Below are 144,179 nucleotides of genomic sequence, written 5' to 3' on the forward strand. Positions count from 1 at the left end.
GCATCTAAGCCTCCTTTAAATGCAGATATAGAATTTGCCATAACTACTTCCTGTGACAATGCATTCCACATCTTAATCACTCTTACTGTAAAGAACCCTTTCCTAAATAAATGGCTAAAACGTTTTTCCTCCATGTGCAGATCATGTCCACTAGTCTTTTGTGAAGTCCAAGGGACAAAAAGCTCATCCGCCAAGCTTTTATATTGCCCTCTGATGTATTTATACATGTTAATTAGATCCCCTCTAAGGCGTCTTTTCTCCAGACTAAATAAACCTAGATCTAACCTTTCTTGGTAAGTGAGACCTTCCATCCCACATATCAATTGTTGCTCGTCTCTGCACCTGCTCTAACACTGCAATATCTTTCCTCTAATGTGGAGCCCAGAACTGAATTCCACATTCCAGATGTGGCCTTACTAGAGAGTTAAACAGGGGCAATATTATGTTAGCATCTCAAGTTTTTATTTCCCTTTTAATGTATCCCCAAAATTGTATTACTGTAGCTTTAGCTGCATCGGCTTGGCATTGAATACGATTATTTAACTTGTTGTCGATGAGTACTCCTAAGTCCTTCTCCAAGTTTGATGTCCCCAACTGTATCCCATTAATTTTGTATGGTCTTGTTGCCAAAAAGTAAAAATACACCCACATACACTATAATACAGTGGGTTGCAAAAGTATTCGGCCCCCTTGAAGTTTTCCACATTTTGTCGCATTACTGACACAAACATGAATCAATTTTATTGGAATTCCATGTGAAAGACCAATACAAAGTGGTGTACATGTGTGAAGTGGATCGAAATCGTAAATCATTCCAAACACTTTTTACAAATAACTGCAAAGTGGGGTGTGCGTAATTATTTGGCCCCCTGAGTCAATACTTTGTAGAACCACCTTTTGCTGCAATTACAGCTGCCAGTCTTTTAGGGTATGTCTCTACCAGCTTTGCACATCTAGAGACTGAAATCCTTGTCCATTCTTCTTTGCAAAACAGCTCCAGCTCAGTCAGATTAGATGGACAGCGTTTGTGAACAGCAGTTTTCAGATCTTGCCACAGATTCTCGATTGGATTTAGATCTGGACTTTGACTGGGTCATTCTAACAAATAGATATGTTTTGTTTTAAACCATTGCATTGTTTCCCTGGCTTTATGTTTAGGGTCATTGTCCTGCTGGAAGGTGAACCTCTGCTCCAGTCTCAAGTCTTTTGCAGTCTCCAAGAGGTTTTCTTCCAAGTTTGCCCTGTATTTGGCTCCATCCATCTTCCCATCAACTCTGAACAGCTTCCCTGTCCCTGCTGAAGAGAAGCACCCCCAGAGCATGATGCTGCCACCACCATATTTGACAGTAGGGATGGTGTGTTCAGAGTAATGTGCAGTGTTAGTTTTCTGCCACACATAGCGTTTTGCATTTTGGCCAAAAAGTTCCATTTTGGTCTCATCTGACCAGAGCACCTTCTTCCACATGGTTACTGTGTCCCCCACATGGTTTATGGCAAACTGCAAACGGAACTTCTTATGCTTTCTGTTAACAATGCCTTTCTTCTTGCCACTCTTCCATAAAGGCCAACTTTGTACAGTGCATGACTAATAGTTTTCCTATGGACAGAGTCTCCCACCTGAGCTGTAGATCTCTGCAGCTTGTCCAGAGTCACCATGGGCCTCTTGACTGCATTTCTGATCAGCGCTCTCCTTGTTCGGCCCGTGAGTTTAGGTGGATGGCCTTGTCTTGGTAGGTTTACAGTTGTGCCATACTCCTTCCATTTCTGAATGATCGCTTGAACAGTGCTCCTTGGGATGTTCAAGGCTTTGGAAATCTTTTTGTGCCTAAGCCTGCTTTAAATTTCTCAAGAACTTGATCCCTGACCTGTCTTGGACCTGTCTTGTGTGTTCTTTGGACTTCACGGTGTTGTTGCTATCAATATTCTCTTAGACAACCTCTGAGGCCCTCACAGAGCAGCTGTATTTGTACTGACATTAGATTACACACAGGTACACTCTATTTAGTCATTAGCACTCATCAGGCAATGTCTATAGGCAACTGACTGCACTCAGATCAAAGGGGGGCGAAAAATTATGCACACACCACTTTGCAGTTATTTATTTGTAAAAAAATGTTTGGAATCATGTATGATTTTCGTTCCACTTCTCATGTGTACACCACTTTGTGTTGGTCTTTCATGTGGAATTCCAATAAAATTGATTAATGTTTGTGGCAGTAATATGACAAAATGTGGAAAACTTCAAGGGGGCCGAATACTTTTGCAACCCACTGTATATAAAAATAAATATGTTTTTATTAGTGGTTAACTCTTATCACTCCCTGACCCATAGTTACCAAAATAAAACACTTGTATTTTTGCAAATAAGGGCTTCTAATTATTGATAAAGTATAAAGAAACACAAAATGGAACAAATACATCTTTACTTCCCCCCAAAATATTGTCGCCATACATTGTACTAGGGACTTAAATGTTCTAATAACTGGGACAAATGGGCAAATAAAACGCGTGGTTTGTATTTCGGCAGTTGGCTGATGGTGTAATGGTTAAGGGCTCTGCCTCTGACACAGGAGACCAGGGTTCGAATCTCGGCTCTGCCTGTTCAGTAAGCCAGCACTAATTCAGTAGGAGACCTTTGGCAAGTCTCCCTTACACTGCTACTGCCAATAGAGCGCGCCCTAGTGGCTGCTGCTCTGCTCTGGCGCTTTGAGTCCGCAAGGAGAAAAGCGCAATATAAATGTTATTTGTCTTGTCTTGTCTTGTCTATTTATAAAAACTGAGAAATAATGTTTTTTTTTTTCATTTTTTCCCCTTATTATTCCCTTTAAGATGCATATAAGATTTTAGCAAAGAGTACCACCCTAAGACAGCCTATTGTGTCTCGCAAAAAAAATTATATAGATAATTTTGGTTTGATAAATAGTGATAAAGTTATTGGCAAATGAATGTGAATTGGAGAAGCGTGATGTGAAAATTGCTCTGTTTTCTAAAGTGAAAAACCTGTCATTGAGAAGTGCTTAAAGTGACCCTGAGACGAAGGGGAATAAAATATTCTCTTTTGAACGGGACTGATACTGGGAGATCCAGAGGGCTTTAGACCACAGCGAATGAGCAATCTGTGTGGAGAGGGCTGGAGGAAGCCCCAGGTATGTATAAATCTTTTATGCTCCTTCCTCTCTGGTACACTCTCTGGTTCCTCTCTGGTACACTGTAAAGTTTTAGAGATGTCTGCTTGCATTCTGACTGGTATGAGTGAACTAATGCTAAGGAGGGAACCTTCACAATTCTGGTAAGTTGGGATCCGGTGAGATTCAAGAACACCGCATCTTTTAAGGACAACAAAAATCCTCCATTTTGTTTGGTGTGTTTTTTGTTTGTTTTATTGCTGTGTGTTGTGTTGCTGCCAGAGTAAGCTTTGAGAGCAAGGGTTAATACTGATTTGTAAATAAAGCACACCTGTTCCGAGGCAAAGCTACATAAAGTAAGCACAGTGGTATGTTCTTGCTGGAGCCACATACCTCTTTAATTCTGATTCTGATATAGAAAAATAAAAAACAGTAAAGCAACTTAATAATAAAAACACAAATACAATATTGTAGGAAAAGGTCCAATTCCGGTAAGAGTATGTAAAGACTGAAGGGGAGCAGCCACTGCAACCGCGGGGGGGGGGGGGGGGGGAAGAGGGGTGGGGGCGAGGGGGCAGAGCTTTAAGGGGGCCCAACTACTACTTCTCTCCATCCAATAAAGGGGTTCATGCTTTAAAGGGATACTGTAGGGGGGTCGGGGGAAAATGAGCTGAACTTACCCGGGGCTTCTAATGGTCCTCCGCAGACATCCTGTGCCTGCGCAGCCACTCCCCAATGCTCCGGCCCCGCCTCCGGTTCACTTCTGGAATTTCTGACTTTAAAGTCAGAAAACCACTGCGCCTGCGTTGCCATGTCCTCACTCCCGCTGATGTCACCAGGAGTGTACTGCGCAGACACAGACCATACTGGGCCTGCGCTGTGCGCTCTTGATGACATCAGCGGGATCGAGGACATGGCAACGCAGGCGCAGTGGTTTTCTGACTTTAAAGTCAGAAATTCCAGAAGTGAACCGGAGGCGGGGCCGGAGCATTGGGGAGTGGCTGCGCCAACACAGGATGTCTGCGGGGGACCATTAGAAGCCCCGGGTAAGTTCAGCTCATTTTCCCCCGACCCCCCTACAGTATCCCTTTAAAGAGAGACCGTAACCAAGAATTGAACTTCATCCCAGTCAGTAGCTGCTAGCCCCTTTTCCATGAGAAATCTATTCCTTTTCACAAACTGATCATCGGGGGCTCTGTATGGCTGATATTGTGGTGAAACCTCTCCCACAGTGTGATGCCAGGACCTTGGTCCTGACAGTTTCCTGTCTGTGAACCTCAATGCATTGTGGGAAATAACAGCTGTTTACAGCTGGGTCCAACTGCCAAAAAATCAAGCAGCATCTCCTTCCACTGACATCTACTCTCAGTAGTACAAATGTCACCATGTGATAAATGTCAGAATGTAAGCCAGGAAGAGGAAAGATTTTACAATGGGCAAACACTGACTATATCATTTATACATAAATATTGTAAAAATGAAGCTCTTGTTTTATTACACTTGTATTTTCAGTGGAATTCCTCTTTAAATCAGGTGTTTTTGTGGCTGCACTGCACTGTAACAATTATGATGTCCACACTTGTTTTATGACTCTTGCAAGATGCTTTGAGGGTCACCAGGGGTAGGCAGGGTGTCCCCCAGGGGGACACAGGAGCGATTGGCATTGATAGGCTGAAGCTTATCACAGCCGATAACTGTGATAGGCTGACAGGGGGAGGGAGGGAGGGAGAGTTGTATAAATTAAAAAAAAAAAAGCAAAATTTAATTAAAAAAATATATTTATAAAAAATAAACAAACGCACCTGGGGGCGATCTGACCCCTCCAACAGAGAGCTCTGTTGGTGGGGAGAAAAAGGGGGGGGTCACTTGTGTGCTGTGTTGTCCGGCCCTGCAGCGAGGCCTTAAAGCTGCAGTGGCCAATTTAACAAAAATTGCCTGGTCTTTAGGGGGGTTTAACACTGCGGTCCTCAAGTGGGATAATGTGTCTTTATTCAGTGCGGTAGAGCATATACGTAAAAACAAGGACATATGGGGAAAATACAAGTGCTAAGGGATGTGATCAATTTACATGCAGGTGGTCAATTTGCATGCTGATTGGTGTAGGCGGAGTAGGGACTAGTTCTAAGGAAGGAACTGTGAAGTTGTGAACTGGCTAAGTAAAAAAAAAAACAAGACAGCATTTTTTTTTATTATTATTATTATTATTTTTTTCACGGGAGTGGAGGCTAATATCCTTCACTTTGACAACTGAAAGTTGTCAATGTTGTCTCTATTCCAGGCTGATATTTTTTGCATTTTTGATAAAAATACAGTTTACAATTAATATTGTTTGTGGTTTCTGATATCTATTCTATTATTTCAACATATGTATTGGTTCTAGTGTGGTGGACTACTCGTATGGGGTTTTATATTTTTAGAGTAACGAGCCTTTGAAGACTCCCTCTCCCAAAAATTCTATACACATGCTTTCAAGTCCTACCAGTTTCAGCATTGCTGTTTGTTCTGGATGAATATCACGGTTCTGCTCTGCATTAAGCAGGAAGCCTGAGGGAAGAAGCTGTTCCTGTGCCTGGAAGTTTTTGTTAAAACTGACCAGTATCTCAATCATGAAGGCAGACATTGGAAGATGGAGTGAGCAGGGTGAGAGGGGTCGAAAGGCAATCTTGGTCGCTCTCTTTCTGCGTCTGCTAGACTAGAGTAAAGGTCCTGCAGGGAAGGTAAGCTGCTGCCAATTATTCATACTGCTGATCAGATGATGCACAGTAGTCTTACCTTCTCTCGTACGGAGCATGATCCGAACCAGATGGTCATAGATTATGTCCTAATGGATTTGATGATTCAAGTGTAGAACTGCACCATCAATTTCTGTAGTGAGCCAAACTTTTTTTTAGCTACAGGTGGTACATCTTCTGTTGGACTATCTTGATGAACTGTCCTCAGAGGAGCTCGCAATCTAATCTCTGGTTCTTATGTCCCTGTCATACTGTTATTATATCGGACCAACATCCAACCTATGCAGAACTTGACGGAGTACATAGAGTTGAGCTGAAATTTTCGTAATTTCGCATTACTATAATTACGCATGCGAAATTTGCGATTACGATGCGAAATTAGCGTAGCGAAATTGCCATTAAAATCGTAATTGAAAATACCGTAAGCGTAATTTTCAACGCGAAATTTCGCGTTTCGTTCATGCCGTAATTTCGCATTAAACGCTACCGTAATTTCGCGTTAAACCGTAACGCTCCGTATAATATAAAAAAGCCGCCGACTTTAAGGGTTGATAGCAAAGCCCCCTTAAATGCTAAGAGCCTCAAATTTGAAGAATATATTAAGGAGATCAGGAGGAATAAGAGGAAATTTTTTTTTTCAAAAAGACCTTATAGTTTTTGAGAAAATCGATGTTAAAGTTTCAAAGTAAAAATGTATACATTTAAAAACCCGCCGACTTTAACGGTTAATAGCAAAGCCTGCTTAAAGTTTAGGAACACCAAATTCCTAGGGTATATTAAGGGGATCAGTGGGAATAAGAGGAAACATTTTTTTTTTCAAAAAGACCTTATAGTTTTTGAGAAAATCGATTTTTAAGTTTCAAGGGCAAAAATGTCTTTTAAATGCGGAAAATGTCAGTTTTTTTTGCACAGGTAACAATAGTGTATTATTTTCATAGATTCCCCCAAGTGGGAAGAGTTTTACTTACTTCGTTCTGAGTGTGGGAAATATAAAAAAAAAACGACGTGGGGTCCCCCCTCCCAGACCTCTTTAACCCCTTGTCCCCCATGCAGGCTGGGATAGCCAGAATGCGGAGCACCGGCCGCGTGGGGCTCCGCACCCTGACTATACCAGCCCGCATGGTCCATGGATTGGGGGGTCTCGGAAGGGGAGGGGCAGCCAAGCTTTCCCCTCCCCCTCCGAGCCCTTGTCCAATCCAAGGACAAGGGGCTCTTCTCCACCTCCGATGGGCGGTGGAGGTGGAGGCCGCGATTTCCTGGGTGGGGGGTTCATGGTGGAATCTGGGAGTCCCCTTTAAAAAGGGGTCCCCCAGATGCCCACCCCCCCCCCTCCCAGGAGAAATGAGTATAGAGGTACTTGTACCCCTTACCCATTTCCTTTAAGAGTTAAAAGTAAATAAACACACAAACACATAGAAAAAGTATTTTAATTGAACAAAAAACATAACCACGAAAAAAGTCCTTTAATATTCTTAATTAACCATTAATACTTACCTGTCCCTTTAAATAAATGATCCCACGCAATATCCTCGGAAATGTTCTATCAGTCACAATGTAACAAAGTTATTACAATGTAACAACTTTGTTACATTGTAACTACGCCGCACCCGACGTCACTCACTGCCGCCGCCGCGTCTGTGCTGCAGGACCCGACAGAGCTCTGAGCTATAGCTCAGAGCTCTCGAAAGCATCTTTGTATTTGGGCTCCAAGGAGCCCCATTGGTCCTTAGCAGACCAATGGGGTTCCTTCTGATTTGAAGGAACCCCATTGGTCTACTAAGGACCAATGGGGCTCCTTGGAGCCCAAATACAAAGATGCTTCTCAGAGCTCTGAGCTATATAGCTCAGAGCTCTGTCGGGTCCGTGCAGGACGCTAAGTCCCCGCCGGCTCCACTGCCCTCCCCGCCTCTCCCACATGTCACCCACATGTCACCCACATGTGGGTGACATGTGGGTGACAGATGTGGGCGGGGTGGACAGCGGGAGCTGCGGGGACTTAGCGTCCTGCACGGACGCGTATGCGGCGGCTGAGCGGCGAGTGGCGTCGAGTGCGGCGTAGTTACAATGTAACAAAGTTGTTACATTGTAATAACTTTGTTACATTGTAACTGATAGAACATTTCCGAGGATATTGCGAGGGATCATTTATTTAAAGGGACAGGTAAGTATTAATGGTTAATTAAGAATATTAAAGGACTTTTTTCGTGGTTATGTTTTTTGTTCAATTAAAATACTTTTTCTAAGTGTCTGTGTGTTTATTTACTTTAACTCTTAAAGGAAATGGGTATGGGGTACAACCCCCCCACCCAGGAAATCGCGGCCTCCACCTCCACCGCCCATCGGAGGTGGAGAAGAGCCCCTTGTCCTTGGATTGGACAAGGGCTCGGAGGGGGAGGGGAAAGCTTGGCTGCCCCTCCCCTTCCGAGACCCCCCAATCCATGGACCATGCGGGCTGGTATAGTCAGGGTACGGAGCCTCACGCGGCCGGTGCTCCGCATTCTGGCTATCCCAGCCTGCATGGGGGACAAGGGGTTAAAGAGGTCTGGGAGGGGGGATCCCACGTCGTGTTTTTTTTATATTTCCCACACTCAGAACGAAGTAAGTAAAACTCTTCCCACTTGGGGGAATCTATGAAAATAATACACTATTGTTACCTGTGCAAAAAAACCTGACATTTTCCGCATTTAAAAGACATTTTCGCCCTTGAAACTTAAAAATCGATTTTCTCAAAAACTATAAGGTCTTTTTGAAAAAAAATTTTTCCTCTTATTCCCACTGATCCCCTTAATATACCCTGGGAATTTGGTGTTCCTAAACTTTAAGCAGGCTTTGCTATTAACCGTTAAAGTCGGCGGGTTTTTAAATGTTTACATTTTTCCTTTGAAACTTTAACATCGATTTTCTCAAAAACTATAAGGTCTTTTTGAAAAAAAATTTTTTCCTCTTATTCCTCCTGATCTCCTTAATATATTCTCCAAATTTGAGGCTCTTAGCATTTAAAGAGAATCTGTATTGTTAAAATCGCACAAAAGTAAACATACCAGTGCGTTAGGGGACATCTCCTATTACCCTCTGTCACAATTTCGCCGCTCCTCGCCGCATTAAAAGTGGTTAAAAACAGTTTTAAAAAGTTTGTTTATAAACAAACAAAATGGCCACCCAAACAGGAAGTAGGTTGATGTACAGTATGTCCACACATAGAAAATACATTCATACACAAGCAGGCTGTATACAGCCTTCCTTTTTAATCTCAAGAGATCATTTGTGTGTTTCTTTCCCCCTGCAGCTATCTTCCACTGAAGTGTCAGGCTGTTTCTTCCTGCAGAGTGCAGACAGCTCTGCCTGTATGTAATTCCTCAGTATGTGAAAGCCCAGCCAGCTCAGAGGAGGATTTATCCAGCTTGTAAAAGATAATAGAGCAGAGAGAAGCTGCACTAATCTAAATAACACACAGGCAGTGTGCAGAGAGGGGCCGGGAGGGGGGAGATGCATCACAGAACCACAACACTGAAGAACTTGGCAGCCTTCCAGACACAGGCTGACAAGTCTGACAAGAGAGAGATAAGTTGATTTATTACAGAGATGGTGATAGTAGAAAGTGCTGCAGTAAGCCAGAACTCATTAGAATAGCTTTTGGAACTTGTAGGATGATAAAAAACAGGATGCAATTTTTGTTACGGAGTCTCTGGGGGCTTTGCTATTAACCCTTAAAGTCGGCGGCTTTTTATATTATACGGAGCGTTACGGTTTAACGCGAAATTACGGTAGCGTTTAATGCGAAATTACGGCACGATACGACTGTAATGCGAAAATTACGTGAAAATTACGCTTACGCGAAATTTCGCGAAATCCTTCTTCATTACGATTATGTACTTACGGCCATAATCGTAATTACACTAATTACGCGAAATTTCGCAAAATCGTAATTAGGTCATTACGCTCATCTCTAGGAGTACATAGTCATGTCACTGACCAAACATTCTCAGAGTTCACAATCTAATCACTATCACAGTTACAGTTTTATATTTTTATTAAATAGCATCAACATAATCTGCAGCACTTTACAGAGTACATAGTCATGTCACTGAATGTCTTCAGAGGAGCTCAGAATCTAATCGTTACCATAGTCATAGTCTAATATTTCTACCATAGTTCACAGCCAGTTTGGTAGGAAACAAATTAATTTATCAGTATATTTTAGGGATAGGGGAAGCATGATGAACCCAAAAAAAACATTGGGAGAGCTAATAAACTCTATCCAGATAGTGCCGTGGCTGAGATTGAAACCTTAGGCCGCAGGGAAACTATGAAGTGGAGTCTGAAACCTTTTTTTTAACAAAACAATAATTATTCGCATGAATCTTTTAGAAAAGGCCCACATATGTACTGTCAGCTATGTACTGTCATCTGCCATTTCCTTCTGTCTTCCTTCTAGTATCTGCATGTCGCGGCCAGACTACATGTGGATATTACAATGTAACAGACTACCTCGGAGTTTTAGATCAGTCTGGTAGACTTACCAGTATCCGGCCAGTGACAGACTGGAGGAAGCCAACCCTGGTGTATGTGGACATGAATTTTCGAGGAGTTCTGGAGATGGTAAAATATATATTGAGAATATATTTACCCTTTAGCAGACAATTTATTTAGAGGCCTGCAAGTGCTCCAATTTATTTTAGCACATTTTTTTTTTATTTCTTATTTGTTACATTTCCTTGCTTTGAATTAGTACTGCTGTAATGTGTATGTATGGCCACTTGTCACCAGGGGGCAGTGTGAGAAAACAACAGAGGACTTCTGCTTTAAAGCGGTATTGTCACCATAAAAATCAAATTTTAACAGCAACTGGTCTGAATGTATTAAAGAGACACTGAAGCGAAAAAAAAAATGATGATATTATGATTTGTATGTGTAGCACAGCTAAGAAATAAAACATTAAGATCAGATACATCAGTGTAATTGTTTCCAGTACAGGAAGAGTTGAGAAACTCCAGTTGTTATCTCTATGCAAACAAGCCATTAAGCTCTCCGACTAAGTTAGTCGTGGAGAGGGCTGTTATCTGACTTTTAATATCTCAACTGTTCCTGGACTATTTACTTTTCCTCTGCTAGAGGAGAGGTCATTACTTCACAGACTGCTCTGAAAGACTCATTTTGAATGCTGAGTGTTGTGTAATGTGCACATATTATAGAATGATGCAATGTTAGAAAAAACACTATATACCTGAAAATAAAAGTATGAGAATATTTTCTTTGCTGCTAATCTTCTAGTAATTATTCATAGTACACAACCAATTCACTATATCATATATTTTTTTTCGCTTCAGTGTCTCTTTAAGTGATAAAGATGCTAATCCTGCATTCAAAACTTTTTTCTGCTGTTATGGTTTGGAGTTATTACATACTATAGGAGCACTGGCCCTAGTGCCAAACAGTGCCAAAACATTGAATTCTGGGAGTTCTTTTGAATGCTGGGAGTTCTTTTGAATGCTGGGAGTTCTTTTTATCTCTAATATATTTCTCCTCTTCCATTTATTTCCCTGCCTAGCTGATCACTTCTGTTTACAAGCAAGGCTGAGGTGACTCAGTGATTGGATGTGTAAATAAACACACAAAAAAAGACTCTGGGAGGAGGGCAGCTATCGAATACACAATGAGCAAGAGAAAGGAGGGGGAAAACAAGAGTCAGGGAGGATATGATGTCAGCATTAGCTTGGGAAGATGGCCACTGCCTGCAATAGGTTTTTCTGTGTTTCCTTTATAAAATTCACAGGAATCATTATGTGGATAACACAATACATCTGTTATGTAAGTAGAAGTAGTATTTATCTACTTATATATGTGTTTTTATTTCTAGGTTAGCATGGGTGTCGCTTGTTCTTTGTTTCTACATTTTCTGTTAGCAGAGAGACATCAAAGTATTCCAAAAATTGACTGCAAAACCAGTTCTGCCGACTGATGTCAAAAGCAGCGCATTTATCTCAAACCAGATACCGCTATTGAAGCTGCTAGTGGGTTAAAGGATACCTGAAGTGAGAGGCATATGGAGGCTGCCCTATTTATTTGACTTTGAACAATATTAGTCACCTTATGCAGGAGAACAGAGGCGCCAAAAGGATAAAAGGAAGCTAAATGAGCTTAAAAACCAAATTCTTGGTAAATAGAGGAGCTAGTGGTGGACTTACCTCCTCCAAGTAGACACACATGACTGTAGTAAAGACAGTCAATATATTTTATTTATAAACTCCAAATCTACAACGCGTTTCGCAGGTTTGATCCCGCTTCATCAGGCAATAACAATGGCGCAATAGCATATGTGGTCAGTAGAAGAGCCAGGCACCTCTGTTAATATTAGTCACCTGGCTGTCCTGCTGATCCTCTCCCTCTAATACTTTTAGCCATATACTCTAAACCAGTGGTGCTCAGCAGAGCTCGAATATTCGAGTAGCTCGAATATTCGAGCTCTTTTTCAGCTATTCGAGCTCGGTATTCGAGCTCCGAATAGCTGGAGCTATTCGAATGGGCTATCCGAGTACACTCGAATAGCCCATTCACTATTCGAGCTATTCGAGCAACTCGGCGCTATTCGAGCTCGGTACCGAGCTCGAATAGCGTCATAGCCCAGATTGATGTCCTTAGAGCCAATCAGAGGGCTCCCAGGCCCTCTGACGGCAGCCAATCACAGAGGGGGACCCTGGCCAGCCCCTACCCTATAAATAGCGGCCGCCATGTTCCGTTTCTCCATGCTTGCCTGAGACTTGTACAGAGAGAGAGTTGCTCCTTTGTGCTTTGGCTTAGCAAGTGCTCTATTGTGATCATTTACCTAGCGTTTTTGCTCACCTACACCTGCCATATACACCTATATTGTTGTTAGTTAGATAGACATTGTATTTTAGTTAGTAGCTTGTGTGTTACATTAGAGACAGGCAGCTGCTGCAAGCTTACAGGTTTAGGCCTCAGGGGGGCCTTGCCTCTGTGGGCAGCTGTCCTCTGTTTATTTCTCTCATCTATACCAGTATTTCTGCTGTCCTTTACTAATAGTATTGTAGTTATACTGTACTAGGAGTAGGACACTCACTGACTGTCACTGTTTATAGGCTACTAGCTAGCTCCTGCGTGTGTGCACTCACTCACTGTCTGTGTGTACACAGGGCCGGGCCGAGGCATAGGCTGGAGAGGCTCCAGCCTCAGGGCGCAGTGTAGGAGGGGGCGCACAATTCATTCAGCTGTCATTCCTAATTGTGTTTGAAGCAGAAAGAAATAAGAAAAGGGGATACATGGCAGTGACTGCAAGCCAGATAACTATATATTAAGGTGTTGGGGAGGTTGTGGGCCCATGGGGGCCTCTTAGTCTAATAGCAATCAGTGTGTGACGGCTGGGGTGGAGGGATGGAGGGGCGCACTTTGCTGTCTCAGCCTTGGGTGCTGGAGGACCTTGTCCCGGCTCTGTGTGTACACACACTCTATTTCCTTCTGATTACTGATAGATTATTGTTAGTTAGTTGTACTTACTTACTACTTACTCTTACTGTACCCGTAGGGACACTCACTGTCACTGTTCATATAGGCTACTAGCTCCTGCGTGTGCGCACTGCACTCACTGTCTGAGTGTACACACACAACACACACTCTATTTCCTTCTGATCGCTGATTGATTATCGTAATTAGTTAGTTCTACTTACTGTTACTACTTACTCTTACTGTACTAGGAGTCTAGGACACTCAGTCACTGTCCATAGGCTACTAGCTCCTGCGTGCGTGCACTCACTATCTGAGTGTACACACACCCACACTCCATTTCCTTCTGATCGCTGATTGATTATCGTAATTAGTTAGTTGTACTTACTGTTACTACTTACTCTTACTGTACTAGGAGTCTAGGACACTCAGTCACTGTGTTCATAGGCTACTAGCTCCTGCGTGCGTGCACTCACTGTCTGAGTGTACACACACCCACACTCCATTTCCTTCTGATCGCTGATTGATTATTGTAATTAGTTAGTTCTACTTACTGTTACTACTTACTCTTACTGTACTAGGAGTCTAGGACACTCAGTCACTGTCCATAGGCTACTAGCTCCTGCGTGCGTGCACTCACTATCTGAGTGTACACACACCCACACTCCATTTCCTTCTGATCGCTGATTGATTATCGTAATTAGTTAGTTGTACTTACTGTTACTACTTACTCTTACTGTACTAGGAGTCTAGGACACTCAGTCACTGTGTTCATAGGCTACTAGCTCCTGCGTGCGTGCACTCACTGTCTGAGTGTACACACACCCACACTCCATTTCCTTCTGATCGCTGATTGATTATTGTAATTAGTTAGTTCTACTTACTGTTACTACTTACTCTTACTGTACTAGGAGTCTAGGACACTGTCACTGTGTTCATAGGCTACTAGCTCCTGCGTGCGTGCACTCACTGTCTGAGTGTACACACACCCACACTCCATTTCCTTCTGATCGCTGATTGATTATTGTAATTAGTTAGTTCTACTTACTGTTACTACTTACTCTTACTGTACTAGGAGTCTAGGACACTCAGTCACTGTGTTCATAGGCTACTAGCTCCTGCGTGCGTGCACTCACTGTCTGAGTGTACACACACCCACACTCCATTTCCTTCTGATCGCTGATTGATTATTGTAATTAGTTAGTTCTACTTACTGTTACTACTTACTCTTACTGTACTAGGAGTCTAGGACACTCAGTCACTGTGTTCATAGGCTACTAGCTCCTGCGTGCGTGCACTCACTGTCTGAGTGTACACACACCCACACTCCATTTCCTTCTGATCGCTGATTGATTATTGTAATTAGTTAGTTCTACTTACTGTTACTACTTACTCTTACTGTACTAGGAGTCTAGGACACTCAGTCACTGTCCATAGGCTACTAGCTCCTGCGTGCGTGCACTCACTGTCTGAGTGTACACACACCCACACTCCATTTCCTTCTGATCGCTGATTGATTATCGTAATTAGTTAGTTGTACTTACTGTTACTACTTACTCTTACTGTACTAGGAGTCTAGGACACTCAGTCACTGTGTTCATAGGCTACTAGCTCCTGCGTGCGTGCACTCACTGTCTGAGTGTACACACACCCACACTCCATTTCCTTCTGATCGCTGATTGATTATTGTAATTAGTTAGTTCTACTTACTGTTACTACTTACTCTTACTGTACTAGGAGTCTAGGACACTCAGTCACTGTGTTCATAGGCTACTAGCTCCTGCGTGCGTGCACTCACTGTCTGAGTGTACACACACCCACACTCCATTTCCTTCTGATCGCTGATTGATTATTGTAATTAGTTAGTTCTACTTACTGTTACTACTTACTCTTACTGTACTAGGAGTCTAGGACACTCAGTCACTGTGTTCATAGGCTACTAGCTCCTGCGTGCGTGCACTCACTGTCTGAGTGTACACACACCCACACTCCATTTCCTTCTGATCGCTGATTGATTATTGTAATTAGTTAGTTCTACTTACTGTTACTACTTACTCTTACTGTACTAGGAGTCTAGGACACTCAGTCACTGTGTTCATAGGCTACTAGCTCCTGCGTGCGTGCACTCACTGTCTGAGTGTACACACACCCACACTCCATTTCCTTCTGATCGCTGATTGATTATTGTAATTAGTTAGTTCTACTTACTGTTACTACTTACTCTTACTGTACTAGGAGTCTAGGACACTCAGTCACTGTGTTCATAGGCTACTAGCTCCTGCGTGCGTGCACTCACTGTCTGAGTGTACACACACCCACACTCCATTTCCTTCTGATCGCTGATTGATTATTGTAATTAGTTAGTTCTACTTACTGTTACTACTTACTCTTACTGTACTAGGAGTCTAGGACACTCAGTCACTGTGTTCATAGGCTACTAGCTCCTGCGTGCGTGCACTCACTGTCTGAGTGTACACACACCCACACTCCATTTCCTTCTGATCGCTGATTGATTATTGTAATTAGTTAGTTCTACTTACTGTTACTACTTACTCTTACTGTACTAGGAGTCTAGGACACTCAGTCACTGTGTTCATAGGCTACTAGCTCCTGCGTGCGTGCACTCACTGTCTGAGTGTACACACACCCACACTCCATTTCCTTCTGATCGCTGATTGATTATTGTAATTAGTTAGTTCTACTTACTGTTACTACTTACTCTTACTGTACTAGGAGTCTAGGACACTCAGTCACTGTCCATAGGCTACTAGCTCCTGCGTGCGTGCACTCACTGTCTGAGTGTACACACACCCACACTCCATTTCCTTCTGATCGCTGATTGATTATCGTAATTAGTTAGTTGTACTTACTGTTACTACTTACTCTTACTGTACTAGGAGTCTAGGACACTCAGTCACTGTGTTCATAGGCTACTAGCTCCTGCGTGCGTGCACTCACTGTCTGAGTGTACACACACCCACACTCCATTTCCTTCTGATCGCTGATTGATTATTGTAATTAGTTAGTTCTACTTACTGTTACTACTTACTCTTACTGTACTAGGAGTCTAGGACACTCAGTCACTGTGTTCATAGGCTACTAGCTCCTGCGTGCGTGCACTCACTGTCTGAGTGTACACACACCCACACTCCATTTCCTTCTGATCGCTGATTGATTATTGTAATTAGTTAGTTCTACTTACTGTTACTACTTACTCTTACTGTACTAGGAGTCTAGGACACTCAGTCACTGTGTTCATAGGCTACTAGCTCCTGCGTGCGTGCACTCACTGTCTGAGTGTACACACACTAAATTTACTTGTGATTACTACTGATTATTGTAACTGCTAGTTGTACTTCCTGACTGTTACTACTTACTTACTGTACTAGGGGACACTCACTCAGTCACCTCACCAACCAACCCACTCCATTAAAGTACCCCACTTTTCACCCGCCCTTTTACAAAACTTTTGTCTATACGCCCAAAACATTTAAGATGTCTGGAAGTGGCAGCCAGCGCGGTTTGGGCAAGGGGAAGGGCAGCAAGGGAATCAGGAGGAGAGGGAGCAGCATTGTGGCAAGCCGCGGCCGCGGGCGCGCCACCATGCACAGTTCCGCAGCAGCAGCGTCAGTGGCTAACATTCCTCCCATAGCCACTGGCCGTGGACGCCTTGGGCGCCGCCCAGCAGGAGCATCTGCAACTCACGCTGCAGAGACACAGCAGCAGCAGCGTGTAGCACCTGCTCCCATTTTCCTCCAGCCGGGTCGGAAACGTCCCATTGAGGAAAAGGATGCAGACACTGTGGTGCAACTCATGACGGAGGATGAGCAGCCCGCCATCAGCTCTGCATCCGAGGCCTCCACCCTCACCACCACCACCACCCCTGTTCGCAGCAGCCGCCCAGCAGGGTCTGGGGAGGAGGCCAGTTCACCGTCACTCGCCGACCTGTCATTCAGCAGTCTTTTGACCCCAGGCATCATGAGTAAATTGTCTGCTGTTGTTGGCGATCTTGAGGAGGAGATGCTGATGGGCACTTTGGGGGATGAGGGATTGGACAGCAAGACTGTGGCGACAGTCAAGCAGCCCATCCATGCATCAGGAGAGGAGTTTGGGGGGTCCTCATCCCAGCAGGACATGTTTCAGGAGGGGGAGGATGATGATGACCCGGTGACAGACAGAGACTGGGTGCCACCACCTCCAGGGGATGTCGTCCTCAGCAGCTCTGAGGAGGAGGAGGAGGATGCGCTTGTGGGCCTTGCAAGGAGGCGCATCATTGCAAGCATTGGCAGCGTCCCACAGCCTGCTGGTGTCTCAGGCTCAGCAGCAGCAGCAGCAGCAGCATCAGCCAGTACCACCCCCAGCCGCACCCAAGCCCCCCCCCCAACCACCACAGGGAGACAGGCAGCAGCGCTTCCATGCCATAGGGGGAAGTTTCTGTCACCAATCTGGCGGTTTTTCACCATGCCCACTGTGTACAGCAAGTACGCCACTTGCAACCACTGTCAGCGGAAGTTGAGCAGAGGTGCAGACCCCTTAAAGTTCAGCACCAGCTCGCTCATCAACCACCTTGCGGCTAAACATTTCCACCAGCATGAGGAGTTCCAGAGGCTGAAGGCATCTGCTGCTGGCAGTGGCACCACACCCATCACTGCACAGCCTTCAGCAGCAGCAGCAGCAACAGCAGCCACCCGCCCTCCTGCTCCTCCAGCAGCACCAGCAGGAGTGCGGAAACGCACTGCTCCTCCCCCCTCTGCAACTCCTGCCGCCGACACTGAGGCCTGTTCTGGCAGCCAGTCCTCAGTGGCCTCCTCTGCTGTGTCTGCTGATTCCCGTGTCAGCAAAAGGCCACGCCAGAGCCTTTTGAGCGAGTCCTTCCAGGGGGTGGTTAGGGCTCTGCCTCCCAGCAGCCGTCGCGTGCGGCAGCTGAACGGCTTGCTGGCACGGGCCATGTGCTCCCAACTCCTGCCGTACACGCTCGTGCAGGAGGGGAGCGACATTCGTGCGCTGCTTGCTTGCGCAGCCCCAGACTGGCAGCTCCCCAGCAGACACTTCTTTGCCCGCAAGGCCATTCCTGCACTGCACCGCTTTGTGATGGCCAATGTGGAGCGAGGGCTGGAGCACGCGGTTGGTGAAAGGGTCCACGTCACCATGGACTCCTGGAGCAGCCGCTTCGGGACAGGCCGCTACCTGTCCTTCACTGTCCACTGGGTCAGCTTGGTGGAAGGGGGTGAGGATGGGAGAGCAGCAGCGGGCACAGCAGCAGCAGCAACACAGTGGGTGGTGCCACCCCGCAGGCTCAGGGGAACTGCAGCAGGTTCCTCCGATCCTCTGCCATCCTCCGGCACACCTGGCCAAACCCCCCGCCTCAGCAGCAGCGTGAAGGCCCGCCACTGCCAAGCGCTGCTGCACTTGGTCAGCCTTGGGAAGACCAAGCTGACGGCAACCCATGTGTTGGCCAAACTCCAGGAGCAGGAGAGGATTTGGCTGACCCCCAGAGGCCTCAGAGTCGGAGAGGTGGTGGCCGACAATGGGGCCAATCTGGTTGCCGCAATAGACAGGGGAAACCTGACCCACATCCCCTGTCTTGCCCACGTGCTGAACCTGGTGGTGCAGAAGTTCCTGCGCACCTACCAGGGGATGGGCGAACTGCTGGAAACGGCAAGGAATGTTGTGCGTCACTTCCGGCGCTCGGCTGCAGCCTGTGCGAGCCTGGAAGACGTGCAAAAGGAGCTGGATCTGCCATGCCATCGGCTGATCCTTGACGTTCCGACTCGCTGGAACTCCACCCTGGCGATGTTGGAGCGTCTGGTTGAACAGAGGCGCGCTGTCAAACAGTACCTTGCCCTGGCCACTGTTTCCGCAGCTCAGAGAAGGGACAAGACCAGCAACTTCCCGTCCATCGTCCCCGATGATGACTGGAGGCACATGCAGCAGGTGTGCTTAGTGCTGGCTCCCTTCCTGCAGGCCACAAACATGGTGAGCAGGGACCATGCTATGGTCTGCGAGTGGGTGCCCCTGGTTTCTCTGCTGAACAGGGCCCTCGATGCTTTGCTGGAACAGGGAGCGGCAGCCTTGGACCAGCAGGAGCGGCAACCAGCTGCGCAGTCCTCCTCTGACGGGCAGCAGGAGGAGGACTTGGTGGAGGTCCCTGACCTGGCTGCTGATGAGGGGGATCAGCACAGCGCAGCTGAGTTGGTGCGGGGGTGGAGAGAGGATGAGGCGGCAGAGGAGGAGGATGAGGACAGCACTGACGTCGATGTGCCAGCAGACGTGGCCCGCCTCTTCCCAATGGCAGCGCACATGCTGACGTGCCTGCGCAGGGACCCCAGGGTGATCCAGATGAAGCAGAGGGAGGACATCTGGATCAGCATGATGTTGGACCCACGCCTCAAGGGGAAGTTGAGCCAGTTCCTGCCGCCTGCAGGAGGAGACCCAGCGCAACAAATAAGGAGCTTGCAGCAGGCCCTTGTTGAGCGCTTGGAGGAAGCCTTCCCCCAGCCTTCCACCCCCACTGTCCAGCAGCCAGCACAGAGGCAGCAGCAGGTGCCTGCATCCAGCAGCAGCAAGCGCCCCACAGACCTGCTGTCTCTCAGCCACGAGCTCTACAGGACTGTAGAGGCTCCGGCAGCAGTGACTAGAGAGGAGATGCATGCAGCAGCATCCTCCTCCGGTCACAGCCAGCGCCTGACCCGCATGGTGGCTGACTACATGGGGTCGTACAGCGGGCTTGACAGCGATGCCCCTGTTGATCCCATGGAGTATTGGGTCAAGCGCATGGAGATCTGGAGCGAGCTGGCGCAGTACGCCCTGGAAGTGCTGTCCTGCCCCCCTTCCAGCGTGCTGTCCGAGCACTGCTTCAGTGCAGCTGGTGGCGTGGTCACCGAGAAACGCTCACGTCTGTCTCACAAGTCTGTGGACAGACTGACGTTTCTCAAGATGAACCAGGCGTGGGTGGAAGGCGAGTTCCTGGCCCCTGTTGTCGGCGAGAGGGGGACATGAACTGGCTGCCGGAACCATCGTTAATGTGCCTTACCACCCTTTACCACCTCCTGGCTCCTGCTCACTAAGCCAGCCTGGTTCACTTTGACTATTACGTCGCCTGCAGCCACACATTTTACACCTGCAGTGGGCTGCTGTGTACTGCCCTTCTGCTGTCTGTCTGTGTTTCCCACTGCCAGGGTACACAGAATTACCTTCTTCTGCTGCCACTCTGCCACCAGCTATTACGTCAAACAATAGCTATATTGGTTGCAAAACCAAAAACCAAAAAACCATAAAAAAAAAAAAAAGGTTTAATTTTTCTGAGGTGCCCGGGTTGAAAACTGTGTTGTCCCAGTTGTGTATTGGACACAATGTGGGCTGCACGACCGCTGTCTGGGACCTCCTGTTGTGTTTATTTACAGCCCTGGTATCACCGCTAGGTACCAGGGCTATTATGTCACGCTGCCTACCTGCTGCCACACTCACACTGCTCCTCCATACCTCCTCCTGCTGCTGCTGCTGCTGTCTGTCTGTGTTTCCCACTGCCAGGGTACACAGATGATTTACCTTCTGCTGCCACTCTGCCACCAGCTATTACGTCAAACAATAGCTGCTCGCCTACTCCTCCATTCCTCCTCCTGCTGCTGCTGTCTGTCTGTGTTTCCCACTGCCAGGGTACACAGAATTACCTTCTTCTGCTGCCACTCTGCCACCAGCTATTACGTCAAACAATAGCTATATTGGTTGCAAAACCAAAAACCAAAAAACCATAAAAAAAAAAAAAAAGGTTTAATTTTTCTGAGGTGCCCGGGTTGAAAACTGTGTTGTCCCAGTTGTGTATTGGACACAATGTGGGCTGCACGACCGCTGTCTGGGACCTCCTGTTGTGTTTATTTACAGCCCTGGTATCACCGCTAGGTACCAGGGCTATTATGTCACGCTGCCTACCTGCTGCCACACTCACACTGCTCCTCCATACCTCCTCCTGCTGCTGCTGCTGCTGTCTGTCTGTGTTTCCCACTGCCAGGGTACACAGATGATTTACCTTCTGCTGCCACTCTGCCACCAGCTATTACGTCAAACAATAGCTGCTCGCCTACTCCTCCATTCCTCCTCCTGCTGCTGCTGTCTGTCTGTGTTTCCCACTGCCAGGGTACACAGATGATTTACCTTCTGCTGCCACTCTGCCACCAGCTATTACGTCAAACAATAGCTGCTCGCCTACTCCTCCATTCCTCCTCCTGCTGCTGCTGTCTGTCTGTGTTTCCCACTGCCAGGGTACACAGAATTAACTTCTGCTGCCACTCTGCCACCAGCTATTACGTCAAACAATATCTATATTGGTTGCAAAACCAAAACCAAACAAACCATTAAAAAAAAAAAAAAAGGTTTAATTTTTCTGAGGTGCCCGGGTTGAAAACTGTGTTGTCCCAGTTGTGTATTGGACACAATGTGGGCTGCACGACCGCTGTCTGGGACCTCCTGTTGTGTTTATTTACAGCCCTGGTATCACCGCTAGGTACCAGGGCTATTATGTCACGCTGCCTACCTGCTGCCACACTCACACTGCTCCTCCATACCTCCTCCTGCTGCTGCTGCTGCTGTCTGTCTGTGTTTCCCACTGCCAGGGTACACAGATGATTTACCTTCTGCTGCCACTCTGCCACCAGCTATTACGTCAAACAATAGCTGCTCGCCTACTCCTCCATTCCTCCTCCTGCTGCTGCTGTCTGTCTGTGTTTCCCACTGCCAGGGTACACAGATGATTTACCTTCTGCTGCCACTCTGCCACCAGCTATTACGTCAAACAATAGCTGCTCGCCTACTCCTCCATTCCTCCTCCTGCTGCTGCTGTCTGTCTGTGTTTCCCACTGCCAGGGTACACAGAATTACCTTCTGCTGCCACTCTGCCACCAGCTATTACGTCAAACAATATCTATATTGGTTGCAAAACCAAAACCAAACAAACCATTAAAAAAAAAAAAAAGGTTTAATTTTTCTGAGGTGCCCGGGTTGAAAACTGTGTTGTCCCAGTTGTGTATTGGACACAATGTGGGCTGCACGACCGCTGTCTGGGACCTCCTGTTGTGTTTATTTACAGCCCTGGTATCACCGCTAGGTACCAGGGCTATTATGTCACGGCGAGCTGCCTGCCTCATTGACTGCCTGCTGCCACACACTCATCCTCCTCCTCCTGCTGCTGAATTTACCTCCTGCTGTCTTTGTGTTTCCACTGCCAGGGAGCACATACAATGGCGCTTCCAACATGCGTGAGCCCACCAGCTATTTGTTACGCTCAAAAATAGCTGCATTTCTTTAAAAAAAAAATTGAAAAGAGAAATACGTGAAGAAGAAGAAGACGATATTGAAAAGGAAGGAGAAGGAGAAGAAGAAGAAGGAGAAGAAGAAGAAGGAGGAGGAGGAGGAGGAGGAGGAGGAGGAGGAGGAGGAGGAGGAGGAGGAGGAGGAGGAGGAGGAGGAGGAGGAATATACAGTAACACTACTGAACAAAATTAAGGACACAACTTCTCTTTCCACAATTTTTTTTTAAAGGAACATCCCCACATAATCACTTGCTGTTGTTACTTGGAAAAAAAGAGGTTTCTTGCATCATTCACCCTCAAAACAAGTGTTGGAAGCTATTTAAGGCCAATTCGAATAGTCAGCTCGAATAGTTAGCTCGAATACCGACTCGAATAGTGAGCTCGAAGTCCGAGGTCGAATCGAATAGTAAAAATTATTCGACTCGAATATTCGACTGACCTCGAATAATTTACTATTCGAATTCGACCAAACTCGAATTTTAAAAAGGGGTATTTGAGCATCACTACTCTAAACAAGCATGCAGATCAGATGTTTCTAACTGGAGTCTTACTGGCATGCCTGTTTCAGGTGTGTGATTCAGAGTACTACTGGTGCATGAAAGATCAGCAGGACAGCCAGGCAACTGGTACTATTTAAAAGCAAATAAATATAGCAGCCTTACTATGCCTCTCACTTCAGGTGTCCTTTAAAGGGACTCCAAATACCTCTCATGGTATGCCTTTAAGACAGACCACTTCCAAAAAAATTGTGCTATGACCTCTCTGGAGGAACCTCTTGCATGGCCATGCGTGTCACTTCCTCTTCCTGCTTCATTTAGTGTTGCACTTCTCTAACTGAGAAGACAGGGGTGACCCGGAAGTTATAACCTAGCCAAGATGGCAGCTGCAATTTTTAAATTGAAATGAAACAAAAACTATTTGGTGTACAACGAAGAGGAGAGCACAAGCTACAGAATGGTATGCATCTTTAATAACTTTGCAGTACTGGTCGGAGTTTTAAAGAGAACCCGAGGTGTGTTTAAAGAATGTTATCTGCATACAGAGGCTGGATCTGCCTATACAGCCCAGCCTCTGTTGCTATCCCAAACCCCCCTAAGGTCCCCCTGCACTCTGCAATCCCTCATAAATCGCAGCCACGCTGTGAGGCTGTGTTTACATCTGTAGTGTCAGTCTCAGCTGCTCCCCCGCCTCCTGCATAGCTCCAGTCCCTGCCCCCGTCCCTTCCCTCCAATCAGCAGGGAGGGAAGGGATGCAGGCGGGGACTGGAGTTCTGCAGGAGGCGGGGAGAGCAGCAGACTGACACTATAGAGATAATCACAGCCAGCTCTGACAAGCTGTTTGTCAGCAGCGTGGCTGTGATTTATGAGGGATTGCAGAGTGCAGGGGGACCTTAGGGGGGTTTGGGATAGCAACAGAGGCTGGGCTGTATAGGCAGATCTAGCCTCTGTATGCAGATAATATTCTTCAAACCCACCTCGGGTTCTCTTTAAAGGAATTGTCAGGCAAAAAAGAAAAAATGAGTTTCACTTACCTAGGGCTTCTACCAGCCCCATGCAGCCATCCTGTGCCCTCGTTGTCACTCACTGCTGCTCCAGTCCCCCGACGCCAGCTAGTTTAGTTTTTGCCGACCTCGGGAACGGCGGCCGGCATTGGATACATTTTTATGCATTATTATTTTTACGCGTTGCACCACACGTTGTATGTGTTAATGTTCCTGCACCAGCAGGAATGCGTAAAAATGCGGCCCGCCGTTCCCAAGGTCGGCAAAAACAAAACTAACTTGTGGCGGGGGACTGGAGCAGCAGTGAATGACTACGAGAGCACAGGATGGCTGCAGGGGGCTGGTAGAAGCCCCAGGTAAGTGAAACTCATTTTTTCTTTTCTACTGATGATTCCGTTAAAGGCATGCCCATGAGAGGTGCTCGGAGTCCCTTCAAATGATTGAAGTTTGATATCACTTGCCTTACTTATTTTTTTCATCTTTTTTTTTCCTTGCTAGTTGCAGAAGAAAACATTTCCTGTGGAAAAACTCATGAGAAAAATTTACTGAATCAGGGTTAAAGTATTTTGCATTATCTGTTCAGAAATTGATGTCTCTTTGCTTTGTTATGACTAAAATACCACAAAGAAAGCAATGTAACCTAAGAAATGATTTGTGCAGTAAAATGACAGTGCAAGCTCAGGGCCAGTTTGTTTTCTATGCATTCAATAAAAAACTATGCAGGAAAAACAAGAAATTTTTAAATTTGAAAAGAGAAAAACCTCCTAAGCCACTTCTTAGCTCCTCATTTTCACTTCAGCAGCCATTCACCTCAGCAGCCACCTCCTGCCTGCTCACTTCCCTCCTCCCAGTAAGGCTCCTTTCACTTAAAGTGGACCTGAACTCTTGCACAGGACAGAAGGAAAACCTAGAGAAATGCACCTTGTATGCATAAGGAGAGTTTAGCCTATCTAATTCCCCCTCATCTGTTACTAATTCCAAGTGTAATTTGATCTCTCGGCTGTGTCAGCTCAGGAGTCTCTGCTGCCTCGGCAGAGCAGCTAATTTATAAACACAGGATGTTAACCCTATGACAATCTGCTTCCATGTAAGAAGGACGTGGGCACACTGCAGATTTCTTGCAGGATTTGTATCAGCTGTAACAAAGAAATGTTTTTTTCTTTAAAGCTTATTATGCTGTTGCTTATTTTTTAGAGCAGAGAGGAAGTTCTGAGTTCAGGTCCACTTTAACGTTGCACTTGTCAGTCAGGTAGTGCAGCCTCCCACCTGCCGGCCACCAAGCACCTTCTGGCTAGAATTTAATGTTGCTGAATGGAAGAGTTTGTAACTCGATGACTGTCAATGGTTGACAGGTGGTGTGGTTGCCCGTCAGCAGGGAATCGGCCATGGCCACTCTGAGTGACTCCATGTGAACATTTTTTCACTACCTATCTGGCTGGTGCACGGGAACAGCTGACAGGCACCGAATGTACCATCTGCACCTGCCCATGAGAAATAGTTCCTAAGTGTGAAACCATGCTGTACCATCTGCACCTGCCCATGAGAAATAGTCCCTAAGTGTGAAACCATGCTGTACCATCTGCACCTGCCCATGAGAAATAGTCCCTAAGTGTGAAACCATGCTGTACCATCTGCACCTGCCCATGAGAAATAGTCCCTAAGTGTGAAACCATGCTTCTTAATAGGTTATGAATCAGCAGGACACACAATACATTTAAAATCAATAAAATCAATGTGTTTGAACTGGGGCTAACAGATTTTCTCACAACTGCATGAATTTCTACAGCTTACTGCCAGTGGCGTAGCTAAGGAACTGAGGGCCCTGATGCAAGTCTTACAATGGGGCCCCACAAGCACTCTATACATAACAATTGATACGGCGCACCAAAACCTGCCAATGGCAACTACAGTGTCAGAGGTGTAAGAAGGGGATGGGGAACAGTTTGTTAATGATTACCATTATTCAAAGTATCTATAGAAGTGTTTATTATGAGCACAGGACCAATAGAGAGCTAATACTGTGGTTGAGGGAGGGCCCTACGGGGCCCCTATGGCCCAAGGGCCCCAATGCGGTCGCTACCGCTGCACCCCCTATTGCTACGCCCCTGCTTACTGCTTAAATCAGAATTCCTTTGAATTCAAAAAGTTCCCAGTCCAGCATTCCACCAGTATAAGGCTTTATAATGTTAAATGTCTAAATACCATTCTACAAATCTAGTTCAAGGTGCTATGTAGTGTGACCATCAGGCTTTATTTCCTCCTAGCAGATCCAGACTCCTTTGTACTTTGCCAGGGAGCCTTGCAGTCCATGCCACATCCCCTCCCTATGGGCAATGAGAGGCAGTCCTAGCCATGATCACTCCCACAATCAAATGAGGCACCGCCTCCTGAATGGAGGGAGTAGTTGGAGGAAGATGCCAGAAGCATCATGTGGCCACTAGTGTTGGGCGAACAGTGTTCGCCACTGTTCGGGTTCTGCAGAACATCACCCTGTTCGGGTGATGTTCGAGTTCGGCCGAACACCTGACGGTGCTCGGCCAAACCGTTCGGCCATATGGCCGAACTAAGAGCGCATGGCCGAACGTTCCCCGAACGTTCGGCTAGCGCTGTGATTGGCCGAACGGGTCACGTGGTTCGGACCCGAACGCGCTCTGATTGGCCGAACTGTCACGTGGTTCGGGTAAATAAATACCCGAACCACGTCATATCTCCGCCATTTGTCTGTGGGTTTAGCTTTGGGTAGGCAGGCAGGGTAGTTCGCGCTCCAGCCACGCTAGCCAGGGTCCCCCCCAGTCATTGTGTGTCACTGCTGGGAACAGTAGTACACCGCTCGTTCAGCCACACTATATAGCATTCTGTGTACTGTTCTGTGTCTGCTGGGAACAGTAGTACACCGCTCGTTCAGCCACACTATATAGCATTCTGTGTACTGTTCTGTGTCTGCTGGGAACAGTAGTACACCGCTCGTTCAGCCACACTATATAGCATTCTGTGTACTGTTCTGTGTCTGCTGGGAACAGTGGTACACCGCTCGTTCAGCCACACTATATAGCATTCTGTGTACTGTTCTGTGTCTGCTGGGAACAGTGGTACACCGCTCGTTCAGCCACACTATATAGCATTCTGTGTACTGTTCTGTGTCTGCTGGGAACAGTAGTACACCGCTCGTTCAGCCACACTATATAGCATTCTGTGTACTGTTCTGTGTCTGCTGGGAACAGTAGTACACCGCTCGTTCAGCCACACTATATAGCATTCTGTGTACTGTTCTGTGTCTGCTGGGAACAGTAGTACACCGCTCGTTCAGCCACACTATATAGCATTCTGTGTACTGTTCTGTGTCTGCTGGGAACAGTAGTACACCGCTCGTTCAGCCACACTATATAGCATTCTGTGTACTGTTCTGTGTCTGCTGGGAACAGTAGTACACCGCTCGTTCAGCCACACTATATAGCATTCTGTGTACTGTTCTGTGTCTGCTGGGAATAGTGGTACACCGCTCGTTCAGCCACACTATATAGCATTCTGTGTACTGTTCTGTGTCTGCTGGGAACAGTAGTACACCGCTCGTTCAGCCACACTATATAGCATTCTGTGTACTGTTCTGTGTCTGCTGGGAATAGTGGTACACCGCTCGTTCAGCCACACTATATAGCATTCTGTGTACTGTTCTGTGTCTGCTGGGAACAGTAGTACACCGCTCGTTCAGCCACACTATATAGCATTCTGTGTACTGTTCTGTGTCTGCTGGGAACAGTAGTACACCGCTCGTTCAGCCACACTATATAGCATTCTGTGTACTGTTCTGTGTCTGCTGGGAACAGTAGTACACCGCTCGTTCAGCCACACTATATAGCATTCTGTGTACTGTTCTGTGTCTGCTGGGAACAGTAGTACACCGCTCGTTCAGCCACACTATATAGCATTCTGTGTACTGTTCTGTGTCTGCTGGGAATAGTGGTACACCGCTCGTTCAGCCACACTATATAGCATTCTGTGTACTGTTCTGTGTCTGCTGGGAACAGTAGTACACCGCTCGTTCAGCCACACTATATAGCATTCTGTGTACTGTTCTGTGTCTGCTGGGAACAGTAGTACACCGCTCGTTCAGCCACACTATATAGCATTCTGTGTACTGTTCTGTGTCTGCTGGGAATAGTGGTACACCGCTCGTTCAGCCACACTATATAGCATTCTGTGTACTGTTCTGTGTCTGCTGGGAACAGTGGTACACCGCTCGTTCAGCCACACTATATAGCATTCTGTGTACTGTTCTGTGTCTGCTGGGAACAGTAGTACACCGCTCGTTCAGCCACACTATATAGCATTCTGTGTACTGTTCTGTGTCTGCTGGGAACAGTAGTACACCGCTCGTTCAGCCACACTATATAGCATTCTGTGTACTGTTCTGTGTCTGCTGGGAACAGTAGTACACCGCTCGTTCAGCCACACTATATAGCATTCTGTGTACTGTTCTGTGTCTGCTGGGAATAGTGGTACACCGCTCGTTCAGCCACACTATATAGCATTCTGTGTACTGTTCTGTGTCTGCTGGGAATAGTGGTACACCGCTCGTTCGCCACTGTATAGCATTGTGCTCTGTGTCGCTGCTGGGAATAGTGGTACACCGCTCACCCGTCACTGTATAGCATTGTGCTCTGTGTCGCTGCTGGGAATAGTGGTACACCGCTCACCCGTCACTGTATAGCATTGTGCTCTGTGTCGCTGCTGGGAATAGTGGTACTGTATAGCATTTCTGTACTGCCACTGTACTGCTGCCAGTCAGCGTGTACTGTAAGGATAAGTGAAATGAGGAAGAAATCCGGTGAAAGAGGGAGGGGCAAGGGAAGAGGTGTTTCCCCTGACGGTTCACGTACAGGCCACAGGGGAGCACCCAAGAAAACCCACTCAATACCGCCCATGTTGTCCAGGACAACAACCCTCACAAATCCAAAAGAACAGGACCAGATAATTACTTGGATGACCTCTCAAGCGTCCAGCAGTGGGTTAAGCAGCACCAGCACATCACGCACGAGGTCCGAGTCCTCAGCCAGTTACAAGGAGCCAGTGGGCACAAAGCTGACACAACCGGCAGCGACACCACGCACACAACTGCCAGATAACCAGTCCGATGAATTACCTCAGGACACAATGGGGTATTCGCAGGAGCTATTCCCAGCCCAACAAACTTCCACCTTTCAAAGGTCAATGGAGGAACAGCCAGAAATGTTGTGCCTGGATTCACAACCGTTAACTGTGGGAAATGCACCGCGCACTGAAATACAAGGCGAGTCCGAAGAGGACTCGGAAACCCAAATCCCAGAGCAATTTGGGCAGGAGGGGTTGCAATTGCAGGAGGTCGGCCGACAAGATCTGGAAGACGACGTTGGAGTGTGCTGCGCAGAGGTTGTTGTGGGGAGCTCTACTCCACGGCGGTGGCCCACAATGACATATGACGAGTTTGAGGAGATGGAAGAGGAGGGTATGGACAATGTGGACAGAGACCCAGATTTTGTTTGTGAACGAGAACATCGCCGTCGTAGCAGCAGCACAGATGAGTCTGTTGAAGAACACACTGCTGCACGAGTTCGCCTTGTGCCACAAGGTAGGCGGCGCGCAATTTCAGGCACCACAAGCGTGGAAGTTCAAGTGAGAGGCAAAAGAGGAGCAAACAGAAATCGCCAGCAAGGAGGCAGGTGCTCCAAAGTCTGGGCTTTCTTTGAAGACTGCACTGAGGATGTTACCATGGCGATTTGCAAGGTGTGCAAGACCCGCCTGAGCAGGGGGAAAAATATTAACAACCTCTCCACCACCAGCATGAGCCGTCACATGCTATCCAAACATCCCACTCTTTGGGCAAACGCGTCAGGACAGGGTACCAGAAACAACACTGCCTCCCTTGGGTTCACCAGACTCACCACCAGACCCGCCTCAGCAGCAGCAGTAGCCCAGCCATTGCGTGGTTCACAACATTCACAAACATCAGACGACGCTGACACTGTCACTTTCCGGAGTAGTGCTCTTGAGGTCTCCCAGTGTTCATCAAACACAACAACCAACAGCCCTTCCGTGTGCAGCGCTACGGTTCAGTTGTCTGTGTCGGAGATGTTTGAGCGCAAGAGGAAATTGCCAGCAAATGACCCCCGGGCCGTGGCAGTAACAGCCAGCATAGCCAAGCTTCTGGCCTGCGAAATGCTGCCATATCGATTGGTGGAGACAAACAGCTTCAAGGGCATGATGTCAGTGGCCATCCCACGTTACGTGGTTCCCAGCCGCTACCACTTTGCACGCTCTGCAGTGCCTGAGTTGCATGAGCACGTGGTCAGCAAAATAACCCGAAGCTTGAAGAATGCCGTTGCCTGCAAGGTTCACCTCACCACTGACACCTGGACGAGTGCGTTCGGCCAGGGTCGATACATCTCCCTTACCGCGCACTGGGTGAACCTTGTGGAGCCTGGCAGCGATTCCTCACCTGCTACGGCACGGGTGTTGCCCACGCCACAAACAGCTGCACCGCCGTCCCTCCCACTGGATAACAGCAGCACCTACCTCTCTGACTCCTTCTCCTCCAACGCATCTCAAAGCTGTACCTCATCCGGAAACGCTAACCCAGCAGCAGTAGGATCGTGGAAGCAGTGCAGCACAGCTGTTGGCATGCGTCAGCAAGCGTTGCTGAAGCTAATCTGCCTTGGGGATAAGCAGCACACAGGGGAGGAAATTTGGAGGGGAATAAAGGAACAGACGGATTTGTGGCTGGCACCGCTGGACCTGAAACCGGGCATGGTTGTGTGTGATAATGGGAGTAATCTCATTCGCGCTTTAAGGTTGGCTAAGCTGACACACATCCCTTGCCTGGCGCACGTGATGAACCTAGTAGTTCAGCGGTTCCTGAGGACATACCCAGGCGTGCCCGATCTGCTGTTGAAGGTGCGTCGAGTGTCCAAACATTGTCGAAATTCCAGTACTGCTTCGGGGGCACTCGCCAAGATGCAGGAGCGCTTCAATCTCCCCCACCATCGCTTGCTGTGTGATGTCCCTACGCGCTGGAATTCTACGCTGCACATGCTAGCCCGCTTTTGCGAGCAGAAGAGTGCAGTGGTCCAGTACATGACGGCGCAGTACCGAGGCGCATCCGGCCAGCTGCCAAGCTTCTGTGGATCCGATTGGGCCAACATGTTGGATCTCTGCCAAGTCCTCCAAAATTTTGAGCAATCCACGTTGCTTGTGAGCAGTGACAACTCTTCAGTCAGCATTACCATACCACTGCTGTGTTTACTGAAGAGGTCGATGTTAAAAATCAAGGAAACAGCTGTCATGATGCAACTGGGGGAATCTGAAGGAGAAAACGATCAGCGTGATGGTACCAACATCAGGCCATCCGCCTCAGGGAACGCTGGCCCCAGCAGCTATGACGAAGAAGAGGAGGAGGAACAGCTGGAGTTGGAGCAGGAATTTCCTGCCACCACTGACGAGGGCCAGAGCGGTGCACGTTGGACTTCCACAATTCAACGCGAATGGTCAGCAGAAGCAGACCAGGAGGAAGGTGACGACTATGATGCATCACAACAACTATCACAACGCTCACAAGAGGATGATGAGGATTCTGGTAGGACTCTGGCACACATGGCTCAATTCATGCTAGACTGCATTGAACGTGACCCACGCATTGTGCGCATTCTGGACAACACCAATTACTGGGTTTATACCCTTCTGGATCCACGGTACAAACACAATGTTCCAAAACTGCTTGAAGAAAGAGTCAGACAGGTCAAAATGGAAGAATACCAGCAGGCCCTTGTGGAGACTTTAGAGAGGAGATTGACATCCTCCCCCTCCTCTAGCCAGTTGTACGCAGACAGACTGACTTCCGCAAACCCAGGACGACCAGGAGGGCAGCAAACAACGCAAGCCGCAGCTAGTACCCAAAAGGGAATGGTATCGGCAGTGTCCTTGGAGTGGGAAAATTTTCTGACACCCATGCAGCCGCAGCCCACTGAACAGCAAGCGTGCAGATCCACCTCCAACACCGATCGCCTGGAGAAGATGGTCAAGGACTACATGTCAGATGGCGTAGCTGTGTCGAACCATCCATCTGCACCCTTCAACTATTGGGTATCGAAGCTAGACACCTGGCACGAACTGGCAATGTACGCAATAGAGGTGCTGGCTTGCCCGGCAGCCAGCGTTATGTCGGAACGCTGTTTCAGTGCTGCCGGAGGCATCGTCACAGATCGGCGTATCCGCCTCTCTACAGAAAATGCAGACCGTCTGACTCAAATTAAAATGAATCAATCCTGGATTGGAAATGACTACGCAACACTCCAGGACCCCAACCAAGTAACATGACCAATGAACATCTGGGATGGTGTTGCGTTTCCGGGCCCTGTTTATTGAACCTCTCATCTGTATTACATTTATGACTGCATGGCGGCAAAAAGCATTGCTGCTATATCCGCACGCTTTTTGTCCACATGCAAGGCCTGGGTTGTTGTGTCTCACAAAGCGTGGCCTTCTCCTCCTGCGCCTGCTCCTGTTCCATCACGTCTGCTGCTGCTGGGTTAGCGTTGCCGCGTGGTCCCTGTTTATTGAACCACTTATCTTTATTACATTTATGACTGCATGGCGGTACAAAGCATGCTATCCGCACGCTTCTTGCCCTCATGCAAGGCCTGGGTTGTTGTGTCTCACAAAGCGTGGCCTTCTCCTCCTGCGCCTGCTCCTGTTCCATCACGTCTGCTGCTGCTGGGTTAGCGTTGCCGCGTGGTCCCTGTTTATTGAACCACTTATCTTTATTACATTTATGACTGCATGGCGGTACAAAGCATGCTATCCGCACGCTTCTTGCCCTCATGCAAGGCCTGGGTTGTTGTGTCTCACAAAGCGTGGCCTTCTCCTCCTGCGCCTGCTCCTGTTCCATCACGTCTGCTGCTGCTGGGTTAGCGTTGCCGCGTGGTCCCTGTTTATTGAACCACTTATCTTTATTACATTTATGACTGCATGGCGGTACAAAGCATGCTATCCGCACGCTTCTTGCCCTCATGCAAGGCCTGGGTTGTTGTGTCTCACAAAGCGTGGCCTTCTCCTCCTGCGCCTCCTCCTGTTCCATCACGTCTGCTGCTGCTGGGTTAGCGTTGCCGCGTGGTCCCTGTTTATTGAACCACTTATCTTTATTACATTTATGACTGCATGGCGGTACAAAGCATGCTATCCGCACGCTTCTTGCCCTCATGCAAGGCCTGGGTTGTTGTGTCTCACAAAGCGTGGCCTTCTCCTCCTCCTGCGCCACCCTCCTCCTGTTCCATCACGTGTGCTGCTGCTGGGTTAGCGTTACCGGTCCCTTTTCCTGGAACCTCTTATATGTATTACATTTATGACTGCATGCCGACAAAAAACATGTTACCTGTGCAAAGAAAACAGACATTTCCCGCATTTAAAAGACAGTTTTCCCTTTGAAACTTTAAAATCGATTTTCTCAAAAACTATAAGCTCTTTTTGCTAATTTTTTTTTCCTCTTGTACCCACTCCCAAGGTGCACATACCCTGTAAATTTGGGGTATGTAGCATGTAAGGAGGCTTTACAAACCACAAAAGTTCGGGTCCCCATTGACTTCCATTATGTTCGGAGTTCGGGTCGAACACCCGAACATCGCGGCCATGTTCGGCCTGTTCGGCCCGAACCCGAACATCTAGATGTTCGCCCAACACTAGTGGCCACCAGGTGGAAACATGAATCAAGGTATTTACATACACCTTATAAAGCCTAGCAGAGGTGGGATTTCAGGTACGAGGAGATAAAGATAGACTTTTTGAAAAAAAATAAAAAGGAAGTCTGTTTTACAGTTGAAGTCTAGAAAACTAATAATTTTGGATAACAGGAAAAAGGGTTAGGAGTCTGACCTTTCTTTAGTGTTGTCTGTTTCCCCACTGTTAACTTCTCGTTGCAGCAATAAAAAGTTGTTGGGGATTTAGGCTCCTTTAACACTTACTGTGTTTTCTTGCGTCGCGGTACTCTCTCCACCACAGCTTGTCATGAGGGCATTGTAAGTGTATGGGGACTTATACGCTATGGCGATGCAGTGTAGTGCGACAGGAGTAAAGAAATCGATGCAAGGCCACCGCAAACTCTGCAGTGTGTTGACACATAATCCATGCGTGCTGCACAGATTATGCAGCAATGCAAGCCTATGGCAACGTGGTAAGTGTGAATGCTCAATCATGGTTGCAGCGCGGCATGCAGGCACAGAGCGGCAAAAATATTATTTTTTCCTTGGTAAAGGGGGGTGGGGGGGAGTAGGGGGTTGCATCAGCATAAACATCTTACATAGTTGTGACAAACTTTCCCATGGTTTTTAGTTACAATACTTAGCCTAGACGGGGTATGAATGTAGGAATGAACAACTACAATGTAATTTGAGATTCATATTCAAATAATTTTTTTATTTGACAACTGAACAAATCTTTGCTAAAACCAATAACCACGGATTCAAACAGAACTAGGTAGACCCTTTGTTACTATTACAAGCAACTTCAAATGTTCATATGTATAATACGAGTATTCAGAGCAGGGACAAGGTCCTCCAGCACCCAAGGCTGAGACACCAAAGTGCACCCCTCCATCCCTTCCCACCTCAGCTGTCACACACTGATCGCTATTAGACTAAGAGGGCCACAGGGCCCACAACCTCCCCAACACCTTAATATCTAGTTATCTGGCTTGCAGTCACTGCTATGTATCCCCTTTTCTTATTTCTTTCTGCTTCATACACAATTAGGAATGACAGCTGAATGAATTGTGCGCCCCCTCCTACACTGCGCCCTGAGGCTGGAGCCTCTCCAGCCTATGCCTCGGCCCGGCCCTGCGAGTATTTGTATTATGTGTTATGTCATTTGCGTAATGCCTGGTAAAGTTTACCTGCAGTGTCTGCACGTGTAAAGTTTAATGTTATATATAGAGAATATACCCCCTTAAGCTGAAGAAGTCACTTGTACTACTGGAAAAACATCTTCTGCATCACAAAAAGGGTTCAGTTATTTTTCTTCCTTAGGTTAAGAAAATTATAATGTCAGTAATAGGAACTCCAGGGAAGAAGTCTTCAGTGGTAGGAACTCTGAGGAACAAGTGTTGAGTGACAGGAACTCTGAGGAACAACAAGTCTTCAGTAATAAGATCTGTGAGGAACAAGTCTTGAGTGATAGATACTCTGAGGAACAAGTCTTAATAGGAACTGTATAGAACACTTTTGGAGTGATAGAATCTCTGAGGAACAGGTCTTGACAATCCAGTATGTCTGGTATTTGCAAATGGTTATCAGTTACTAGACTAGCAGTCTGAGAAGAGGTTGTGACTCATCATGTAACAAATATTCATTGTGTAATTGAGGAATGTCTAGGTCTAGAGTGATGTAAAAAATAGTTCCTGCCATTGTTTTACAGGATGAAAAGTTACAAATTATGACAACCTTGATGGCGTTCGAAATGGTAAGAAGACATCTGTTTCTGTTTCTGAGGTATATTTAGTGACAAAGAAAAAAGCCTGAGGAGATGAAGAGAGATGATGGAACCGATAAGAAAAATGTGCAGCGGACATTACAGATTTCACAACACAATGCCTGGTTATCTCTAACTGATCTGAACAGGTTGTGCTGCTCTCTTCTCAACCTGGAAATCTATGACAGTTTCCTTTTGTTGTACAGTGTCAGTGACAAATGACCAGAGGGGGTTGTCAGAGGCCATTAAATTATAAAGAACATAGGCCGATTGTCAAGCTTAAGATTCACAAATTTTTATCAAATCGGAAGAAAATCGGTGCTGCAACATGGTCTCCTGATTAATCTTTCGGGCAAAATTGGTGCTGAGGGCTCTATCAGGTGCTCAGCGGTACTGGCGTTCGATATCAGGATGACCGACTGACCAGACAGACAACAGGCCAGTTATCCAACTTTAGAAGTGTTCCCCCTGTGCCTGTATGCAGTGTTAAAGGCTCAGCTATCCACCACTAGCCTCCTCTGATGTCTATTCCATGAGACACTGGCGTATGCTGTGATGTCCCTATATAGGCTGAGTCACATGTTAAAGGCGCTCATGGTGACGTTGAACACCAGAGGAGGCCACGAGTCATGCTGGCGGAGAGGTGAGGCTTACACGGAGCATGGGCATGGGGACACACACTTATACACTTCAGAGGGCTGCAGGCAGTGGCGGTGCTAGGACAATTTCCAATAGATTTCAAGCTAAAATATTTGCTGTGCAGAATGTTGCTAGGCAATAGATTCCTCTGTGATCAGATTAGATCTGAGAAGGATCTAACGGTTGATCTGGCTATACATTGAGTAATGTAGGGTCAGCTTAAGGCTAATACACACTATGCAATTTCCCCAAATTGACAGGTTGATCAGTAATTTCCAGCCTGTCCGATCTGCTTCCGATCAAGAAAGGGATTAACCTCTTGAGGACTGCAGGGCTAAACCCCCCTAGTGACCAGGCCATTTTTAGTGAAATTGGCCACTGCAGCTTTAAGGCCAATCTGCAGGGCCGCACAACACAGCACACAAGTGATTTCCCCCCTTTTCTCCCCACCAACAGAGCTCTCTGTTGGTAGGGTCTAATGGCTCCCCCCATGTTTATTTTTTTTAAATAAATATTATTGTTTGTGTTTCTTTTAAAAAAACACTCTTTCTTGAAATCCCTTCCTTCCCTCCCTTCCTCCCTCCCCACAGCCAGCCAATTACTGCGATCGGCTGTCATAGGCTTCTGCCTTTGAGAGCCGATCTCTCTCTTGTCCCCCATGGGGACAGCCGTGTCACACAGCTGTCCCCAGTGCAGCACTGCTGCTGATCACAGCGATCACGCCGTCTAACAGTCTCCCGCTCGGAGACTGAAGGCGGGGCGGAGTTTCGTCCCCCGAACAGGAGATGCGCGCGCAGCCTGCGCGCGATCTCCTGCAAAACAGAGCCCCAGGACTTTACGCCAATTGGCGTTAAGCGGTCCTGGGGCTGCCGCCGCGGCCACGCCCATCGGCGTGACGCAGTCGGGAAAAGGTTAATTTTGAGATCAGTGCTGCACAAAGTTGATCCCTTTCTTGATCAAAGGCAGATCAAACATGCTGTAAATTCTTAATTGACCCATCGACCTGTCAGGAAAATTGCATGGTGTGTGTAAACCATTAAAATAAAATTGAAGTGATAAAAAAGTCAGATACTTACCTAAGGAGATTGAAGGCTCTGTCTAAAGAGCTGTCTTGTTTCCACTGTCACTCCCATTAGAGCTATTTCACCACAGGGCAGTTTCTAGGCTAAAACGCACCCAGGGCGAGGGTGTAAAAATTGCGCCCCCCCCCCCGCGGAGCCAGGTATAGGTGCCCACAGTATAGGTAAGCCAGGTCTAGTTGCACTCAGTATAGGTCCCCCCAGTATAGGTAGCCAGGAATAGGTACCCCAATATAGGTAGCCAGCTATAGGTCCCCCCAGTATAGGTAGCCAGGCATAGGTGAGCCAGTATAGTTACCCCTGGTATAGGGAAGCCAGGTAGGTGCCTCCAGTATAGGTAGCCAGTATAGTTGCCCCAGTATAGGTAAGATAGGCAGGTGCCCCCGGTATAAGATAGGTGCCCCCAGTTCAGGTTAGCTAGGTGGGTGCCTCTAATATAGGTAGCCAGAATAGATGCCCCCAGCACAGGTTAGATAGGTAGGTGCCCCTGGTATAGGTTAGTTAGGTAGGTGCCTCCAGTATAGGTTAGATAGGTAGCTGCCCCCGAGTATAGGTTAGATAGGTAGCTGCCCCCAGTATAGGTTAAATAAGGTAGCTGCCTCCCAGTATAGGTGAGGTAGGTAGGTAGGTGTCCCCCCAAAATGGAGGGGGGAGTCAGCTGCGGGGAGGGAAGCCCGACCTCTCCCTTCCTTCCTCTCTCTGGGCCGCCCTCCATGTTCCCTCTTCAGATGCAGAGTGATTTCAGCAGGAAGCGCTGTATACAACAACTCACCTCCCTGTGTTCCAATCGCTGCTCACTTGCCGCTGGTTTCCTCCTCTGCATAGACGTTGATACACATGCTGCTTCCTGCTAAACAGGAAGCAGTGTGTGTATACCGGCTATGCAGAGCAGGAGTCCAGCGGCAAGTGAGCGGCGATTGGAAAGCAGGGAGGTGAGTTGTTATATACAGCGCTTCCTGCTGCAATCACTCTGCATCTGAGGGGGGAACACAAGGGCGGCCCGGGGAGAGGTCGGGCTGCCCTCCTCACGGCTGTGGCTCCCCCCTCCATTACAGCACCTCCCCCCCCCCTCCCTCAGCGCTCATGGCGGCCACACGGCCCTAGAAACGGGCCTGTTTCACCAACTGGTTGAATACACCTCCGTAAGCCCTTGAAAGGTTTCAAGAGCACTCGTACCCCCGATTCTTTCCGAAGACCACCTGTTTGCTCCGTACTGCACATGCATGAGCTTGAGTGTGCACTAGCCTTACAAAGCATGGTGACAGTGCTGTGGCCAGGACACCGAGGGAGGAATGGGAATTATTTTACTAAGGGGGAGGTTAATTTATATGTTTTATTAAATAGGTGCCCAGATCCCTTTAAGAGGAAGAAGTGGAGGAGAGCAGGGGCGCCTCTAGCCATTTTGTCACTCCAGGCGAGAAAACATGTGGCGCCCCCCCATGAAAATAATCATAAAGCGGCAACATTTCACCAGGAAATAACCGTAATGCGGCAATGTTTCACCTGAAGATAATTGTAATGCAACAGCGTTTCACCAGAAATTACACTTATTGCAGCAGCGTTTCCCCCGAAAACACATGTAAGAAAGAAAATACATGTAAGGAAGAAGGCACACGGGGGACATAGGGAGGCACAGGGGGAAAGAAGGCGGCACAAGGGTCAAAAAAACTCTCAAAGAAGGCCAGAAGGAGGCACAAGGGACAGAATGAGGCACAATGGGGGACAAAAGGAGGCACATGGAGGACAAAAGGAGGAACAATGGGGGTAGAATGAGACACAAAGGAGGACAGAAGGATGTACACAGAGGGGCAGCGAGAGGTACAAGGGGACAGAAGAAGGCATGAGGGCCAGAAGGAGGCACAAAGAAGGACAGAAGGAGGCACAGGGGGACTGAAGGAGGCACAAAGTGAGGCAGGAGGTGGCACAATGGGGACAGATTAAGACACAAAGAGGGACAAAAGGAGGCACAGGAAGAAAGGAGTCACAAGGGGACTGGAGGAGACAAAAAGGGGACAGAAGGAGGCACAAAGGGGATGGAAGGAGGCATAAAGGGGACAGAAGGAGGCACAATGAGGGACAGAAAAAAAGCACAAAGAGGGTCAGAAGGAAGTACAGGGAGACAGTGGGAGGCACAAAGGGGCACAGAAGTATGCACAAAGGGGGACAGGACGAGGCATAAAAGGGGGACAGAAGACGGCAAAGGGGGATGTAAGGAGGGACAGGGAGACAAAAGGAGCCACAGGGAGACAGAAGAAGGCACAAAGGGGCACAGAGGTGGCACATGGAGTCAGAAGGTGGTACAAAGGGAGACAGAAGGAGGCACATGAGGACAGAAGGAGGCAGAGTGGTACTGAAGGAGAAACAGGGGGCAGAGGTAGCACAGGGGGGGCAAGTAAAGGCAAATGGGACAAAAAGGAGGCACAGGGGGACAGAAGGAGGCACAAAGGGGCACAGAAGGAGGCAGAGGTGGCATAAGGGGACTGAAGGAGGCACATGGTGACAGAAGAAGGCACAAAGGGAGACAGAAGGACAAACAAGATCAGACATGGCACAAGGGACTGAAGGAGGCACAAGGAGACAGAAGGAGGCACAAAAGGGACAGAAGGAGGCACGCAGGTGTAAAGAAGGATGCACAAGGCACAGAGGTGTCAGCTGCCTGCAACTTACGCTAAGTAGATGCAACAGAAGCAAGTAATAGAACACCCACATGGTGGGGCTTAGTCCAGGGGTGGGGCTTAATTTGGGGTGGGGCTTAATCTAGCAACACTGCGCCCCCCAGGACCAATGGCACTCCAGGCAATGGCCTGTACTGCCTATGCCTAGAAGCGCCCCTGGAGGAGAGTATAGAGGAGCAGGCACACTAGAAGTGAGAGGAATATTGAGGTTGCCATACTTATTTCCCTTTAAACAAAGCAAACCACTCTGCTGTCTAGCTGATCCTCTGCCTCTAATACTTTAACCACTTGAGGACCCCAGTGTTAAATCCCCCTAAAGACCAGGCCTTTTTTGTATAATAGGCCACTGCAGCTTTAAAGCTAAGCTGCAGGGCCGCACAACACAGCACACAACTGATTCCCTCACCCCATTTTCTCCCCACCAACAGAGCTCTCTGGCAATCAGCTGTCATAGGCTTCTGCCTATGAGAGCCGATCACTCTCTAGTGCCCCAGGGGGACAGCTGTGTCACACGGCTGTCCCCAGTACAGCACTGCTGCAGATCGCATTGCTGTACAAAGTAATTAGATGGCGATCGCCGCTCGGAGACTGAAGGCAGAGCTCCACTCCACCCACCAAGCAGGAGATGCGCGTGCAGCCTGCGTGCAATCTCCTGCAAAACAGTGCCCCAGGACTTTACGCCGATCAGCGTTAGGCGGTCCTTGGGCTGCCGCCGTGGCCACGCCCATCGCCGTGACGTGTTCGGCTAGTAGTTAAAGGCTCTTACCCACTATGAAATTTTTCCGACATTTTTTCTGATGACCAGCGATGAGCGATCATTTCCATGATCTCGTGAAGTGGAAACAGGCATATGATTACACGAACGAAGTTTAGCAACAAGGGGCAACGACTGTCACAGCGGTTCCGATCTTTCAGATACCGAGATTGCTCGACTTTCCGTTCACGCCTGTCATGTGCCGTCATGTGACGTGGCGTGTACCTGCCGACCAGAAGATGGATCATGGAACGCTCATCGTCAGGGGGACATTGCTGGATCCAACTTCCTCCGTTGGGTGGGGAGTATTCAGCTTTAGCCATATACCCTGAATAAGCATACAGGTGCTCTGACAGACGTCTGACTAGATTAGCAGCATGCTTGTTTTGGGTGAGTAATTCACACACTTCAGCAACCAAAGAGATCACTAGGATAGCCAGGCAATCGGTATTATTAAGGAAATAAATACGACAGCCACCATATGTCTCTCACTTCAGGTTCTCTAATGAGAAACCGTACATTTATTTCAATAGAATATAGATTTATGTGCAACATTCAGATTTTTGTCTGTTTCTTCAAATGAAGGTGTGGGAAAATGAACTCTTAATGTGGCAACCAGATGACTTCTGTGGCATAAGTCGAGTCCTCATCCCAGAGGGCACAGTTTGGGTTCCTGATGTCAGTATTTCTGAAATGTAAGTTACCAAGATCCATAGCGTAACAAATTAGGCGGATAATAATAGTGAGGCTCAAAGGAGGTAAAAAGAGGCCTGGAGGAGACCACCTGTTAAAATGTCGCCGCCATAGATAGCAATGTTGAAAGCCATGTTTAGTGAACCTAATCAGTAATTTGGGTAGCCCCGGTTGCCTGAGGTTTATAGCCGCTATCTATAGTTTATAGCCAGTAATCACAACTTTTAAAGTGTACCTGAGGCAGCGCAGGGGAGGCAGATGGGATACAGAGGCATGTTTCCTGGTCCATGACATGTCTATGTGTCCCCTATGGGCTGCTCTCTGCTCCCCCTGCGCCATGCTGTCACCTTCTGAAATTTTCAAAATGCAGCAATCTCAAGGGCATGTGGAGTCCTTTGCAGGAGAGGCTCTTGTGCAAAACGCCCACTGGGGGTGTTCCTAACACCTTTTCCCCTGCTGTCATTGGGCAGCTCTGCCTTTCCCCTGCCTCTCCCCCAGCCCCCCTGCTCTTTGCTCTGTGTTAAGACACACAAAGCACAGACTTGTGGCCACAGGGGGCCTCAGGGGTCACTGAAAGCAAAAGCAGGTGATATCTGGCTACAGGAGCGGTGGAGAGTGGCAGTAATTGAGGCTACCTGAACTGGCTAGCCTCAAAATCAGGTAGCATTTTTTTTTTACAAATATGCCTACCTTGGGTTCTTTTTAACATTGCTAGCAAGCAAGGGGTCTTCAGTGTAGAGGTCCTTAAGGCTTAAGGATAGGCACCATTGTAGGGTTAGTCATAGGGTGGAGTTATAAATTATGCTTAGGCACTACTGGGGTGGATTAAGGTTAGGCACCACCACACACACACCCTCCATAACAAGTGAGGCAACTATAACCACCTCCTTCCCTTTCACAGCATGTACATACACACCATTCCTGTCTTACAAACTCCTAATGCTTCTGGTTCACAGTGAGATGACTGGGTAACTCTATGACGTATGTGAGCAATGCAGGGTGGGAAATTTCTAGCCTATCATCTTTGGATGGAGTATGACAATACCACTGTGGCCTCAATTCACTAAGCTTTATCAAACACTTTATCGAACGTTTGATAATTTACCTCATGGGTAAAATCTAATTTTGAATTCACTAAGGTGTTATATATTTATAGAATGTTTTATCGATAAAATGTTCAATAAGTCTATAACACCTTAGTGAATTCAAATTTAGATTTTACTCATGAGGTAAATTATCAAACGTTTGATAAAGTGTTTGATAAAGCTTCGTGAATTGAGGCCTGTGAGAGGAAGTAATTCTCCCTGTGGGCCTGATGTTCCTGTCTGAGGACAAATCATGAAATAGTTAGCGCTTGAGTCCACTAACGCAGTTGTGTCCACTTTTCAGCAACACATCAATGTAACAGATGCTGAAAAGAGGACATAACCGCGCACAACTGCGTTAGTGGGCACAGGCCCTTAGGCAGCATTCACACTGATCGCTGCAAATTCTGGCTGCGATATTCTGGCTTTTTTCACATTTCTGTGTGATTCTGTGTTTTGTGATTTTCAGGTTTTCTTTTCTTGTGCACGTTGTTTGTGATTTTTTTGGACTAAAATTTTTGTGCACGCCAATGTAGTTAATCACGTGAAGTTGTTATGTAATTAACGTAGAATTTGCATGTGATTTGTTTTGCAAATCAAATGCGTTTTTTCTGCTGTTACATTGATTTACATTACATGCAATTTATACATCGCATGTGTAAAAATGCAGCCCTGCTGCACGATTTTAAGACACAAAAAAATTGGATCTGGAAAATCGTGCAACGCAAGTGAAATGCAATGCTATTGACTTGCATCAGATGTTTGGTAAACATGAATTCGCCCATGAATTTCAGCCATAGACCATGAACAAGCATGCATCAGATCAGATGTTTCTGACAAAAAATCTGACAAGATTAGCTGCATGCTTTTTTTCAGGTGTGTGATCCAGATACTACTCCAGCCAAAGAACAGGACTGCCAGACAACTGGTATGGTTTAAAAGAAAATAAATATGGCAACCTCCATATACCTCTTGCTTCAGGTTCTCTTTTAAAAGAAATAAATATGGCAGCCTCCATATCCCTCTCACTTCAGGTGTTCTTTAATTGCCTCTAAAGTTTTTATTCTCAAGCAATTACTCTCATTCCTGTGTAGGCTTAAAACGTACTGTTTGTCTGGATTTTTTTTGAGTTCAGAAATAAATACGCCAACCTCCTTATCCCTCTCAGTTCATCAGAACCGGATTTGGGATATAGGGGCAGAGGGGGGTGGGCAACAGTGAGAGGGGCCTGTGCTTTCTGTGAGCATAATGTTCTCATCTGAGGGCAAATAGTGAAAGTGTAAGGGAAGGGAATATTTATTTCAACACCCTACCTACCCAGTCACCAGAAAAAGCTGAACAATAAATATGTACTTTTTAAAGTGATTGTTGATAAAGTTTGTTACTCAATGGGATGGCAGAGACAAGGCCAGAGTAATACTTTTTCTGCCCCTAGGCCAAGTGTGTTGGGACTCCCTTTCCTTGTGCAGAAGCATCCTTCCTATTGTATGTGCAGCCCCCACTTCCATATGTAACATATACTGCAGCACTTCTTTCATGCACAGCTCCCTTGGACATTAGCTTTCTTTTCCATGTGTTGCTCCCCATTTGCATCCTCCTCTTTCATATGTAGCAACCTTTTTTCATGTCCAGGTGCCTCCTGGGGCTGCAGCAACCCAAGGCCCGGGTCTTTGTGGCCTTTCCAGAAATCCGGCCCTGGGTAGAGGGCTGTGTTCCAGTCGTGTTCTTGCTTGGTAGAGTGGAACAGTCCTTTAACCACTTCTGGACCAAGCCAATTTTCATAATTCTGCTATGCCTTTGCTTAAAGAGACTCAGAGACGAGTCTCTTTAAGCAAAGTCCTTAGCTGTCCACACTGCCGTCCTCAGCCGTCTCTATCGCCGGTACCGGGTCTCGTAACTTCGGTCAGACACGGCCAGTTTTCCGCATGCGCAGTGACTCCCTCCGTCTCTCCAGCGCCCATTGCACTGCTCTTGCGTCGATTGTCCCTGACTGGCCGAAGTGACGGGACCCGGTACCAGCGATGGAGATGGCTGAGGACGGCGGCGTGTGAGCGATCCATGCAGATGGGGCTGGAGGAAGTCCCAGGTATGTATAAATCAATTATTTTATTTGTCTCTGAGTCTCTTTAAAGGGACTCCGAGCTCAAAAAAAAAAAAATGAAAATTGCACTCACATTGGGCTTTCTGCAGCCCAGTGTAGGTCGGGAGGTCCCACGACGGCGTCCTGGCTCTTCTCCCAGGTCTTCTCCCAGAGATGGCTGGCTGGCGGCTCCGGGCGGCTCCAGGCGACACTGGCCCGAGTGTCGGGCTAGCGCTTCCGCATACGACACACATGACGTAATAACGCCGGCCACCTCGCGTCATTGCGGCGGCCGGCGTGACAGTACGGCGCATGCGTGGTTTAATCCCGCATGCGCCGTATTGTCACGCCGGCCGCCGTGATGACGCGAGGCGGACGGCGTGATTACGTCACACGTGTCATATGCGGAAGCGCTAGCCCGACTCTCGGGCCAGTGTCGCCTGGAGCCGCCCGGAAGCCGCCGGCCAGCCATCTCTGGGAGAAGACCTGGGAGAAGAGCCAGGACGCCGTCGTGGGACCTCCCGACCTACACTGGGCTGCAGAAAGCCCAAGGTGAGTGCAATTTTCATTTTTTTTTTTAGCTCGGAGTCCCTTTAAGTTGATTAGATCTTGGGCAATTTTTAGTCTACCCAAATATATTTAGTCTTGGTTTTTTTTTTCAAAACAAAAAAGAAAAACTTTTAATAACACTTAATTATAGTAAATCTGGAATTGGCTTGTATTTTAAAGAGATAATATGCTTACAAAATGAAAGTGATTGTTCTATATGTTGTCTATGTTGAGAGATGTCAAAATCATGTAGATTATTTTTTAGGTACACCGCAGGGGCACTAAATAGAGGTGGAAAGGATTTTAAGAGTGAATAAGTGATAATTATGCAATCCTAGTAATCAGGTGATCAGTGAGCCAATCAAAATCGCTCCTCATTCATTCCAGAAGGTGTCAGCTGTCAAAGTACACAAGAATGGTGGAGTAAAAATCTAGCATGTGTCAGAAACTAGCATTCATAGACAGGACGTAGATTTTAATATGTATGGTCCTAAAGTGGTTAAACATTACTGTTGTTTTTTGCTCAGGACAGAAGATAACTCCCTCGATGTCACCTTCATGCAGCTCTCCTACAATGGCACCATTCGGAGGAGGAGGACTCTGAATGTTGTTACCACTTGTCCTCTGGACCTGTACAAGTTTCCATTTGACACACAGAAATGCAATCTGAGCTTTGCTATGAACATGAGCCCAGGTAAATAGAAAGTAAGCTACACAGTCCCAAGGTGAAAAATGCAATTAAACATCACATTTATTGTATGCAAGTTTTGGAGAAAAAAATGGGCCATACTCTATTAGCTTTTCTCTTGAGTTTTCTCTAAGGAGATAATTTTTCATCTTATCTAAAAAAAAATATATTTTTCTGTACTTAGGAGTTAAAAAAATGAAATAGTGGGTAAAAACAGAACTGTGCAAAGGGTCTCCACTATCATGGCAACAATGCTACCTGACATGCGCAGCTTTTGGTTGCCATGGAGACACCAAGCTCCAAGGAACTTTCTACTTGTTGGCGCCAGTGCCATCTGGATCCCTGCATCTGTCTGCAACCAGTTAGTTTAAGTTACTTACTGCAGGTCTGTTGCAATACTCAAGTCCACTCCACACCAAGACTCCACACTCGTAATAAGGAGGTAGTCTGTTGGAAAGGCCTAGGGTAGTGAGTCATACAAGGAGGGGGGGAGGGGCTTGAGCACCCAGAGCCCCCCCCCCCTTACCTTGTGCACAAGCCTGGGTAAAAAGGCATATTAAACTCATTTCAACGAATTTCATGCTTGGTGGGAGCTTTACAAGAATGTTATTAATGAGGTTTACAAATATCTACTCAGGAGAAAAGTTAGTAGGATATGTCCAAATGTGCTGTACGCTGGGGAAGAGATGATTATTACCGATCCACAATTGTTTCCAGCTACAGGGAAGCATGCGCAAAACACACAGGAGTTGATTCTCTGGGTCATTTTACCGCACCTCACCACTATGCTAATGAAAGCCTATGAGTGCTTTCATATAGCATGCAGGTCGGTGCGCCGGAAGTTGCCAATCTAGTGCAACTACCGACATTACAGCACGACCTCTGTAGCGATGTGCAGCAGGCCGGAAGTAGTGTAAGCCTATTGCAATGCAGGGTTTGCCGAAATGTTGGTGTTGCGACGTTGCGGCGCACCTGTGCGGAAGTGTATTTTTACAATACGCTTCATTGCACTTCCATTTTTCCGGAAAAGGAAGTGACCACAAGCAAGCGTCACTTCCTGTTTGGATCTGAGCCAGAATGGGATTACCACTTGTTGACATGGTAATCCCCAAAGGCCTGTTTTCGGCAGTGCGGTGCTGCCAATCCATAGTCTGAAGTTGGCCTGAATGTTGTCTTCGCTAAGATGCTTATTTCTGATTTTACCGCGGGTGGAAGCAGTGTCTGAAAAAATAATGATTATTCTTGAATTGTCTGCAAAATTCACAAATTAATGATAAAACTCAGAAAATACCTATACATTTTTTTAACGCATATATACTTTCATTTACTGTAAAGAGTCAATTCACAGAAGCTACAGTATATTTTTAGGTCTAAGCTTGTGGTTAAATATCACCACTATATACCCATTGTTATTTAACTGGTTGCCGACCACGTCACACCGACGGGCGTGGCCATGGCGGCAGCCCCAGGACCGCCTATCGCCAATTAGAGTAAGTGTCATACTCACGCTCGTAGGTCCCGGCAGCGGCGTCCTTCCTGTTTCGCGCGCGCACGTCTCTGACTGCAGTTTGAATACTGTGGCTGGGGGCGTGCGTACGCGTGCGCGTGACCGAACGCGGCTTTACGTACGCATGCGCGGAGCCTTGTGTTCGCGTCGTTAGCGCCAATCTGCTGTGGCCACAGTATAAAAGGCCAGTCTTCCCCTGTAACAGGTGCTGTTCGTTCTGACAGCTAGTGTGGTTCCTGGTGACGCTCTGCCTGCTGACCAGCCCTGCTTCTATTACTGATACTCCTGATCTCGACCCGGCCTGCCTGACTACTCCTGTTCTGCTCCCCTTTATACTTACCTTTTGCCTTATACTGGACTCTGCTATTGCCTGCCGCCTGCCCTGACTCGGATTGTACACTGGACTCTGTTATTGCCTGCCGCCTGCCCTGACTCGGATTGTACACTGGACTCTGCTATTGCCTGCCGCCTGCCCTGACTCGGATTGTACACTGGACTCTGTTATTGCCTGCCGCCTGCCCTGACTTGGATTGTACACTGGACTCTGCTATTGCCTGCCGCCTGCCCTGACTCGGATTGTACACTGGACTCTGTTATTGCCTGCCGCCTGCCCTGACTCGGATTGTACACTGGACTCTGCTATTGCCTGCCCTGACTCGGATTGTACACTGGACTCTGTTATTGCCTGCCGCCTGCCCTGACTCGGATTGTACACTGGACTCTGCTATTGCCTGCCGCCTGCCCTGACTCAGATTGTACACTGGACTCTGCTATTGCCTGCCGCCTGCCCTGACTCGGATTGTACACTGGACTCTGTTATTGCCTGCCGCCTGCCCTGACTCGGATTGTATACTGGACTCTGCTATTGCCTGCCATCTGCCCTGACTCGGTTAGTTCCGGATTCTGTCTCCTAAAAACTCCACAGTGAGGTGTCACCGTTCTCTCAACCACCAGCTGGGATTATCCCAGCAGTGACCTGGTGAACACTAAGCAGCGCAGTCTAGCATTCCCTTCGGGGGGTGTTAGTGAAGACCCGTGGGCACTTAGACTCCACTGCTGGGCAACATCTCTTCCTTCGGTGGAAGGGTCAACGGTGTCTGAAGACCTAACAGATACGAACAGCCCAAAGTATGGATGCCTCCGGAGTTACCGCTTCGCTACCTGAACCATCTCCTATTGAACAGCTTTGCCAGCAAATTGCTGAACTACGAATTTCAGTGAGGGAAGTGCAACAAGGCTATCACCAGTTACATGGTCAGATCCAGACGGTGGCTAATGCTCCTGTAGCTCCTGCTCCTGCTCTTCCTGATAGTGCAGCTCCTCAACCAAGGATTCCACTTCCTAACCGGTTCTCGGGTGATCGTGGTCAGTTTAGGGTCTTCAAAGGAGCTTGTGAACTCTATTTTTCATTACAACCACGTACCTACACTTCAGAGGCCATTGAAGTGGGTACGGACATTTCTCTCCTCCAGGGGGATCCTTTGGCCTGGGTCTTACAGTTGAGGGAACAAAATGATGCAGCCTTATTGTCAGTGGAGACCTTCTTTCAGGCCTTGGCGGAGGTCTACGATGATCCAGGCCGCATTGCTTCAGCGGAAGCGGCGCTTTGTTCTCTTCAGCAAGGGAAGCGTCCTGTGGAAGATTATATATCCGAATTCCGAAGGTGGTGCAATGATACTGAGTGGAATGAAGCGGCCCTGAAATACCAATTTAGGCTTGGCTTGAGTGAACAACTCAAAGATGAGTTGGCTCGTGTGGGGGTTCCTGGAACTCTCAAGGACTTAATTGGCACCGCTATTTCCATTGATCGACGTCTTAGGGAAAGGCGTAGAGAACGAGCTGGAGGTCCACGGTCATATTGGAGTCCACCTCCACAGGCCTTTATACCAGCTCCCAGTAATCCTGGTATCCCTACTGAGGACACGTCAGAACCCATGCAAATTGGATTAGCCAGATCTTCTCTTTCTTCTGAGGAACGTCAACGTCGCATATCAGCGAATCTCTGCCTTTACTGCGGGGCCTCCGGACACTTCAGACAATCCTGTCCAGTAAGACCAACAAGTAAGGATTCAGAAACTTGTGATCATCTAACTAGTGTTGCATCTGGCTCTTCAGCTCATATTCCTCTGTTTCTTTCCTTACAGGGTCCAGGAGGAGTGACCGAAGTTAAGGCTATTATTGATTCCGTGGCTTGCTCGTGTTTTATTGATTGTCATCTGGCTCAGCAGCTTGGGTTGCCCATCCGCAACACGTCCCGAGTATTTCCTATCCAACTAGCAGATGGATCTAACATCAGCTCAGGCCCAATTACTCAAGAAACATACCCTTTATTGGTAACCACATCATCAGGCCATCAGGAATACTTAAGTTTGGATCTTCTCCCTTCTCCTTTGTTCCCCGGTATCCCATGGCTACAGGCACATAATCCACAGATTGATTGGGCAACTGGCAAAGTATCCTTCTCTTCAAAATATTGCTCTCGCTTCTGTCTTCCTGAAATTGGCAGGATCTTGTGCCTTAGTACATCATCCAAACAGTTTGTACCTCCTCAATATCATGATTTCCTGGATATCTTTGATGAAAGGGCTGCTGATACTTTGCCTCCTCATCGAATATATGACTGCCCAATTGAATTACTTCCGGGAGCAGATATTCCTTTCGGACGGACTCCCTATGTCTGAACCCGAAACACAAGCTTTAAAGGAATACATAGATGAAAATCTTCGTAAGGGGTTAATCAAGCCTTCTACTTCACCAGCAGGTGCAGGCATATTTTTTGTAGAAAAGAAAGATGGTTCACTTCGTCCCTGTGTAGATTATAGGGCTTTGAATAAGATCACTATCAAGAATCGATATCCTTTACCATTGATTCCTGACCTGTTCCAAAAATTCAGATCGGCCAAGATTTTTACTAAACTGGATCTCCGGGGAGCCTATAACCTGGTTCGTATAAGAAAGGGGGATGAATGGAAGACAGCATTCAGGTCTCGGTTCGGCCATTTCGAATATCTAGTGATGCCCTTTGGCGTCTGTAATGCACCTGCTACTTTCCAGCACCTGGTGAATGATATTTTCAGAGACTTCATGGACTCCTTTCTAATTGTCTATTTAGATGATATTTTGATTTACTCCGAAACCTTGGAGGAACATAGAGAACACGTACAAAAGGTCTTGGGTAGATTAAAGGTTTATGGCCTCTTTGCTAAACCAGAGAAATGTGAATTTGAGAGGACGCAGATTCAATTCCTTGGTCTTCGCATCTCTCCAGAAGGGGTCTCCATGGATCCTCAAAAAGTGTCAGCTATCCTGGATTGGCCTGCACCAATGGATAAAAAGGTGTTAAGCGATTTATTGGCTTTGCCAATTATTACCACAAATATATCAAGGGATTTTCCTCTGTGGTGGCTCCCATAACTCAATTGACAAAAGCTCATCAACCATTCCAATGGACTAGTCAGGCACAGGCGGCCTTCAAATCTCTCAAATGGTCCTTTACATCAGCCCCTATCCTGCATCATGCTGACCCTGCACAACCCTTTATTCTGGAAGTTGATGCATCTGCTACGGCTGTGGGGGCAGTACTGTCTCAACGCTTTGGTCCAAAGTCACTTGTCCACCCTATAGCATTCTTCTCCAGGAAACTTAATACAGCAGAAAGAAATTATGACATTGGGGATAAAGAACTTCTGGCCATTAAACTAGCACTTGAGGAATGGCGCTATCTCCTGGAAGGAGCTCAACATCCTTTTCTGATTTATACAGATCATCGTAACTAAGAATATTTAAGGACAGCCAAACGGCTGCGACCACGACAAGCAAGATGGGCATTATTTTTCTCCCATTTTAATTTTCATTTGACCTATAGACCTGGATCAAAAAATGTCAAGCCTGATGCCCTCTCACGAATGTTTCCGGATGAGGAGTCCCCACAAACACCTGATACGATCCTATCGGCTCAAAATTTTTATTGATCCAACCCAGTTTCCTTGCCCAGATCAAACAGGTGGCACCTTCTCTACAGTCAAAGCAAGTACCTGGAATACAGATTCGGGATGATGTACCTTACTTGGAGGGCAGGATTTTTGTTCCTCAGGAGGTCTGGACAAGAGTGTTTCAATCCTGTCATGATCATAAAACGGCGGGCCATGGGGGAGTGGTTAAGACTTTATAACTGGTGCAGAGACATTTTTACTGGCCTGAAGTCAAGAAGGATTGCACTGCCTATGTGAATGCTTGTCCGGTCTGTGCTCGGATGAAGAGTTCCAGGTTGAAACCTTGGAGTCTACTGTCCCCTACTCCCATTCCCTCCCGCCCCTGGGACATGATTGCGATGGACTTTGTGGTTGAGTTACCAGTTTCATCGGGGTTTACAACTATTTTCGTGGTCGTGGATCGCTTAACCAAAATGGTTCACTTTGTGCACATGCGAGGTCTGCCGTCTGCAGTTACTACAGCTGAGGTCTTCATTAAAGAAATCGTGAGATTACATGGATTACCTTCTGACATTATATCAGATCGAGGCAGTCAATTCACCTCTAGATTCTGGCAGGAGCTTTGTAAAAAGTGGAATATATCTTCCTCTCTTTCTTCAGGATACCACCCACAGTCCAATGGACAAACGGAGAGGACGAATCAGACATTAGAGCAGTACCTCAGGTGCTTTACATCAGCATCTCAAGATGATTGGTCTTCATTGCTACCTTTTGCAGAGTTTGCATATAGTAATGCTGTACATTCTTCCAGTGGTCAGTCTCCATTTTTTGCTAATTTTGGCTTTAATCCAACAGTGTTTCCTGATATTATCCCGGAAAGTCCTCTTCCTGCAGTTCAGGATAGACTTACCAATCTTAACAATAACTTTTCTCAGCTCCAGGAAAATCTTCGGCAAACTCAGGCAAGGGCAAAATCTCAGGCTGATAAGAAGAGGAGAGAGAGTCCGATCTTCAGTCCAGGTGACAAGTTCTGGCTATCCACAGTGAATCTAAAACTCAAGTGTCCGTCTAAAAAATTAGGACCTAAATTTATTGCTCCTTTTTCAGTACAGAAGAGAATTAATGACGTGGCATTCAAACTTGTACTACCTGATTCCCTTCGTATTCACCCAGTATTTCATGTCTCTTGCTTAAAACCATATGTTCCTGATACCTTTCAAGAACGAATAGTGGAAGTCCCTCAGCCAGTTTTGGTAGAAGGTAAGGAGGAGTTTGAGGTGGAAAGGATTCTGGATAGCAGGAAGCGGGGCAGAACGGTACAGTATTTGGTTAAGTGGCTTGGGTTCGGTCCAGAGGAGAATTCCTGGGAGCCCGCTAGGAATGTTCATGCACCTAGACTGGTAAAAAAATTTCATAAAAATTTCCCTGAAAAGCCCAAGCCAATAGGCATCCTGAGTCTGCCCTTAAGGGGGGGGGGGCAATGTCATACTCACGTTCATAGGTCCCGGCAGCGGCGTCCTTCCTGTTTCGCGCGCGCGTGCGTACGCGTGCGCGTGACTGAACGCGGCTTTATGTACGCATGCGTGGAGCCTTGTGTTCGCGTCTGCGCACGCGTGGCGTGCGTACGTTGGCGCCAATCTGCTGTGGCCACAGTATAAAAGGCCAGTCTTCCCCTGTAACAGGTGCTGTTCGTTCTGACAGCTAGTGTGGTTCCTGGTGACGCTCTGCCTGCTGACCAGCCCTGCTTCTATTACTGATACTCCTGATCTCGACCCGGCCTGCCTGACTACTCCTGTTCTGCTCCCCTTGATACTTACCTCTTGCCTGATACTGGACTCTGCTATTGCCTGCCGCCTGCCCTGACTCGGATTGTACACTGGACTCTGCTATTGCCTGCCGCCTGCCCTGACTCGGATTGTACACTGGACTCTGCTATTGCCTGCCGCCTGCCCTGACTCGGATTGTACACTGGACTCTGTTACTGCCTGCCGCCTGCCCTGACTCAGATTGTATACTGGACTCTGTTATTGCCTGCCATCTGCCCTGACTCGGTTAGTTCCGGATTCTGTCTCCTAAAAACTCCGCAGTGAGGTGTCACCGTTCTCTCAACCACCAGCTGGGATTATCCCAGCAGTGACCTGGTGAACACTAAGCAGCGCAGTCTAGCATTCCCTTCGGGGGGTGTTAGTGAAGACCCGTGGGCGCTTAGACTCCACTGCTGGGCAACATCTCTTCCTTCGGTGGAAGGGTCAACGGTGTCTGAAGACCTAACAGTAAGGTCCTTGTGGCCTGTTTTGCAGGAGATCACGCATCTCTGCTTGGTAGGCGGAGCTCAGCTCCACCTTCAGTCTCCCAGCGGCGATCGCCGCTAGGAGACTGTTAGATGGCGAAACCACCATCTATAAACATAGTACAGCGCTGCGATCTTAGGCAGTGCTGTACTGGGGACAGCCGTGTCCCTCTAGGACACAGGAGAGCCATCGGCTCTCATAGGCTGAAGCCTATGACAGCCAATTGTCGTGATTGGCTGGCTGGGGGAGGGAGTTTTAAAAATAAAAAAAGAAAGAAATAGTTAAATTTATTATAACAATAAACATATAAATATTTATATAAAAAAAAATAAACACTGAATCAGACCCCACCAACAGAGAGCTCTGTTGGTGGGGAGAAAAGGGAAGGGAGGAATCACTTGTGTGCTGAGTTGTGCGGCCCTGCAGTGAGGCTTTAAAGCTGCAGTGGCCAATTTAACAAAAAATGGCCTGGTCTTTAAGGGGGTTTAACCAGCCGGGCGGTATGGACGAGCTCAGCTCGTCCATCACCGCCGGAGGCTGCCGCTCAGGCCCTGCTGGGCCGATTTTCTTCAAATAAAGAGCAGCACACGCAGCCGGCACTTTGCCAGCCGCGTGTGCTGCCCGATCGCCGCCGCTCTGCGGCGATCCGCCGCGAGCAGCGGCGAAAGAGGGTCCCCCCAGCCGCCTGAGCCCAGCGTAGCCGGGAACAAAAAGTTCCGGCCAGCGCTAAGGGCTGGATCGGAGGCGTCTGACGTCAGGACGTCGGCTGACGTCCATGACGTCACTCCGCTCGTCGCTATGGCGACGATCTAAGCAAAACAAGGAAGGCCGCTCATTGCGGCCTTCCTTGTTTATTCTGGGCGCCGGAGGCGATCAGAAGAACGCCTCCGGAGCGCCCTCTAGTGGGCTTTCATGCAGCCAACTTTCAGTTGGCTGCATGAAATAGTTTTTTTTTTATTTAAAAAAAACCCTCCCGCAGCTGCCCTGGCGATCTTAATAGAACGCCAGGGTGGTTAACACTGCAGTCCTCAAGTGGTTAACAACAGGATATTTCCCTATATATCAAGTAGTCTTTCATTTTTTGGAGAGCGACCATCCATACCTTCAGAAAATACCACAATCCTGAGTGGAGACAGGTCTTTGGTTGTACAGGGCCATGGAAGATACTGGTGCTATATAAATAAATAATATTAATAATAATATTAACTCAGTCTACTTCAATTTAAATGGCGGAATTATCAGACAGATTTGGCCCTTCCAGCCATTCCTAGTCTTCCCCACATGCCTTGAGCCTTGGTTGCTTGGTTTGCAACCTGCTTTTGTAAGTATCTTTCTTTATTATCCAGTTCGACCTATCTGGACGAGCTTCCTCGTCCAGATAGGCACTGCTGCTGCCGCCGGCTCGTGCGCACGATCGGGCGCGCCCCCGCGCGTGCTCCCGCTGCCCGCCGCTAGCCCCCCGATCAGTGAATGGGAATATAATTCCCATTCACCGATCTAACTTCCCCACAGAAATACCGACGCTTTCTCTCCAGAGAGCGCGGTATTTCTGCCCCCAGGAAACTTCTCCCCAGCATTTTAGTTCTTGGATGCGAGATCGTTCGCATCCAGGACTTTTTTCACTGTGGCCATCTTGTGGCCAAATAGTAAACTGCACCCACATACATTTTTAATAATAAAAAAAAATATTATTTTACATTTAAAATTAGCAGTTTCCCTCCCACATCAAAAATTACCTACATACACTTTTTTTTTATTAAAAAAAAAAATTCAATTAAAAAAACAAACAAAAACAACATAAATAGTTACCCAAGGGTCTGAACTTTTTAAATATGCATGTCAAGAGAATATGTTATTATATTATTTAAAATTATTAGCTTATAAATAGTGATGGACGCAAATTGAAAAAATGCACCTTTATTTCTAAATGAAATATCAGCACTATAAATTGTGATAGGGACATCATTTAACCTCCCTGGCGGTTTGTTAAAATCCGCCAGGGGGCAGCAAATACCTTTTTTTTAAAAAAAAAAAATTTCATTTAGCGAGACAATGTCTCGCTACATGATAGCCGCTGCTGAGCAGCATCCCCCCAGCCCCTCCGATCGCCATGGCGATGGGGTGGGATGACGTCACCGACGTCATCGACGTCGTGACGTCAAAGGGGAATCCGATCCACCCCACAGCGCTGCCTGGCACTGATTGGCCAGGCAGCGCACGGGGTCTGGGGGGGGGGCGGCTGCGGCGACGGGTATAGCGGCGGATTGGCGGGTAGTGGCGGCGATCGGAGGTTACACGCAGCTAGCAAAGTGCTAGCTGCGTGTAACAACAAAAAAATTATGCAAATCAGCCCAGCGGGGCCTGAGCGGTGCCTCCCGGTGGCATAGCCCGAGCTCAGCTCGGGCTTACCGCCAGGGAGGTTAAACAGTGTAATAACCGGGACAGATGGGCAAATAAAATACATGCGTTTTAATTACGGTGGCGTATATTAATTTCAAACTATAATGGCCAAAAACTGAGAAATAATGATTTTTTTCCGTTTTTTTTCTTATTCTCCCTGTTAAAATGCATTTACAGTAAAGTGGCTCTTAGCAAAATGTACCCCCTCCAAGAAAGCCTAATTGGTGGCAGAAAAAACAAGATATAGATCAATTCATTGTGATAAGTAGCAATAAAGTTATAGGCGAATGAATGGAAGGTGAACGTTGCTCGGATGCATGAGATTTTCGGACTGCGGTGCTGAACCGGTTATATACCTTATCTATATATCATGCTTACTAGACTATATAGGTTGTCCTCCTTGACTCTGTGTTTTTTGTATCTTAGAAGCACTGCCTCTGTTCCCTTAAAGCGTACCTGAACTTAGAACATCCCTGCTCTGAAGGAAAGAAACAGTATAATAACCTTTTAGAAAAACATTTATTTGTTAAAGCTGATACAAATCCTGCAATAAATCTGCACTATGTCTACTTCCTGCTTTCATGGAAGCAGACATAGGGTTAACATGCTGTGCTTACAAATTAGCTGCTCTGCCGAGGCAGATTGCTGACACAGCTAAGAGGTCAAATTACACTTGTGATTAGTCACTGATGAGGGGGATTTAGAAAGGCTAAACTCTCTTGTCAAAAACCTGAGCGGTTCTTGCCAACTCAGTAAAGGACCGGCCTTTAAAGCGTTGCTATCAAATAAATCCGGCATAGCGGGGTCTGAACCCTCTATAACAGTAATTATAGATTGATGGTATACCTTGAAATGAATCAGAGCACTCAGTATATGATTTTATATAAAAAAAATTCTATTTGCTTATCATACAGAATATATGCAAAATATGAACAGTTCCAAGTAGTGTTTCCTTCTAACAGTATTCCATCTCATCAAGGCTTCATAGCCAGGCGATCATCAATCTTCTAAGCACATTCAAAAAAGAAAATAACAGTTGTGTTATGTAGAATAAGATCAAAAATAGTCTCATCTGTATCAATAGCTGTGTATCTAGTAGCTGTGTAAAACTTGTAGTAATCTTCTTAAAGAAATAGCATAAAAAATAGCTTCTAAAAAAACTTCTTGCTAGCATCTTAACAGAACTTAATGCTGAAAAATGAATAAAGTAAATCACCAGAATATTAAGCATATTACTCCTTCTCTTTCATCTCTTCAGCATCTACAGGTAGAACCACATGTGGGAAGGTAGCTTCTGCCTTGTGTGTCTCAGGAGATTGGTAGGCTTGTGCAAACTGAGCTTTCAGCTCCTAGTTTTATGATTGGATGCAAAATGGCTGCCTAATCTGGAACTTCCCTAAATCCCAGGTTCTGATTGGCTAAAACTTCTGTGCGTCAAACGCTATCTTTGACATTTAAAATACCCATAACACTTTTTTGTTTTGAATACCTTAATTATCTTAACTGTGAGAATCTACGTAGGTTCACAATGTTTAAACATTCTGATTAGGTCATTTCTGACGCAGTTAATTAAAAATGGACGTCACCAGCCATCTTGTCTGCTGGTTGACTTATTTGCGCCAGACATTGGGACTTCCAAACATTAAACAACGTCATTTATGACGCATTTCTGCTAATGTGTCCTTCTGCTAATTAGTATGGAATGTGTCTGTACTTTCCCAAAACGAAAAATTGGTCAGGTTGACCCAATAAAAAGTCTACAGCAGTTTAAGGCTTATTGAAACATACAGGGCTTTAAATATACTTATTTAAATATAAAGCTTATTATATAATTCTTATTAAAACAATTAATCATATAATATATAATTGTATATTAAAATGTAATAATATAAAATCATGTTCTATTGTATCGAGCGGCGGGGAAGCAGCGATCACGGAAAGCAGCGTGGCCGCCGCCGCCATCCCCGCCGCTCAGCTGGGTCGCACGCCACGCACGGGGCTCTCGTCAGCACACAGGCTCAGAGCTACGCGTGCGCGTGCCCAGCGGCGGGACCTTTACACTTCCCGAAGGCGTGTCAGCTGACCTGCGTGTCGGCTGACGTCACAGGGAGCGCTTCTCGCCGCTGATTGGTCTGGCTAGTTGGGCAGGGCTCGAGGAGTCCCTGTCAGCATAAAGGCAGAGAGCTGTCAGTTGCTCTTTGTCTGCTGTTGCGAATACTTAGTGTTAGCGCTCAGACCTTAGAGAGATCCGGTGTGCTTTGATCCGGGAGGAAACCGGGGATTTCACACAGTGATAGAATTGTTTGATAGCCATAATTATAATTGAATATTGTATTATCTGTGTATGACTCTTGCTCATTCTGACTATCCTTACTCTCAGTGATTCTGTACTTCTGTACATCTGATCTTGTTGCTGACTCAGCCTGTTATATCCTTCTTGCCTTTGCCTTCTGACTTTGTACCGTATCTGCCAGCCTGTTGCCAACTCTGTTAGTCTGACCTCTCTACTACAGGGCCCTAGTCTCTGGTGAGGGGTCTGGTACTGTTAGTGCCCACCAGCTCCTCTGGTGTAGCATAGCTAAACCTATCAGTACTACTGTTGCACCAAGCACTATACCTTACCTATCACTCATTGCTATTGGTAGTCACATCAGCTCTTATATACCAGTATTATAGGTGATTCTGCAGATCACCTAATAATCAGAATTCTGTTACTTGCTGACACCAATCGTTACAGAACAGCAGACCAAAATGTCTATGGACGCACTGTGCAGCCAAGTTGGGGCCTTGACCACAGCTGTGAACAATTTAACCATGTTGGCCAATACCCAACAAACACAGATCACCCAGCTGTCTGGAGTTGTGCAAGCTCTCCAGCCAGCAACCGCACCAGTGCAGTCCCCTCCTGTTGTTGATTTAAGAATGCCTCTCCCTGAAAAGTTTTCAGGGCACAAATCTGACTTTCAGAATTTCATAAATCATTGCCTCTCTTACTTTCAGATGAGACCTACTTCATCAGGAACAGAAAGTCAGAGGGTAACCCTTATTAAAACCTTATTATCAGGGGATTCACAGACATGGGCATACAGTCTTCCCAGTGGTCATGAGGCACTATCTTCAGTCCAGGAATTTTTTAAGACTATGGCTATAATATACGATGATCCTGATATCGCAGTCACTGCTGAAAGGAAGCTAAAGTCCCTTAGACAGGGACGTAATACAGTGGAAACTTATGCCGCAGAATTTAGAAGGTGGGCTGTGTCGGCTAGATGGGGACAGTTGGCTTTATTAGATTGTTTTTTAACGGGATTGTCTGACCCGGTCTCTGATGTAATGTTAGCTCATCCTGGGCCTAAAACTGTCAATGAAGCGATTGCATTGGCAGTAAAGATTGATCGCCACATTCGTTATTAGAGGCAGACTCGTGGGAGATACCCTGTGAGATCTGTTCCTAAAGTCTATCCGTCACTTTCTCCTCCTCCGGATGAACCGATGTAAAGAGGACATTCTAAATTGTCGGAGGTAGAGAAAAACCACAGACGGTCAGAGAGACTCTGTTTATACTGTGCAGAAAAGGGTCATGTAGTACAGAACTGCCCTAAGAAGTCGGGAAACGCTGCTGCCTAGGTGTAGTTAGAGGTACTACCCTAGGCGAGCCAGCATTAACAGATAATCGCTTGCTCCTTCCCTGTGCTATCACCTGGGAAGGTCAACTTCGGTCCACTCAGGCATTCGTGGTCTTAGGCTCTGCAGCCAATTTTATAGACTATGACTTTGTTAAGAAATTAGGGATTCCCCTAATCCCATTAGACAGACAGATCTTGGTGACAGCTGTGGATGATTCTCCCCTGCAGTGTAAACAGCCTCTTTCTCAGACCCCTGTACTGCTGTGTCATGTAGGGGTATTACATAAAGAAAAATTACAGTTTTTTGTGCTTCAAATGGCAACCTCCACTGTGATCCTTGGGATGACTTGGTTGCAAAAGCATTTTCCTCAGATTGACTGGAGTTCCGGCCAGTTGTTAAGCTGGTCCTCCTTTTGTCATCATCATTGCATGGAGAAAGTTGCTGTTTGCGCCACCAAGGTTCAGGTGGAGGGGTGCCTAGGCAGTATGCAGAGTTTGCGGATGTGTTCTGTCCCAAGTCTGCAGACAAACTTCCCCCACACCGAAGTTGTGACTGTCCTATTGAGCTACGGTCAGGTTGTATGCCCCCTAGGGGTCACTTGTATAACCTTTCTGGTCCTGAAAAACTTGCTATGCAGGATTATATTAAGGAAAACCTGGCCAAAGGGTTTATCCGTCCTTCTAGGTCTCCGGCCGGAGCAGGTTTCTTTTTTGTTCAGAAAAAAGATGGTGGCCTTCGGCCATGTATTGATTATCGGGGATTGAACAAGAATTGTTAACCACTCCCTCTGATTGATGATTTATTCTCCCAGGTGACTAATGCTAGTATCTTCTCTAAACTCGATTTGAGAGGGGCATACAACCTGGTACGCATAAGGGAGGGTGACGAATGGAAGACGGCGTTTAACACGCCCGACGGGCACTACAAATACCTTGTCATGCCCTTCGGGTTGTGTAACGCCCCTGCCGTTTTCCAGGAGTTGATCAATGAGGTGTTCAGAGAAGTCCTGGGGAAGTTCGTTTTAGTATATTTGGATGATATACTGATCTTCTCACCTAACCTGACAAAACATAGGGATCATGTAAAGTTTGTTTTGAAAAAACGTAGGCAGCGTTCCCTGTATGCTAAGTTAGAGAAATGTCTTTTTGAGGTGTCTGAAGTTTCGTTTTTAGGGTATATCATTTCTACCTCTGGTCTTTCTATGGATCCAGGAAAAGTCTCTGCTGTTCTGGAGTGGCTACAACCCGTGGGGTTGAAAGCACTCCAGAGATTCATAGGCTTCGCTAACTACTATAGAAGAGTTATTAAAGGATTCTCTTCTGTAGTAGCACCTCTTACCAAGCTCACCAAGAAAGGGGCGGATACTTATAACTGGTCAGCAGAAGCTCACTCCGCTTTTTCATCATTAAAGCAGCTGTTTTGTTCCGCTCCTATCTTGCGGCATGTGGATATCACGCTTCCCTTTATTGTGGAGGTGGATGCATCAGAGATTGGGGTCAGCGCCATATTGTCACAACACTCTGGTTATCAAGGCAGTTTGCACCCCTGTGCATTTTTTTCACTTTAGTTCTCCCCCGCTGAGAAAAATTACGATATTGGAAACAGGGAGCTTCTGGCCATTAAACTTGCATTTAAGGAATGGAGCCATTGGCTCGAGGGGGCAGAACATACAATCATGGTCTATACAGACCATAAGAATTTTGAATACATAGTGTAACGATCGGTGTAACACAGAGAGGATCTGATTATCGGTGATCTGCAGTATCACCGAGAATACAGATATATACCCGATTATTGATGATCTGCAGTATCACCGATAATCGGATATATCTCTGACCTCTGGACACCTGAGTAATATGAGTGTTAGGTGCAACAGTAATACTTTGAGGAGAGCACCCGTATAGAGGGTGCAAGGCAGTAAGAGATACTGCCCAAAGAACAGGCTCCTTCCAATGGCCTGAGGCTCCCCAAGGGGAGGAGTCAGGCTGAGAGTGGGAAGGACCAGAGTGTGAGTGACACCAATGGTGGAGTGTCACTGACAGATCTGTGAACTATCTCTAAACAGAGGAGATAGTTCTCGAGGTCGGACAAGCCAGGTCGGCAACAGACAGATAGATCAGATACAGAGGAAAGAGACTGATTCGGAATCCTAAGGCAAGCAAGGTTTGGCAACGGAGTATCAGATATAGCGAAGTACCAAATCAGAGATCAGAAGAGAGGTCAGGAAAGCAGAAGGTCATAACAAATAATCAACAATGTCTAGTCTTTAGGTGTGAGCTCCTTGATCATCAACACCCTGGAACTAGTCTAAAGTATAACAGGATGGTAAAGCTAATTCCTAGTCTTGGGTGTGAGCTCCGTAGTCATCAACACCCTGGAACTAGTCTGAAGAATAACACAGATAATATACAGTATTCCTAATCTGGGGTGTGAGGTCCGTGATCATCAACACCCTGGAACTGATCTAGAGAATAACACAAATGATATACAGAATTCCTAGTCTGGGGTGTGAGGTCCTTGGTCATCAACACCCAGGAACTGGTCTAGAGAATAACACAGAATCTGACAAAAAGGTCTGAGTGCTTCCACGTAGTGATCGCAACAGCAGACACCAGAGAAATGACCAGCACCCAGTATACAGTATATACTATAGCGCTCTCCAGCGCCTCCCCTAAGTGCTGGACCAATGGGAACTGGTTGAATTGTCAGCTGACCGGCTTGGTCAGCTGACTCTCTTCTGGCTGTCATAAAAGCTCTGCCTCTCAGCGCGCGTGCGCGTCCTTCTGAACCTGTGTGGACTATCGGTCCCAGCCACACCAGACATGTGCTGTAAACCATCCGCTGTGCTGGACGCTATCAGAGCATGCGGTGGTTTCTCCGCGTTCAGCCATACTGACAGATGTAGGCCTATGCGTGCAAACCGCCGCGTTGGACGCGGAATCCGCCGCCTTGTTCTCAGGACATGCGGCGGTTTCTCTGCGTTCAGTCATGCTAGCAGATGCAGGCCCACGCGCGCAACCTGCCGCGTTGGACGCGGAATCAGCCGCCTTGTTCTGAGCACCCGCGGCGGCTTTTCCGCGTTTTCTCACACATAGAAGAGGCTAAGAGACTTGTGGCTGATGCGCAATTGGAATGGGCGAAATTCTTGCCATTCGCAGAATTTGCGCATAACAACTTGAAAAGTTCTTCTTCTCCCTTTCAAGTGGTAACGGGGAGATCTCCAAAATTTTCCCCGTTGTCAGTGGTTTCTTCTCCTTTTCCTGCTCTAGAGGATTGGCAGGAAGCATTAAAGGAGATATGGATTATGGTTAAAAGGAATTTGGAAAGGGCCTTTCAGACTCAGAAAAAGCAGGCAGATAAAAATTCAGTGGAATGGGAATTCGTGCCAGGAGACATGGTGTGGGTTTCAACCCGTCATCTGGCCCTGAAAGAGCCCCCGTGGTGATTGATGGTGAACCTGAGTATGAGATTGAACAGATTTTGGGTTCTCGTCGGGTGCGTAACTCGGTACAGTACCTTGTTCATTGGAAGGGGTATGGGCCTGAGGAGAGGTCTTGGGTGCCGAGTTGTCGCATGCAGGCTGAGGAACTTAGAAAAAAGTTTCATGAATTACATCCTGAGAAGCCATGTAAAACGTGTCCGGAGTCCACGCCTCAAGGGGGGGAGGGGGGGTACTGTAGATCTGGTGTGCTTTGATCCGGGAGGAAACCGGGGATTTCACACAGTGATAGGATTGTTTGATAGCCATAATTATAATTGAATATTGTATTATCTGTGTATGACTCTTGCTCTTTCTGACTATTCTTACTCTCAGTGATTCTGTACTTCTGCCCATCTGATCTTGTTGCCGACTCAGCCTGTTATATCCTTCTTGCCTTTGCCTTCTGAATTTTTACCGTATCTGCCAGCCTGTTGCCAACTCTGTTAGTCTGACCTCTCTACTCTCACCAGAGCCCCAGTCTCTGGTGAGGGGTCTGGTACTGTTAGTGCCCACCAGCTCCCCTGGTGTAGCATAGCTAAACCTATCAGTACTACTATCAGTACTACTGTTGCACCAAGCACTATACCTTATCTATCACTCATTGCTATTGGTAGTCACATCAGCTGTCTGATATACCTGTATTATAGGTGATTCTGCAGATCACCATATAATCAGGTATATATCTGCATTATAGGTGATACTGCAGATCACCTAATAATCAGAATTCTGTTACTTGCTGACACCAATCGTTACATCTATATATTTGCCTTTCCTCCGGCAGATGTCATCATTTCATTATGTAAATAACAAGCAGTATTAATAATATTAATTATAAGACTATAAAGCCGCCAGGTGGCATAATTGTCCTAAATACGGGACAATAGAAAAAATCTTGTAAAGCTCTACTGACATTCCAGAATTTTTGATAAGACCTCCTAACCCAAACATTCATGTGGAACACTTCTAATGTGTGTTGAAGCTTTCACTGCAGAATCCAGCAATTCAATGTATTTCAAAATATTAAATGATATTATATGTAATTATAGGTTTTAACAATAATTATTTCTCTCTTTAGAATGACTGTGTTGATTATTAATATTTATATGTAATAACTGAGCATATATATATATATATATATATATATATATATATATATATATATATATATATATATATATATATATATATATATGTGTGTGTGTATATATATATGATTGCTACAGTAATGTGAATTTTAAACTTGTTTCTTTTCAGTTTTCACACAGTACGCTTATCTATAACCTTGACATTTGAAAGATGCTTTGTAACATAAAAAAAAAATGTTTTAGCTTCTTGTAACTAGAATAATATTATAAGCTTTACAGCCTGGAATATGCTGTAGAATACTTGAAAAAAGTACTCTAAATTTACAGTTTTCAATTAAATTTTACATAAAACATTAAAACTTAAAACATACATATATGACAGCTTTTCCTGCATAAGTAAAGCGCTAGAATTCTGACACTCTATATACATGCAAGGTGCATTTCCCTTTTGTCCAGTGCAAGAGTTCAGATCCACTTTATGTATCAGAACATTTTTTTTTAACAATTCTCAGTCTATGATCACTTTGTTTGGCTCACAATGATCACAAAGCCAGAAGCCAATGAAATAGGCCTGTCCTGCAGTGGTGTAGCAATTGTAGATGCTGAGGTTGCGACCACACTAGGGTCCCTGGACCTTAGCTACCCCACAATTATCTTAATAGTCTTCTCGTCTGGATTTAAACCCATTGGGCCATATGCAATTTACTTTTTCTCCTGAGTTTTCTCCTAGGTGATATTTTTAAACTCATGGATAAAATGCCTTTTAAGCTTCTAGAAAGCAAGATAATGCTCGAAATAATTTTGATAGTACCTTTTCACCTACTTTTTGGTACCTTTTTAGTTATATAAAGTACTGTAAAGTTATTTAAAATTGAAAATGAAAAATTATCTCCTAGGAAAAAACTTAGGTGAAAAAGAGAATTACACATGAACCATTATTCTTTAAAGGGACCCTGAACAGTACCTAAAATCAAAAATTTCACTTACCTGGGGCTTCCTCCAGCCCACCGTAGGCCGCGAGGTCCCCTGGCATCCTCCTGGCTATTCTCCATGTCCCACTGGCAGCTCCGTTACCAGCGACACCGGGGTTGGATGTCGGGCCGACTCTTCCTGGATCTGGACGCTCAGCGTCATCATGCTGGCTGCTACGCGTCATCACGTCGGTGGCATGACAATTCTGCTCATGTGTGGTTCAGTTAGAAAACCGCGCCGGCTGCCCTGATGCCACATAGCAGCCTGTGTGATGACACAGAGCATCCAGATCCAGGAAGAATCGATCTGACCCCCAGTGTCGCCGGTAATGGAGCCACCAGCGGTACACGGAGAAGAGCCAGGAGGACGCCTGGGGACCTCGCGGACTATGGTGGGCTGGAGGAAGCCCCAGGTAAGAGAAATTTTTGATTTTAGGTACTGTTCAGGGTTCCTTTAAGTGCCAAGACAAATTGTTAACCATATTCACACATTTATACAACTTTCAACTTACAGTAGATCAAAGGTGAATGCTGTTGAAATAAAAGTCCTATGCACTCCTACTTAATGCAATTTAAAATATATTTTAGAGTCATTCAATAAAATAATTCATTTCCCAGTTACAGAAAAGATTGCTCAATGATCACCTTTGGATGTTTGAAGCCTTCTGAATGGAAGCTCTGACTTAGTTAAGATTCCATAAATTGCTTTTTAACCTATACACATGCTACTAAAATGCTATCATTCAATATTCAAGCACTTTATTTTCATTGTGAGAGTGCGACAAAACAAAAGTACTTTTCATGACAGCCCCAAGGTGCATATAAGTAATTTAGTGACAGTAGCAAGGTAGACATAAAGGAGTCATGCAGGTATGCCAAATATTTCAAATATTTAAAAATGTTCTAAACAGTGTTAAGTGGTTAGCGCCATAATTATTATTATTGCACTCATTAAATAATAGAATATCATGGTATGGATGGTTTGAATTTAAGGAATCTGATCGCTACCGCTCCCTCATGTCCGCCTAGTCACACAGCATGCTGAGGGAACCCTATTCGCACATCTGACGTTCTTGAGACAGTGTTGAAGTAGGGGCGCTGTCCTCGGGACCCTACCCCCTCTACCGCTCTTCCTTTCTCTCTACCTCTTTCTTCTCATTTCCAACTATTTTTTCTATTTATTTTTCTTCTTTATCTTCTTCTTATCTCTGTCTATGTCAGAATGGACCTTTTCCTAAGGTGTATTCATATGTGACAGCCATACATGGGAGAGTCTGAGATTCCCTCAATAGTTGGCTATGGTATATATAGAAAGACTCAGTTTTTCAGGTTTTTGCACTTTCTATGTGGACTATCTACTCAGGGTCAGCTTCTGGTGGATGTTCCCTTTGGAAATCTTAATATTAGAGGTGACTAGACCTCATGGATCTGCATGACTGTGCGTGCTGCGGCATGTATTTCCCATGGACTCACAGTCCCTTGAAATGCTTATATGCAAGGATTGCAGCACTGCACTTCAATACACAACCAGTCTGTACAGTATATATAATAATGATTAAATGGTCTCATATGTATTTTTTCAAAAATGTATCAAAATTTTTATTTCAAAAGTTATCAGAACGTTAAAATAGTTGGGGATAGGGAATGATGGGGGTAAGGGAACAGATAAAATCAGTAAACAAGTTGCAGAGCTAAATAATCCACTTTACTGGCCAGCTTTCAGGTTTAGGAACCAATCATACGTTCATACACACAGACATACCAGAAATGAACAGACTTAATCTAGGGTGGTACCACCAAACTGTCTAGTGCACACTGTGACGATTGTTAATGGTTGACTGATCAGTTTTTTGATAGTCCTAAGCTGTTTGCAGTCAAGCTGTTATATCCCATACAGCGCGTTTAGAGTTCAGTTCAGTTTGTAATCATAAGCAGATGTTAGGCAGATATTAGTGCGGGATAGCTTTAAAGCAGGGAATCGCAAGCAGTTTTCTTATTTGTCAGAGAGTAAGCATAGCAGCTATATACAGTCCAGTATTGCCAACAAATAGCAGTGGACAGTTATCTCACCACTCCCTCTGGTTTCTGTTCATCACGGACGGTTGTCTGAGGGCTGTAGCTGCCTGAGGGGTTCACGCTGAGCGGCGGTGTGCGGACCCTTTAGCGGCTGCGTCCAGCCTGCTTGTTCGCCGGGTCTCTGCTGTCACCTTTCCTCCTCGCTTCAGCGTCTTCCGCATCTCAGGTGTCCAATGCAGTGCATGGGGTTTCCAGTCCTGGCCAGACGTGGTGTAGCTCCGCCCACCTATATATAGAAAGACTCAGTTTTTCAGGTTTTTGCACTTTCTATGTGGACTATCTACTCAGGGTCAGCTTCTGGTGGATGTTCCCTTTGGGCCCAGAGCTGGCCTCTTAGAAGTCTTTATATATAGCAGAGAGTCTTAATTTCACCAAAAGGACCTTTTAGGCTTAAGTAGTCATTTGCACTATATTTGATGTTCTATTTCTTCTATAGGAACCACGGTGGTTAGTGGTTCACCTTACTACTGTTCAATAGATGTTATAGAATATGTTTTGGTCTCAATACCATGTACTGTATCACTGTTCTCTATGGCTCGCACTATGTAAGGCGGGTTTTATTTTGTTAGTCTTGATGTCTTCTTGTACTACTTATAAAACTTTCAAAATAAAAGAATCTTTAAATAATAGAATATTACACATTACCAGTATGGCTTTTTGCACAGATTCAATAAGTATTCCATAACAAAATTATCTCAGAGAAGATAAGTAAAAATGGAACCTGGGGCTTCCTCTAGCCCCACGTGAGGTCCCTCGCGTCCTCTAGGTCCCCTCCATCCTCCGGTAACGCGCAACGTGGCCAGGAGTTGTGCGCAACTTCGCATGTGTGGCCAGCTCGACTAAAGATGGCGCCGGACTCGGACGCCACGGCCACAGGGCTCCGGTCTTTTTCACTTTTTTAAATGTAATCTGTCCCTGCTCACCTCTGAGCTCCTCTACACGCTGAGGGAGAACATGCTGGCTCGGCATGAGCCATCGGGTCGCGGTCCGTGAGAGCATCAGCCGTTCGCAACCCACGTGCCGGATCCAGCGAGCACCACAGCAGACATCAGGAAGCAGGACGGAGCCTGCTGATCCACACCGCTGCGGCCAGACCACCGGCTTGGGCACCCGCATCGGTCACCCGCATGCCACACAGCCCCGCAGCTCGTCATCCGGAACGGCTCCCTGCGGAGAGGCCCTGTCCACCACACATCCCAGCCACAAGGCCGGCTCAGGACTCCATTGGCCCCACTGCCGCCCCCATCAGCTGTTTGAGCGGCATGTCCTGAGTTCAGCCGATCGGCACGCTCCCCTTGTCAGGGGAGTCCAGACGTGGACCCACCGCTGTGGCTGCCCACGGGATCATCTCGGGAGGCCAGGTGACTTCAGAGTCTGTTCAGTCTCGGTCACCGTCGAGTGAGCTCCACCGCCGGGTACCCTCCGCCCTCCACCACCGGGTCCCCCCTCACAGTGCCACTGGGGTGATTGCCACCTGCCAGCGGCTGCGTTCTGAAGCTCTGGTACTGTCTCCAGCTCCTTCGCCTCACCGATCAGCTAGGAGTCCTGGGTCTGGCCTGTCCACGTGGCCTGCAGCTGATTCGCCACCATGTGTCTGTACACTGTTGCTGCCCCGGAATGGCAATTCTACTGGCTGCAGGTAGGCTATCACGCAACCACAGGGACGATGCTGCTCCCCGTTTATGTGTCCTGCCACCACCAAAGGTAAACCCCGCTGGCCTGTCCATCACTGCTGCCCAGCCGGGGTGACCAAAGGCCCCACATCCACCGCCCAAAGGTGCCCCCGGGTGCACCCTGACCCCACAGGACCCCCCTGGCTTGTCCACCACTGCTTCCCAGCCGGGGTGGCCCCAGGCCCCACATCCACCGCCCAAAGTTGCCCCCGGGTGCACCCTGGCCCCACGGGGCTCCCACTGTGTCTGCACCCTCACTACCCAGCCGTGCGGCTTGAAATCAGGAGCACTACTCCTCGGGGCAACCTGATCCGAGTGAACTCTGCTGTCCGCCTCCACCATGATGCCCCTCAGCTTTCTCAGTTTCCTGATCTCTACTTTCGTGGACAATCAGTAGCACCTGTCTTGTTGTGTAGCGTCCAGTGCCGGAAATGGCAGCGCTCATATCAGCTCTCAGGCTGCTCCTCCAGTCCCACTCTTTTCTGTTCCTGCTATTAGTGTTTGCGTTGCCATGTTTCTGTATTACGTTAACCGTACGTGTATGCTGTAATGCTCTCTGTTTGCTTTTTATTTTTGCTTTTATTGTTTATATGTATGTACCATGCTTAACTGCATACGATGCTGCACTCTGCTTAACTGTACGCACAAGTTGTAATGTTGTCCTATGTATGCTTGTCCTACATCTATGTATGTGCCATGCTTAACTGTATGCTATTTCTTGTTCTTCACCAACGACCCTGTATGCGCCAAAACCAATTCCGGGTACAATCCACCGTTGTACTTGGTGAAAATAAATTCTGATTCTGATTACCTACCAGTTGCCATCAGCATTACAACGCACAGTTGCATATGACTCCTGGCCAAATCCCGTGCTACTGAAGCTGCCAACGGGAGGACGGAGGGGACCCAAAGGACGCAGAGGGACCTCACGGGCTATGGGGGGTTGGAGGAAGCCCCAGGTAAATTCAGATTCCCTTTTTATTCTCTGTTTAGGGTCCCTTTAAAAACTTTATGACAGATGGGAAAAAGGTGTTTTTCACTCTGTGTGTGTGTGTGCCCATTGATCTAAGAATGATGGTAGGAGCCCAAACAAAGCATCTCCAGGGTGAGTGTTATCCTTGATGATGTTTTTGGCCCTTCTCATGCAGTGAGTCTTATACAAGACTGTGAGAGCTGGTAGTTCAGTGCTGATAATGACATTTGCTAACCAACTACAGGCAATGGCGTAGCTAAGGAGCTGTGGGCCCCGATGCAAGTTTTACAATGGGGCCCCCCAAGCACTTGTTACATAACAAGTGATACGGCGCACCAAAACCTGCCAATGGCAACTACAGTGTCAGAGGTACAAGAAGGGGATGGGGGACAGTCTGTTAATGATTACCACTATTCATAGCATCTACAGAAGTGATTATTATGACCAATAGAGAGCTAATACTGTAGTCGAGGAAGGGCCCTTTGGGGCCCCACTGGCCCAAGGGCCCCGATGCGGTCGCTACCTCTGCAACCCCTATTGCTACGCCCCTGACTACAGGGCTTCTCTACTGGCATTGGTGCAGCTATTGTAGCTGGCCGTTATGCAGTTGGACAAGAGGCTCTCTATAGTGCATCTGTAGAAATGAACCAGCAGTTTCTAGGGAAGGTTAGCACTCCTTAGCTTTATTAAAAAATAGAGGTATTGTTGTGCTTTGCCAGTTACAGCTAAAGCCTCGTCAGCCCAGGACAGGTCCTCCGCAATGTTGTTTGAAAATCTCTCCATGGCCTTGATCATTATCGGTATGGGATTAGTATCTGTATCGATTGGTATGTGAATGGTATTAGTATCAGTATGTGATCATGGCGTAAAGACAAGAAAAGCCACATGAGGAAGGTTAGTAGGTAAATAATGTTGTGTCTGTTCTTGTCTTCATACTGTGAGATACTTCAAACTAGGGATGCTCGTTCAAATTCTGCGGAAGTGTCCATATTTCTGATTGGAAATCTGAATTTCTCAGAAATCCGATTTACAGCAACTCAGTAATTTTAGCCCAGTCGGAGTACTAGTTGGAAGCAATGAACCAATCAGAGAATGCATAATCACAAGAAATTCCTATTTCCGTTTTTCCACATTTTTTTTTGTTATTTTTTTGCATTTTCTAATGCAAAAAATGACAAGAAATCAGAAATCAGAAAATCGGAAATCGGCATTGTCAGAAATCGGAATGTCTGCGGAATCGGAAATGGGCATTTACTGTACGACCATCCCTACTCCAAATCTACTTTTGATAATATTTCAATTACAGAATAAGGAATAATGGAATTTCCCTGTTAAAGGTTTAAGGTCCCTTTAGGATTGCGGCAAGTATCCAAAGTTGAATACTGACCCTTCTGATTTGCTAAAGAAACAGGATGTGGCAGATATCACGATTCTCTTCTTTTTCAGATGCACTCATCATGGATAATGTACTGGTTCAGGGCTGTGAAAAAATGCGGAAAGCCGCCGTCTCTCAAGGTGAGGCGGCTGTTTCCATGTCCAGCAGGGCGTCACAACGCGGAAAAACCGCCGCATGCCGCTTAGGCAGAGCGGCGGAATGCGCATTGGGTGCGGCGGAATTCGCATTGAGAACGGCGGAATCCACATTGGAGGCGGCCCCCGCACGCGGTTCACAAGATACATTGCAAGACAGTACTGGTGTGGCTGGGACTGATAGTCCACCAAGATTCAGAGTGACGCGCGCACAGAGGCTGAGTTTACATAACAGCCAGAAGTGAGTCAGCTGACCAGGCGGGTCAGCTGACATTTTCCATAACTCTCATTGGTCCAGCAATTAGGGAGGTCCTGGAAAGGTCCTTGTGTATATATACTGCTGGCTGTTCACTTGCTCTTTGTCTGGCGTTGCGATCACATATGTGGGAGCACCCAGATCCGTAGTCAGATCCACAAGTGTGCCGGGACCAGCTGGAGCTGTAATCCTACACTTAGCTAGATTCTGTTGATAGCTAAAGTACTAGTTTGATTGTGATTATCCGTTATGACCTTTGCCTGCCTTGACTATCCTCCTGAACTCTGATCTAGTACCTCGATATTTCTAATACTCTGTTGCCGAATCCCGGCTCGTTCCTAGACTCCGCCTCAGCCTCCTGATTCTGTACCTTGATATATCTGATACCCAGTTGCCGAACCTTGCCTGTACTTAGACTCCGCCTTTGTCTTCTGATCTTGTACTGTATCTGTCCGTGTGTGTACGACCTGGCTTGTCCGACCTCGAGAACCGACCTTACCGTTAGAGGCGGTTCCTCGCTCTGTTAGCGACCCTTCCTCCTGAGGGTTACTTTCAGACTATCCTTCCTACTGTCAGTCTGACTCCTCCTGTCTTGGAGAGCTCAGGCCTACGGAAGGAATCTGTGCAGTACTCCTTGCTGCACTGAGGCCTAGTCCTCGAAGTGTTACTGTTACACCAAACACTACACTCTACTCAGGTGAACAGAGGTTAGCTAGTATATCGGATTATCGGTGATACTGCAGATCACTTATAATCTGGTATATATCTGTATTCCCAGTGATACTGCAGATCACCGGTAATCAGATCCTCTCTGTGCTTCACCGATCGTTACAGAACGCCAGACCAAAAAACTGATGGACGCACGCGCTGACCCTCTGACTGTGCTTGCCACTTCGGTGGATACTATCCATCAAGCACTGGGCCAGCACAAAGCTTTAATTGATGCCCTTACAGGCTCTGTGCAAACCCTTCAGACGTCAGTTGATTCAGTGCGATCCCCTCCTAGTGAGTAGTGATGACATACGGATGCCCGTACCAGACAAATTTTCCGGCCACAAGTCTGACTTCCGGAATTTTAAGAGTAGAGTGTTGTCATACTTCGAGTTGAGACCCCGATCCTCGGGGACTGAGACCCAACGGGTCATTTTTATTAAAACCCTGTTAACTGGTGATTCCCAGTCCTGGGCATACAACCTGCCTCCCACAGATACAGCTCTGACCTCGGTAGAGGAATTTTTTAAGGCCATGGCAGTGATATACGATGATCCTGACCTTGCGGCAACCTCTGAGCGGAAGCTCAAACTTTTGCGACAAGGCAGAGGCTCGGTCAAGGATTACGCGGCAGAGTTTCGTAGGTGGTCAGCTACCGCCAGATTTAACACCTACGCCCTGATGGATTACTTTCTGTCTGGGTTGTCGGAGGAGGTCTCCGACCTAATGTTGACCTTACCCGAGCCCAAGACAGTCGATGAAGCCATCACATCGGCCATTCGAGTCGACCGTCGGATACGTCATCAGAGGCAGACTCGGGGTAGTCACCATGTCAGGGTGACATCTTATGCGGCACCTTCCGCTGCACCCCTAGTAATGCCATCTCCATCTGTCTCACCTTCTCCGGCCTTGCCTCCACCCGAGCCAATGCAGATTGGTCGATCAAAACTGACCCAGGTGGAGCGAAGGCGGAGAATGACGGAACAACTGTGCCTATACTGTGCAGAAGCAGGGCATAGGGTGCGAAACTGCCCTAATAAGTCGGGAAACGAGTTTGCCTAGGAGTAGTGGGGGGTGACACCCTAGGCACACAATTTTCACCCCTTAAAGATAAAAGATTGCTTCTCCCCTGTACGATTACATGGGAGAACAAGTCTGTGGCCACTGAGGCTTTTATCGATTCTGGCTCAGCGGCGAATTTTATGAACTTTGAGTTTGCTCAGGAGTTGGGTATTCCCCTCACCCCTGTGAGACCCCCCATTCAGGTCACGGCAGTAGACAATTCCCCTCTGCAACGGAATCGTGCTCTGTCACAGACTCCAGAGGTGAAGGTCACCATAGGGGTACTGCATGGGGAACAATTACCGTTTTTTGTGTTACATATGTCAACCTCCACTATTATCCTAGGCATGCGGTGGTTGCAAGTCCATTCACCTCAAATAGACTGGGCCACGGGTCAGTTAACCGCCTGGTCACCTCGTTGTTTTCAACAGTGTTTGGGAAAGTTGACATTGGGGCAAACCAGAATTCAGGTGGGAGGGGTACCAGACCAGTACTCTAAATATTCCGATATTTTCTGTCCCAAGGCAGCTGACAAATTGCCCCCACATCGCCCTTTCGATTGTCCCATCGATCTCCGTTCAGGTTGTGTACCCCCCCGGGGTCATTTGTACAATTTGTCAGGGCCTGGAAAATTTGCTATGCAGGATTACATCCGCGAAAACTTGGCCAAGGGTTTCATTCGCACGTCCCGGTCGCCTGCTGGGGCAGGTTTCTTTTTTGTTAAAAAGAAAGATGGAGGCCTGCGACCATGCATTGATTTCCGCGGCCTTAACAGAATTACAGTAAAAAATCGCTATCCGCTGCCGCTGATAGACGATTTGTTCACACAGATTACCGACGCCAAGATCTTTTCTAAACTAGATTTGCGGGGCGCGTACAACCTGGGACGCATAAGAAAGGGCGATGAGTGGAAAACGGCCTTTAATACACCAGACGGGCATTATGAGTACCTGGTGATGCCCTTCGGGCTATGTAATGCCCCGGCCGTTTTCCAGGAACTCATTGAGGTCTTCAGGGAGGTGTTGGGGAAATTTGTTCTAGTCTACCTAGACGATATCCTTATCTTCTCCAACAACCTCTCTGAACATAGGAACCATGTGAGGTTTGTTTTGAATCAGCTAAGGCAGAACTCTTTGTACGCAAAGCTTGAAAAGTACATTTTCGAGGTAACATCGGTCGCTTTCCTGGGGTACATAATTTCCACCACGGGCCTTTCTATGGATCCTGCCAAGGTCTCCGCTGTCCTGGAGTGGCCGCAGCCAGTGGGGTTGAAGTCCCTGCAGCGCTTTCTTGGCTTCGCCAACTATTATAGAAGGTTCATAAAGGGGTACTCCACGGTCATTTCTCCCCTTACCAGTCTCACTAAGAAAGGGGCAGATACCACTCACTGGTCTCCTGAGTCTTTACATGCTTTTGCCACCCTGAATGGCCTATTCTGTTCAGCACCCATCCTCAGACATGTGGATACGTCTTTCCCGTTTATTGTTGAGGTGGATGCTTTGGAGGTTGGGGTGGGGGCTGTGCTGTCTCAGCGCTCAGGCTTGCAGGGTAGAATGCACCTGTGTGCTTACTTCTCTCGCAGGTTCTCCCCTGCAGAGAAGAATTACTATATTTGGCAACAGGGAGCTCCTGGCCATTAAATTGGCTTTCGAGGAATGGCGACATTGGTTAGAGGGAGCTGAGCATACCATCACGGTTTACACCGATCACAAAAACTTAGAGTACATCGAGGGGGCTAAGAGGTTGAGCCCTCGTCAGGCTCGATGGTCGTTATTTTTCTCTAGGTTCAGTTTCATTATTACGTACACCCCGGGTAGCAAGAATGTTAAGGCGAATGCTTTATCCAGATGCTTCGAGTCAGAGACAGCACAGCCCTCCGTTCCAGAGACCATTGTTCCCCCGAGGTTGATACTGGCAGCAACGGAAACTTGGGAGGATTGGAGGGAGACTTTGATTCCCTTTCAGCAGGACAACCCGGAAGGGAAGCCCGCAGGGGTTCTGTTCGTTCCTCTGCCGTTTCGCCTCCAGGTTCTAGAGATGTTCCATGCGCATAAGAATGCGGGGCATCCTGGAGCATCTAGAACACAGGATCTGGTAGCCAGATGCGCCTGGTGGCCCTCTTTGGCATCGGATTGCAAAGAATACGTGAGGGAGTGTGCGACATGTGCCAAGAGTAAACCCTCCCGGCTGGCACCTGTTGGTACCTTACAGCCTTTGTCCACCCCGAGTGAGCCGTGGACCCACCTGTCCATGGATTTTGTGGGTGAGCTCCCCAGATCTGAAGGTATGGCGGTCATTTGGGTGGTAGTCGACCGCTTTAGCAAAATGGCCCATTTTGTGCCATTGAAAGGACTCCCCTCGGCTCAGGAATTAGCCGAGTTATTCATCACTCATGTCTTCCGATTACACGGCATTCCTGAAGACATAGTCTCAGACAGGGGAGTCCAATTTGTCTCTCGATTTTGGAAGGCTTTTTGCCAGCTTATGGGCATAAAGCTGTCATTCTCATCAGGCTATCACCCACAGACTAATGGCCAGACTGAGAGGATAAATCCGTCTTTAGAGCAGTTTTTGAGATGTTATGTTGCGGAGGCGCAAGACGATTGGGTCAGATTCCTGCCCTTCGCAGAATTTGCTCAGAACAATTTAAAGAACTTGTCCTCCGGATTTTCTCCTTTTCAGGTAGTGACGGGGAGATCACCCAAATTTTCCCCATTACCAGTAGCCGCCACTCCGTTCCCAGCCCTGGAGGCCTGGCAAAGGTCACTTAAGGACCTTTGGGGGACGGTAAGAAGTAACCTGGAGAAGGCCTTTCTGAGTCAAAAGGGTCAAGCCGACAAGAGACGCTCATTAGAGTGGAAGTTCCGACCAGGAGACTTGGTCTGGGTGTCCACACGTCACTTGACACTGAGACAACCTTCTAACAAGCTTGGTCCCAGGTTTGTGGGTCCATTCCCGGTAGCCAGGAAGATCAACGATGTTACTTATACCGTCGATCTTCCCACCAGCATGCGGGGGGTAAGGTCCTTCCACGTATCCCTTCTTAAACCAGCAGTCCAGGTGGGTCCCACTCCTCCTCCTCCTGTGTTGGTAGATGCCCAACCCGAATATGAGGTGGAACATTTTTTAGATTCACGCACTGTGCAGAACTCGGTACAGTACCTCGTACATTGGAAAGGGTACGGCATTGAGGAGAGGCAATGGGTACCAGGGACGCGCATGCATGCAGACGAGTTAAGGAGGGAATTTCATGCCTTACATCCCGAGAAGCCTGGTGGGAGTTGTCCGGAGTCCACTCCTCGGGGGGAGGGGTACTGTGAAAAAACGCGGAAAAGCCGCCGTCTCTCAAGGTGAGGCGGCTGTTTCCGCGTCCAGCAGGGCGTCACAACGCGGAAAAATCGCCGCATGCCGCTTAGGCAGAGCGGCGGAATCCGCATTGGGAACGGCGGAATCCGCATTGGGTACGGCGGAATCCGCATTGAGAACGGCGGAATCCGCATTGGAGGCGGCCCCCGCACGCGGTTCACAAGATACATTGCAAGACAGTACTGGTGTGGCTGGGACTGATAGTCCACCAAGATTCAGAGTGACGCGCGCGCGCACAGAGGCTGAGTTTAAATAACAGCCAGAAGTGAGTCAGCTGACCAGGCGGGTCAGCTGACATTTTCCACAACTCTCATTGGTCCAGCAATTAGGGAGGTCCTGGAAAGGTCCTTGTGTATATATACTGCTGGCTGTTCACTTGCTCTTTGTCTGGCGTTGCGATCACATATGTGGGAGCACTCAGATCCGTAGTCAGATCCGCAAGTATGCCGGGACCAGCTGGAGCTGTAATCCTACACTTAGCTAGATTCTGTTGATAGCTAAAGTACTAGTTTGATTGTGATTATCTGTTATGACCTTTGCCTGCCTTAACTATCCTCCTGAACTCTGATCTTGTACCTCGATATTTCTAATACTCTGTTGCCGAACCCCGGCTCGTTCCTAGACTTCGCCTCAGCCTCCTGATTCTGTACCTCGATATATCTGATACCCCGTTGCCGAACCTTGCCTGTACTTAGACTCCGCCTTTGTCTTCTGATCTTGTACTGTATCTGTCCGCGTGTGCAGGGCCGGATTTGTACCGTTTACCGCCCAAGGCCCACTATCAGCAGCCGCCCCCCTCCCCCCCCCCCTCACACACACACACACACTTTAAAAAAAAGTTTTTAGCAGTGAGCAAGATTTCACACAGGGATTCTGTATAAGATGGATTATACTGTATTTTTGGAGGCAGTTGTCTTAATAATTATGCATTTATATAGCACTGACATCTTCTTCAGCACTTTACAGAGTACATAGTCATGTCACTGACAGTGGCTGGATAGTGTAGTGATTAAGGGCACTGCCTTTAACATAGGAGAACAGGATTTGACTCCTGGCTAGGGTCAGTTCCGGTTCCGTAAGGCAAGACTCCATGCAGGGTGGCCTCTTGAGCGCGTCCCAGTGGCTGCAGCTCTTGAGCGCTTTAAGTCAGACAGGAGAAAAGCGCTATACAAATGTTTAGATTATTAATCCTACCATAGTCATAGTCTAATGTCCAACCATACTATTATTATGTTTCTATATAACACTGACATCTTCTGCAGCACATTACAGAGTACATAGTCATGTCACTGACAGTACTCAGAGGGGCTCATAATCTAATCCCTACACACTCATATGGCCATCATAGTCTAGGGCCAATTTAGGGGGAAACCAATTAAATTATCTGTATGTACCCGTTTTTGGGATGTGGGAGCAAACTGGTACGCCTGGAGGACGCAGGCATGGGGAGAACAAACTCCATGCATAGTGCCCACTGTGGGATTTGACCCAGCGCTGCAAGGTCACAGTTCAGAAACACAGCTGTGGGGAAGTTAGATGCACTAAGGTACAAGTAGGAACGTATTGGAAAGACAGGTGAGTTGGCTAGCAAGGCTGCATTAGTCCTCTGGGTGCAGCCCCCTCAGATGGCAATATTGCTTGTGGTCCACACCATGATAGTGAAGCCAGTGCAGGCAGTTTCAGAATGACTACTGTACAGACATGCTGTTAGAAAGCTAGTCTGTACAATGTTGTCCAATCTTACCAACATCTATGTAAAGTGGTTTTAGGCTCCTTTTAGTGTGTTAAAAAAAAATCCTAGTGGTTCTAGTTTACAGTATCATGACTTAAATAAGTATTCTGTTCAACATCTATGTAATAGGAGCTAGCATATAGGATGTATTGCCCAGGCCAGTGTTTCTCAAACCTGTCCTCGTGACTCCCCAACGGTGCATGTTTTGCAGGCAGCCTCACCTATGCACAGGTGGGGTAATTAGTGTCTCAGCTAGGTGGATTCCATGTAGCTAAGACGCTAATTACCCCACCTGTGCATAGAGGAGGTTGCCTGCAAAACATGCACCGTTGGGGAGTCACAAGGACAGGTTTGAGAAACACTGGCCCAGGCCCTTGTCTTGTATAGCTGAGGTAGGCACACACACACACACACACACTGTACACACACACTGCACACACACACACTGCACACACACTGTACACACACTGTACACACACGCACGCACACTACACACACGCACACTACACACACACACACACTGTACACACACTGTACACACACGCACACTACACACACACACTTTATTGACATATGTATACAATTATAGAATTAGTAAGGACCGCTAGGTCTGAAACTTGTCAGCTCATGGTTTTGGCTCTGGAGGGGGAAGCCTCAGGATCCTAATGAGGCTTCTCACGCTGTCCTCTCTCCCACGGGGGTCTCACTGAAGCCCTCCGAACAGTCGCCCGACAGACCTGACTGTTAGTTCAATATTTACCTCCTTGTCCTCGCCTGCAGCCTAGGACCCTCTGCAGCGTTCTTCCTACATGAGGACGGTTGTACTGCCTGCGTGAGTATGGCCGCACCTTTTCAGTAGCAAGGAGTTGCTCGTGGACAAGCAGTTCCAGCTTACCTCGCAGGCGTGTCCGTACCTATGCAGGCACAGTACGGCCCTGGTCGTACACAGTGGAGAGTGCAGCCACGACAACAACGGTGAGGATGAAGAAGGCACAGGAAGACTCTTGACTATCCAGAGACCTAGGTAAGTATTTGGTTTTTTTCTTGCAGGTTGTACCTCAGGTACATTTTAAGGTCTTATGCTGTGAATACATGAGTCGATCCGGCGGCCGATTAGCCGCCGGATCGACCCCAGCCGCGTCCCCGCCGCTCGTCCGCGCGGATCGATTGCCGCTTGCCGGGATCGAGCGGGCGGGAGTCGAGCGGCTTGATCGGGCCAACGGTACAGAAACGTACCGTGTATCCCCAGCAAGAAGCATGACAACTTTGGCTTTTTGTGCCCATTGTAATTGAATATGGATGCTTATAGAGATTTTCTAATATAATTGTGGATCCATTTTTTGCCATTTTGAACAGGTTAGTGCTGATAAATGTAGTGGATGCACAGAACATTTCTACTTACAATAATCACAGCACTTCTCTGTACTGTAAAGATAAAATACTGCCAGTTTACAATCTTAAAATAGCTCTCTGTTTTTTAAAACTGAGCACAAAACAGCATTGATCAGAAAGCAATCACTCAGATGGATCCCTATATATTAACACAACATTAGGAGCTGGGCATACAGTTCACACTCTAATAAATGTTTTGCATTCACAATACTGTACACTTCAAATAAACAAGGGACAAAGAGGGATGAGTACCGTGTTTGGTAGTTCCAGAACAGTGAGGAGCTGAGGACTGGGCTGCATTAGGCTAGATCTCTGCACAGTGTTCCTGCTCCCATCCCCCACAACACAGGGGCGATGTTATCGGATGGGATGAGTGGTCTTGCAGCTCTCTTCTCTCCGTGAGTGTGTTATACGAGGTGTGGGAAGAGGAGGGCACACTGCTATAGGAAGGCAGCAGTATCAGACCTCGTAGCTGCTACTGCACGAGGGAACCACGAGGCAGAAGGGCAGCGAAATGTGACAGCCTTCCTTCCTCCTTTGAGCAGTGCATCAATGGGCGCATGTGTGTGTGCATCTACTCAGTGCAGTACTGAAAGTAGCAATTTGAAAGGGGCGGGGAGGAAAAAGTGACGCTAGACTATGGACACCCCCTGAGACAGCAGGCACATGATCTTTGTACCGGAGAGCAGCTATAAATGCATTCGGTGTGCAGAGCGACACAGGGGTGGGTTGGTATGGCTGCAAACAAACTTGGTGTCAATAGATCATTGTGGGGAATGGCGAGGACGGTAGCCCAGCAATTCCCATTGGGAGTCAGGGCATTGTTTGGCAGATTCACTGTCTGTGTGTTAACCCGCCCCTTCCATAGCTCCGCCCTAGGAACGGGCCTATTGTGCCTTCCCACAAATCCGGCCCTGCGCGTGTGTACGACCTGGCTTGTCCGACCTCGAGAACCGACCTTAACGTTAGAGGCGGTTCCTCGCTCTGTTAGCGACCCTTCCTCCTGAGGGTTACTTTCAGACTATCCTTCCTACTGTCAGTCTGACTCCTCCCGTCTTGGAGAGCTCAGGCCTACGGAAGGAATCTGTGCAGTACTCCTTGCTGCACTGAGGCCTAGTCCTCGAAGTGTTACTGTTACACCAAACACTACACTCTACTCAGGTGAACAGAGGTTAGCTAGTATATCGGATTATCGGTGATACTGCAGATCACTTATAATCTGGTATATATCTGTATTCCCAGTGATACTGCAGATCACCGGTAATCAGATCCTCTCTGTGCTTCACCGATCGTTACAAGGGCTCTGTCTTTGACATGGGAGACCAGGATTCAAATCCTGGATAGGGTTAGTATCTATTCACTAAGGAGTTCAAGGCGAGACTCCCTAACTGTGCAGGGTGGCCTCTTGAGCGTGTCCCAGTGGCTGCAGCTCTTGAGCACTTTGAGTCCAACAGGAGAAAAGCTCTATACAAATGTTTGGATTATTATTATTACTAGTCCTAAGGCCCGTTTAAAAACGGGCGCTAGGCTGTGGCGGCGCCCTTCCTCCCCCCCCCCCCCGCATTGGTTTCTCTCTTATCGGCCCGCATACATCACACGCCGCTCTTGCATGCACATGCCACGCGCCCAAACTAGCCGCACGCACCTGTCCACACACGCACACGCCCGCCCCCCTTCTGGACCCGTCCTCCTCTGCCGCGCGTCATTCGCCCCAGCTCTCGACAGTGTCTCTGCGTCCCTCCTTGCACATGCGCAGAGACAAAAAGCACTGACACATGGACATGGGACGCAGGGACACTTGCCAATTATTAGGTAGGATTACTCAGAGACCTGCATGCATAGGTTTCATTAGGGTGATTTTGATAGTGCTTTACATTGCTGCAATTGTAATACAGGTATATGTATGTGTTATAACAGCACAAGGAATAATGTGTCCTCTCTTCCATTAGTTTCAGATGTGCTGTTGTTTCCCACCTCCAGTGCTCAAGATGTAACTAAGCTGTCACAAGAAGAGTTTGCAAAGGGAGAATGGAGTCTAAAGCAGATTAATATCATCCAGTTAAATGTTTCTAAGCACAGCGAGGAATGGAGCACAGTCATTTACCAGGTAGCACCACATTAATATACCAAAGTCTTATGCTTAGGAAAAATTGCACTGTCATATAAGAGCTTATATCCTATTAACATGACGTGATCCACCCTCAGTGCTGGTGGGTATTATTATTATTATTATTATTATTTTTAGTATTTATATAGCGCCGACATATTACGCAGCGCTGTACAGTGTATATATATATATATCTTGTCACTAACTGTCCCTCAAGGAGCTCACATTCTAATCCCTACCATTGCCATATGTCTATATCATGTAGTGTAAGTACTGTAGTCTAGGGCCAATTTTTTAGGGGGAGCCAATTAACTTATCCGTATGTTTTTGGAATGTGGGAGGAAACCGGAGTGCCCGGAGGAAACCCACGCAGACACGGAGAGAACATACAAACTCTTTGCAGATAGTGCCCTGGCTGGGATTCGAACCAGGGACCCAGCGCTGCAAGGCAAGAGAGCTAACCACTACGCCACCATGGGTATATCTCATACAGTATTTGTGAACTGAGTCTTTATACCACAAAATGTAACATCATGATGATCATGATCTGCTAATTATGATTATGCAAAATTCCGCAAAATGTTCACAATTTTGGCCACATTATTACGATTTGGACATTCAATTGATTTAGTGTAATAAGTTTGTAATTTTGCGTAATTTAGTGCCGACTTTAGTGGTTAATGGCAAAGCCCCCATACATGCTATTGTCACCAAAATTGCTAAAGTGAATGGGAACCGCATTTTTAAAAAAACGAATCAAATACTTACCTAAGGAGAGGGAAGGCTCCGGGTCGTATAGAGCCTTCCGTCTCCTCTCTTGGTGCTCTCTATCCTGTGCTGGCTCCCCCCCCCCCCCGTTTCAATCCCCCACCAAAAGGGTATTTGGAAGTCTTCGGGAGCCGTGTCCTCCCGAAGATGTGCGACTCCATACTGCACAGGCGTGAGCGTGCAAGAGAGCGTCCTTGCTCAGGTGCAGTACAGGGCCGCCCTTCTTCAGGAGCACTCGGGCTCCCTGAAGACTTCTGAAGCCTCCTTCGGCCGAATAAAGCAGTATTTGACTAAATTAGTCAAATACTGCTACCGGGCGAGCCAGCACTGGAACGAGGGGACCAGGAGTGGAGCGGGAAGGCTCTATATGACCCATAGCCTTCCCTCTCCTTGGGTAAGTATCTGTTTCATTTTTTAAATGCGGTTCCCATTCGCTTTAAGGAGAATAGTGGGAGTAAGTAAAAAAAAATTGAAAAAGACTTTGTAGTTTTTTGGAAAATTGATTTTAAAAATTCAAAAGAAAAATGGTTTGTAATTTTCCTGAGTTTAAAAACCATTTTCCTTTGCATTTTTAAAATTGATTTTCTCAAAAACTTCAAGGTCTTTTCAAAAAATTCTTTTTTTACTTGTTCCCACTATTGTCCTTATTATACATAGCTATTTTGGTGACAATGGCATGTATGGGGTCTTTCCTATTAACCGCTAACTTTGGCATGAAATTATGCAAAATTACGGTTCCTGATTACTATTTACAAACAAAATAAATGAACCGGACATCACTACTTACCCGGCTTACCCGGAAGGAAGAGGTAAGTCACGCTGCTGTCAGGCTCCCACAAATTTTAGTTCTGGAGGGGTAGAGGGAGGAAGGGGTAGCCCTGAGGGGGGAGGAGACATTCCCCGCTGTGCCCACCAATCCCTCCTCTCTGTGCTGCCTGACTACATATACTGGGGATACATACACCTGTCTACATATACTGGGGACATATACTCCTGGCTACATATACTGGGGATATATACACCTGTCTACATATACTGGGGACTTATACTCCTGGCTACATATACTGGGGATATATACACCTGTCTACATATACTGGGGACATATACTCCTGGCTACATATACTGGGGACATACACTCCTGGCTACATATACTGGGGACATATACTCCTGGCTACATATACTGGGGACATATACTCCTGGCTACATATACTGGGGACATATACTCCTGGCTACATATACTGGGGACATATACTCCTGGCTACATATACTGGGGACATATACTCCTGGCTACATATACTGGGGACATATACTCCTGGCTACATATACTGGGGACATATACTCCTGGCTACATATACTGGGGACATATACCTCTAGCTACATATACTGGCACTTATACCCCTGACTACATATACTGGGCACATATACCCCTGGCTACATATACTAGGCAACTATACCTCTGGCTACATATACTGGGGACTACTATACTCATGGCTACTTATACTGGGGACACTCATAGACCTGGCTACCTATGCTGGGGGTACCTATTTTGGGGGAACTGCTGTCAGATTATCTGCATTTTTGTGGAACCGCTGTTATGTATTTTGGGGAACAGCTGCCAGAATGTGTATGTTTGGGGGACTACTGCTGCCAGATTATATGTATTTTGGGGAACTGCTGCCAGATTGTGTATGTTTGGGGGAGCACTGCTGCCAGATTATATGTATTTTGGGTGTTACTTGTATTTTGGGTGACTCACTGCCAGGTTTTGCGTATTTTGGGGAACTGCTTCCAAATTATGTGTATGTTGGGGGAACTGCTGCTGCGACATTGTCTATTTTGGAGGAACCACTGCCATATTATCTGTATTTTGGAGGAACTTCTACCAGATAATGTGTTTTTTGGGTGAAATGCTGTCAGATTACATCTATTTTTGGGGGATACACTATGGCAGAGCTCAAACTTCCCTGGCAGACCTTTTAAATCACTGCTAAGGTCATGTATATTTGGCCCCACCCATGACCACGCCCACATTATGTTTGACTACGCCTATTTTTTTGGCACGCCGCGCTATGCGCGGCGCAGGGCTTTTTAGGGTGAGTCCACTCACCTTTTTTTCCAGGACTAGACCCCTGCAGTAAATCAAAGTATATTAACCTTGGGGGAGCTGGGGAACTCAGTCGTCAAGCACAGCAGAGCCCACAAACAGCCTAAGAAGTTGTCCTTCATCACTGTGAGTACTATGAGTGATTTGTGAAGGTTGGTTGAGACTGCTTGTTAGTTAAGTTTGAATAACTGGGATTCTACTGAACTGGTATATGGAGATCGTAAGGGACCTAAAAACTACCTAATATTTCTGGGGGGGTGATGAGTCTAGTCTAAGACTACCTAGCACTGATATGTATTTTGGGCGTTGCCCAATCAAAAATTGTGCCATGTGCCCCAGGGATTTCTAGCTATGCCCCTGATTAGGATTCTTTGTAAGGGATGGTGAACCAGAAGCACAAGGATTTTGTAAGAGACTATAAAGGAAAACCTGAAAGCCCCTTTCAAAAAAAGGCTATGCTAAATATAAATTTGCCTTGCTAAAACAGAAGAAATTTGCAATTATTTGGATACAATGGAACTAGAAAGAACTCCCATGATGCATCACTTTTGCTCACTGAGCTAATATGCAAATCATTCCTTTACGTCTCTGAAAAGCAATACACATACTGTACCTAGAGATGCTGGTTTGCAGTGTGCCTATAGCTTATTTAGCTATGGTTGGTTACCCATAACCCTATTTTGTGAGCCATTTAGTTTACTATGACTGCTCTAGAACATACATGTTTACTATGGTTCGCAGAGTCATCAAATTTGGCCTGCAAGTAGTTTCCCCACTTGTATAGGGGAGTACTAGACACCAGGAAACTGTATAGGGGAGCAAGGGGGTCACTAGACACCAGGGAACTGTACAGGGTAGGGAGGACCACGCTAAACACCAGGGAATTGTACAAGTGAGAGAGGGAGGACCACTAGACAGCAGGGAACTGTATAAGAGAGAATGGTGGCCACTAGACCACCTGGTCCAAGTGTTCAATTTTGGCCCACTTTGTATTTGAGTTTGACACCCCTGCTCTAGAAAATGAAAAGGCTATAAGCAAGCACAACATAGCACACCAGTGGCTTTGGGTGTGCGTTAGGCTTTTTAGAGGCATAAAGGAACATCCTGTTTTATATTTATTGTCACTATTAAGTAAATTACGCCTAATTTTTGGAATGCTTGCACTTTATTTTCAGGTGATAGTAATGCGAGCTCCCATTCTTTATGTCATCAACCTCATTATACCGGCCTGCTTGCTTGTGGTGGTGGATGTTTCAAGTATGTTTATTCCCATGGAAGGTGGAGAACGCCTAGGATTTAAGATCACAATTGTGCTTGGTTTCTCTGTGCTGCTGCTCATTCTAAATGATTTCCTGCCGAACACGATGGAACCACCTATACTAGGTATGTATGACTTTACCAATGATACCAACAGTAATTGGCCACTCGGACTGATATAAAATACCTTATGTTACCGCGGATAAGCTGACTTTTTTTACGGTTTTAGTTGAAAAGGGTACCTGAGCCATCTGTGTAAAAAGGGCGCCTCCCTAGACTGGGCGCCTCGCTAGATTTCAATGTTATTTGTTGCAAATAAGGCTATACGGGGGTGAAAAGGGCGCCTGAGTTTTTTTGGCTATAAATGGTGCCCTTTTATAGATATTTTTTCAGCTATAAAAGGGCACCTGATATAGCCGCGATTTTTTTTCTTGGGGGGGGGGGGGGGGTTAAAAATGGTGTGCTTTTATAGCCTAAATTCTGTTTCGGCTATAAAAGGGCACTGGATATGGCAGTGATTTTTGGGGGGCTATCAAACAGGCCCTGGATGTGGCCAAGATTTTTTATCCGGCTATATAAATGTGGCTACAAAAGCGGATATATCAGCAGGTGACTAAATTAATTTGGTTCTATCAGTTAATTTGGTTGTATCGGTTCAAAATAACATATATGTTTGACATGAGATGTGGCAAAGATTGGGCACCACCATGGGGGATTAAAGAGGATCTGTACAGAACAAAAATGTCCCTGTGGGGTACTCACCTCAGGAGGGGGAAGCCTTGGGCGTAGCAATCACCCCTGTGAACCCTGCCAATGCAAGGGGGCCCAGAGGCTTTGGGGGCCCTCCTCCACCCTCTATCCAACTTTAAGTGCAGCCAGTTAGCAAAAAAAAAAACCTCCCATTTGTTCACAAAAAACGTACCATGCCATGCAGAGTAGCCAGTAGCAGGAGCGTGTGTAATTTTTTTCCTGCTTCCAGTCGCTGCTTCACAGCAGAACACTCCCTGCTGCCATTCTCTGGCTCCCAATAACATGACCTGCATGGGATTCGGGGATCAAGGGAACTCATGTTATAATTGCAGGGGGCCCTATTAAGTCTAGTTAAGCTTCTGGGGGAAGCCTCTGGACCCTATCGAGGCTTCCCCTGTCCTCCTCCCTCCCACGGCGGCAGCGATAGAGCTCCCCGAACAGCGGGGATGTAAATATTTACCTTCACGGCTCCAGCTCAGGCACAGTAGCGGCTCTCCGCTCAGAAATAGGCAGAAATAGCCGATCACAGTCTGGTCCACTCTACCGCGCAGGCGCAAGTTTTCTGCGCCTGCGCAGTAGAGTGGACCTGACTGAGAACGGCTATTTCCGCCTATTTCCAAGCAGAGAGCTGGAACAGCACCCCTGCTGGAATAGGGAAAGGTAAATATTGCACAGCCTGACAAGTTGTTGGCTGTGCATTCAGTGGGCTGCAGCAAGACCACCGTGGGACACAGGAGGATAGGGGAAGCCTCTATAGGATCCAGAGGCTTCCCCCTACCGAGGTGAGTACACCCCAGGGGAATTTTTTTTTGTTACAGAGTCTCTTTAAAGCGGACCCAAACCAAACATTTTTTTAATTCAAAATATTTAGTTCCACCACTCTGACACATACAAAGATAAATAAACACTCCTTCAAGCCTATGAGCATTTCAGTGCATGCTTTTCACCCTTCTCTTTTCATAACTAGGGTTATACAGGTGGCAGCCATTAGCAGTTCCTCCTTTGCCAGACACCTGCTACTACACCAGTTTGCCGGATTCTGTCCCGGCAATAGGAAAGGAAGGGAGGGGTTCCTCCAATAAATGTAAAATATTTTATATTTGTCAACATGCAGCTGAAAAAAGGCTGCTATTTATTAATATAATTTAGAAAATAGATTTTATTTCTGAAATCTTGTATTTTTAATTTGGGTCCACTTTAAGGTTAAGCTCCACCAGGGGAGGTTAGTATTAAGCATCACAATGGGGGTGCCTTAGGGTTAGGCACCACCAAGGAGGTCTTAGGTTTAGGCATAGGCACCACTGGGGGGCGGGTCTTAGGGTAAGGCACCATCAGAGGGGGTTTTAGGGTTAGGCACCACCAGGGAGGTCTTACGGTTAAGTGCCACCAGGGGCAGTCTTAGGGTTAGGCCCCACCACGGGGTCTAAGGGTTAGGCACCACCAGGGGAGGGTTCTGTGTGAGAGTAGGGAAATATTAGGTCATAGTAATCACTTTTCTTGGCTATATCACTTTTCTCAGCTATATCACTTTTCTAGGCTATATCCGGCACCCATTTATAACCCATAAATATATATCTTGGCTATATCAGGCACCTTTTAACAGTCAAAAAAATCTTGGCTATATCAGGTGACCTTTTATAGCCAAAAAAAATCTTGGCTCTATCCAGCACCCTTTTATAGCCCCCAACATGCCGACTGTGCACCTACAATTGCACTTCCATCTCCGGGAGCATTGTGCACTTTCAAAACAATAAACTATGCATGCGCAGAATGCTCCTGGCAATGTTAGTGGGCATGTGAACATGACCATGCATGTAGTAGGACAAGACTGGAGCTCCAGTCGCTGATATTTTTGAGCTGCCAGAGGCACAACGGAGGAGACCCAGAGGACGCCGAGGGACCTGACATACTACAGGGATCTGGAAAAAGAAAATCTTTTTTTTTTATGCGCTAGTTCAGGTGTGCTTTAATGCTGCCTTTCTTGATCTGAGTATCCTGTATCAATACCTAACATTCACTTTGTTTCATTACAGGTGTGTTTTGTATGGTCTGTCTGCTCATCATGATCATTAGTATTATAGACTCGATCTTCATATCCTACATGTTGTATCTATCTGCTGTGAGACCGGATGTACCAAAGTGGATAAAACTGTGGGTTCTGAAAAGACTGGCGTATGTCCTCAGAATTCCCCAAAAAGACATGGGACTTGCCATGATTGATGGAGTACAAAACAATGGTAAAGATTCTAAACTTAAAGCTCAACTGCAGCTAAACCTACTCTAGCTCTAGATGAAGTGGGTAGGACTATAACGAAAGTCGGTTCATTATTGTTGTCTGTGTTCCCACTGAAAGCATTTCCTCTCACGAAAATCAGAAAGCCAGCAATAAAAAGGCTGGTATAGTTTCTGAATCATATGGGGGTCGGGGTTTGTGGCACTCACGGGGGACAGCCTTCACAATAGTTACAGTCAGTGGTGCTCAGCAGAGCTCGAATATTCGAGTAGCTCGAATATTCGAGCTCTTTTTCAGCTATTCGAGCTCGGTATTCGAGCTCCGAATAGCTGGAGCTATTCGAATGGGCTATTCGAGTGAACTCGAATAGCCCATTCACTATTCGCGCTATTCGAGCTAACAGCGCTATTCGAGCTCGAATACCGAGCTCGAATAGCGTCATAGCCCAGATTGATGTCCTTAGAGCCAATCAGAGGGCTCCCAGGCCCTCTGACGGCAGCCAATCACAGAGGGGGACCCTGGCCAGCCCCTACCCTATAAATAGCGGCCGCCATGTTCCGTTTCTCCGTCCTTGCCTGACTTTGCACAGAGAGAGATCTGCTCCTTTGTGCGTTGGCTTAGCAAGAGCTTTATTGTGGTCATTTACCTAGCGTTTTTGCTCACATACACCTCCTATATACACCTATATTGTTGTTAGTTAGATAGACATTGTATTTTAGTTAGTAGCTTTTGTGTTACATAGAGAGAGACAGCTGCTGCAGGCTTACAGCTTTAGGCCTCAGGGCCTGCCTGTGTGGGCAGCTGTTCTCTCCTGTCCTCTGTTTATTTCTCATCTATACCAGTATTTCTGCTGTCCTTTACTACTGATTGATTGTATTTTGTATTGTAGTTATATACTGTAACTGTACTAGGACACTCACTGTCACTGTTCATAGGCTAGCTCCTGCGTGTGCGTGCACTCACTGTCTGTGTACTGTACACACACTCTATTTCCTTCTGAATAGTTATATACTGTAACTGTACTAGGACACTCACTGTCACTGTTCATAGGCTACTAGCTCCTGCGTGTGCGTGCACTCACTGTCTGTGTACTGTAGTGTACACACACTCTATTTCCTTCTGAATAGTTATATACTGTAACTGTACTAGGACACTCACTGTCACTGTTCATAGGCTACTAGCTCCTGCGTGTGCGTGCACTCACTGTCTGTGTACTGTACACACACTCTATTTCCTTCTGAATAGTTATATACTGTAACTGTACTAGGACACTCACTGTCACTGTTCATAGGCTAGCTCCTGCGTGTGCGTGCACTCACTGTCTGTGTACTGTACACACACTCTATTTCCTTCTGATTACTGATTGATTATTGTAATTTCTAGTTGTACTTACTGTTACTACTTACTGTACTAGTAGGGACACTCAGTCACTGTTCATAGGCTAGCTCCTGCGTGTGCGTGCACTCACTCACTGTCTGTGTACACACACTCTATTTCCTTGTGATTATTACTACTGATTATTGTAACTTCTAGTTGTACTTCCTGACTGTTACTACTTACTTACTGTACTAGACACTCACTCAGTCACTGTTCATAGGCTAGCTCCTGCGCGTGTTTGCGCGTGCGTGCACTCACTGTCTGTAGTGTACACACACTCTATTTCCTTGTGATTACTACTGATTATTGTAACTGCTAGTTGTACTTCCTGACTGTTACTACTTACTTACTGTAGTAGGGACACTCACTCAGTCACTGTTCATAGGCTAGCTCCTGCGCGTGTTTGCGCGTGCGTGCACTCACTGTCTGTAGTGTACACACACTCTATTTCCTTGTGATTATTACTACTAATTATTGTAACTTCTAGTTGTACTTCCTGACTGTTACTACTTACTTACTGTACTAGACACTCACTCAGTCACCTCGCCCACCAACCCACTCCATTAAAGTACCCCACTTTTCACCCGCCCTTTTAAAAATTTTTTGTGTTTATGCCCAAAACATCGAAGATGTCTGGAAGTGGCAGCCAGCGCGGTTTGGGCAAGGGGAAGGGCAGCAAGGGAATCAGGAGGAGAGGGAGCAGCATTGTGGCAAGCCGCGGGCGCGGCCGCGCCACCATGCACAGTTCCGCAGCAGCAGCAGCAGCGTCAGTGGCTAACATTCCTCCTATAGCCACTGGCCGTGGACGCCTTGGGCGCCGCCCAGCAGGAGCATCTGCAACTCACGCTGCAGAGACACAGCAGCAGCAGCGTGTAGCACCTGCTCCGATTTTCCTCCAGCCGGGTCGGAAACGTCCCATTGAGGAAACGGATGCAGACACTGTGGTGCAACTGATGACGGAGGATGAGCAGCCCGCCATCAGCTCTGCATCCGAGGCCTCCACCCTCACCACCACCACCACCACCCCTGTTCGCAGCAGCCGCCCAGCAGGGCCTGGGGAGGAGGCCAGTTCACCGTCAGTCGCCGACCTGTCACTCAGCAGTCTTTTGACCCCAGGCACCATCAGGGTATTGTCTGCTGTTGTTGGCGATTTGGAGGAGGAGATGCTGATGGGCACTTTGGGGGATGAGGGATTGGACAGCAAGACTGTGGCGACAGTCAAGCAGCCCATCTGTTATGATCATGTCTGCAGCGTTTACTGCTGGCTGCAGTGGTATTGTAACCCAAGCAGTTCTGATGTCATTACATGCATTTTCTTGCATAGTTTGGTTTGCACTTAAACTAGTTGCTGATTCCATCTGCAGTCGCTCTGAAGTTAATGACAGTTTAATATGCTTTTGTGTACACAAACATTGTCTGCTGCAATGGAGGGGCAATCCCTTTCCTGCAGGCTGCATATCATTGTCTGCGTTTTCCTGCTGTCAGCCTGTGATTAATTACCATTCACTTGTGTGGGAATCTGCAGGTCTGCTCCCATTGGATGACCTCAGTATAAAGAACTGCTTCCTGCAATGCTTGATGGGCTACCATAGTCTCAGATTCAGTCTGTTACTCTGCTCGTGCCCCACCTCGTTCCTGGTCCGTGTGGACTGCGCTGACTCCTGCGAAGGGGTCAGCGAGTCCTCCTAGTTCTGCTCTTGTTCTAGAAGTTGTTACTTTGCTTGATCCTGCTATTTCCTGACTATCCTGTCCTGTCTTTGTGAGGCACGCCATTGCTGCAAACGCATTGGCTACCTCATTCCAGTCTGTTTTATTGTGGACGCTTGCTGTCACTAAGTAGTGGCTAGTTAAGCAAGCGTTCATTCTGTCTACCTGTCCTGATCTCCTCAGTCCTGGTTTATGCGCTCAGCGCTACTTTGCGCTGAGACGTTATTACGAAGGTGTTGTTTGTGGCTGTTCGGATCTGCACCGGCTCTGTGCACCACAATCTCCTATTGGAGTCAGTCCTCTCCTCCACTAAACTGGGGATATCCTGATCCCTTGTGCTGGTGTGTGTACCTCCTTCACGTCAGCTTATGTGTTGTATGCTGACTGTGGAGATTACACATCCAAGCTTAACACCATCCATGCATCAGGAGAGGAGTTTGGGGGGTCATCATCCCAGCAGGACATGTTTCAGGAGGGGGAGGATGATGATGACACAGTGACAGACAGAGACTGGGTGCCACCAGCTCCAGGGGATGTCGTCATCAGCAGCTCTGAGGAGGAGGAGGAGGATGCGCTTGTGGGCCTTGCAAGGAGGCGCATCATTGCAAGCATTGGCAGCAGTAGGCAGGTCCCCCAGCCTGCTGGTGTCTCAGGCTCAGCAGCAGCAGCATCTGCCAGTACCACCACCAGTCACACCCAAGCCCCCCCCCCCCAACCACCACAGGGAGACAGGCAGCAGCGGTTCCATGCCGTAGGGGGTTGTTTTTGTCACCAATCTGGCGCTTTTTCACCATGCCCACTGTGGACAGCAAGTACGCCACTTGCAACCACTGTCAGCGGAAGTTGAGCAGAGGTGCAGACCCCTTAAAGTTCAGCACCAGCTCGCTCATCAACCACCTTGCTGCGAAACATTTCCACCAGCATGAGGAGTTCCAGAGGCTGAAGGCATCTGGTGCTGGAAGTGGCACCACACCCATCACTGCACAGCCTTCAGCAGCAGCAGCAGCAGCAGCAACAGCAGCCACCCACCCTCCTGCTCCTCCAGCAGCACCAGCAGGAGTGCGGAAACGCACTGCTCCTCCCCCCTCTGCAACTCCTGCCGCCGACACTGAGGCCTGTTCTGGCAGCCAGTCCTCAGTGGCCTCCTCTGCTGTGTCTGCTGATTCCCGTGCCAGCAAAAGGCCACGCCAGAGCCTTTTGAGCGAGTCCTTCCAGGGGGTGGTTAGGGCTCTGCCTCCCAGCAGCCGTCGCGTGCGGCAGCTGAACGGCTTACTGGCACGGGCCATGTGCTCCCAACTCCTGCCGTACACGCTCGTGCAGGGGGGGAGCGACATGCGTGCGCTGCTTGCTTGTGCAGCCCCAGACTGGCAGCTCCCCAGCAGACACTTCTTCGCCCGCAAGGCCATTCCTGCACTGCACCGCTTTGTGATGGCCAATGTGGAGCGAGGGCTGGAGCACGCGGTTGGTGAAAGGGTCCACGTCACCATGGACTCCTGGAGCAGCCGCTTCGGGACAGGCCGCTACCTGTCCTTCACTGTCCACTGGGTCAGCTTGGTGGAAGGGGGTGAGGATGGGAGAGCAGCAGCGGGCACAGCAGCAGCAACACAGTGGGTGGTGCCACCCCGCAGGGTCGGGGTAACTGCAGCAGGTTCCTCCGATCCTCTGCCATCCTCCGGCACACCTGGCCAAACCCCCCGCCTCAGCAGCAGCGTGAAGGCCCGCCACTGCCAAGCGCTGCTGCAGTTGGTCAGCCTTGGGAAGACCAAGCTGACGGCAACCCATGTGTTGGCCAAACTCCATGAGCAGGAGAGGATTTGGCTGACCCCCAGAGGCCTCAGAGTCGGAGAGGTGGTGGCCGACAATGGGGCCAATCTGGTTGCCGCAATAGACAGGGGAAACCTGACCCACATCCCCTGTCTTGCCCACGTGCTGAACCTGGTGGTGCAGAAGTTCTTGCGCACCTACCAGGGGATGGGCGAACTGCTGGAAATGGCAAGGAACATTGTGCGTCACTTCCGGCGCTCGGCTGCAGCCTGTGCGAGCCTGGAAGACGTGCAAAAGGAGCTGGAGCTGCCACGCCATCGGCTGATCCTTGACGTTCCGACTCATTGGAACTCCACCCTGGTGATGTTGGAGCGTCTGGTTGAACAGAAGCACGCTGTCAACCAGTACCTTGCCCTGGACACTGTTTCCGCCGCTCAGAGAAGGGACAAGACCAGCAACATCCCGTCCATCGTCCCCGATGATGACTGGAGGCACATGCAGCAGGTGTGCTTAGTGCTGGCTCCCTTTCTGCAGGCCACTAACATGGTGAGCAGGGATCATGCTATGGTCTGCGAGTGGGTGCCCCTGGTTTGTCTGCTGAACAGGGCCCTCGATGCTTTGCTGGAACAGGGAGCGGCAGCCTTGGACCAGCAGGAGTGGCAAGCAGCTGCACAGTCCACCTCTGAGGGGGAGGAGGAGGAGGACTTGGTGGAGGTCCCTGACCTTGCTGCTGATGAGGGGGATCAGCACAGCGCTGCCACACTCACACTACTCCTCCATTCCTCCTGCTGCTGCTGCTGTCTGTCTGTGTTTCCCACTGCCAGGGTACACAGAATTACATTCTGCTGCCACTCTGCCACCAGCTATTGCATCAAACAATAGCTGCTCACATTACTCCTCCATTCCTCCTGCTGCTGCTGCTGTCGGTCTGTGTTTCCCACTGTCAGGGTACACAGATTTACCTTCTGCTGCCACTCTGCCACCAGCTATTACGTCAAACAATAGCTATATCTGTGTAATTGGTTGTAAAACCAAAACTACAAAACCATTAAAAAAAAAAAGGTTTAATTTTTCTGAGGTGCCCGGGTTGAAAACTGTGTTGTCCCAGTTGTGTATTGGACACGATGTGGGCTGCACGACCGCTGTCTGGGACCTCCTGTTGTGTTTATTTACAGCCCTGGTATCACCTGCTAGGTACCAGGGCTATTATGTCACGCTGCCTGCCTGCTGCCACACTCACACTACTCCTCCATTCCTCCTGCTGCTGCTGCTGTCTGTCTGTGTTTCCCACTGCCAGGGTACACAGAATTACATTCTGCTGCCACTCTGCCACCAGCTATTACGTCAAACAATAGCTGCTCACATTACTCCTCCATTCCTCCTGCTGCTGCTGCTGTCGGTCTGTGTTTCCCACTGCCAGGGTACACAGAATTACATTCTGCTGCCACTCTGCCACCAGCTATTATGTCAAACAATAGCTATATCTGTGTAATTGGTTGTAAAACCAAAACTACAAAACCATTAAAAAAAAAGGTTTAATTTTTCTGAAGTGCCCGGGTTGAAAACTGTGTTGTCCCAGTTGTGTATTGGACACGATGTGGGCTGCACGACCGCTGTCTGGGACCTCCTGTTGTGTTTATTTACAGCCCTGGTATCACCCGCTAGGTACCAGGGCTATTATGTCACGCTGCCTGCCTGCTGCCACACTCACACTACTCCTCCATTCCTCCTGCTGCTGCTGCTGTCTGTCTGTGTTTCCCACTGCCAGGGTACACAGAATTACATTCTGCTGCCACTCTGCCACCAGCTATTGCATCAAACAATAGCTGCTCACATTACTCCTCCATTCCTCCTGCTGCTGCTGCTGTCGGTCTGTGTTTCCCACTGTCAGGGTACACAGATTTACCTTCTGCTGCCACTCTGCCACCAGCTATTACGTCAAACAATAGCTATATCTGTGTAATTGGTTGTAAAACCAAAACTACAAAACCATTAAAAAAAAAAAGGTTTAATTTTTCTGAGGTGCCCGGGTTGAAAACTGTGTTGTCCCAGTTGTGTATTGGACACGATGTGGGCTGCACGACCGCTGTCTGGGACCTCCTGTTGTGTTTATTTACAGCCCTGGTATCACCTGCTAGGTACCAGGGCTATTATGTCACGCTGCCTGCCTGCTGCCACACTCACACTACTCCTCCATTCCTCCTGCTGCTGCTGCTGTCTGTCTGTGTTTCCCACTGCCAGGGTACACAGAATTACATTCTGCTGCCACTCTGCCACCAGCTATTACGTCAAACAATAGCTGCTCACATTACTCCTCCATTCCTCCTGCTGCTGCTGCTGTCGGTCTGTGTTTCCCACTGCCAGGGTACACAGAATTACATTCTGCTGCCACTCTGCCACCAGCTATTATGTCAAACAATAGCTATATCTGTGTAATTGGTTGTAAAACCAAAACTACAAAACCATTAAAAAAAAAGGTTTAATTTTTCTGAAGTGCCCGGGTTGAAAACTGTGTTGTCCCAGTTGTGTATTGGACACGATGTGGGCTGCACGACCGCTGTCTGGGACCTCCTGTTGTGTTTATTTACAGCCCTGGTATCACCCGCTAGGTACCAGGGCTATTATGTCACGCTGCCTGCCTGCTGCCACACTCACACTACTCCTCCATTCCTCCTGCTGCTGCTGCTGTCTGTCTGTGTTTCCCACTGCCAGGGTACACAGAATTACATTCTGCTGCCACTCTGCCACCAGCTATTACGTCAAACAATAGCTGCTCACATTACTCCTCCATTCCTCCTGCTGCTGCTGCTGTCGGTCTGTGTTTCCCACTGCCAGGGTACACAGAATTACATTCTGCTGCCACTCTGCCACCAGCTATTATGTCAAACAATAGCTATATATCTGTGTAATTTGTTTTACAAACAAAACCAAAAAACCATTAAAAAAAAAAGGTTTAATTTTTCAGAGGTGCCCGGGTTGAAAACTGTGTTGTCCCAGTTGTGTATTGGACACGATGTGGGCTGCACGACCGCTGTCTGGGACCTCCTGCCTGCTGTGTTTATTTACAGCCCTGGTATCACCGCTAGGTACCAGGGCTATTATGTCACGCTGCCTGCCTCATTGACTGCCTGCTGCCACACACTCATCCTCCTCCTCCTGCTGCTGAATTTACCTCCTGCTGTCTGTGTGTTTCCACTGCCAGGGAGCACATACAATGGCGCTTCCAACATGCGTGCGCCACCAGCTATTTGTTACGCTCAAAAATAGCTGCATTTCTTTAAAAAAAAAATTGAAAAGAGAAATAAGTGAAGAAGGAGAAGAAGGAGAAGAAGAAGAAGAAGAAGATGATGAAGAAGAAGGAGAAGAAGAAGAAGATGAAGAAGAAGAAGATGAAGAAGAAGATGAAGAAGAAGAAGAAGAAGATGAAGAAGATGAAGAAGAAGAAGATGAAGAAGATGAAGAAGATGAAGATGAAGAAGATGAAGAAGATGAAGAAGAAGAAGATGAAGAAGAAGAAGATGAAGAAGATGAAGAAGATGAAGAAGAAGAAGAAGATGAAGAAGATGAAGAAGAAGATGAAGAAGAAGAAGATGAAGAAGAAGAAGATGAAGAAGAAGAAAAAGAAGATGATGATGATGAAGATGATGAAGAAGATGAAGAAGAAGAAGATGAAGAAGAAGAAGAAGAAGACAATATAGAAGAAGAAGAAGAAGATATAGAAGAAGATATAGAAGAAGAAGAAGAAGATATAGAAGAAGAAGAAGAAGATATAGAAGATAAAGAAGAAGAAGAAGAAGAAGAAGAAGAAGAAGTATATACAGTACTGAACAAAATTCTGGACACAACTTCTCTTTCCACCATTTTTTTTTTAAAGGAACATCCCCACATAATCACTTGCTGTTGTTACATGGAAAAAAAAAAGATGTTTCTTGCATCATTCACCCTCAAAACAAGTGTTGGAAGCTATTTAAGGCCAATTCGAATAGTCAGCTCGAATAATGAGCCCGAATACCGACTCGAATAGTGAGCTCGAAGTCCGAGGTCGAATCGAATAGTAAAAATTATTCGACTCGAATATTCGACTGACTTCGAATAATTTACTATTCGAATTCGACCAAACTCGAATTTTAAAAAGGGGTATTTGAGCACCACTGGTTACAGTAGATAGAGGAGGCCAAACAAACCTACCCAGTCCAGTAGATGGGCTGGCTCAACTAAGCCCAAAATTTAACAAAGAAACATCACAAGTAAATAGGCAAATTCAAACCAAAATTCAGGATAAGTGTATAGAAGCCAAGTGATAGTGAGAGGGTCAATCGTGTGTGACCATGTGACACCAAAAGTAGGAAGAGCAAAAGATGTCTCACCACCAACATTCCTGCATTGAATCCATCTAATGCTAGGTAAACTAGTAAAGTACGTGTCAACACCGCTCTACCCACCAATCACTGGAGTGTGCTCGATCAGGTTAGCAAAGCCCACGATATGCAACAAAAGGTCCGCACCAAACCAGGATCCCGGACAATGGCTTTATTTAGGACATATCCAATATAAAAATATGCACATGTACATGCATCAAAACGCTGACATGTTTCGAGCTATCTCAGCTCTTAATCATAGCTTCGTGTCAACACCGCTCTACCGCTCGAAACATGTCAGCGTTTTGATGCATGTACATGTGCATATTTTTATATTGGATATGTCCTAAATAAAGCCATTGTCCGGGATCCTGGTTTGGTGCGGACCTTTTGTTGCATATCGAATGCTAGGTAAACACGATGAGTTTTTTTGGTCGATTTTCTGTTCAATCAATTTTCGATTAGTTTTTCCGCTCGATTTCCCGCTCGATTCTCCTATCTTTTCTTATCAATTTCCTTCACTTCTATGAGAAAAGCGAGCTGTAAAACTATTGAAAGTGATATGGGACATATCGGAAATTATCTTTCGAATGGATCAAAACGTATTGTGTGTGCCTAGCATAAATGAGGAGGTGGGACTTGCTAACAGTTGGCCATAGTGGAGTTTTTTGGCCATTCGGTTTGTCCTCAGGAGCTGTGGGTGCCCACCTGCACCTTTTCACCCCTTCCTTTTCCATGCAACTCGGACAAGCCCAGAAAACCCTTCAAACCCTTCAAACATGACTGTCGCACAGGACTGCTGTTATCTAAAACAGAGGCAACAGATTTTTGCAGACAACAAATTCTAATGTCTGTACTGAGCTAAAGGCACCCAGCAGAGGATGAGGCTCCTGTTACTCCTTGTTTCTCCCTGCTATCAGTGGTGCACCTAAACTTTATGGGGCCCTCCAGCAAAACTTTGATGCCCCTCACCCCCAATGTTCACACCATTCCCTTGCCTCCCCATGGTGCCCTTCAAGGGCTTGGGGTCCATCTTACAAGGGTAATAAAACAAGTGTGGCTATCATGATCTTCACACCCATAACAAATATAGCCAGAAGAATACCTGATCTGAAGTTTAGTCCCCTGTATCAGAGGAGGGAAAGGTTACTAGTTAGAGCCCCACATAACTCTGGGCCCCTCTAGTTACACCCCTACCTGCTATGTATGTAGTGGTTTTCATTCACTCCTGTATTATAAGACATAACGGGATATAGGGCTGGATTCACAAAAGAGCAAGAGCACTGCTACAGCAGCATGAGTTAAAAACAACCTAGGACTGGAGCACTATGCACGCTATGTGCGGGCATGCAGAATTGCGTGCCTTCCTTAGTTACGCGCGCCTTTACATGCTGGTCTCAGCTGTGATGTATCTTGACTGCGATACTTCATTAGCGCGGGCGCTACTATGTTATGTTAACTAAAGAAGGCAAGCTACACTGCACGACTGTGCGTATCGTGCATAGCGCTCCTAGGTTGCTTTTAACTCGTGCTGCTGCAGCAGGGGGCCCTTTTGTGAATCAAGCCAATTGTCAGAAATTTCTCCTAGGGAATTTCATGCTGCTTGTATGCAGCCTGAAAATGGACCAGTCAAATTGAGCAATTGCTGCATTTCCAAGCTGCATAGATTTGCAGAAAATTAGCACAAAAGTAGCATCAGCTCAGAGTTAAGGTGCCCATACACTGGCAGATGGCCAGCAGATTCGACCATCTGATAGATCTCTTCCGGATCAGATCAGATCAGAGAGGGATCTATTGCTCTCAGTGTAATGCAAACAGATTTTCCAGTCACCTCTACCTGCCAGGCCTCTGAGTGATCTCCCCCGTGTACTATGTACCCCCCGGGCCCATGGTGTGTGTTGCAGGCTCACCTCTCCACTGGCATGCCTCCTCCTGTGCCCTGCATCATTCTCCATGTTCGCCGAGGGTGCCTGTACCACATGACCTCACCAAATCTACTGACGGTCATGTACATGCAAGGGGTCAAAGGGGACAGGCACCCCTGGTAGCCATAAAGAGAGACATGGGACACTGTTGGAGGCGCACAAGCAGACTGTTGGTTCTCGGAAAATCAAACGCTGCTACAGCTGCGCACCCGACTGAGCCCTGCCGAGCAAGAGCTTTCCAGCATGCCAGTTCTATCGTTTTGATTGATTTTGGCTGGAAATTGATTGAAATAACAATTAGATGCCCACCTAGAGGAATCAATATGATCAAATTGGCTGGACAGCAATGCTGCAAATTGAATAGTATGTAGACACCTTTATTTCCATCCCATTGACCATCCCCTTTGATTGATAGCCTTATTGATTGGATATGAATGTGCCTTGCATTGTACTGGTGACTGTTTTTTCTCCCATTAATATGTATGCCTTTGTCTTTAGCAGGGAATGGAAGTCATGCTCTCCCTGAAACCGACATAGACAAAAAGCAACTGGCTAAAGACGCCAATGACAGTCCGGAGATTAGACTGCTGAAGAAACTGCTACTGGAACTGCTCATGGTTCGAAAACATCTCATTGTCTCCAAAAAAGAGGAGGAGGCAAAATCTGAGTGGCACCTGGTGGCTTTTGTCTTAGACAGGTTTATTCTCATCCTTTACCTTTTTACTGTGGCCATCATTGTGCTCATCGTAGTCCTGGTCTGGGCAATCTGACAAGTCCAAATGAACTACATTGGCTGTGCTCTCTGCTGGGAACTACTATGTATAGTGATGGCTGGCGCATCTATAATCTTCAGACCATTGCATAAACCCCAGGAACTCGTACAACTAATGTATTTATTTACCATTAGATAAATAGATTGGTAAACAAAGATTGTAAATAGAAAAGATATACAACAGAACAAAGCTGAACTCAACTCACCTTTACCAGGAGCATCAAGCAAAACACTCTCATCAGTACTGTGTTCACACACAACTCCAGCAAAAAAGGAAACATTTTCTGTGGTTGCACTTAAAGTGTATCTGAGGTGACATGTGATATGATGAGATAAACATGTGCATGTACTGTGCCAAACATATTAACAACTTTATCCACAAGTCAGTAGATATACGTGCTCTGTGACTTCACCTAAGCCACAAGTCAGTAGATATACGTCTTGTAGCAGAAGTAGTGTTGGGCGAACAGTGTTCGCCACTGTTCGGGTTCTGCAGAACATCACCCTGTTCGGGTGATGTTCGAGTTCGGCCGAACACCTGATGGTGCTCGGCCAAACCGTTCGGCCACATGGACGAACTAAGAGCGCCGAACGTTCGGCTAGCGCTGTGATTGGCCGAACGGGTCACGTGGTTCGGACCCCGAACGCGCTCTGATTAGCCGAACGGGTCATGTGGTTCGGCCCGAACGCGCTCTGATTGGCCGAACGGTCACGTGGTTCGGGTAAATAAATACCCGAACCACGTCATATCTCCGCCATTTGTCTGTGGGTTTAGCTTTGGGTAGGCAGGCAGGGTAGTTCGCGCTCCAGCCACGCTAGCCAGGGTCCCCCCAGTCATTGTGTGTCACTGCTGGGAACAGTAGTACACCGCTCGCTCAGCCACACTATATAGCATTGTGTGTACTGCCACTGTGTACCTCGCTCAGCCACGCTATATATAGCATTGTTTACTGCCACTGTGTGTACACGGCTCAGCCAGACTATATAGCATTGTGTGTACTGCCACTCTGTGTACACCGCTCAGCCAGACTATATAGCATTGTTTACTGCCACTCTGTGTACACCGCTCAGCCAGACTATATAGCATTGTGTGTACTGCCACTCTGTGTACACCGCTCAGCCAGACTATATAGCATTGTGTGTACTGCCACTCTGTGTACACCGCTCAGCCAGACTATATAGCATTGTGTGTACTGCCACTCTGTGTACACCGCTCAGCCAGACTATATAGCATTGTTTACTGCCACTCTGTATACACCGCTCAGCCAGACTATATAGCATTGTGTACACCGCTCAGCCAGACTATATAGCATTGTTTACTGCCACTCTGTGTACACCGCTCAGCCAGACTATATAGCATTGTGTGTACTGCCACTCTGTGTACACCGCTCAGCCAGACTATATAGCATTGTGTGTACTGCCACTGTGTGTACACCGCTCAGCCAGACTATATAGCATTGTGTGTACTGCCACTGTGTGTACACCGCTCAGCCAGACTATATAGCATTGTTTACTGCCACTGTGTGTACACGGCTCAGCCAGACTATATAGCATTGTGTGTACTGCCACTCTGTGTACACCGCTCAGCCAGACTATATAGCATTGTTTACTGCCACTCTGTGTACACTGCTCAGCCAGACTATATAGCATTGTGTGTACTGCCACTCTGTGTACACGGCTCAGCCAGACTATATAGCATTGTGTGTACTGCCACTCTGTATACACCGCTCAGCCAGACTATATAGCATTGTGTACACCGCTCAGCCAGACTATATAGCATTGTTTACTGCCACTCTGTGTACACCGCTCAGCCAGACTATATAGCATTGTGTGTACTGCCACTGTGTGTACACCGCTCAGCCAGACTATATAGCATTGTTTACTGCCACTCTGTGTACACCGCTCAGCCAGACTATATAGCATTGTGTGTACTGCCACTCTGTGTACACCGCTCAGCCAGACTATATAGCATTGTGTGTACTGCCACTGTGTGTACACGGCTCAGCCAGACTATATAGCATTGTGTACACCGCTCAGCCAGACTATATAGCATTGTTTACTGCCACTCTGTGTACACCGCTCAGCCAGACTATATAGCATTGTGTGTACTGCCACTCTGTGTACACCGCTCAGCCAGACTATATAGCATTGTGTGTACTGCCACTCTGTGTACACCGCTCAGCCAGACTATATAGCATTGTGTGTACTGCCACTCTGTGTACACCGCTCAGCCAGACTATATAGCATTGTTTACTGCCACTCTGTATACACCGCTCAGCCAGACTATATAGCATTGTGTACACCGCTCAGCCAGACTATATAGCATTGTTTACTGCCACTGTGTGTACACGGCTCAGCCAGACTATATAGCATTGTGTGTACTGCCACTCTGTGTACACCGCTCAGCCAGACTATATAGCATTGTTTACTGCCACTCTGTGTACACTGCTCAGCCAGACTATATAGCATTGTGTGTACTGCCACTCTGTGTACACGGCTCAGCCAGACTATATAGCATTGTGTGTACTGCCACTCTGTGTACACCGCTCAGCCAGACTATATAGCATTGTGTGTACTGCCACTCTGTATACACCGCTCAGCCAGACTATATAGCAATGTGTACACCGCTCAGCCAGACTATATAGCATTGTTTACTGCCACTCTGTGTACACCGCTCAGCCAGACTATATAGCATTGTGTGTACTGCCACTGTGTGTACACCGCTCAGCCAGACTATATAGCATTGTTTACTGCCACTCTGTGTACACCGCTCAGCCAGACTATATAGCATTGTGTGTACTGCCACTCTGTGTACACCGCTCAGCCAGACTATATAGCATTGTGTGTACTGCCACTGTGTGTACACGGCTCAGCCAGACTATATAGCATTGTGTGTACTGCCACTGTGTGTACACGGCTCAGCCAGACTATATAGCATTGTGTGTACTGCCACTCTGTGTACACCGCTCAGCCAGACTATATAGCATTGTTTACTGCCACTCTGTGTACACCGCTCAGCCAGACTATATAGCATTGTTTACTGCCACTGTGTGTACACGGCTCAGCCAGACTATATAGCATTGTGTGTACTGCCACTCAGTTTACACCGCTCAGCCAGACTATATAGCATTGTGTGTACTGCCACTCTGTGTACACCGCTCAGCCAGACTATATAGCATTGTGTGTACTGCCACTGTGTGTACACCGCTCAGCCAGACTATATAGCATTGTGTGTACTGCCACTGTGTGTACACCGCTCAGCCAGACTATATAGCATTGTTTACTGCCACTGTGTGTACACGGCTCAGCCAGACTATATAGCATTGTGTGTACTGCCACTCTGTGTACACCGCTCAGCCAGACTATATAGCATTGTGTGTACTGCCACTCTGTGTACACCGCTCAGCCAGACTATATAGCATTGTTTACTGCCACTCTGTATACACCGCTCAGCCAGACTATATAGCATTGTGTACACCGCTCAGCCAGACTATATAGCATTGTTTACTGCCACTCTGTGTACACCGCTCAGCCAGACTATATAGCACACCGCTCAGCCAGACTATATAGCATTGTGTGTACTGCCACTGTGTGTACACCGCTCAGCCAGACTATATAGCATTGTTTACTGCCACTCTGTGTACACCGCTCAGCCAGACTATATAGCATTGTGTGTACTGCCACTCTGTGTACACCGCTCAGCCAGACTATATAGCATTGTGTGTACTGCCACTGTGTGTACACGGCTCAGCCAGACTATATAGCATTGTGTGTACTGCCACTCTGTGTACACCGCTCAGCCAGACTATATAGTATTGTTTACTGCCACTCTGTGTACACCGCTCAGCCAGACTATATAGCATTGTTTACTGCCACTGTGTGTACACGGCTCAGCCAGACTATATAGCATTGTGTGTACTGCCACTCTGTTTACACCGCTCAGCCAGACTATATAGCATTGTGTGTACTGCCACTCTGTGTACACCGCTCAGCCAGACTATATAGCATTGTGTGTACTGCCACTGTGTGTACACGGCTCAGCCAGACTATATAGCATTGTGTGTACTGCCACTGTGTGTACACCGCTCAGCCAGACTATATAGCATTGTTTACTGCCACTGTGTGTACACGGCTCAGCCAGACTATATAGCATTGTGTGTACTGCCACTCTGTGTACACCGCTCAGCCAGACTATATAGCATTGTTTACTGCCACTCTGTGTACACCGCTCAGCCAGACTATATAGCATTGTTTACTGCGACTGTGTGTACACGGCTCAGCCAGACTATATAGCATTGTGTGTACTGCCACTCTGTGTACACCGCTCAGCCAGACTATATAGCATTGCGTGTACTGCCACTCTGTGTACACCGCTCAGCCAGACTATATAGCATTGTGTGTACTGCCACTCTGTATACACCGCTCAGCCAGACTATATAGCATTGTGTACACCGCTCAGCCAGACTATATAGCATTGTTTACTGCCACTCTGTGTACACCGCTCAGCCAGACTATATAGCATTGTGTGTACTGCCACTCTGTGTACACCGCTCAGCCAGACTATATAGCATTGTGTTTACTGCCACTGTGTGTACACCGCTCAGCCAGACTATATAGCATTGTGTGTACTGCCACTGTGTGTACACGGCTCAGCCAGACTATATAGCATTGTTTACTGCCACTGTGTGTACACGGCTCAGCCACACTATATAGCATTGTGTTTACTGCCACTCTGTGTCTGCTGGGAACAGTAGTACACCGCTCACCCGCCACTGTATAGCATTGTGCTCTGTGTCGCTGCTGGCAATAGTGGTACACCGCTCACCCACCACTGTATAGCATTTCTGTACTGCCACTGTACTGCTGCCAGTCAGCGTGTACTTTAAGGATAAGTGAAATGAGGAAGAAATCCGGTGAAAGAGGGAGGGGCAAGGGAAGAGGTGTTTCCCCTGACGGCAGTGCTGGTCGTAATGGAAAAAGCTACGCTTACGGATCATTACGCGTAATTTTACGCTATTACGCATTACGAAATTACGCTTACGGCATAGACATTCAATTTCGGTACATGTCTGTAATTACGCATTGCCCTTACGCAATTACGCGTAAGAATCCCGTAATTCAGGTTGTTACGTTATAGGCTTAAAGAGACACTGAAGCGAAAAAAAATATATGATATAATGAATTGGTTGTGTACTATGAATAATTACTAGAAGATTAGCAGCAAAGAAAATATTCTCATATTTTTATTTTCAGGTATATAGTGTTTTTTCTAACATTGCATCATTCTCTAATATGTGCAGATTACACAACACTCAGCATTCAAAATGATTCTTTCAGAGCAGTCTGTGAACTAATGACCTCTCCTCTGCCAGAGGAAAAGTAAATAGTTAACTAACAGTTGACATAATAAAAGTCAGAAAACAGCCCTCTCCACGACTTTGAAAGTCGTAGAGATAATGGCTTTTTTGTATAGAGTTAACAACTGGAGTTTCTTAACTCTTCCTGTACTGGAAACAATTAGACTGATGTATCTGATCTTAATGTTTTATTTCTTAGCTGTACTACACAAACAAATCATAATATCATAGTTTTTTTTTCGCTTCAGTGTCTCTTTAAGCGTAAAATCCTACTAGCAATTAATGCGTAAGGTCATGCTGCCAAGCGGAAAAGTTGACGCATGGATCAATGTTAGGTAGCCGCCGACTTTAAGGGTTAATAGCAAAGCCCCCTTAAGTGCTAAGAGCCTCAAATTTGGAGAATATTTTAAGGAGATCAGAAGGAATAAGAGGAAAAATTTTTTTTTTTAAAAAGACCTTATAGTTTTTGAGAAAATCGATGTTAAAGTTTCAAAGGAAAAATATATACATTTAAAAACCCGCCGACTTTAACGGTTAATAGCAAAGCCTGCTTAAAATTTAGGAACACCAAATTCACAGGGTATATTAAGGGGATCAGTGGGAATAAGAGGAAAATTTTTTTTTTCAAAAAGACCTTATCGTTTTTGAGAAAATCGATTTTTAAGTTTCAAGGGCAAAAATGTCTTTTAAATGCGGAAAATGTCAGTTTTTTTTGCACAGGTAACAATAGTGTTTTATTTTCATAGATTCCCCCAAGTGGGAAGAGTTTTACTTACTTCGTTCTGAGTGTGGGAAATATTAAAAAAAAACGACGTGGGGTCCCCCCTCCCAGACCTCTTTAACCCCTTGTCCCCCATGCAGACTGGGATAGCCAGAATGCGGAGCACCGGCCGCGTGGGGCTCCGCACCCTGACTATACCAGCCCGCATGGTCCATGGATTGGGGGGTCTCGGAAGGGGAGGGGCAGCCAAGCTTTCCCCTCCCCCTCCGAGCCCTTGTCCAATCCAAGGACAAGGGGCTCTTCTCCACCTCCGATGGGCGGTGGAGGTGGAGGCCGCGATTTCCTGGGGGGGGGGGTTCATGGTGGCATCTGGGAGTCCCCTTTAAAAAGGGGTCCCCCAGATGCCCACCCCCCCTCCCAGGAAAAATGAGTATAGAGGTACTTGTACCCCTTACCCATTTCCTTTAAGAGTTAAAATAAAATAAACACACAAACACATAGAAAAAGTATTTTAATTAAACAAAAAACATAACCACGAAAAAAGTCCTTTAATATTCTTAATTAACCATTAATACTTACCTGACCCTTTAAAAGCCAGTTCCCACGCAATATCCTCGGAAATATACTAATCAGTTACAATGTAACAAAGTTATTACAATGTAACAACTTTGTTACTTTGTAACACCACCGCACCCGACGTCACTCGCCGCTCACCCGCCGGCCGCCGCATACACGCTAAGTCCCCGCCGGCTCCCGCCGTCCACTCCGCCCACACCTGTCACCCATATACATGCTGGCACCCATGGGTGCCAGCATGTATATAGGTGACATGTGGGAGAGGTGGGGAGGGCAGCGGAGCCGGCGGGGACTTAGCGTCCCTTCACCCGACAGAGCTCTGAGCTATATAGCTCAGAGCTCTCGAAAGCATCTTTGTAGATGGGCTCCAAGGAGCCCCATTGGTCCTTAGCAGACCAATGGGGTTCCTTCTGATTTGAAGGGACCCCATTGGTCTGCTAAGGACCAATGGGGCTCCTTGGAGCCCAAATACAAAGATGCTTTCGAGAGCTCTGAGCTATATAGCTCAGAGCTCTTTTGGGTGAAGGGACGCTAAGTCCCCGCCGGCTCCGCTGCCTCCCCCCCCGCTTCTCCCATGGGTGCCAGCATGTATATGGGTGACAGGTGTGGGCGGAGTGGACAGCGGGAGCCGGCGGGGACTTAGCGTGTATGCGGCGGCCGGCGGGTGAGCGGCGAGTGACGTCGGGTGCGGTGGTGTTACAAAGTAACAAAGTTGTTACATTGTAATAACTTTGTTACATTGTAACTGATTAGTATATTTCCGAGGATATTGCGTGGGAACTGGCTTTTAAAGGGACAGGTAAGTATTAATGGTTAATTAAGAATATTAAAGGACTTTTTTTGTGGTTATGTTTTTTGTTCAATTAAAATACTTTTTCTATGTGTTTGTGTGTTTATTTACTTTTAACTCTTAAAGGAAATGGGTAAGGGGTACAAGTACCTCTATACTCATTTCTCCTGGGAGGAGGGGTGGGCATCTGGGGGACCCCTTTTTAAAGGGGACTCCCAGATGCCACCATGAACCCCCCCCCCCCCCCCCCAGGAAATCGCGGCCTCCACCTCCACCGCCCATCGGAGGTGGAGAAGAGCCCCTTGTCCTTGGATTGGACAAGGGCTCGGAGGGGGAGGGGAAAGCTTGGCTGCCCCTCCCCTTCTGAGACCCCCCAATCCATGGACCATGCGGGCTGGTATAGTCAGGGTGCGGAGCCCCACGCGGCCGGTGCTCCGCATTCTGGCTATCCCAGTCTGCATGGGGGGCAAGGGGTTAAAGAGGTCTGGGAGGGGGGACCCCACGTCGGTTTTTTTTTATATTTCCCACACTCAGAACGAAGTAAGTAAAACTCTTCCCACTTGGGGGAATCTATGAAAATAAAACACTATTGTTACCTGTGCAAAAAAAACTGACATTTTCCGCATTTAAAAGACATTTTTGCCCTTGAAACTTAAAAATCGATTTTCTCAAAAACTATAAGGTCTTTTTGAAAAAAAAAAATGTCCTCTTATTCCCACTGATCCCCTTAATATACCCTGTGAATTTGGTGTTCCTAAATTTTAAGCAGGCTTTGCTATTAACCGTTAAAGTCGGCGGGTTTTTAAATGTATATATTTTTCCTTTGAAACTTTAACATCGATTTTCTCAAAAACTATAAGGTCTTTTTGAAAAAATTATTTTTCCTCTTATTCCTTCTGATCTCCTTAATATATTCTCCAAATTTGAGGCTCTTAGCACTTAAGGGGGCTTTGCTATTAACCCTTAAAGTTGGCGGCTTTTTTATATTATACGGGAGCGTAATATTACGCGATTACGGCAGACTGTATAATTTCAATGGGAGTTTACTGTCTTACGCGTAATTTGTTACGCGTAATAACGTAACCTACGGTCTACGCGTAATTAATTACGCGTAATACCGTAACCTTACACGTAACGCTTACGGTGCATTTGTAGTGAATTACGATGCGTAATTACGCTAATGCGTAATTTCGGCCCAGCACTGCCTGACGGTTCACGTACAGGCCACAGGGGAGCACCCAAGAAAACCCACTCAATACCGCACATGTTGTCCAGGACAACAACCCTCACAGATCCAAAAGAACAGGACCAGATAATTACTTGGATGACCTCTCAAGCGTCCAGCAGTGGGTTAAGCAGCACCAGCACATCACGCACGAGGTCCGAGTCCTCAGCCAGTTACAAGGAGCCAGTGGGCACAAAGCTGACACAACCGGCAGCAACACCACGCACACAACTGCCAGATAACCAGTCCGATGAATTACCTCAGGACACAATGGGGTATTCGCAGGAGCTATTCCCAGGCCAACAAACTTCCACCTTTGAAAGGTCAATGGAGGAACAGCCAGAAATGTTGTGCCCGGATTCACAACCATTAACTGTGGGAAATGCACCGGGCACTGAAATACAACAAGGCGAGTCCGAGGACTTTGAAACCCAAATCCCAGAGCAAGTTGGGCAGGAGGGGTTGCAATTGCAGGAGGTCGGCCGAGAAGATCTGGAAGACGACGTTGGAGTGAGCTGCGCAGAGGTTGTTCTGGGGAGCTCTACTCCACGGCGGCGGCCCCCCACAATGACATATGACGAGTTTGAGGAGATGGAAGAGGAGGGTATGGACAATGTGGACATAGACCCAGATTTTGTTTGTGAACGAGAACATCGCCGTCATAGCAGCAGCACAGATGAGTCTGTTAAAGAACCCACTGCTGCACGAGTTCGCCTTGTGCCACAAGGTAGGCGGCGCGCAATTTCAGGCACCACAAGCGTGGAAGTTCAAGTGAGAGGCAAAAGAGGCGCAAACAGAAATCGCCAGCAAGGCAGGTGCTCCAAAGTCTGGGCTTTCTTTGAAGACTGCACTGAGGATGTTACCGTGGCGATTTGCAAGGTGTGCAAGACCCGCCTGAGCAGGGGGAAAAGTATTAACAACCTCTCCACCACCAGCATGAGCCGCCACATGCTATCCAAACATCCCACTCTGTGGGCAAACTCGACAGGACAGGGTACCAGCAACACTGCCTCCCTTGGGTTCACCAGACTCACCACCAGACCCGCCTCAGCAGCAGCAGTAGCCCAACCATTGCGTGGTTCACAACATTCACAAACATCAGACGACGCTGACACTGTCACTTTCCGGAGTAGTGCTCTTGAGGTCTCCCAGTCTTCATCAAACACAACAACCAACAGCCCTTCAGTGTGCAGCCCTACAGTTCAGTTGTCTGTCTCGGAGATGTTTGAGCGCAAGAGGAAATTGCCAGCAAATGACCCCCGGGCCGTGGCAGTAACAGCCAGCATAGCCAAGCTTCTGGCCTGCGAAATGCTGCCATATCGAGTGGTGGAGACAAACCGCTTCAAGGGCATGATGTCAGTGGCCATCCCACGTTACGTGGTTCCCAGCCGCTACCACTTTGCGCGCTCTGCAGTGCCTGAGTTGCATGAGCACGTGGTCAGCAAAATAACCCGAAGCTTGAAGAATGCCGTTGCCTGCAAGGTTCACCTCACCACTGACACCTGGACGAGTGCGTTCGGCCAGGGTCGATACATCTCCCTCACCGCGCACTGGGTGAACCTTGTGGAGCCTGGCAGCGATTCCTCACCTGCTACGGCGCGGGTGTTGCCCACGCCGCAAACAGCTGCACCGCCGTCCCTCCCACTGGATAACAACAGCAGCACCTACCTCTCTGACTCCTTCTCCTCCAACGCATCTCAAAGCTGTACCTCATCCGGAAACGCGAACCCAGCACCAGCAGCAGTAGGATCGTGGAAGCAGTGCAGCACAGCTGTTGGCATGCGTCAGCAAGCGTTGCTGAAGCTGATCTGCCTTGGGGATAAGCAGCACACAGGGGAGGAAATTTGGAGGGGAATAAAGGAACAGACGGATTTGTGGCTGGCACCGCTGGACCTGAAACCGGGCATGGTTGTGTGTGATAATGGGAGTAATCTCATTCGCGCTTTAAGGTTGGCTAAGCTGACACACATCCCTTGCCTGGCGCACGTGATGAACCTAGTAGTTCAGCGGTTCCTGAAGACATACCCAGGCGTGACCGATCTTCTGTTGAAGGTGCGACAAGTGGCCAAACATTGTAGAAATTCAAGTACTGCTTTGGGGGCACTCGCCAAGATGCAGGAGCGCTTCAATCTCCCCCACCATCGCTTGCTGTGTGATGTCCCTACGCGCTGGAATTCTACGCTGCACATGCTAGCCCGCTTTTGCGAGCAGAAGAGTGCAGTGGTCCAGTACATGACAGCGCAGTACCGAGTCGCATCCGGACAGCTGCCAAGCTTCTGTGGATCCGATTGGGCCAACATGTTGGACCTCTGCCAAGTCCTCCAAAATTTTGAGCAATCCACGTTGCTTGTGAGCAGTGACAACTCTTCAGTCAGCATTACCATACCACTGCTGTGTTTACTGAAGAGGTCAATGTTGAAAATCAAGGAAACAGCTGTCATGATGCAACTGGGGGAATCTGAAGGAGAAAACGATCAGCGTGATGGTACCAACATCAGGCCATCCGCCTCAGGAAACGCTGGCCCCAGCAGCTATGACGAAGAAGAGGAGGAGGAACAGCTGGAGTTGGAGCAGGAATTTCCTGCCACCACTGACGAGGGCCAGAGCGGTGCACGTTGGACTTCCACAATTCAGCGCGAATGGTCAGCAGAAGCAGACCAGGAAGAAGGTGACGACTATGATGCATCACAACAACTATCACAACGCTCACAAGAGGATGATGAGGATTCTGGTAGGACTCTGGCACACATGGCTCAATTCATGCTAGACTGCATTGAACGCGACCCACGCATTGTGCGCATTCTGGACAACACCAATTACTGGGTTTATACCCTTCTGGATCCACGGTACAAACACAATGTTCCAAAACTGCTTGAAGAAAGAGTCAGACAGGTCAAAATGGAAGAATACCAGCAGGCCCTTGTGGAGACTTTAGAGAGGAGATTGACATCCTCCCCCTCCTCTAGCCAGTTGTACGCCGACAGACTGACTTCCGCAAACCCAGGACGACCAGGAGGGCAGCAAACAACACAAGCCGCAGCTAGTGCCCAAAAGGGAATGGTATCGGCAGTGTCCTTGGAGTGGGAAAATTTTCTGACACCCATGCAGCAGCAGCCCACAGAACAGCAAGCGTGCAGATCCACCTCCAACACCGATCGCCTGGAGAAGATGGTCAAGGACTACATGTCAGATGGCGTAGCTGTGTCTAACAATGTCTGTCTGTAACCTAAATTTATGTTCAGCGCTGCGTAATATGTTGGCGCTTTATAAATACAATAAATAAATAAATACATAAATAAATAACAATCCATCTGCACCCTTCAACTATTGGGTATCGAAGCTAGACACCTGGCACGAACTGGCAATGTACGCAATAGAGGTGCTGGCTTGCCCGGCAGCCAGCGTTATGTCGGAACGCTGTTTCAGTGCTGCCGGAGGCATCGTCCCAGATCGGCGTATCCGCCTCTCCACAGAAAATGCAGACCATCTGACTCAAATTAAAATGAATCAATCCTGGATTGGAAACGACTACGCAACACTCCAGGACCCCAACCAAGTAACATGACCAATGAACATCTGGGATGGTTTAGCGTTTCCGGTCCCTGTTTATTGAACCTCTCATCTGTATTACATTTATGACTGCATGGCGGCAAAAAGCATTGCTGCTATAGCCGCACGCTTTTTGTCCTCATGCAAGGCCTGGGTTGTTGTGTCTCAAAAAGCATGGCCTTCTCCTCCTGCGCCTGCTCCTGTTCCATCACGTGTGCTGCTGCTGCTGGGTTAGCGTTGCCGGTCCCTGTTTATGGAACCTCTCATCTGTATTACACTTATGACTGCATGGCGGCAAAAAGCATTGCTATATCCACACGCTTTTTGTCCTCATGCAAGGCCTGGGTTGTTGTGTCTCAAAAAGCATGGCCTTCTCCTCCTGCGCCTGCTCCTGTTCCATCACGTGTGCTGCTGCTGCTGGGTTAGCGTTGCCGGTCCCTGTTTATGGAACCTCTCATCTGTATTACACTTATGACTGCATGGCGGCAAAAAGCATTGCTATATCCACACGCTTTTTGTCCTCATGCAAGGCCTGTGTTGTTGTGTCTCAAAAAGCTTGGCCTTCTCCTCCTGCGCCTGCTCCTGTTCCATCACGTCTGCTGCTGCTGGGTTAGCGTTGCCGCGTGGTCCCTGTTTATTGAACCTCTTCTCTTTTCTTACATTTATGACTGCATGGCGGTACAAAGCATGCTATCCGCACGCTTCTTGTCCTCATGCAAGGCCTGGGTTGTTGTGTCTCAAAAAGCGTGGCCTTCTCCTCCTGCGCCTCCTCCTGTTCCATCACGTGTGCTGCTGCTGCTGCTGGGTTAGCGTTACCGGTCCCTGTTTATTGAACCTCTTATCTTTATTACATTTATGACTGCATGGCGGTACAAAGCATGCTATCCGCACGCTTCTTGTCCTCATGCAAGGCCTGGGTTGTTGTGTCTCAAAAAGCGTGGCCTTCTCCTCCTGCGCCTCCTCCTGTTCCATCACGTGTGCTGCTGCTGCTGCTGGGTTAGCGTTACCGGTCCCTGTTTATGGAACCTCTTCTCTTTATTACATTTATGACTGCATGGCGGTAAAAAGCATGCTATCCGCACGCTTCTTGTCCTCATGCAAGGCCTGGGTTGTTGTGTCTCAAAGCGTGGCCTTCTCCTCCTGCGCCTCCTCCTGTTCCATCACGTGTGCTGCTGCTGCTGCTGGGTTAGCGTTACCGGTCCCTGTTTATGGAACCTCTTCTCTTTATTTCATTTATGACTGCATGGCGGTAAAAAGCATGCTATCCGCACGCTTCTTGTCCTCATGCAAGGCCTGGGTTGTTGTGTCTCAAAGCGTGGCCTTCTCCTCCTGCGCCTCCTCCTGTTCCATCACGTGTGCTGCTGCTGCTGCTGGGTTAGCGTTACCGGTCCCTGTTTATGGAACCTCTTCTCTTTATTACATTTATGACTGCATGGCGGTAAAAAGCATGCTATCCGCACGCTTCTTGTCCTCATGCAAGGCCTGGGTTGTTGTGTCTCAAAGCGTGGCCTTCTCCTCCTGCGCCTCCTCCTGTTCCATCACGTGTGCTGCTGCTGCTGCTGGGTTAGCGTTACCGGTCCCTGTTTATGGAACCTCTTCTCTTTATTTCATTTATGACTGCATGGCGGTAAAAAGCATGCTATCCGCACGCTTCTTGTCCTCATGCAAGGCCTGGGTTGTTGTGTCTCAAAGCGTGGCCTTCTCCTCCTGCGCCTCCTCCTGTTCCATCACGTGTGCTGCTGCTGCTGCTGGGTTAGCGTTACCGGTCCCTGTTTATGGAACCTCTTCTCTTTATTACATTTATGACTGCATGGCGGTAAAAAGCATGTTACCTGTGCAAAGAAACATGACATTTTCAGCATTTAAAAGGCTCTTTTTCAAATATTTTTTTCCCTCTTGTACCCACTCCCAAGGTGCACATTCGGGTCCCCATTGACTTCCATTATGTTCGGAGTTCGGCGCGAACACCCGAACATCGCGGCGATGTTCGGCGAACGTTCTCGAACCCGAACATCTAGGTGTTCGCCCAACACTAAGCAGAAGCAGTGCTGCGCAGGATTGGGCTTGCTCCTGTGCACATTTCTGGCACTATCTGATGCAGCACTAATTGGTGAATTGGAATATATATGTTTCCTGAGCTAATGAGATTGATTTTTACTATTAAAAATACTTTTATTTTCTCATTTCATAGTGAAAAATACACTCTGTAGCATTATTTCAGAATCAAATATCTTCACCATAAATTGTGACCGGAACATAATCTAAGTTTTGTGATAAGCAGTAAGAATAGCCAAACAAAATTTGTGTTTTTTATCTACAGTAGCACTTTTTATTTTTAAACTGGAATGGGTAAAACTGAGAAATACATGTTTTTTCTATTTTTTTCTTTGTTTTCCCATTAAAATTCATAGAAAACAAAATTGTTCGATGGAAAAAAATGGCATACAATGAAAGCCTAGTTTGTCTTGAAAAAAACAACGGAAAATTGTATACTCACCTAACGGTAATTTTCCTTTCCATGTGCCTCCATGGCAGCATACAAATGGGTTAAGCCCCACCCCTACCAATTAACAGGACCTTAGCTATAAAAGAAAGTGACCCCTAGCGAGCAGCATTCTCATTGACTAGCCGAACCGGAGAACAGCAAAAAGTCAACAAAAGGAAAGGGAGGGAAATCCCTATGCTGCCATGGATGCACATGGAAAGGAAAATTACCGTTAGGTGAGTATACAATTTTCCGTTTTCCATATGCCTCCATGGCAGCATACAAATGGGATTTAACTAGCAGAAAAAAAGTAAGGGTGGGACAAGACTTGCTGACCAAAAATAATTTAAATTAAGGCTTTAACAGATTCAGAAATAACTTTCTTTCTAAATTAAACTGAAGCGGAGGCTGCTGGATTGACTCTGAAATGGACAATGAAAGTATGGACAGAGGACCAGTTGGCAGCCTGGTGAATCTTTGCCCGGATAGCGAAGGTGGCACAGGGGACAGCTGAGAAGAGTGCACTGTGATGCCACCCAGAGGGACAAGGTCACAAACCCTGATAATAGGCTAGCCTTAATAAAAGGCTTTGTTGATTCATTTGAGCCATGAAGAGATCTTTTGAGTTTGATGTTAGCTGGCTCTTTCTCAGACCTGATGGAATTATGAAGAGCTGTTCTGATTTCCTGAAGCTCCATTGTTACATTCACATAGGCTCTAAGTGTTCTTGCAACATCTAGAACATGCAGATCAAAGGAATTTGTATCCATAAAAGATGGCACTGCCCGATCCTGATTAAAGGGAAGTCCGGAAGTGAAGTGCTGTAGTGGTCTCAAAACTACTGAGTGGGATGTCAAGAATGAGCCCCTAGATCCTGGAGCTCGGAAACTCTTCTGTCCTAAGAGATAGCGACTAGAGGCATAGTTCTTAAGGTTGTTAAGTCTCATCTCCTGCAGTCTTCCACTGGGTCAAAAAGAGGTTTTGCTAGGTAACTGAGAACCTGCGCAGTTCCCACTTTGGAAAAAGGTTGCAATTAGGATGCTTGTTCTTGGTGGCAGCCTTCATAAATTGAACTATTAGAGGGTGAGAGACCCAGCAGTGATCCGTCAAAGCAGAGATGGCAGAAATCTGCACTTTGAGAGTGCAAGCCAATTGTTTTTATAGGCCAATCTGGAGGAAGCTAAGAATATGTTGTGCTGGTGGACCCATTGGGTCTAAATTATTTACCAGAGCAATTGAGAAAAAATATTTTCCAGTTTGTGGTAGTTTTCCCTGCTTTTAGCAGTGTGTTTATCAATGATTCTGAGTTTACCAGGTCTCTAAGCTTCCTCCCACAATCCTTAAGCCATTAAATCAAGGGATTGAGGAGACAGATGATAAATTGAGTCCTGGGACAGGGGGTTTGGTCTGACTGGAAGAGGAATAGGAGGTTCCAACTTCAGGCTCCAAATTAGAGGGACTCATGGCTGGCATGGCCAAAATGGACCCACCTCCAGGAGTACCACTTGTTCTAGGAGGAGTCTCAGAATTTTGAAGATAAGTGGAGTTGGAGGAAAAGAACAGAGACCATTCAGAAATTTCAGGTGTTGCCAGAGCACCCTGAGCACTTGAATGTGGGGGCGAATCTCCTCGAGCTGGCATTTAGTTGATGTAGGTTGCCATCAGGTCCACCTACCCAATGGTCATAGATCACTCTGGATATATTTTATTGAGTGGCCACAAGCTATTGCCTCAGTCCCCTTGATTGAGAAAATCTGCCGCAGAGTTCTGAGGCCCTATGAGATAAACTGCCATGATGCTGCAGAGATTGCTCTCTGCACTGGAGAGAATATTGCTGACCTCTAACATGAGGAACAGACTCCTTGTGTCCCTCTGCTACCTGATATCAAAGACTGACGTCTCATCCCAGTAATGGCTGAAGGTCTGATGCACCATATAAGCCACCCTGTGTTTGAGTAGATTTGCAGGGATCGATCAGCTTTGTTGTGACTATTTTACCTAAGCTAATACGACCTGTAAACATGTCAAACCATGCTTGCATGTTTACGAGTTATGGGTGAATGATTGGTTAATAGTTGTTGAAACATGTCAAACCATGCTTGCATCTTTATGGGTGAACGATTGGTTAATAGTTGTTGAGCTTGTGTTTAGCCACCACCGCAGACAGTCTAATCGTGGGAGTGAGAAGGATGGTCTGAGAGTAACTCTGGTGGTTTCATTGATGGAGAAACCCTAGTTGGAATGGGCAGATGTGCCAGTGAACCCATTTGACCATCTGGATTGTAGAGGACGAAGTGCCCAGGAGGTGTATACAACACCTTGATTAATGAATATAGTATGATAATCAGCACTCGCAAACTTTTGGCAGCAATTTTCTCATCTGGTTACTGCATTGGATATAGATTGGAATCTTGCTCACGGAAAGATTAGGTCCTCAGAAGGAGTGAGGTGGCTTTCCTCCTTGTTTGTTAACCAGCCAAAGACAGACAGTGTTTGAAGAAGAATCTGTTGCTAACACAGTAGAGCCTTGGGATCTGAGGCTAGCAACAAAAGATTGTCTAAATAGTGATAAAGTCCTAACTTTGCTTTCTCAACTGAGCCACCAGACACACTAGTACCAAAAAAGGTTGTCATGGCTGTGATAATGTCAAGAAGGAGGATGGTTACTGGAGAAGAATGTTACCAACTGCATGGTGGAAAGAAGTTTGAAATAATGAATGTATCTGCCAAGTCATTTGTTGTAACTCCATCTTGAATGTTTTCAGAAAGATGAAGATTTAGGAATTTCAGATCCAGTACTGAACGCAGATCACCTGACTTCTTTACAATGAAGAGAGGAGAGTAGACTTCCTGAAAGCGCTCCTCTTCTGGAACCAACATAACAGCCGTTTTCTGCAATGAGTCATGAATGTAAAAGAGCAGGTCTCTGTAAAGACAAAGTGACTGAGTGGTGGAGTGAACTTGCACATCCAAGAAAAACCGAACCACTCTGTATCTGTGGCCCACTCGTCCTTTATTGTTTTTTGTCCAGATAATATGGAACTGCTGAAGTCTTGGAGCTACTATCTGGACTTCAGAATTGTCAATAGGACTCTGCGCTGACTGCTTTGTGAGCTTATGGAGATTAGCATGTGAAGTTTGCCAATTCCTATGGTCTGGTCTTTCCTTCCTCAATGTCTTCTCTCCTTTGGTATAATACCAGCCTTTGTGACTGTTGGTTGCCTGATCCAACTTGTTACTAAAAAGATTTCTTCCATCAAACAGACTTTTAAACACATTTTGTTGGAAGCTGGGATCAGCAGACTATTTTTTTTTTAACAGACCAATTCACTGTCATGGCAAAAAGCCTGGCATATTAAGTGGACTGGACAAAATCTATAGCCGCTTCCCTAATAAACTTAGAGACAATATGAACGTTCTCTAAGCTGCCAGGATAGAATCAGAATCCTTGTCCACTTCCGTGGCAGCTGAAGATAGAGCCAGGGCTGGTTTACATGCCCCTCCAGTCGTCGTATATGTTACGGCCAGAACCCGAAGTCTGGCCACTTCGGGTTCTGGCCGGTCAAAACGAGAAGTGGCCGGCTGATGCGGCCAATGTGCAAAATGTACCCTTATTTCGGACTTTGGCCGGCCAGAACTCGTTGTGGCTGTATGTGGCCGGCCAAGTCCCGAAGTCCTGCTCCCTCGGTTCTCCCCCCCACTGCCTGCACTAATCAAACCTCAGATCAGGGCGACCGGACCGGAGAGGCGGAGAGAGGCAAAGCGCACAAGTCACCCGCAGGACGTGAACACTTCAGTGCGGAAGCGCCTGTCATTTGGCACTTCCGCATGTGAAGTGTACAGGTCCGGGCGGGTAGCGTGCGCGCTGCTCTGCCTCTCTCCGCTTCTCCCCGCCTCTTCGGTCGCCCTGATCTGAGGTCTGTGAGTAGTGCAGGCAACTCTCCCGGCCATGCAAAGCGCACACTAAAGGCGCCCCCCCAGCCAATCAAAGCACACAAAAAGCGCCCCCCCCCAGCCATGCAAAGCACCTCCCAGCAATGCAAGTGCCCAGTAAAGCCCCCCCAGCGATGCAAAGTGCGCAGCCCCCCCCCCCCCCTAGCCATGCAAGCACCCCCAGCAATGCAAAGTTCCCAGTGAAGCCCCCCAGCCATGAAAATCACCTAGTGAAGCACCCCAGCCATGCAAAGTGCGCAGCCCCCCCCCCCCAGCCATGCAAAGCACCCAGCGAAGCCACCCCCCCAGCCATGCAAAGCACCTAGTGAAGCACCCCAGTCATGCAAAGTGCGCAGCCCTCCCCCCCCCCCCAGCCATGCAAGCACCCCCAGCAATGCAAAGTGCCCAGTGAAGCCCCCCCAGCCATGCACAGTGCGCAGCCCCCCTACTTCCCCCCCCCCCACGCTGCAAAGCGCCCAGCGAGACCCCCCCAGCCATGCAAAGCACCCCCAGCCATGCAAAGCACCCAGAAAAGCCCCCAGCCATGCAAAGCACCTAGTGAAGCACCCCAGCCATGCAAAGTGCGCAGCCCCCCTACTTCCCCCCCCCCCACGCTGCAAAGCGCCCAGGGAGCCCCCCCAGCCATGCAAAGCACCCCCAGCCATGCAAAGCACCCAGAAAAGCCCCCAGCCATGCAAAGCGCCCAGAGAAGCGCACCCAGCCATGACTAATCACCACTGTAATTTTATCTCTCCCCTGTGTCACTCGACTGCCACGGCAGAGCAGCTAATTTTAAAGCGCAGAATGATAACAAATTTGTCTGCTTCCGTTTTTTTTCCTGTGAAGGTTATTATGCTGTTGTGCATCTTTCAGAGCAGAGAGGAAGTTCCGAGTGCCATTCATAGTGACCGGACCCCCGCGATGTTCTGGGATTTGTGCATTTTGGACTTTGGCCGACTGACTTTGGCCGTTTCTAGAACTGGCCGGCCAATGTCAGAAATTCCCAGCATTTTGGACTTTGGCCGACGTCAAATCGGCCAGTTCTAGAAACGGCCGGCCAATTCTAGAATTGGCCGATTTCTGGTTTTGGCCGTAACATATACACCATTGTTAAATCTATATCACGTTTATGGTCTAGGACATCTTAAAAAGTAATCAAGACTTTTAACCTTACATGGCATGCAAGACACATGACTGACATGTCCACCATGGAAGTGAACACTAGGACTGGAGAATTTTCTTGAAGAAAGGATGATGTTTGGAAAGTCTGCTTTTTCAGGAAGGACTTTCTCCTTACCTTTTCCCATTCATCTTTATTTGATCTCTTTCAAGACAGGAAAGGAGAATGATAATTATTTCAGATGTTTCTTATCCTGGAGAAGGGTTTCCTCTTCCCAGTGAATGGCTTCAGAGATGGCTTGGATAAAGGAGAAATAGAAACCAGATATCTGTATGCTCACTCTCATTGGATTCATGCTAAACCATAGATAATTGAGGATATTCAGTATCTTCATTGATTTGCTGGGAGGATGCTTGGGGACCAAAGAGCCTTCATAGTAGTCCACTGATTCCTGGACAGCCTGCTTTATCATCTTGGATGTGTGCATCTGGTGGAACTCTGGCTCTTTTCCCATCTGGTGGAAACAGATCTACTTTACTGATTTCCCTGGCATGGTTCTGTCGCCACAAACCCAGCAATCTGGGGGGCTATGGTGCCTTTAACTGGGACCTGATCCTCCAGTTCCCAGGCAGGTTATTTGCCTGCTCCTTGAGCAGGATCCTGAGTGATGATATAAAGATCTAAAGCAGGATCTTAAATGATGACAAAGAACTAATGTCCTAGAACTGTGGTGGGAACTTGCCCTCCATTGTTCTCTTCTTCCTGGGCTTGTATATAAAAAAGTACAGCCAATTTATGGAAGGTGTGCTCTCTTTTTTTGTAGAAAAGCGGGGTCACTTACCTGTATGACTCTTACCTATTGACCTTAGAATTATCTGTTTCTGGCACAGTGTGATCCAGAATGCAGTCCAACGGACCGCAAGAGATGAAATGAGTAAGATAAGAGGTACATGAAACGTTGCAGAAAATAAGAAATCAGCAGTGGCGTATCTGGGTAATATGGCGCCCATGGCAAAAACTGAACTTGCGCCCCCCCCACCCCCCTCCTTTTTACATACATTAGTGATCATTCTCTGCATCAAAATAAAAAAAAATAGTCACATGCTACCCAATTAATATATAAAGTAGCTATAAACATCCAGATAAACTAAGTGGTCACACAGCTCCAGATAAAATTATTAAGTAGCCAGGACAGGTGCCACATGATAGATTAATTAAATAGCCAGGTGCGTCAAGATAAAATAATTTAGTAGCCAAGTGCACCCTGCATACATGAATTAAGTAGCCCTATTGCCCAGATAACAGAATTAAGTAGCCATGTGCCCCTATAGATCAGTATTAGGGAGCCGGAGCTATAGCTGTCCCTTATTTAGCAGTATTAGGTCGACAGATGTGCCAGTGCCCCTCAAATAGTATTAGGTAGCTAAAAGTACCCCAAATGTATGAGGTAGACAGAATACTAAACCAGGTGCCCCCTGTCCCCCTCAGCACATAACACCCCTTCCCCTCTGTCCTCCAGCACATCATGTACTGAGGGACAGGGTTGTCGTGCGGGGGGGGGGGGGGGGGAGTGGTGTCATGTGGAAGGGGGGACAGTGGTGTCATGCTGGGAAGACAGGGGTATCATGCCTGTCCCCCCAGTACATGACACCCCTTTCCCCCAGCACATCACACCCCTGCATCCCCAGCACATAACACTCCTGGCTGCCCCCTGCCCAGCATATCGCACCCCTGGATGTCCCCCAAATATCACACCCCTGGCTGTCCCCAACATATCACACCCCTGGCCCCCCCCCCAAGCACATCACACCCCTGGCTGTCCCCAACATATCATATCACACCTCTGGGCGTCCCCCAAACCTCACTCCCCTGCCCCCTCCCCAGCACATCACACCCCTGGCTGTCGACCAAACATCACACCCCTGTCCCCCCAGCACATCACACCCCCGGCTGTCCCCAACATATTAACCCCTGCCCATCCCACAATCATCACTCCCCTGCACATCACACCCCTGGCTGTCAATCAATCATCACTTCCCTGCCCCCCCCCCAGCACATCACACCCCTGTCCACCCAGAATATAACACCCCTGGCTGTCTCCCAAACATCACCCCCGCCTCAGCACATCACACCCCTGGCTGTCTCCCAAACATCACACCGCCCCCCCTCAGCACATCACATTTGTCTCCCACACATCATGCCCCCTTCCCCCCAGCACATCACACCCCTGGCTGTCTCCCAAACATCACACCACCCCCCCTCAGCACATCACATTTGTCTCCCACACATCATGCCCCCTTCCCCCCAGCACATCACACCCCTGGCTGTCTCCCAAACATCACACCGCCCCCCCTCAGCACATCACATTTGTCTCCCACACATCATGCCCCCTTCCCCCCAGCACACCACACCCCTGGCTGTTTGCCCCCAGCAAATCACACCCCAGCTGTCCTCTCCCCCAAACATCACAACTTCCCCCCAGCACATCATACCTCTGGCTAATATCAAACTCCTAACCCCCAGCACTGACCTTATCCTTCAGCTCAGGTCAGGACCTCCCAGAAGCTGATTGTTGACAGGCAGCCTCCATAGGTTGCACTGCAGAAGCTGTCGGGAGAAGCACGTGGTGGCTCCCATGGTTCCGGGTTCCGTCTGGGGATGGGAAGGAGGAGGCTGCACAAATCGCTGCCCGCAACCCTGCATGGAGAGAAAGTGAGCCACAGGCATCCAAGCTGGCTGGATCACATGACCAGAAGCGTCACTCAGGCGGCATCAGCTGATCAAAGGATCTCCCAGGTGGCTGAGGGGGCGGCGGCTCATCAAAGATCTGGGGGAGGGGCGGCGCCGCGGCGGCTCTTCAAAGATCCCGGGGAGGGGGGCGGCGGCTCTTCAAAGATCCCGGGGAGGGGGCGGCGGCTCTTCAAAGGTCTCCCTGGTGGGATCAGCTGAGAGCTCAGTGCGCTGTGAGCAATTGAGCCTTTTAGCAATTGAGCCATTCACTGCACACGTGACTCCCAAGTCCGGCTGCAGGGGCACACAGGGAGACAGCAGTAGGCTGTGGCAAAGTATAGGGGCAGGTATGGCGCCCATGGTGATGTGGCGCCTATGGCAGCAGCCATACCTGCACCCCTCTAAATACGCCTCTGGAAATCAGATAATACTTTCATGCAAGGAATGCTATGTCATTTATATTGCACATAGTACACAATACTGTTCATATAACTGTTTATAATGAGCATGGCAGATGATAAAATATAGTACATAGTGCTACCAAGATACTTGGAATAACTTACCTCCTACTGCAGCTTGAGAAGCATTACATCAGAGGGACAGCAAATAATAGTGCCTTTACCTTTAAGCCAGACATAGAGGGAGGTAGTGTTGCAGCCAGCACAGTCCTGTGCGTATCCAGCCTTGTGAGAGGAGGGGAGGAGAGCTCAGCTGTGAGGAGATCTCTGCTGTGTCCAGAGCAGGGATTGGAGAGCAGTTACTGCAAACACTTCCTGGTCTGATGGCTGTGCGTTCCAAGCTGGAATGCACTCTAAACCATGTGCTTCAGAGCCTTTCACTGTGAGACAGGTGAGTGGAATCACACTGAGCACTCAGCAGCACTGAATACCCAGCAGGAGAGGCTGAACTATGCCTCACATAATGGAGCCTGAGCACTCAGCAGACAGAGCAAGAGATACAGGTGAGAGGAATCACACTGAGCACTCAGCAGCACTGAATACCCAGCAGGAGAGGCTGAACTATGCCTCACATAATGGAGCCTGAGCAGTCAGCAGACAGAGCAAGAGATACAGGTGAGAGGGATCACACTGAACACTCCGCAGCACCAAACACCCAGCAGGAGAAGCTGAACTATGCACCACTAACCTGTGCAACTGCAGACAGCAGACAGGAAGAAAAAAAGGTGAGAAGGATCACACTGTGCTCTGCAATCGTATTTAAGTCATGCAGAGCAGCCATAAAGGGGGTAAAAGATCATTTAGATCAAGCTCCCACCATCACCCCAGATATAAGGTCCCTGAATAATTTGACATTTAGTCATGACAACAGGGCTGCGACCAGGAGAGGCTGAACCTGGCCGGAACGCCGCAGGAATGTCGGCGAGGTAAGAGTAAAATAAAAATAAATAGCGCTGAAACACTAAGGAACCTGTTCGGAGGTGAGGACAAAAATGAGAATGCTGCTCGCTAGGGGTCACTTTCTTTTATAGCTAAGGTCCTGTTAATTGGTAGGGGTGGGGCTTAACCCATTTGTATGCTGCCATGGAGGCATATGGAAAATAGATATTTCATTTCTGTGTCGTAAGTAGGGATAAAGCTATTTCTTATTAAATAAGGACAAAACTGCTCTGGTCCATAAGTGGGAAAAAAGGTCTGGATGCGAAGTGGTTAATAACCAGGCTGTTTTACTCGTTTTATTTTGCTGCCTGAAAGAGTTAATTTCTTCACTGCCCTGAAGGGTGGCTTCAGAACGTCAAATGATCGATTAATAGCAGAAACACAATGTATAAATTGGTTCAAAGCGGTGGACAAAAACGTTTTATGTTGGTATGAGGCTGAGGATATTTAATGCCAAAAACTATTTTTCAGCCTACATAGCTAAACTTGTGAACTCAGAATTTACGATGCCTTTTTGTGACAATCCAACTCCCAGGTCTGTGAGCATGGTGTAAACAAGGGTTCTTATCTCAGCTATCAACCTCCCACCCCATTTAGATGTTCTGTTTCACTTAAGGCATCTTAATGACATGTATTTATGCTTGAAAAAAATATATGTATCCCTTTTGATGTTGCATGTATAAAGCTGTCTGTACCATCAGCCTGCAAGCAAACAGGATTTAAGCCTGACGAAGACTGCAAAGCCGAAAGCTCGCTTACTTTTATTCTTTTTAGTTAACCAATAAATGGTATCATTCTGATTTAAAGGGATACTGTAGGGGGTCGGGGGAAAATAAGTTGAACTTACCGGGGCTTCTAATGGTCCCCCGCAGACATCCTGGGCCCACACAGCCACTCACCGATGCTCCGGCCCCGCCTCCGGTTCACTTCTGGAATTTCAGACTTTAAAGTCTGAAAACCACTGTGCCTGCATTGCCATGTCCTCAATCCCGCTGATGTCTCCAGGAGTGTACTGCGCAGACACAGACCATACTGGGCCTGCGCAGTATGCTCCTGGTGACATCAGCGGGATCGAGGACACAGCAACGCAGGCGCAGTGGTTTTCAGACTTTAAAGTCTGAAATTCCAGAAGGGAACCGGAGGCGGGGCCGGAGCATCGGTGAGTGGCTGCACGGGCACAGGATGTCTGCGAGCGACCATAAGAAGCCTCAGGTAAGTTCAACTCATTTTCCCCCGACCCCCCTACAGTGTCCCTTTAACCACTTGAGGACCGTGGGCTTTACCCCCCTTAAGTACCAGACCCTTTTTTTCCATTCAGACCACTGCAGCTTTCACGGTTTATTGCTCGCTCATACAACCTACCACCTACCGTATTTTGTGGAATATAAGACGCTCCGGCATATAAGACGCACCTAGATTTAGAAGGCAAAAATCAGGAAAAAAAAAAAACTAAACCTAGGTGCGTCTATGTTGCAGGGGTGTCTTATGGACCTTTAAACCCCCCAAAACTGTCTATATCTAAGCTGAACTGCTCATCTACACTAAATCCTGCTACACTACACTTCACTTACCCCTGCTGCCCCCACCAACTACACTACACTACACTACACGAACTAACCCCTGCAGCCAACCCAAACTACACTACACTTCACTAAGTAACCCCTGTAGAAACCCAAACTACACTACACTACTACACTACACTTCACTAACTAACCCCTGCAGCCAACCCAAACTACACTACACTACACTAACTAAATCCTGCACCCAACACAAACTACACTACACTTTGCCCCTGCAGCATCTCACCTGATCCTGCTGCCGCGATCCTGTCCTCCTCCGCCTGACTGCCGACTTCCAAGGGTCATCTGAGGGTCCCAACTGTGGTCATCTGAGAGTCCCAGCCATCCCATCCAGAATCCCGGCTCTTCAGTGTCCCAGTCGCCAGATCGTCTTCACTGCAGACAGCAGCCATGCGGTAATCACGCGCTGCTGCCTCGCCGACATCCTCCATGGTAACGGCGTCCTCTTCCTAGTTACGGTGCCCCCTTCTGTGTGACGAGCAGCGCATGTGCGCCTGACGTCATGCGTGACCCCGGAGCACGTGCGCCTGAAGTCATGCGTGACCCGGCGCACATGCGCCGCTCGTCACACAGAAGGGGGCACCGTAACTAGGAAGAGGACGCCGTTACCATGGAGGATGTCGGCGAGGCAGCAGCGCGTGATTACCGCATGGCTGCTGTCTGCAGTGAAGACGATCTGGCGACGGGACACTGAAGAGCCGGGATTCTGGATGGGATGGCTGGGACCCTCAGATGACCACAGCTGGGACCCTCGGATGACCCTTGGATGGCGGCAGTCAGACGGAGGAGGACAGGATCGCGGCTGCAGGAACCGGTAAGTATGTTTTGGGGCCCAAATACCGTACCTTTAGAATATAAGACGCACCCACTTTTTCCCCCTAGTTTTGGGGAAGAAAAAGTGCGTCTTATATTCCGAAAAATACGGTAAATGAATTTTGGCTCCTTTTCTTGTCACTAATAAAGCTTTCTTTTGGTGCTATTTGATTGCTGCTGCGATTTTTACTTTTTATTATATTCATCAAAAAAGACATGAGCTTTGTCAAAAAAATTATTTTTTTAACTTTCTGTGCTGACATTTTTCAAATAAAGTAAAATTTCTGTATACATGCAGCGCGAAAAATGTGGACAAACATGTTTTTGATTTAAAAAAAACCCATTCAGCCTATATTTATTGGTTTGGGTAAAAGTTATAGCGTTTACAAACTATGGTGCAAAAAGTGAATTTTCCCATTTTCAAGCATCTCTGACTATTCTGACCACCTGTCATGTTTCATGAGGGGCTAAAATTCCAGGATAGTATAAATACCCCCCAAATGACCCCATTTTGGAAAGAAGACATCCCAAAGTATTTACTGAGAGGCATAGTTAGTTCATAGAAGATATTATTTTTTGTCACAAGTTAGCGGAAAATGACACTTTGTGACAAAAAAAAAAAATTCCATTTCTTCTAGCTTGCGACAAAAAAAAATGAAATCAGCCACGGACTCACCATGCCCCTCTCTGAATACCTTGAAGTGTCTACTTTCCAAAATGGGGTCATTTGTGGGGTGTGTTTACTGTCCTGACATTTTGGGGGGTGCTAAATTGTAAGCACCCCTGTAAAGCCTAAAGGTGCTCATTGGACTTTGGACCCCTTAGCGTAGTTAGGCTGCAAAAAAGTGCCACACATGTGGTATTGCCATACTCAGTAGAAGTAGTATAATGTGTTTTGGGGTGTTTTTTTACACATACCGATGCTGGGTGGGAGAAATATCTCTGTAAATGACAATTTTTTTATTTTTTTTACACACAATTGTCCATTTACAGAGATCTTTCTCCCACTCAGCATGGGTATGTGTAAAAATACACCCCAAAACACATTATACTACTTCTCCTGAGTATGGAGACACCACATGTGTGGCACTTTTTTGCAGCCTAGGTGCGCTAAAGGGCACAAGTTAGCGGAAATTGATTTTAATTGTTTTTTTTCACAAAGTGTCATTTTCCGCTAACTTGTGGCAAAAAATAAAATCTTCTATGAACTCACCATACTCCTAACGGAATACCTTTGGGTGTCTTCTTTCTAGAATGGGGTCATTTGTGGGGTTCCTATACTGTCCTGGCATTTTAGGGGCCCTAAACCGTGAGGAGTAGTCTTGAAACCAAATGTCGCAAAATGACCTGTGAAATCCTAAAGGTACTCATTGGACTTTGGGCCCCTTAGCGTACTTAGGGTGTAAAAAAGTGCCACACATGTGGTACCGCCGTACTCAGGAGAAGTAGTATAATGTGTTTTGGGGTGTATTTTTACACATACCCATGCTGGGTGGGAGAAATATCTCTGTAAATGACAATTGTTTGATTTTTTTTTACATACAATTGTCCATTTACAGAGAGATTTCTCCCACCCAGCATGGGTATGTGTAAAAATACACCCCGAAACACATTATACTACTTTTCCTGAGTACGGCAGTACCACATGTGTGACACTTTTTTGCAGCCTAGGTGCGCTAAAGGGCCCAACGTGCTATTCACAGGTCATTTTGAGGCATTTGTTTTCTAGACTACTCCTCACGGTTTAGGGCCCCTAAAATGCCAGGGCAGTATAGGAACCCCACAAGTGACCCCATTTTAGAAAGAAGACACCCCAAGGTATTCCGTTAGGTGTATGGCGAGTTCATAGAAGATTTTATTTTTTGTCACAAGTTAGTGAAAAATGACACTTTGTGAAAAAAAAAAAACAATAAAAATCAATTTCCGCTAACTTTTGACAAAAAATAAAATCTTCTATGAACTCGTCATACACCTAACAGAATACCTTGGGGTGTCTTTTTTCTAAAATGGGGTCACTTGTGGGGTTCCTATACCGCCCTGGCATTTTACGGGCCCAAAACCGTGAGTAGTCTGGAAACCAAATGTCTCAAAATGACTGTTCAGGGGTATAAGCATCTGCAAATTTTGATGACAGGTGGTCTATGAGGGGGCGAATTTTGTGGAACTGGTCATAAGCAGGGTGGCCTTTAGATGACAGGTTGTATTGGGCCTGATCTGATGGATAGGAGTGCTAGGGAGGTGACAGGAGGTGATTGATGGGTGTCTCAGGGGGTGGTTAGAGGGGAAAATAGATGCAATCAATGCACTGGGGAGGTGATCGGAAGGGGGTCTGAGGGGGATCTGAGGGTTTGGCCGAGTGATCAGGAGCCCACACGGGGCAAATTAGGGCCTGATCTAATGGGTAGGTGTGCTAGGGGGTGACAGGAGGTGATTGATGGGTGTCTCAAGGTGTGATTAGAGGGGGGAATAGATGCAAGCAATGCACTGGCGAGGTGATCAGGGCTGGGGTCTGAGGGCATTCTGAGGGTGTGGGCGGGTGATTGAGTGCCCTTGCCCTAGGGGCAGATAGGGGTCTAATCTGATAGGTAGCAGTGACAGGCGGTGATTTATGGGTATTTAGTGGGTGTTTAGGGTAGAGAACAGATGTAAACAATGCACTTGGGAGGCGATCTGACGTCGGATCTGCGGGCGATCTATTGGTGTGGGTGGGTGATCAGATTGCCAGCAAGGGGCAGGTTAGGGGCTGATTGATGGGTGGCAGTGACAGGGGGTGATTGATGGGTGGCAGTGACAGGGGGTGATTGATGGGTGATTGACAGGTGATTGACAGGTGATTAGTGGGTTATTACAGGGAAGAACAGATGTAAATATTGCACTGGCGAATTGATAAGGGGGGGGTCTGAGGGCAATCTGAGCGTGTAGGCGGGTGATTGGGTGCCCGCAAGGGGCAGATTAGGGTCTGATCTGATGGGTAACAGTGACAGGTGGTGATAGGGGGTGATTGATGGGTGATTGATGGGTAATTAGTGGGTGTTTAGGGTAGAGAACAGATGTAACAATGCACTTGGGAGGTGATCTGACGTCGGATCTGCGGGCGATCTATTGGTGTGGGTGGGTGATCAGATTGCCCGCAAGGGGCAGGTTAGGGGCTGATTGATGGGTGGCAGTGACAGGGGGTGATTGATGGGTGGCAGTGACAGGGGGTGATTGATGGGTGATTGACAGGTGATCAGTGGGTTATTACAGGGAAGAACAGATGTAAATATTGCACTGGCGAATTGATAAGGGGGGGGGTCTGAGGGCAATCTGAGCGTGTAGGCGGGTGATTGGGTGTCCGCAAGGGGCAGATTAGGGTCTGATCTGATGGGTAACAGTGACAGGTGGTGATAGGGGGTGATTGATGGGTGATTGAAGGGTAATTAGTGGGTGTTTAGGGTAGAGAACAGATGTAAACACTGCACTTGGGAGGTGATCTGACGTCGGATCTGCGGGCGATCTATTGGTGTGGGTGGGTGATCAGATTGCCCGCAAGGGGCAGGTTAGGGGCTGATTGATGGGTGGCAGTGACAGGGGGTGATTGATGGGTGATTGACAGGTGATTGACAGGTGATAGATGCATACAGTACACAGGGGGGGGTCTGTGACAGGGAGTGATTGATGGGTGATTAGGGGGTTGATTGGGTGCAAACAGTGGTCTGGGGGGTCGGCGGGGGGGGGGGGGGGGGGGGGGGTCTGAGGGGTGCTGTGGGCGATCAGGGGGCGGGGGGGGGAAATCAGTGTGCTTGGATGCAGACTAGGGTGGCTGCAGCCTGCCCTGGTGGTCCCTCGGACACTGGGACCACCAGGGCAGGAGGCAGCCTGTATAATACACTTTGTATACATTACAAAGTGTATTATACACTTTGTATGCGGCGATCCGGGTGCTAGTAACTAGTGTTGGGCGAACAGTGTTCGCCACTGTTCGGGTTCTGCAGAACATCTCCCTGTTCGGGTGATGTTCGAGTTCGGCCGAACATCTGATGGTGTTCGGCCAAACTGTTCGGCCATATGGCCGAACTAAGAGCGCATGGCCGAACGTTCCCCGAACGTTCGGCTAGTGCTGTGATTGGCCGAACGGGTCACGTGTAGTGTTGGGCGAACATCTAGATGTTCGGGTTCGGGCCGAACATGGTCGCGATGTTCGGGTGTTCGAGCCGAACTCCGAACATAATGGAAGTCAATGGGGACCCGAACTTTCGTGCTTTGTAAAGCCTCCTTACATGCTACATACCCCAAATTTACAGGGTATGTGCACCTTGGGAGTGGGTACAAGAAGAAAAAAAAATTAGCAAAAAGAGCTTATAGTTTTTGAGAAAATTGATTTTAAAGTTTCAAAGGGAAAACTGTCTTTTAAATGCGGGAAATGTCTGTTTTCTTTGCACAGGTAACATGCTTTTTGTCGGCATGCAGTCATAAATGTAATACAGATAAGAGGTTCCAGGAAAAGGGACCGGTAACGCTAACCCAGCAGCAGCACACGTGATGGAACAGGAGGAGGGCGGCGCAGGAGGAGAAGGCCACGCTTTGAGACACAACAACCCAGGCCTTGCATGAGGACAAGAAGCGTGCGGATAGCAATTTGCATTTTGTCGCCATGCAGTCATAAATGTAATACAGATGAGAGGTTCAATAAACAATAAACAGTAATTGGTGTTGTCCAGAATGCGCACAATGCGTGGGTCGCACTCAATGCAGTCCTAGGCCGAAGAGGTCATAGCCTAGGGTCACAAAAACCTGTTTATTTGGGCAATTTCAATGGTGGCGAGTCTGACGTACATAAATCGCAGCAATGGCCGTTAGCAACGTCTGAATCTCACGAAATGTCTCATGCAGGTAGAAGACATATTGTTAGACTTGGGCTCCAAAGATGGGTTCCCTACATCTCTGCAAACCAGAGTTACAGGGCTCCAAATTTGGTAAAATCCCCCATAGGCTTTCATTGGGCCTCCTATTTACAGTTCCAAAATCTCACATCTTTTCAAAGGGCAATTGCTCAGCAGTGGCAAACTTTCTAGCATTGTAGGGACCCTTAGGGGGAACATGACTGGTGAGTTTCGGGCCCCTAGGCCAAAGAGGTCATAGCCTAGGGTCACAAAAACCTGTTTATTTGGGCAATTTCAATGGTAGTTATGCTGACGTACATAAATCTCAGCCATGGCCGTTAGCAACGTCTGAATTTCACGAAATGTCTCATGGAGGTAGAAGACATATTGTTAGACTTGGATTCCAAAGATGGGGTCCCTACATCTCTGCAAACCAGAGTGTAAGGAAACGCGGAAATGCCGCCGTCTCTCAAGGTGAGGCGGCTGTTTCCGCGTCCAGCATGGCGTCACAACGCGGAAAAGACGCTGCATGCCGCATAGGCAGTGCGGCGGAATCCGCATCAGAGGCGGCCCCCGCACTAGATACATTGCATGACAGTACTGGTGTGGCTGGGACTGATAGTCCACCAAGATTCAGACTTACACGCGCGCGAGCAGAAAGGCAGAGTTTAAATAGCAGTTAGAAGGGTGTCGGCTGACCAGCTGGGTCAGCTGACAAATTCCACTGCTCTCATTGGACCAGCAATTAGGGAGGTCCTGGAAAGGTCCTAGAGTATATATACTGCTGGTTGTTCACTTGCTCTTTGTCTGGCGTGCGATCACACATGTGGGAGCACCCAGATCCGTAGTCAGATCCGCAAGTGTGCCGGGACCAGCTGGAGCTGTAATCCTACACTTAGCTAGATTCTGTTGATAGCTAAAGTACTAGTTTGATTGAGATTATCTGTTATGACTTTTGCCTGCCTTGACTACCCTTCTGAACTCTGATCTTGTACCTCGATATTTCTGATACTCTGTTGCCGAACCCCGGCTCGTTCCTTGACTCTGCTTCTGCCTCCTGATTTTGTACCCCGATATATCTGATACCCCGTTGCTGAACCCTGCCTGTACTTTGACTCCGCCTTTGCCTCCTGATCTTGTACTTTATCTGTCCGTGTGTGTACGACCTGGCTTATCCGACCTCGAGAACCGACCTTACCGTTGGAGGCGGTTCCTCGCTCTGTTAGCGACCCTTCTCCTGAGGGTCACTTTTAGACATCCTTCCTACTGTCAGTCTGACTCCTCCCGTCTTGGAGAGCTCAGGTCTGCGGAAGGAATCTGTGCAGTACTCCTTGCTGCACTGAGGCCTAGTCCTCAAAGTGATACTGTTACACCAAACACTACACTCTACTCAGGTGAACAGAGGTTAGTTTGTATATCAGATTATCGGTGAGACTGCAGATCACTTATAATCTGGTATATATCTGTATTTCCGGTGACACTGCAGATCACCGGTAATCAGATACTCTCTGCGCCCACCGATCGTTACAGAACGCCAGACCAAAATACAAAATGGACGCAAACACTGATTGTCTGGGTGTACTTGCCGCTTCGGTGGACAACATCAATCAAGTACTGGGCACCCACATAACTCTTATTGATGCCCTATCAGGGTCTGTACAAACCCTCCAGACATCAGTGAATCATGTGCGATCCTCTCCTAGCTCAGACATACGTATGCCTGTCCCTGAAAGCTTTTCCGGCCACCGATCTGACTTCCGGAATTTTAGGAGTAGAGTATTTTCCTATTTTGAGTTGAGACCCCAATCTTCGGGTACTGAGACCCAGAGGGTCACGTTTATTAAAACTTTGTTGTCCGGCGACTCCCAGTCATGGGCATATAGCCTGCCCACCGGAGACAAAGCGCTTACCTCTGTAGAGGAATTCTTTAAGGCTATGGCGGTAATTTACGACGATCCAGACCTTGCCTCGACTTCTGAGCGGAAGCTCAAGCTATTGCGTCAAGGCGAAGGTCCGGTCGAAGATTACGCGGCCGAGTTTAGGAGGTGGTCAGTTACGGCCAGGTGGGACACTCATGCCCTGTTAGATTGTTTCTTGTCAGGGCTGTCCGATGAGGTCTCTGACATGATGTTAAGTCAGCCCGAACCCAGAACAGTCGATGAGGCCATCTCAGCGGCCATCCGGATCGACCGCAGGCTGGGCTACCAAAGGCAGACCAGGGGTAGTTCCCGTGTCAGAGGGGTGTCTTACGCCACAGCCCCAGTGATTCCACCTCCTACTGTTTCGTCTTCTCCGGTCTTGCTTCCATCCGAGCCAATACAGATTGGTCGGTCAAAATTGACCCAGGTGGAGCGAAGACGGAGAATGACCGAACAGCTGTGTCTGTATTGCGCTGAAGGGGGGCATATAGTACGAAACTGCCCTAATAAGCCGGGAAAACGCTACCGCCTGGGAGTGGTAGGGGGTAACACCCTGGGCGTCCGACTTTTACCCTTAGAAGAAAAACGGTTGCTTCTTCCCTGCACCATTACGTGGGAAGATAAAACCGAGGTCACGGAAGCCTTTATCGATTCAGGCTCCGCGGCAAATTTTATGGATTTTGAGTTTGCTAAGAAATTGGGTATCCCACTCACACCTGTACAACCACCCATCCAGGTTACGGCAGTGGATGACTCTCCTCTGCAAGGGAGTCACCCACTGTCTCAGACACCAGAGGTGGGAGTCACCATAGGGGTTCTGCACTGGGAAAAATTACAATTCTTTGTGTTGCATATGTCTACTTCCACCATTATACTCGGCATGCCATGGTTGCACCTTCATTCTCCGCACATCGATTGGGCCACCGGCCAACTGGTTTCTTGGTCAGCACGCTGCTTTCAGCAATGTTTAGGGAAGGTGACACTGGGCCAAACCAGGGTTCATGTACAAGGGGTACCTGAGCAATATTTAGAATATTCTGATGTGTTCTGTCCCAAGGCAGCAGACAAATTACCCCCACATCGCTCTTTTGATTGCCCCATAGATATCCGTTCTGGTTGTATGCCTCCTCGGGGTCATCTGTACAATTTATCTGGGCCAGAAAAGTTGGCCATGCAAGAATATATCCGTGAGAATTTAGCCAAGGGTTTCATTCGTCCGTCCCGATCGCCTGCTGGAGCAGGTTTCTTTTTCGTTAAAAAGAAAGACGGGGGCCTGCGGCCCTGTATCGATTACCGGGGACTGAATAAAATCACGGTAAAGAACCGATATCCGTTACCCCTGATAGACGATTTATTTACGCAGGTCACAGACGCCAAGATCTTCTCAAAACTGGATTTACGGGGTGCGTACAACCTGGTACGCATAAGAAAGGGTGATGAGTGGAAAACGGCCTTTAACACGCCAGACGGGCATTACGAGTACCTAGTGATGCCCTTTGGGTTATGTAATGCCCCGGCCGTTTTCCAGGAACTCATCAACGAGGTCTTCAGAGAGGTGTTGGGGAGATTCGTGCTGGTCTATCTAGACGATATACTTGTTTTCTCCAACAACCTCTCTGAGCACAGAACGCATGTGAAATTTGTACTCAGCAAACTAAGACAAAACTCGTTATACGCTAAACTTGAGAAATGTATTTTCGAAGTAACATCTGTCGCCTTTCTGGGTTACATTATTTCCACCACGGGCCTGTGTATGGATCCCGCCAAAGTCTCTGCTGTGTTAGAGTGGCCCCAACCCGTGGGGTTAAAATCTTTACAGCGGTTCTTAGGCTTTGCGAACTATTACAGAAGGTTCATAAAGGGGTATTCCACGGTCATTTCACCCCTCACCAGTCTTACAAAAAAAGGGGCAGATACTAACCACTGGACTCCAGAAGCTCTACGAGCATTCTCCACTCTGAAAGACTTGTTTTGCTCAGCACCCATTCTGAGGCACGTTGACACTTCTTACCCCTTTATTGTTGAGGTGGACGCCTCAGAGGTCGGGGTAGGAGCTGTGCTGTCTCAGCGATCAGGGTTGCAGAGAAGATTACATCCCTGTGCCTATTTCTCTCGTAGGTTCTCTCCGGCAGAGAGAAACTACGATATAGGCAACAGAGAGCTCCTTGCCATTAAACTTGCCTTTGAGGAGTGGCGTCATTGGCTGGAAGGAGCAGAGCATATGATTACGGTATACACCGATCACAAAAACCTGGAATACATCGAGGGGGCTAAGAGGTTAAGTCCCCGTCAGGCTCGATGGTCGTTATTTTTTTCGAGGTTCAGGTTCCTGATTACATACACCCCGGGCAGCAAGAACGTTAAGGCAGATGCTCTGTCCAGATGCTTTGAGCCAGAGACAGCCGAGCCTCCTGCCCCAGAGTCCATTATCCCACAGAGGCTAGTGTTAGCGGCAGCTGAGACTTGGGAGGACTGGACAGAGACCCTGAGGCCTTTTCAGCAGGATGTCCCCGAAGGGAAACCTGAAGGGGTGATGTTTGTACCCCTACCCTTTCGTCTCCGCACTTTGCAGATGTTTCATTCTCACAAGAATGCGGGACACCCTGGGGCATCTAGAACTCAGGATCTAGTATCCAGGTGTGCCTGGTGGCCTTCTTTAGCAGCAGACTGCAAGGAGTTCGTTAGGGAGTGTGCAGTTTGCGCTAAGAGTAAACCCTCCCGGCTGGCACCTGTGGGTACCTTGCAGCCTTTACCCACCCCGAGTGAGCCATGGACTCATTTGTCCATGGATTTTGTGGGCGAACTTCCCAAGTCAGAAGGTATGTCGGTCATTTGGGTGGTAGTCGACCGCTTCAGTAAAATGGCCCATTTCGTGCCCTTGAAAGGACTCCCCTCAGCCCAGGAATTGGCCGACTTGTTTATTACACATGTCTTCCGGCTGCACGGCATTCCGGAGAACATAGTGTCGGATCGGGGAGTCCAGTTCGTTTCTAGATTCTGGAGGGCATTCTGCCAACAGATGGGCATGAAGCTGTCATTTTCATCGGGCTACCACCCACAGACCAATGGGCAAACGGAGAGAATCAACCAGTCATTGGAGCAATTTTTGAGGTGCTACGTTGCGGAGACGCAGAGCGACTGGGTTAAATTTCTGCCCTTCGCGGAGTTCGCACAAAATAATTTGAAAAGCTCTTCCACCGGATTCTCTCCGTTCCAGGTTGTGTCTGGAAAATTGCCCAAGTTCTCACCATTTCCAGTGGCCTCCACCCCGTTTCCAGCTCTGGAGGCCTGGCAGAGGTCTTTTAAAGACATTTGGCGCACGGTGAGAGATAGTTTACAAAAGGCGTTTTTGAGTCAGAAGGGTCAAGCTGACAAAAAACGCTCAGTGGAGTGGAGGTTCAGACCAGGGGACTTGGTCTGGGTATCTACACGTCACTTGACCCTGAGACAACCTTCTGACAAACTTGGTCCCAGGTTCGTGGGTCCATTCCCGGTTGCTAGGAAGATCAACGAGGTCACATATACCGTTGATCTTCCCACCAGCATGCGGAGAGTGAGGTCCTTCCACGTATCACTTCTTAAACCCGCAGTCCAGGTGGGTACCACTCCTCCTCCTCCTGTGTTAGTAGATGCCCAACCTGAATATGAAGTGGAAAAGATTTTAGATTCCCGCACGGTTCAAAACTCGGTTCAGTACCTCATACATTGGAAAGGGTACGGCATTGAGGAGAGACAATGGGTACCGGGTTCACGCATGCATGCAGACGAGTTAAGAAGGGAGTTTCATGCCTTACATCCCGAGAAACCTGGTAGGAGTTGTCCGGAGTCCACTCCTCGGGGGGGGGGTACTGTAAGGAAACGCGGAAATGCCGCCGTCTCTCAAGGTGAGGCGGCTGTTTCCGCGTCCAGCATGGCGTCACAACGCGGAAAAGACGCTGCATGCCGCATAGGCAGTGCGGCGGAATCCGCATCAGAGGCGGCCCCCGCACTAGATACATTGCATGACAGTACTGGTGTGGCTGGGACTGATAGTCCACCAAGATTCAGACTTACACGCGCGCGAGCAGAAAGGCAGAGTTTAAATAGCAGTTAGAAGGGTGTCGGCTGACCAGCTGGGTCAGCTGACAAATTCCACTGCTCTCATTGGACCAGCAATTAGGGAGGTCCTGGAAAGGTCCTAGAGTATATATACTGCTGGTTGTTCACTTGCTCTTTGTCTGGCGTGCGATCACACATGTGGGAGCACCCAGATCCGTAGTCAGATCCGCAAGTGTGCCGGGACCAGCTGGAGCTGTAATCCTACACTTAGCTAGATTCTGTTGATAGCTAAAGTACTAGTTTGATTGTGATTATCTGTTATGACTTTTGCCTGCCTTGACTACCCTTCTGAACTCTGATCTTGTACCTCGATATTTCTGATACTCTGTTGCCGAACCCCGGCTCGTTCCTTGACTCTGCTTCTGCCTCCTGATTTTGTACCCCGATATATCTGATACCCCGTTGCTGAACCCTGCCTGTACTTTGACTCCGCCTTTGCCTCCTGATCTTGTACTTTATCTGTCCGTGTGTGTACGACCTGGCTTATCCGACCTCGAGAACCGACCTTACCGTTGGAGGCGGTTCCTCGCTCTGTTAGCGACCCTTCTCCTGAGGGTCACTTTCAGACATCCTTCCTACTGTCAGTCTGACTCCTCCCGTCTTGGAGAGCTCAGGTCTGCGGAAGGAATCTGTGCAGTACTCCTTGCTGCACTGAGGCCTAGTCCTCAAAGTGATACTGTTACACCAAACACTACACTCTACTCAGGTGAACAGAGGTTAGTTTGTATATCAGATTATCGGTGAGACTGCAGATCACTTATAATCTGGTATATATCTGTATTTCCGGTGACACTGCAGATCACCGGTAATCAGATACTCTCTGCGCCCACCGATCGTTACACAGAGTTACAGGGGTGCAAAATTGGTAAAATCCCCCATAGGCTTTCATTGCCTCCCTATTTCACTTTCCAAAATCTCACATCTTTTCAAAGGGCAATTGCTCAGCAGTGGCAAATTTTCTAGCATTGTAAGGACCCTTAGGGGGAACATGACTGGTGAGTTTCGGGCCCCTAGGCCAAAGAGGTCATAGCCTAGGGTCACAAAAACCTGTTTATTTGGGCAATTTCAATGGTAGTGATGCTGACGTACATAAATCTCAGCCATGGCCGTTAGCAACGTCTGAATTTCACGAAATGTCTCATGCAGGTAGAAGACATATTGTTAGACTTGGATTCCAAAGATGGGGTCCCTACATCTCTGCAAACCAGAGTTACAGGGGTGCAAAATTGGTAAAATCCCCCATAGGCTTTCATTGCCTCCCTATTTCACTTTCCAAAATCTCACATCTTTTCAAAGGGCAATGGCTCAGCAGTACCAAATTTTCTAGCATTGTAGGGACTCTTAGGGGGATCATGACTGGTGAGTTTTGCCACTGCTGAGACATTGCCCTTTGAAATGGTGTGAGATTTTGGAACGGTAAATAGTAGGCCCAATGAAAGCCTATGGGGGATTTTAGCAATTTTGGAGCCCTGTAACTCTGGTTTGCAGAGATGTAGAGACCCCATCTTTGGAATCCAAGTCTAACAATATGTCTTCTACCTGCATGAGACATTTCGTGAAATTCAGACGTTGCTTGAAATTGCCCAAATAAAAAGGTTTTTGTGACCGTAGGCTATGACCTCTTCGGCCTAGGGGCCCAAAACTCACCAGTCATGTTCCCCCTGAGGGTCCCTACAATGCTAGAAAATTTGCCACTGCTGAGCAATTGCCCTTTGAAAAGATGTGAGATTTTGGAAAGTGAAATAGGGAGGCAATGAAAGCCTATGGGGGATTTTACCAATTTTGCACCCATGTAACTCTGGTTTGCAGAGATGTAGGGACCCCATCTTTGGAATCCAAGTCTAACAATATGTCTTCTACCTGCAATTCAGACGTTGCTAACGGCCATGGCTGAGATTTATGTACGTCAGCATCACTACCATTGAAATTGCCCAAATAAACAGGTTTTTGTGACCCTAGGCTATGACCTCTTCGGCCTAGGACTGCATTGAACGCGACCCACGCATTGTGCGCATTCTGGACAACACCATTTACTGGGTTTATACCCTTCTGGATCCACGGTACAAACACAATGTTCCAAAACTGCTTGAAGAAAGAGTCAGACAGGTCAAAATGGAAGAATACCAGCAGGCCCTTGTGGAGACTTTAGAGAGGAGATTGACATCCTCCCCCTCCTCTAGCCAGTTGTACGCCGACAGACTGACTTCCGCAAACCCAGGACGACCAGGAGGGCAGCAAACACAAGCCGCAGCTAGTGCCCAAAAGGAATGGTATCGGCAGTGTCCTTGGAGTGGGAACATTTTCTGACACCCATGCAGCAGCACACAGAACAGCAAGCGTGCAGATCCACCTCCAACACCGATCGCCTGGAGAAGATGGTCAAGGACTACATGTCAGATGGCATAGCTGTGTTGAACAATCCATCTGCACCCTTCAACTATTGGGTATCGAAGCTAGACACCTGGCACGAACTGGCAATGTACGCAATAGAGGTGCTGGCTTGCTCGGCAGCCAGCGTTATGTCGGAACGCTGTTTCAGTGCTGCCGGAGGCATCCTCACAGATCGGTGTATCCGCCTCTCCACAGAAAATGCAGACCGTCTGACTCAAATTAAAATGAATCAATCCTGGATTGGAAACGACTACGCAACACTCCTGGACCCCAACCAAGTAACATGAACAATGAACATCTGTGATGGGTTAGCGTTTCCGGTCCCTGTTTATTGAACCTCTCATCTGTATTAGATTTATGACTGCATGGCGACAAAATGCAAATTGCTATCCGCACGCTTCTTGTCCTCATGCAAGGCCTGGGTTGTTGTGTCTCAAAGCGTGGCCTTCTCCTCCTGCGCCGCCCTCCTCCTGTTCCATCACGTGTGCTGCTGCTGGGTTAGCGTTACCGGTCCCTTTTCCTGGAACCTCTTATCTGTATTACATTTATGACTGCATGCCGACAAAAAGCATGTTACCTGTGCAAAGAAAACAGACATTTCCCGCATTTAAAAGACAGTTTTCCCTTTGAAACTTTAAAATCAATTTTCTCAAAAACTATAAGCTCTTTTTGCTAATTTTTTTTTCTTCTTGTACCCACTCCCAAGGTGCACATACCCTGTAAATTTGGGGTATGTAGCATGTAAGGAGGCTTTACAAAGCATGAAAGTTCGGGTCCCCATTGACTTCCATTATGTTCGGAGTTCGGCTCGAACACCCGAACATCGCGACCATGTTCGGCCCGAACCCGAACATCTAGATGTTCGCCCAACACTACACGTGACCCGTTCGGCCAATCACAGCACTAGCCGAACGTTCGGGGAACGTTCGGCCATGCGCTCTTAGTTCGGCCATATGGCCGAACACCATCAGATGTTCGGCCGAACTCGAACATCACCCGAACAGGGAGATGTTCTGCAGAACCCGAACAGTGGCGAACACTGTTCGCCCAACACTAGTTACTAGCACCCGGATCGCCGCATACAAAGTGTATAATACACTTTGTAATGTATACAAAGTGTATTATACAGGCTGCCTCCTGCCCTGGTGGTCCCAGTGTCCGAGGGACCACCAGGGCAGGCTGCAGCCACCCTAGTCTGCATCCAAGCACACTGATTTCCCCCCCCCCGCCCCCTGATCGCCCACAGCACCCCTCAGACCCCCCCCCCCCCCCGCCGACCCCCCAGACCACTGTTTGCACCCAATCAACCCCCTAATCACCCATCAATCACTCCCTGTCACAGACCCCACCAATTACTGTTTATTGTTTATTGAACCTCTCATCTGTATTACATTTATGACTGCATGGCGACAAAATGCAAATTGCTATCCGCACGCTTCTTGTCCTCATGCAAGGCCTGGGTTGTTGTGTCTCAAAGCGTGGCCTTCTCCTCCTGCGCCGCCCTCCTCCTGTTCCATCACGTGTGCTGCTGCTGGGTTAGCGTTACCGGTCCCTTTTCCTGGAACCTCTTATCTGTATTACATTTATGACTGCATGCCGACAAAAAGCATGTTACCTGTGCAAAGAAAACAGACATTTCCCGCATTTAAAAGACAGTTTTCCCTTTGAAAGTTTAAAATCGATTTTCTCAAAAACTATAAGCTCTTTTTGCTAAATTTGTTCCCTCTTGTACCCACTCCCAAGGTGCACATACCCTGTAAATTTGGGGTATGTAGCATGTAAGGAGGCTTTACAAAGCACGAAAGTTCGGGTCCCCATTGACTTCCATTATGTTCGGAGTTCGGCTCGAACACCCGAACATCGCGGCCATGTTCGGCCTGTTCGGCCCGAACCCGAACATCTAGATGTTCGCCCAACACTAACTACCACCCGCCCCCTACCTCCCCCCCCCCACGGTGCTGCCTAAAACTAACCGCCGCCCAGGTGGTGCCTAACCCTAACCACTCCCCCTGGTGGTGCCTAAACCTAACCACTCCCTCTGCAGAAACACCCTTTTACACATAGAAACGATAATATATTTCTACCTTTAACCTGCAGGAGACAGGGTTTCATGCTATAGGGGTGTTTAAGAAACTAGTAATGAATGAGGTGAATTCATTGGCGGAAGTGAGGTAACCAGGAGTCAAAAGTGTGGCCTGTAGCATGTTGGAGGACAAGCAGCTGGTAGTTCGCCCTGCGGACAAGGGTGGGGGAGTAGTAGTGCTAACCAAGATACAATACAAAGAAGAACTAGAGAGACTGGTGGGCGACACTGAGACTTATACGGAGTTGAGAGGGGATCCTACTTCTGTATACCTTGAGGAATTGAGGTCTCTGTTGAGGGATGGCCTGGATGCAGGGATGCTGGTTGACGCGGAGTTTCGTTTCCTGGTCCCTTCTGCCCCCGAATCCCGGTCATCTACCAGATTCCAAAAATTCACAAGGATACTAAGAATCCACCGGGGAGGCCTTTAATCAGTGGCATTGACTCAGTCACACAGATTGGGCCAATATCTCGACAAGTTTTTGCAGCCGTTGGTGGCCAAGTTGCCCCATGTCCTGAGGGATACAAAACATACCATTGCATCCCTGGAGGGCACGTTGGTAAGTGGACAGGTTCTTCTTGACACTGCGGATGTGTCTTCGCTATAAACGAACATCCCTCAGGACAGGGGGCTAGAGGCGGTTGAGTACTTCATGAAAAAGGATGGACAGATACCAGAGGCACAAATAATTTTCTTGATGAAGGTTCTGAAATTTGCCATGGAAAGAAAATATTTTTGGCACTCGGGAGATTTCTATAGGCAACATAGGGGATGCGCTATGGAGGTGGGATTTGCCCCCAGCTTGGCAAATTTATTTATGGGTAAGTGGGAGGAGGAGTTATTACTGAGCACTGAATCACAAGGGGTGTTAGTATGTGGGAAGGTAACAACGATTCACTGGGATCTTTTTTTCAATTTTTGAACACTAATGATCGTAATATTAGGCTCACTTTTGAAGCAAATCCAATGGAGGTGAATTTCCTAGATCTCACTATGTATGTGGTGGAGGGGCACTTATGTGCAGAAACCACTTTAAGGGCATAGACAGAAATGGGTACATCTCAGTAAAAAAGTGGACACCACCCAAATTGGATTAAGAATGTCCCCAAGGGATAGCTCACGCATATTAGACGCAATTGCACAAATGTAGATGATTTTGAGGCACAGGCAGTTATATTAATGGATAGATTTAATGAAAAAGGGTACAGTCCCGAATTTTTGAATTATGAGTTGGATCAAGTTAGAAACTTGGACAGACAGGCACTGGTCACTGGAGTTCGGAATCACAGGGAGGGAAATCAATTTGACATGGCATTCATTTCAGAATACAATAATCAGCACAAATCTCTGCAGAACGTAATAAGTAAATATTGGCACATCTTTGGTAGGTGAACAGAGGCGCCAGAAGGATAAAAGTACATAAAATTTTAAAAAATTGCTGGGAGGAAGTGGTGGACTCGCCTCCGTTAAAGCAGACACCAAGGACTGTAAATAAATAGATATACACATTTA

The 144,179-nt window shown here is 47.5% G+C and overlaps 1 protein-coding gene across 1 annotated transcript; it reads left to right on the forward strand.

Annotated features, from left to right (window-relative positions):
- Window positions 1-5,731: 5,731 nt before the first annotated feature.
- Window positions 5,732-101,035, forward strand: LOC137537921 (5-hydroxytryptamine receptor 3A-like). Its single transcript, XM_068259849.1, has 9 exons — window positions 5,732-5,765; window positions 10,293-10,456; window positions 35,555-35,599; window positions 41,341-41,450; window positions 45,690-45,856; window positions 81,865-82,022; window positions 86,070-86,277; window positions 88,935-89,138; window positions 100,767-101,035. The coding sequence occupies exons 1-9, from the start codon at window positions 5,732-5,734 to the stop codon at window positions 101,033-101,035; spliced, it is 1,359 nt and encodes a 452-aa protein (XP_068115950.1).
- The last annotated feature ends 43,144 nt before the right edge of the window (window positions 101,036-144,179 follow it).

Source organism: Hyperolius riggenbachi, chromosome 11 (assembly GCF_040937935.1).
Source record: "Hyperolius riggenbachi isolate aHypRig1 chromosome 11, aHypRig1.pri, whole genome shotgun sequence".
NCBI lineage: Eukaryota > Metazoa > Chordata > Amphibia > Anura > Hyperoliidae > Hyperolius > Hyperolius riggenbachi.

Coding starts and splice junctions, on each gene's coding strand:
- LOC137537921 (XM_068259849.1), top strand. CDS start 5,732: ATGAAGGCAGACATTGGAAGATGGAGTGAGCAGG. Junction 41,451..45,689: donor GATGTCAGTATTTCTGAAAT/GTAAGTTACCAA, acceptor TTTTTTGCTCAG/GACAGAAGATAACTCCCTCG. Junction 86,278..88,934: donor GATGGAACCACCTATACTAG/GTATGTATGACT, acceptor GTTTCATTACAG/GTGTGTTTTGTATGGTCTGT.